General features: G+C 47.5%; 5 protein-coding genes across 8 annotated transcripts; 2 read left to right on the top strand and 3 right to left on the bottom strand.

The window, feature by feature from the left end:
* Nucleotides 1-47,079: 47,079 nt before the first annotated feature.
* On the bottom strand, nt 47,080-51,453 carry LOC115383374 (growth/differentiation factor 6-like). The gene is made up of 5 exons (XM_030085557.1): nt 51,347-51,453; nt 50,702-50,859; nt 50,477-50,563; nt 49,606-49,721; nt 47,080-47,265 (listed from the first exon to the last, which is right to left on the bottom strand). Exons 1-5 carry the CDS (start codon nt 51,451-51,453, stop codon nt 47,080-47,082), a joined length of 654 nt encoding a protein of 217 aa, XP_029941417.1.
* Nucleotides 51,454-59,203: 7,750 nt separating this feature from the next.
* ppef2b (protein phosphatase with EF-hand domain 2b) lies at nt 59,204-65,468 on the top strand. The gene is made up of 14 exons (XM_030085556.1): nt 59,204-59,378; nt 60,759-61,003; nt 61,103-61,217; nt 61,326-61,372; nt 61,450-61,616; nt 61,809-61,845; nt 62,520-62,669; nt 62,749-63,090; nt 63,595-63,780; nt 63,853-63,995; nt 64,303-64,409; nt 64,484-64,650; nt 64,720-64,807; nt 65,280-65,468. Exons 1-14 carry the CDS (start codon nt 59,204-59,206, stop codon nt 65,462-65,464), a joined length of 2,154 nt encoding a protein of 717 aa, XP_029941416.1. The 3' UTR covers nt 65,465-65,468.
* A 1,237-nt stretch (nt 65,469-66,705) lies between these two features.
* Nucleotides 66,706-76,064, bottom strand: nup54 (nucleoporin 54). Of its 3 annotated transcripts, XM_030084315.1 has the most exons (15): nt 75,997-76,064; nt 75,388-75,492; nt 73,725-73,808; nt 73,453-73,617; nt 72,701-72,787; nt 72,463-72,618; nt 71,210-71,439; nt 70,953-71,140; nt 70,692-70,888; nt 70,567-70,621; nt 69,549-69,642; nt 69,067-69,174; nt 68,551-68,670; nt 67,845-67,955; nt 66,706-67,027 (listed from the first exon to the last, which is right to left on the bottom strand). In XM_030084315.1, the coding sequence occupies exons 1-15, from the start codon at nt 76,037-76,039 to the stop codon at nt 66,899-66,901; spliced, it is 1,872 nt and encodes a 623-aa protein (XP_029940175.1). In that variant the 5' UTR covers nt 76,040-76,064; the 3' UTR covers nt 66,706-66,898. The 3 variants fall into 3 exon arrangements, with proteins under 3 accessions (XP_029940175.1, XP_029940173.1, XP_029940174.1); XM_030084313.1 differs by lacking the exon at nt 73,453-73,617; XM_030084314.1 differs by lacking the exons at nt 73,453-73,617; nt 75,388-75,492.
* A 4,699-nt stretch (nt 76,065-80,763) lies between these two features.
* LOC115382544 (lysosome membrane protein 2-like) lies at nt 80,764-103,709 on the bottom strand. Of its 2 annotated transcripts, XM_030084320.1 has the most exons (13): nt 103,320-103,709; nt 96,879-97,036; nt 95,336-95,483; nt 95,036-95,227; nt 94,862-94,953; nt 94,105-94,224; nt 90,207-90,385; nt 84,578-84,696; nt 84,342-84,415; nt 84,173-84,224; nt 83,759-83,911; nt 83,584-83,625; nt 80,764-82,770 (listed from the first exon to the last, which is right to left on the bottom strand). In XM_030084320.1, the coding sequence occupies exons 1-13, from the start codon at nt 103,440-103,442 to the stop codon at nt 82,660-82,662; spliced, it is 1,563 nt and encodes a 520-aa protein (XP_029940180.1). In that variant the 5' UTR covers nt 103,443-103,709; the 3' UTR covers nt 80,764-82,659. The 2 variants fall into 2 exon arrangements, with proteins under 2 accessions (XP_029940180.1, XP_029940181.1); XM_030084321.1 differs by lacking the exon at nt 83,584-83,625.
* Nucleotides 103,710-126,363: 22,654 nt separating this feature from the next.
* On the top strand, nt 126,364-135,085 carry amacr (alpha-methylacyl-CoA racemase). The gene is made up of 6 exons (XM_030084326.1): nt 126,364-126,467; nt 128,890-129,144; nt 130,006-130,149; nt 130,344-130,504; nt 132,422-132,608; nt 134,469-135,085. The coding sequence occupies exons 2-6, from the start codon at nt 128,898-128,900 to the stop codon at nt 134,876-134,878; spliced, it is 1,149 nt and encodes a 382-aa protein (XP_029940186.1). The 5' UTR covers nt 126,364-126,467; nt 128,890-128,897; the 3' UTR covers nt 134,879-135,085.
* The last annotated feature ends 7,817 nt before the right edge of the window (nt 135,086-142,902 follow it).

The following is a 142,902-nucleotide window of genomic DNA, read 5'->3' as shown; positions in this document are numbered from 1 at the left end:
AGATTTGATATCGGTCTGTAGTTAGCTAGAATATCAGGATCGAGATTAGGTTTTTTCAGCAGTGGTTTGATTACTGCGGATTTAAATGTGTGTAATGATCTCTTTAAGGACCTGCTGCGATTTTTCTTGCACCTCCTCCACGTCCACAAACCGCTGTCCCTTCAGCTCCTTCTTCAACTTAGGGAACAAGAAAAAAGTCACTCGAGGCTACATCTGGCGAATCAGGCGGATGGGAGAGGAGATTCATCTCATTCTCCTCCAGAAACTGCGTGAGGCGCAGCGCCGTGTCCGCTGGCGCTCTGTGGTGGTGGATCAACCGGCTCCACTCCGCCACGACGCTCTGCTTCCTCCTCACATCCTCACGGAGCGTCTGAGGACTTCCTGTAGTAGTCCTGGTTTACAGTCTGACCTGGAGGGACAGACTCGCTGTGGACGAGACCCTGGACAGCCAAGAAGCAGCTCAGCATTGTTTTCACGGCTGAGCGGACCTGACGCGCTTTTTTCGGCCGAGGGGATCCATGGTGTTTCCACTGGCTCGACTGCTGTTTGGTCTCTGGATCAGACCCGTAGCACCACGTCTCGTCCCCGGTGATGACCTTGGACAACAGCCCAGCGTCGTCCTCCAGCTGCCGTTTGATCTGCCGGCACACGTCCACGCCAGTCTCCCTGTGCTCCGGAGTGAGCAGGCGCGGCACCATTTTGCCAGAGACCCGGCACAGCCCCGAATCCTGGCTTATGATCCTCTGGCAGGAACTCCAGGAGACCCCCGTCACATCAGCCACCTCCCCAATGCTCCTGCGTCGCTCTGCCATCACAGTTGCTTCAATGTCCCCGACAGTTTCGGCTGTGCGGGAGGTGGAGGGTCGTCCGGATGTGGGCTGATCCTCAATGGACATCTGGCTCTTCTTGAACCGCCCGAACCACTCATAGACCTGCGGCTTCCAAAGAGCATCATCCTTGTAAGCTTGCTGCAACAAGGTGAGCGTTTCTGCTGCTGTTTATCCGAGCAAAAAGCAAAATTTTAATGTTCGCGTGCTGCTCTAGCTTTCCACTCACTGTCGCCATTTTGGGAAAATCGCAGAGGGGCGCGGCACTTTTGCTCTTGCTATAATGGGTTCCCACACATTTTCTAATGAATTTCCACAACTTTTCCATAACATTTCCATAAATAGATAACTACCAAATGAGCAGTGTACTTACTTAGAATCCCATTGACTTTGAATTTATCCAGGACTGTCTTCCCATCTGGCACCTTTCCGTGTTTCCCGAACGCCACAGCATTTCGGCACTCCTCTGCAGTAAAGAATTCATCAAAAAGAAGATGGAGCAAGCGAAGGCAGTCCTTCTTTGCTTCTGCATGGATTGCAGCCAGGCGGGTAGAGGACATGAAGAGGCCACTTTCTGGATACAGCTCTTGCTTCCCAGATCTGTTTTTTGGAGCCCCAACACCAGCCTGAGGTTGGATCTGTTCCACTTTGTCCTGAAAGTTTTTGAATGCCTCGAGGTGCTCACCACCTGTGACACAAAAGATTAATTACCTTACAGGGACAAAGCAGCAATCATAAACTCAAGAAAAGGAAGAGAAGAGAGTTAAAAAAAAAAACAAAAAACAAAAATCAAGATGTCATGGTGGGCTAAGATTTTTATCAAACTGTTTAAAGCTTATAAGTTTTAGCTAAAGAACCAAGTAACTCCCTGTGTGTAAAGTAACAAAATTTAGTAGAGCTTTACAAATCATAATTACAATTTAATTTTCCACAATTGATGACAGATGATTATTGTCCACATTGTTTGTATTACAACTCATTTTAAAGTGCATGTGTGTACTGAATAGCAATTGGGTACCTTAGGAAAAACTGCAACAGAGAGACAAAATATACTTACTTAGACCACACAGCACATCCTGTAGTTTGGCATTCTCCTCCTGTAATCTGTCCACCTCTGCCTTGCATGCCATGCATGGCTTCCATGATCCGTCTTCTGTCGATTCAGGCGAACTGAAACATGGTTCTCCACATTCTGGAATTGGATCACGCTGGATGATGAAAGTATCTCCAGATGAGCTTGAAGAAGGCTCATGTTCAGAGATACTCGTCTGGCTTTGGTCCCCGAGAACAGCAGGTTTTTGGTGTGTATTGGGACTGTACAACATTTTGAGAAAGCTGTCTTTGGCTGTTACGGCAGGAGCTGGTGGCTGTCTTTGCTGATCCAAATCCACCAAAACAGGCTGTGGCGACAGGTCTGAAGATGTGGGCAGTGCCGGGTGAGGTTGGTGATGCTTTGGATACTGCGAAAGGCTGGAACAATGTGTGACTGAAGACAGAATGGGTGCATACTGGTGGAACGGCTGGATAGGTGGGTGCTGGTAATATGGATGGGAAACCGGAAGCTGATACTGTGGCCAGGCAGTTACAGACTGGTGCTGTGGCTGGATAAGTAAAGATGACTCGGTAGGTGGAGGCTGGTCCACTGGCCGGGCAGTTGGAGGCTGGATGACAGCGTGGTCTTCAGTATTTGGGTGATTCTGTGCAGAGGTGGACTGACCTACTTGAGGTGGGGATGGAGGGCTGTAGAATCTTTCGGCAGCTGCATCTCTTTTTTTCATGCCTTTCTTTGTGGCCTTCTTGGCATCCTCTATCTTGTCAGCTGTTCCAATGAAGTCCACTGTGGCATTGTAGAACCTGTTGTCAGACCATTTTGCTAATACTTCTTCCCCTGGCTTCAGATCCCTAAAGCCAGTGATGGGTTTCTCATCTTTGCTTAGTACATCACAGACATTAAAAATCTTTGCTGTGTATCTATCTCCAAAGGTCAAAAATACAAAAAGTCCTGTAAATGAACAGAATAAATAATGGAGATTTTGAGTAAACCAGTACAGGACAAAAATCAGTCTTACTTAAACATGCTGCTATATCTTCTTGGTCTCTATTCTAATCAGCTACGACCTTGGCAAAGCTGAAAATTTATGTCTTCACTTTAGCCTTCAACTAGCATTAACTTTATTCTTTTTGCATTTGTTTCACACTTCTTCACTTATGCGACTCTTAACTGTATCTGATTTCATTTATGCACTTTCCATTCTATCTTTTCACTTTGTTTTTATTGTATTTCATTATTTAATGATTAGGCATTTTATTTTTTTTTTTATAGATATTTTTTGTGCAGCACTCGGTGCTGAAATTCTTTGCTGTAAAGCACTTCTTGTATGAAAGGCGCTACACAAGGTGAGTTCACTATTATTATCAATGTATAAATCAATGAACTGCTCAGAATAGGGTAGGGAAGAATGGGGTAATGAACTGTGTGTAGCTGTGTTGTGGGGAGTATTTTATGTCACTTTTTAGTTTATTATTATGTTGTTAGATGGAAATATTGTATTAATATTTCAGCATTTTACTGTAGTCACCTAGTCTTACTTTGTCTCAAATTGATTTGTTTTAAATAATGGGTTGCTACAACAGTTCAGTAAATTATCTATACATTTTAAAGAATTAAATTCTGCAATAAAGTGGCAACAGAGTTTCTGCAGGTATCAACAATTAGAGATCCATTTGCAATTTCATGCCTATCCTAGAAAAAAAGGTAATACATTTTTCTGATGAGAACTCTATTTTATTGAAATAACATTTTTAAATAACTTAATATATTTAAGAATAATTTAATTTGACAAATAGAGTTATAAAATTCTGTCAGTACAACGTACAGCTTCAAGTGAGGATCACTCTCCCTTTTCTTGACATTTCTTTAAAAAATCCTGTAAATCAAAGTTTGTGCCTGAAGCTGACAATATATTGAGAATAATTCCAGTGATAAGAGACCAGAAACTCATACATAAGAGACTAGAAACTCTAAGATTTTGGTTATTATAGAGTCCAAAGTAAGTAAAAAAATGGCAATCAATTCAAAAATTAGCTAAGCTGTATAGTAATATAATAACTCAATTACCATCTGAGTCCTCTCTTGGTGAACTGGGGTCCGGTTCGTAAAAGCCCATCTTCTTCGGTGGTTTTCGTGCTCTTTTAGGCATCTCTTTTATAGTATTTCCTGCTGGGCCATCCATCCTGTTAAATACATAACAGTACAACACATTTTAATTATTTAAAAAGGTGATTTAATGTCATATTAAGTTTTATCATAGCTCATGATATGGTGGAGCGACTTGTTGATACCTTTGAATACACAGATTGTGTAAATTTAGACAACTCATGGACTGAAAAATATGGTGCAAAACCCACCAGACAAACCATAATAAGACACAAAAGCCTTAAAGGAACATCATAGTAAAAATCCAGGCAGTGACTTTTAATGGTTGAAAATTTTTGTAAGAACTGCACCCCTGCTTATTGATAAAATATCTTGCAAAGGTGCACCTTCTCAATTCCCTATGTCTCCAGTCTATCATGTTAATAGAGTGACTATAATTTTGATTTTCAAAAAAGGACACTCAGCTCCGCCTAGAGATACTTAAATGATACTCAAAGTTTGCTCAAAGATACCTCATAACTTTAATTTATTTAAAATATGCCTCCTCTGTATGTATAACCAAAGATCCAAATTAAGACAGGCTTCTCAGAGGTTATTCAACATGACTTACTATGCCTAAAATAATCTCTCCTTTAAAGTGTCAGCGGTACAAAAATTAAAATAAAATTAAAATATGTGGAATGAAATAATGCCTCTTCTGTATTAGAAAATCATTAACAAAATATCTCCTACTCTCTTTTCAATGTAATAATGTAAATAATGAAGCAGCAGCCCACAGAGATACTACTTCAACAAAGACACATTTTTACTTCTTTAGATTTTTTTATTCTGTGTCCATGTGAGCTTTCAGACCCCAGGCACCTTCATGTGACATGGAAACATATGTGCCAGCTTTGCATACTGTGCACATTTGTACCAACAGGGATAGTAAATTGGGACTTTTTTCTAGCAGTAGCAGAGCTGTCGACAAGGCTGCTTCCAGAAGATGAGTCACAAGCAACAAATTAAGTGTTCTGTGCGCAGCGCCAGCCAATTTGTAAATGAAAACCAGACATTTTCACTGATTTATACCAGAGAAGAACCCAGACTCCTCAGACAAGGGACGTTTGGTCACTCTAATGTTAAGATAGTTGCATGAAGTTAGAGAAAATTGTCTTTAATGGTCTCACTACAATGAGACCACAAAGATTTCCAGTCATACCAGATGTATGTAACTCCAAGAGGGTCTGAGCCCGCTGTTTGTAGAAATAATAATGTCAAAGTGCATATTATTTACATAAAGATGTTACCGCAAAAAGTTAATTCATGTATTTTTTTTTTTTTTAGTTAAGTCACAGTCACATGTGGTCTGGGCTTATAGCATAACTAGCTAGCTTCGCTATCTGCCACGCATGCCGACCAGTTTCTTCAAAAATGTATCTGAACCAACATAAACACTCGCCATCTACATTTTGCAAAGTTTTACCCAAATTACGTTTGACAAAGATGTAGCTTACCTTCTTTTTCGTCCTTTCACGGTTTCTTCTTCCTCCATCTCTATCCTGTCCGCCAACTCCACGTTATTGAGTCAACCAACCCGCTTTCAATTAACCAATCAGGATGCAGCATTTGAAACTGATGGCGCTCTCTACCAATGAAATGTTGACGTTGGGGCTGCATCGTCTGAGAGTTCAAGGTTCACAATTTCTTTGCGCCAATTTCAGTGCAGCTCCGTCATGCAGGACGTGAAGACTCAGCTCCTTTGGTGAGTGAAGCTACACTTTTTCTAAAGAACAGGTTTACTTAGTCCATCTCCACCAGCACACAGCTCGTCGGTTTATGACTGTTCAGATGAAAGGCTTGCCAGGATGCACATTATTTTATGACTCGTATTTGTAATTTGTCTTGTTTATTTAACCAAATGACCACAGGTCTAAAAACAAGAAACACAATAAAAAAAATTAAAAATCACAATAGAATTACTTGAATGTAATCATTACTCAAGCAAAGAAAGCTTGCAATGTCTATCCAAATAACGAAGTTTGATGAAATCAATCCAAAACTACATTTCCTAGAATACCGTGCGCCTACTGGGCATGCGCAGTTCGCGCCCCGCGACCACGAGCCTTGTCCAATGTAAACAAACCCTCATGTGTTCATAAAATAAATATAAACTCACATCACTGAAGCGCAACTTTTGACAACAGATCGACTCTATACACCACGCCACCGTCAATGCTGTCAGTCGCCCAGCGATGGCAACAAATGGGTTCGGGCCGCCGTTAGCACCGCTAGCCGAATGCTAACGCCGCTAGCCGAATGCTAATACCGCGAGCCGCCCACAACTCCCAGGGTGTTTTTAACCCACTACACGCTGCAACGCTGAAGCGATCTTTTTTTAATAGTAAAGGTTGAACATGTGTATAATTACTCAATTTCTGTAACCCTAGTCGTTCATATTAAATTGATATATTTTGTGCACCACTATATGCAAACTCCTAAATGTAAGAACTATCTGTGCATTTTTTCTGTCATCCTGCAGCTCCATTTCTGACATCAGTCAAACATGAATATTGCTCTTCAATAGAAGCTACAGATGGTAGTGAGGTGAGTCTTTATTACACCACCCACTAAAACACAACCTTCACAGTCACTAACATCAACACTCACTCTGCTCATATGTATGTATGTATATGTAATTTATATATGTAATTTTCAAGTGCTTATTTCTACTGTTGAAATTATTTCAGGCAAACAGTTGGGCATATTTGAAAATGGCACAGAGGCACAACTCACGTTGGAGGAGAAAAGTGAAGAGCGACAAAATACTTGCAAATACTTGCAAAAGATACAGAAGAAAGGTAAAGAAATTTGCATTGTATTATTTTTATATTATCACCAGCAGTGATTGAGTATAAGCACATTTACCCAAGTTCTCTACTTAAGTAATATTTAAGGTGTTGGTACTTAACTTGCCACTTAATATTTCCACTCCACTACATTTTGGAGACAAATATTTTATTGTTTACTCCACTACATTTATCTGATAACTATAGTTTTTATTTACCTTACTGACTGCATGAAGCATCAAAGCTAAAGCAGCACATTTTTAAATTAATTCATCTAAATGATTTAAGTGATTCAGATAGACAGAAAAATGTTTAAAGCAGCTTTGCAGAACTTTTTACCATTTATAAAACTGTCCTTCGTTCTTATTACCCCCTGTTGAAGATCTGCATACTTGAGCTATGTAGTGACAAAAAGTACTTTCTCTAAATGGCTATTTAGCTTAGCCTCAGTCAGGTTAGACACAGCAGTCAGTAAAACAGAATACGGCACCACATTACCTCAGCACTGTGCATCCTGTAAAGTGCTGCTTTTGGGGGGGAAAAAAAAGATGTGCAGTCATCCCCTCAATTCCGTTCTCTTTATACATCCATCTTTTTGACACTGAAGTACATTTACTGTAATATCAGATAAAAGTTCTGTTCAAGTACTGTTCATATGCGTAGCTTTTCATTTTACCAAGGCATATTTCAACAGTTCCTTTTATTCAATTATGACTTTTAAGTATTTTATAAAAACTGGTCAGCTGTTATGCTCTTCTCTCAGCTGCATTGCTTCTAACAACATTCCTCAATAGTTTTATATATACAACAATTAAATTTGGTTTGAAATAACAGTCTGATAAGATTGCTTTTTATATGTAGGGTTAACAAAATATTAAGAACATGCCTGAGCATAACCTAGTATAGTTCAACAGCACCACAAAATACAAAGTAATTACAAAGTTAAATTATCACCTCTCTCAAACAGATTCAATAAAATATTAACATTTTAATACACACGAAGGGAGGATTTATAGCAGCATTTCCCATATACTGCATTAGTTTTTTCCAGGTAAATGCCTAATAAAATTGCACGAGTGTTAAATATTTTTTATTTATTTATTTTTTCTCTGTTTTCAGCAGGACACACAAGGACTGGAGAACACAGGTAATAAATGTGCAAAAATGTAAAAAGCTAACTCTGTTAGACATGTAGGGAATTGCATGTTGCAAAGCTTTAAATGGAAAGAAAGAAAAGCAAATGTATCCAATAAATCACTAACCTCACTTGGTTTGTCAACGTTGTACTTGCAGCTCAGGTGACCATAACACTTCAATAGTTTAGTAATTAGTAACGTGTTTAGCAGAAGTATACTGAAAAGTGAACACAATCCGTGTATCATTCGTTCAATTGATATTCAATTAAGAATCAAAAAACAAAATATTGAAAAATGAGTCGTTTTTCCTTTTTTTGTTTTTAAAATAAAAACAAATAAATGAAAATTGGTTTGTTTTTCAATGTCCCGTTTGTTAAGACAGATCAAATACAGGAAATTTGAAATACGGCCACAGAGCAGACTTTAATGTGATTTTTCAATTTCTTCAATCTCCGTGACCCGGAAGTTCTATCGTCTGTGTTTTGGTTTCTGTCGGCGGGAAAGTGGGCGGGTCACGTCAACCTGTGGGTCAGTTTAAGGCCAGCACACACTACAGAATCCCGATCTTCTCCTCCCGGCCGAAGCCGACAAGGTCCGACTGTCGGGAGTTCGGGTCCGATCTTCGTGTAGTGTGCGGTGTGTTCAGAGAGATTTTTTCCAGTCGGAGCCTCTCGGGAGGCGTCGGAAGGGGAGATCATCGATAATGAACATGTTTAATATTTCTGATCGCAAATCCTGTGGTGTGTGGAGCTCTGAGAGGCGCTGATCAGCTCCGAGTAGAGCTGCCCACTCCCTCGAAATAAAGCCTCCTGATTGGCTGGTGCTGCTGCTTAAAAAAAAATCCCCTCTCAGCTGTCAGAGATGGAGACATATGTGAAATATATTCTCGACATGACAGTGAAAGAGAAAAGTCAGAACTTCTAAACTTAGCAGTGCAGATAGTGAGAGGTTAATCCTCAATAACTGGATCGCTCCTGGATAAACTGGATTTCCTCCATTCAGACCCAAACTCCGATCTGATTCATTTATCTGCATCGCCAGTCCTGCAATAATTCAAAAGTAATAATTCATCTCCATTATTAACCATCACGGAAGAATAAGGAAAAAATACATGAATATAGTGAATATAGTGAATATAGTGATATTTCACATATGTCTCCATCTCTGACAGCTGAGAGGGGATTTTTTTTAAGCAGCAGCACCAGCCAATCAGGAGGCTTTATTTCGAGGGTGTGGACAGGTCAGCTCGGAGCTGATCAGCGCCTCTCAGAGATCCACACACCACAGGATTTGCGATCAGAAATATTAAACATGTTCATTATCGATGATCTCCCCTTCCGACGCCTCCTGAGAGGCTCTGACTGGAAAAAAATCTCTCTGAACACACCGCACACTACACGAAGATCGGACCCGAACTCATTAGAATACTCCCGACAGTCGGACTTCGGGCGGGAGGAGAAGATCGGGGCAAAATTTGGCCTGATCGTCCTGTAGTGTGTACTGGACTTAAACTAACCCACAGGTTGACGTGACCCGCCCACTTTCCCGCCGACAGAAACCAAAACACAGACGATAGAACTTCCGGGTCACGGAGATTGAAGAAATTGAAAAATCACGTCAAAGTCTGCTCTGTGGCTGTATTTCAAATTTCCTGTATTTGATCTGTCTTAACAAACGGGACATTGAAAAACAAACCAATTTTCATTTATTTGTTTTTATTTTAAAAATGAAAAAAGGAAAAACGACTCATTTTTCAATATTTTGTTTTTTGATTCTTAATTGAATATCAATTGAACGAATGATACACGGATTGAACACGTTGCTTTTCAACAATTGCTGTAAGTGACTCATTGTTATAAGAAAACAAATTTTCTAACATTTTGCAACTTTTTTTTCTAGAATCAACAAAGTCGAGGTCAGATGACTGCTGTACTGAGCAAGAGACCAGTTCCACTAATCTTGAAGCTGATGTCGCTGCTGATGTGGAAGACTCTTCCATCACAAATTTGTGTGACCTCCATAACGCAAACCTTACATCCCAGTGCTATGGACATACAAGTGAGATGCACCAGTCTGGACTAGAATCAGAGCCTGAACAGCCTTTTCACATAGATACATTTGTTGATTACCTACCTGAATCTGTTGAAGAAGGAACTTTAGGTGAAAATGTGTTATTTGATGATGACCTGTCATTTGAGGACGGTTTAGAGGTAAACCAAGATGAGGGAACAGAACCCAAAAGCTCTACAAACACTGTAGATCATCCACTTTACAGAAATGCACCAATTTCTATTGCAGAGAGTCTTCTCCTCATAATGACTTTTGCAAACAGACACAAAATAACAGGAAAAGCTGTCAGTGATTTGCTTACACTAATCTCTCTGCACTGCCCCTCTGATATCCAGACTGAATGTCTTCAGAATTTACACAAATTTAAGCAATTTTTTGATGATTCTTCTTCTCTGCTTTTGCACAAATATTGTAGTGCATGCTTCATGACTGTTGAGAGTACAGACACCCAGTGTAAAACCTGTGAAGCCAATGTGTAGATGGAGGAATCAACTTCCTATTTTATTGAGGTTCCCATTGAAGCACAACTGAAGAGATTGTTTGTTAAGGATGGTTTTGAAGAAAAACTTCAGTTCAGGATTAATAGACATAAAAAGTGTGATGACAGTATTGAGGAAATATATGATGGAGAAGCATATCAGAAATTTACGACTTGCAATGGGCCTCTCAGTGATTCCAGAAACATTTCTTTAATGTGGAACACAGATGGCATACCAATTTGGCATCCAAGTTTTCTGTTTGGCCTTTTTATTGTGTCATAAATGAGCTAAACTTTGTTGAACGCACTAAACGAGAAAACATGATATTTGCAGGTCTGTGGTTTGGGGACTCAAAGCCGTCGATGTTGACATTCCTTGAACCACTATGTGACACTCTGAACAAAATCGAAAGAGATGGAATTTCTGTTCAGTTTGCAGGAGCTCAAGAGCCTTTTATATGCAAAGTCTTTACCATTGCAGGAACCTGTGACTTGCCCGAAAAAGCAATGGTACTTAATACTGTTCAATTCAATGGACAGTTTGGATGTCTCAAGTGTGAACAGCCAGGCCAAACAGTAAAGACAGGAGAAAGAGGTCATGTCCATGCCTTTCCTTTCCAGAAAACAGATCCACAAGGGGTTTGTTGATGATGCTAAGATGGCCTATGATTCCAACAGCATTGTACATGGGGTGAAGGGACCTACCTTTCTCAGTCGACTAAAAAGCTATGATTTGGTCTTGGGTACAGGTATAGACTATATGCACTCTGTACTACTTGGAGTAATGCGTCTGTTGATGTTTTTGTGGTTTTCCACAGAGTTTTCCCGATGTGCATTCAGTATGGTCAAGTCAATCAGAGAAGTGGACAAACGGATGAAAGAAATAAGACCACCTTTTTTGATTAGATTCCCTCGTTCTGTCTCTTCTCACAGAATGTTCTTCAAAGCATCTGAGTATCGTTCCATTTTGCTGTTTTTTGGGCCAGTTGTATTCCGGGGCATTCTTGCAGGCCTGTACTACAACCATTTCCTGCTCCTTAGTGAAGCAATCTTCATTGTTACGATGGAGTCAATAACCCCTGCGCAAGTAGATCATGCTGAAAAACTACTCTGGAATTTCTGTTCTCAAATGAGTGGAATTTATGGTGAACGATACATGACAGCCAATATGCACTTACTTGTCCATTTAGCAGATAGTGTGAGAGCTCTTGGACCTCTGTGGACACACTCTTGTTTTCACTTTGAAGATAAAAATGGGTACTTACTTCGTCTTATACATGGGACCCAGAATATACCCATCCAAATGGTGAATGCTGTAAAGACTATACAAGTTCTCCCTAGCATCACACAAAACATGAAGCTGAGCACAGTAGCTACCGAGTTTTTGAACAAAATGACAAATGGCGTTAGTTATCAAGCAAGTAATGCTGTCCATAGTGTTGCCATGATAGGGGCACCATTCAGTAGATGTCTTGAAACTGATGATGTTTCTCTTCTGGAACAGTTTCTTGGTCAGGTTTTATACAACAACGTTGTCAAGACATATAACAGAGCTCAAATAGGGAAAATGGTTTACACTTCCAAGCAGTATGTCAAAGCCAAAAGGCGGAACAATTCCACAGTGTTATTTTGTGATGGTATGCAGATGAAATATGGCCAGATTGAATTATTGTGTTCCTACAAAGAAACCAGTGAAGGTCAAAATGAGATAAATCTTGCATTTGTGAATGAATTGGCAGTTGCAGGCATAAATCTTCTAAAGGATACTTTGACAGGTGGGACATGTTTCCATATTGTGAGCCTCCTGGAAGTTCCTGTTAAAAGGACAGTAGTTCGACTTGAAAGTATTTTGGGCAAGTTGATGCTAATTGATTTGTCCTCAATGCCTGGCATTGTGTTTGCTGCACATTTCCCTAACAAACTTGAAAGGGACTAAACACTATGAAGTCAAAGACATTGTTTTATTGTGAACTGAAGAGGCCATGAGATTTTCCAACTAGTTGAAATTCCTTCCTGAAAATGTAAAGTCTCAAGTTGATGGACAGAAAGTTTATATTGTGATGCGAATAACGAGACAAATGTCAGTGATCTCAACAGTTTTACATGGGTATTGTCACACAAAAAGGTCACTTTGGGGATTAACATGAGAAGATGCAGATATCTGAATATACTACACTGACATCAGTAATGGTCAGAGGTTTTGGCAGTTAAACTTTAATCGGTTGTAATGTATTTTCTTGGTTCTAGAGGCTACATTGTTGGATGCTAATATAGTTTCATGAACTTGACAGACTGTTATAACTGCTATGTTCCATGTACATGTGTTAATATTGTTATATTATTGATTTTGAGATGTCCAGTGAAACAGATTATGTTTTTGTTGGCATTTTGTAAAAATGAAATTTCCGCAATGCAAATGTCAAAAGTGTGGCATTCTGTTTATTTTTTTGGTAGTTATTTTCCTAACTATATTGACACTGCTATTGGAGGCAATGGTAGTGACAAATAAACAGGGCTTTATTCTGATATTGCACTTTGTTGAAATAATGACTTTATTGCTCTCAAGTTAGCAAGTAATTGGTGTTGTTTTTATTTTACAATGTGTTTTATGTAGTTCATAAAAAAAGAATTGTCATGGAATATTAAAATTATTCATAGAACATTTAATTACTGTAAAAGTAGAAGGTCTTTGTAGCCTACAAGCATACATTTTCAGTCAATTCATTCTGCATACAGTAATACTTCATTTAAAAAAATATGTGGATTACAATAAAGTCAACATGATTCAAAACAACCAAACGTTGATCTGAGTCTGAGAATTCAATGAGCGCTTGTAGAGATCTCTTCATTTGTTCTGTCTGAGCTTAGTATGAGAAGCACGAACTGAAGCTGGGATGAGAATAGATTGAGTTCATAGAGAGAGCTCTCTGATTTCTCTGCCTTGAGATCACAAAGAGACACAAAGGTTGAGAAACTCTGAGAATTATATTAGAGCTTGTTGAGATCTCTTCTGAAACTTTAAAGGAGACTAAACTGAGATTTAGTGCATCTTATTGCTCTGGAGACAGAAATGAGACACAGGAGAAATAAACCTTGGTCTCAGTTTGGTGTCACACAGATCTCAAAGTTGTCTAGGAGAAGTAACTGAAACATTTTTGAGATCTCTTTTTGAATTTTCTTTTCCTCTGGGTGAGAATACAGCACCTGAGATCAGTAGAGCCACGGAGTGATGTTTGGGTCATGGAACAGCTGGCCGTTGATGAATAATTTATCCACGGCGATGACGGCGCGGGAGCCCTCCGAGATGGATTTTTTTCTGATCGGGAACAGAACTCTGCGCCGATCCAGGATCTCCTTCGGGAATTGATCATTCACGCCGTAGTGGGTTCCCTTCAGCTGCCGGCCCTGGCTCTTCACCTGCTCCTTCTGTTTGAAGTTGTTGTGTTGTGATTGCAAGCAGTCCTGTTCAGAAGCACGCTCTTCACACGCTCGCTCAAGGATCTGCCTAGAATAACGATTAACGACGTAAGTCGTTTTATTCAAGCATCGACAAGAGCCGCATCGAGTAAAAAAAGCAAGGGATTCCAACTTTACGTCACAAGCTGCATTCACAGTTACGAAGGTAAGACCTGAAACTGTGTTGTTTTTAGCCTTAGCTAGCATACGTCGGAGATAACACGTTTCAGTTCAAATGACTTACATTGCAAGCTTTTATAGTATATGTAATATGTACATTGGATGCATTTTTAAGATGATCACGTGCATGTCATTATTGTACAATTTCAATTGTTATTTCCACTTAGGGTTGCCAACTCACAGAGATTGAAATAAGGGACGCCTCTCACGGGCAGCTGAAAAAAAATTGGCTTTTTTTGGGGGGTAAAAACGCATATATAACAGCATTTTGCCACAGTTATCCCTATTACAGACTATTAAAACACATTAGGCTACTGCATTACACTGACAGTAACAAGATAATAACTCATGATCCATTTGATCAGTTTGTATTTGAGGCCTACAGTGAGACAGTTATCATTCAACTATCATCCATCATGGACAGCAGCTCCCAGCCACTGCACCGGACGGTAGAGCAGCTCAGCAGCTCCTTCAGTGGCGACTGAGACCCTCAGAGCAGGAAGGAGCTACCACAGGTCTCTCATCCCCACCACTGTCAGATTGTATAATTCTACTGTGTAGAATATGAGCAATAATCCTGGACATTATAGTATCCTGCACCCCCACTTAAGAAATTCAGCGACACTTTATCATCCATTCACTCTGCTGTATCATTCACTCTGCTAAAACATATTGTGCATATTATATCATACTGTATAGATATATATTGCATCGTATATTGCATATTGTATTGTATATATTATATATTTCCTGTTATGTTTTTAAGATTCATGTTGTAAATACAGTTAGATCTTTATTGTCTTTAGCTTCTATTATCAATCCTATGATTTGCACTATTACTTGTTAATTATAGCACCATTCACTGCTTTTGCACCCTGCTGTGTTTTCTATATACACCAGTAAATTTCTCCACTGTGAGATTAATAAAGTCTTCTTTTCTATATTTTTTGCTAAATGTGCAAAATAACATTAAACAGCTGCTGTCTCTTCTAGATTTTAACATGTTCTTTTTTATTTTATTTTCAACTGAAAAAGTGCAAAATCAAAACTGAAAAACCTTCTGAACAAAAAACCCAACAAGCTGCCGTTTCTAAACTGAAGACACACCACAGTCTGCAGCAGCAGACACAAATCAATGAAAAAAAAACAAAACATACCCGATATGGAAACGGCACAAACTTACATGTCTATGGACGCACTCGTGCTCATGCGGCCGGGACAAACAACGTCCCGTACGGGATACGCCTCTTTTGGCTCAAAGACGGGACGTCCCGGCTGATACGGGACAGTTGGCAACCCTACTGGTTCAGCCACAGTCTTCAACACCAGACACAGTCTAGAGCAGGGGTGCTCAATCCTGTTCCTGGAGAGCCCCTATCCAGCATGTTTTAGTTCTCTCCCTGTTTCAACACACCTGAATGCAATTATTGTGTCATCGTCAAGCACCTAACAAAACACAATGATGAGCCTGTCATTGCATTCAGGTGTGTTAAAGCAGGGCGAGAACTAAAACATGCTGGATAGGGGCTCTCCAGGAACAGGATTGAGCACCCCTGGTCGAGAGGACATGAAAAGTGTCTTCAGAGTCTACCAACATGTCAAAGAGCCCTGATCCAGCAGTGAGAGCAGATTTCCGGGATATAAACTGTTGTCTTCCCTCAGGTGATCATCAAGCAGCTGCTGGCCGCTGCAGCTGAGCTGGAGCTCCTCCACATCTTCCACCGGGACATTAAGCTGGAGAACATCCTCATCCTCATTAAAAAAAGCCCAACCTCGACCCCTCCTCCATTGCAAACTTTAGGCCCATCTCCAAACTGCCCTTCCTCTCTAAAGTTCTTGAGCGTGAAGTTTACACCCAGCTGCAACTATTTTTAAGAAATAACAACCTCTTTGAAAAATTCCAGCCGGGATTCAGATCTGGCCACAGCACAGAGACTGCCCTCCTGAGAGTCCTGTACGATCTGCTTCTAGCTGCGGACTCAGGTAGTCCTGGTGCTCCTAGACCTCACTTCCGCCTTTGATACAGTGGACCACAAGGTCTTGCTGTCTCGTCTTGAAAACCTGGGCATCAAAGGTGCAGTCCTGGAGTTTATTCATTCCTACTTGACTGACCGGACCTTCTCTGTTCAGCTGGGAGACTTCACCTCGTCTGCTGCTCCCCTCTCCTGTGGGGTGCCTCAAGGTTCCATCCTAGGTCCCATTTTATTTCTTCTGTATTTACTGCCCTTAGGAGATATTATAAAAAAACACAATATCTCCTTCCATTTCTATGCAGACAACATCCAGCTGTACCTCCCCTTTAAGGCCGACGACCCTGCTGCTCTCCAGCCTCTGCAGAACTGCATGTCAGACATTAAGGCTTGGATGACAGCCAACTTTCTCAACCTTAACGAGGAGAAGACAGAGGTCATTGTGTTTGGCAAACGTGCTCTATAAATAAAGCTGACTTGACTTGACTTGACATCCAGTCCGGTGGAGGCGCCCTCCGAGTCCGTCTCATCGACTTTGGGGTGAGCTGCTTCACCGAGGGGTTTTTTGGGTGGAGGAACTACCCGTTTCCTCACCTTTATCACTGCTGTGCCGGTAGGACCCTCGAACTGGTGACTTTCGAACTCCGACACAGACTAGGCTTTGACTAACACCGTTGACCAACAAAACCAACACTACTGAACTGGATGGAGAGACAATTGACAACACGACCCCAAGGACCTTGACTGAATTTTATTGAACCTTGCTGAACTTGATTGAAGGATCATTTTTCCTGTTAAGGAAGCAAGATTGGAACTTTTGAACTTGAGCACATTTGTGCAGATTTTCCTGCCTTTGTGGAGATTTTTGGTTGAAATTGTGTTTGTTTTCATTAGAGTTGCCAGCTGACAAGTTTCCTTTATTTTTATTGTGTGATGTTTTTTTGAATACAGTTTCTGTGTAACAACTTCATCTCCGACTCCAACTATTCATTGGTATCGCATGGATCCTCCCATATCTCCTACCTCCTTCAAACCTGGAACATTGGCCCACTAACCCATTGGTCTCGCTTGTACCTGACTAGCGGGTTACTTAGCCACATGTGCACAGACTTGGGCTCAGCCCATCTAAAAGATTATTGAATAATGTGCAAGCCTTTTTTAGCAGAACTCTGGTAGAGTCTTCATGCTCCTTGAGAAGAGCAGTGTGCATCTGCAGATACTGGAGGACAGAGTCATCCATTCTGGTTACACTGCCTGACCTGAACCTAAGATGCTTCAGGTCCCACTGGCTCTTCTCCACGGCTCCCTGAGTTTTATTGTCCCCCGTAATGTTCTGTAACATAAACACACAATAATGATGATTAATAACGTACATTAGTAATCAAGCATGTAAAATATGAATTCAGTTGACAGTAAAAACAGTTAAATTACTTGTGTTCTCAAGGTAGTAAGGAATTGATGTTTTTTAGTGTAGTCCTCATATACCTTCCCATCGCCATGTCTTCCAAGCTCACCTCTGGGATGAAATCAAAATAAGTATGTGGTTTTTTGTGCAGAAAAACATAGTTGTTGTTGATCCATTAATACATGACTTGTTTTTTTTTATGTGTAAGTCAATTTTAAATATAACTGTTCTGATACAGGTTGTGTTGTCAATTACCTTTCAGTGCTCAGAGCTGATGGTGGACTCGAGCGTCTCGTCAATCAGAGTCCCCCTCTTCGTCAGCAGTGACTGAAGGCATTTGAAATGTTTTTCAACTTTCCTACCACTGCATTGACTCCAAAAGACCACTGTGGCACTTGTCACCATGCTGTCCAGGTCCTCACGACTACTTGCAGTAGTGAGAAGCCCGAATATGTGCATGGCGAGATGGTAATGCTTCTGTGCACTGCAGGATGAAAAAAATTTGGATTAGTTTCCAGTATTAAAACCTACGTCTACCTATGTTATACTATGGGCTGTCTTTTGGGTCGATCTGGGTGAAGAAAACACATGTAAGTGTGGCAACCTTTTTTTGATTTTGGTAAACACAAATGCAGGTCTGTGGGCAATGACACACTCGTGCAGTACTGAAGTGGGAGGAATATACAATAACAAGATATGTCTTCAACACGCCTGGACCTGCACTTATACCTGTATTGCACCAATACAAATAAATAGCCCTATTTGTGAATTCTTCTTACTTTTGTTAAATGTTTTTCTAAGTGTCAATATAAGCAACATAACATATGCATAACATATTACATTACTTTATGCCAGAAAGTATTGTCATGTGGAGTGATACTTATTGCTTTTTGCATGTCCTTAGCGTTCTTCATTACATGGCTGAGGCAACGATGAAGCACAGGCACCTCAAAATTGGCTTTGGTTGCGGCACCACTTGTAATGTTGTAATACTGGTTGATGGTGTCATTTATATTTTTCTTTGCAAATGATGAGCATATCGCTTGCATCAGCACCATCGAGCCATCACAGATCAACATGATGGGTGACCACATCCCTCTCCTGCCGAAGCACCTGACAACATCCGTTTGGGGAGCCTCAAGAAAGTACAGCACAGAGGCTGTAGTGTGGTCACAGGTGAGGTAAGTCGCTACAGGAAGGGGAGAGGAACCTTTGCATGGATTCCTCACTACAAGTTCATACATAGAAAGGATGGGAGCCCTTCTCCTTCTTCTTGATGCTTCCTGTAGCATCTAAATACACCATGTCCTCATGACATCGCTCCTGATACACCTCAATGCTCCTTTGCGACCACAATAAGATCCCTTTGGCATGTAAATAAACCTTTCGGAGGACCTTTTCTTCATTCTACTTTAGTTCTTTCACATTAATGTGAAAGCTAGAAACAAAATGAGCTCAGAGATCATAACGGGCAGAATTTCGCTTCAAATGGTTCTCCCCTCTGCATATTAAACAGCAGAGTGCGGCCCTCAGGGTCTCCAGCTGCTCCCTGCTGAGATTCATGCGCCCAGCTTCCCTCCTCTCTGCTCCACAGTGGGAGAGTCTCAGCCACCTGGATGAACTCTTCAATGACCCCCGCAGCACCAGCCAGGTCACCGTGACTGGATCTGTATTTTATTTTTTTTTCTTGTAAAGACATACATGAAAAACAAATTGTCAAGTTGTGTTGTCACAACTGTCTTCGGTCTTGCACATTGAATTGTCATGTAAAAAGAAAATTCAAATCTAACTTCCGCACTGTGCAGCTGTTTGAGATTAACGTTGTGTATAGAATGTCATAGAAGCATGCAACAGGCTAGGAGATAAAATCATTTGTTTAGCAACTGCACTGAGAGACCTCTTTCTTTTGATCCTGCAGAACTGGTCAAATAAATCTTGTCGGAAAGCCACGATCTTTCTTGCCCTGCTACACCAAAAATCCAGGAGCTTAGTTCTGCCATACAACTAAGTCTTAAAATATATTTATAACCAACCAGTTGTTCCTGGGGAGCACAGTAAGCATCGCCCACTGCCATCTGTTAAAATAATGTCCAACTCCGTGTTCAGCGTTGATTTAACAGCATTTGCCATCCCATTGACACTGGCCTGCTCCTCGGTCGTCACAATGCTGTTGAGGTTGGCCTGGCCGTTGATCATCTGGGCTGCAGCAGCAGGTCAGGAGCAATGACAATAAGAGGAGAAACCATGTCACACCTTGTTTTGCTGTGATGTGTATATGTAGTTACAGAACATAAAAAAAACTTTTGGTTTACCGTGAATGCTTTTTAGGAGGAAGAGGAGGAGGATGGGTCAGGGCACTCTGAGGGGGGAAATGAAACCGGATGCCACTGCCTGCACCTGCCCTGGCTGGGATTGGGACTGGCATGGCAGGAACCGGAGCCAAGTGGTCTTAACCCTCAACTTTGTATGTCGTACCAGTGGACAGGTCAACATGAGAGAGGTAGTCATGTGAGGGAAAGACCACGTCGGGACTGTCCCTCTCCACAAGATAAATGGTCTGGGGATGGATCTAGGTAGGCAGGTAGATGCAAAAAAAAAAAGAACAAATCAATGGAAATATTAAATGTTTCTTGCTGAAAGAGGAAGGAGAGAGAGACCATACGCATTGCTGCTGGAGTCTTCTGTGAACCAGTTGATGGCAGAGCATGAAGTTATACTAATATGTAAGGAAAGGGAAAATAATTCTAGGTGATATTGAGGTCAGGTTTTTATGGACAATACTTGGCGATGTAAACAGATTACTCTTTGGAATACATTATTGTTTCTGTTTTTTTTCCCTTACCCAACTAGCCAGAGCTACTTCATGCAACTTTGTGCAGAAAAAGTGTTTCCAAGGATCCATTAGACTTCTTGGAGCCACAACTCGTCAAACTATTTCCTCTGTTATCAAGCACGATTGTTAGTTAGTTTACCTGAATCACCTAGCCGGCCCATCGACCAGTATTTAATACCCAGTGTGGCCCTTCAGAAAAAATAATTGTCCACCCTTGTTCTATCTAGGGAGTGCTTTATGTAATCTGACATTAATCTTAAAATTTTATGTTTTAATGTGTGCTTAATTGCTAGCAAGTCTGTGGTCACTGGACATGAGGCATCACTATCTTGTCGAGACAATCAATTAACTTCAGTCAGTCAACGGCATAACATATGCTACCTGAAAGATCCGGGAGAGGTTAGCCACGGTCATATCAATCACTCGGACTGTACAGGTCTTCGCCGCTCATGTCAATGTGAATCTTTCTCCATCTTGCAAAGTGCAAAAAGATCAGATTAGCCATGGTATTTATAGATTTATGTATATGTGCACCATCTGCAGGTTGAGTTGGAGTACTGCGGGATAAACAATGTAGGCAGCTGAAGCCAACGTAGTTCTTATTGATCACTAAGTGTCATGTTCTACAGCCGTGTGCAGGGGGCGCCACTATGGCAGATTGTTAAATCTTCTGCAGCGGCAGTTCCTCGCACTGCCTGGGAAGTTCCTCCGGTTGCTCCATCCGTGGTAGACATGCCTGCCTCGCACACTCAAACTCACTGGAGAACAAATACAGACATCCTGCCTTCAGCTCGGTGCAGCTCACTCACTCGTCTCCCTTCTCCAGACGAGGTGCCACTCCTCTTTATTTTTAACTGACCAAATGGAAACTAGAACTACACAGCACATCCTGCAAAGATTGTCTATTGCAACACAATGACAGATATCGGACTCCAACACCCCCACTTGATACGGTCATGTTTCTCAATTACAACATTACATGCCAAACATGTATGAACAGAACTTCTCAATTTTTGCCCTTGTAGCGGACTTGGTGAACACTAGGGGTGTCCTCAGATAGTCGACGATTCGATGACTCGTTCGAAGGGGCCTGATTAGACTGCCAATCACGCAGTCGAAGCATCGAAAAAATGTGGTTATTAAACGAGGACCATTCCATTACAGCTGTATGGGGGTGCTGAATGACTGATTTTACATAGAATTGCTTGGTTTTTTTTTTTCCAAATAAACATGATATAACACCTATTTGATATGCATGTTAGCCTATCAAATACACTGTGGACAAATTTACTTGTACTTTTATTCAATATTCTATCCATTTACTGTTTGTGAATGAACCACCATGGCAAGTGGCACAATCCATTTTTGCGCAGAGCTCCATCACAGAGCAGCATCTCGGTGGTGATTTGGCTTAACTTTAAAAGGCTCACAATGTCGGAAAAAAAAAACAGAACTTCAGACAAGGCAAAGATGATCCAGAAAAAAAGTCAAATGCAAGTTGTGTCCTTTCATATCACTTCACAACAACATGGCTTTCCACCTTAAACGGGTAAGTAGCCAGATAATTGGGCTAATAAAAGACGGTTCTGTTACTCATTTCTCATTTTCAATGCTGACTTTTATTTCGTTTAATTGTAGTATTTTAGGTTATTATTATATTATTATTTTTATTTATCTAAAAGGCTAATTCTATTTAATTTAATGTTTGTTTTTGCATGGATGCTGCGCTGCGAAACGGACCCGACACAGTGCAATTAAGCCTATTTCATTTAATTTGAGCAGATAATGTGAGAAATTGTTTAGCCAAAAGATGTGAGCTTATCTGCAGAGATTATAGATACAAATAAATTACATGCTTTATCCCGTTTGTTAGAAGTGGGTTTGGTTCTGGTCATTTGAACTATACTTCATTTGTTTTATGTTTAGAGTCACCGACACTTTGTTCCAGTCTGTGTTTCAGTGTGTAGAAAAAAAAATGTGTTGTTTTACCTGCCTGCGCTGTTTTTTTTTTTTTTTTTTGTTTTGTTTTGTTTAATTTTTTTATTATTAGTGCATTCAGGGCCAACTGTAGGCATAGGCGCCCCGTGAGCACCGCTCTGCACTGTGCTGCGCTGCTCCGACGCCCCGTGTAGGCAGGTCCCCCCCCCCCCCCCCCCCCCCCCCCCCCCCGGCTTCCCCCGCTCCGCCAAACAAGATGATAGATTCGACTATCAGTCGACTATTGGCAGATTCGGACGAATCAGATTCGACTATGGAAATTCTTAGTCGGGGACACCTCTAGTGAACACGTCTGCCACCATGTTTTCTGTTGGACAGTATTCCAGGACAATGTCACCGTGCAAAACATTTGATCTGATGAAGTGGTACTTAATGTCCACATGCTTGCTCTTCTGGCGATTCACAGGATTTTTCTCCAGACGTATTGTCCCTTGGTTGTCCTCAAAGATCTTTGTTGGTGTGACTTGGAAACTGTTATCCATGTCCTTCAGCAACTGTGTGAGGTGGAGAGCTTCTTGGATTGAACCAGCCAATGCCAAGTATTCTGCCTCGCACGTTGACAGTGCCACAGTTTGCTGCTTCCTGGTTTTCCATGAAACAATAGCACCATCCTGGCACAGGCTGAAACAGTAGTCTGCAGAGCTCTTTCTGTCACCTGTGTCATTCGCCCAGTTGGCATCAGAATAACCCATCAGTTCCAGCTTGGTGTTATTTTTCCTATAACACAGTTCAAAATCTTTGGTTCCCTGTAAGTCCATGTACACATGTTTCACAGCTGTCATATGCTTTTCTCTTGGATCTGGCATATATTGAGACAGTTTACTCACAATCCAGTTTATATCTGGTCTGATTCAGGTCATGATGTAGATAAGGCTGACGATCATCTCCCTTTACTTTCTTTGATCAGTTTGGTCTCCTTCTGGAGTGAAATCACATTTTGCTTCACTAGGTGTTACATTCAGTCATGCCAAATCTTTCCAAGATCTTGTAAATGTACCTGGTTTGGTTCATTTTGACAGTGTCTGCTGTTTGGTTGAAATGAAGTGGGAGAGCTCTCCCAGGTCTTTCATTTTGAAATGATTTTTCAAGCTTTTCTTGACCTCATTCAGGGATTCCTCATTGTTTGCAGCCACAACTATATCATCCACTCATACCAACAAAATCACTTTTCCTTCGTCTGACAGTTTAGTGTAGATACAGTTATCTGTTTGGCTTTGCACAAACCCATTTTCAAGAAGAAATCATGAAGCATCACGTTCCAGTTTCTCCCACATTGTTTCAACCAACCATAAATTGATTTGTTCAGTTTTCACACCAACTTTTCCCCATTCTCTGACTTCATTTGTGTGGTGTATTGACCCAAATGGTTGTTATATGTTTTGATGTACACAGGAGTTTTGTACTATGATGAACGCGGTTGAGAACAGTTGTAGATGTGCATGCGCCGTCTGTGTTGTGTTGAAGCTTGGAGTAAAATGTGTTTGAATGAAAGTCTGCTGCGTCCACATCTTTAATACATGATATTTTTGGCGACGAGGAAAATATAACCTGACGTTTTCCACGGAGAAGGAGACACACGGTGTCGGTACTAGTGAGTACAATGGCCCGGTTTGGAAGAATGGACGAGTTCAAGCCCGAAAATGAGCCGTGGTCGGCGTATATTGTACGGCTTGGACAGTTTTTTTAAGCTAAAGAAGTTGCTGCGGAAAAGCATGTAGCCACTTTGCTAAGTGTGATGGGCGCATCTACTTACGGACTTTTAAGGAACTTGGTGCAGTCGGATAAGCCCAAGGATAAGACTTTTGATGAAATAGTGGCTGTCCTGAAAGAACATTTTGAGCCAAAGCCTTTGTTAGTGGTGGAAAGGTTCCGTTTTAATTGTTGCAACCAAAAGGCGGGTCAGTCAGTGGCACTGTATGCTGCTGAATTGAAGCAATGTGCCGTTAACTGTGAGTTTGGAGCAAATCTGGATTAATCATTAAGAAATTGTTTCGTCAGTGGAATAAGGAACGAAGCCTGCGAGAGGAGATTACTCAGTAGCGTTAGGGAGACTTGTGAGGGAATGCCTCCGTTTCATTTCGGGCTACCGCTATCCCTCGAGCCGCCACAGGGAGGCAGGCTTCGGGGTGCCCGTTTCGAAAGGGACTACCCCGCCGGGCTCCGCTCAGGGACCACCCCCTTCAATTAGGGGCACTTTCGGTTCAGTTCGGGGGAAGGTTCCCCGAGACGACCCGGGACGCCGGAGCGGCCACTTTTATCCACTTTGGGGGACTACTTCTTCACATTGGGGCACTTTCCACACATTTCAATGCCGGGACGCCGTAAGGGGTGCTTTCCTTCAATTTCAGGGACTCCTCCCCCTCCCACTTGGGAGTCTTTGCACGTCGTCATCGGCAGAAGGCCCTGAAAGGTCTCGGGGTGACCCGTGGGGGGCAGGGGGTTCCAAGTGGGGCGTTTCGGTTCACACTGGAGAACTTTGTCCCCAAACCTTTCCGGAAGCCTCCCGACCGGGTTCGGGTGGGCAGGCGCTGACGCTCCCTTACCTTTAGGGGTACTTTTTCCCAATTTGGGACACTTTGGACAGGATCAACGGGAGAGTGCCCCGAAGTGACCCGAGGCGCACTGGGTGTCGTGGGGCGATACCGCCTTTCTTTGGTTCGGGGACTTTTGTCCCCAGACCTGCTTCTCTGGCAGTCAGAGCAAAGCACCGTCTTATTAGCTCTCAGCCAACACATTTTGCATTTCAAAATCTAGCTTATTTTAAGGTTTCCATGCCCCAATTTTACCACTTCATTTTTGGCTACTTTTTCAATTTAGAAAGTGCCCCAAATTTATCTGCTTCAATTTCGGGTACTTTTCAAACTGAAAAAGTAACCCATATTTACCTCCTCCTTTGACGGTGATAAGAATCCAAGTCACCTCTTTGTTTTCGGCTACTTCTTGAATTTGAGGAGTAACCCAAATTTACCTCCTTCTGTTGGGTGACGTGAGGCCCAAACATCATGTCTTCATTTTGGGCTACTTTGTCAATTTGAGAAGTACCCCAAAATGACTTCCAATGGTAGTCATCTTCTCTAACCCTAACCAAATTGAAGTTATCATTTTGGGTTACTTCTCATTATTGAAAAGTAGCCCAAATTCACCTTGTTCTTTAATCTCTGGAAACAAAAGCTACATTTTCATTTCGGGCTACTTTCCTAATTGAAAAAGTTGCCTGAAATAAAGATTTCATTTTCGGCTACTTTTGAAAATTGGAAAAGTAGCCTAAAATGAAGACTTAAATTTGGGCTACTTTTAAAATTATGAAAAGTAGCCTAAAATGAAATCTTCATTTTAGGCTACTTTTCCAATTTTCAAAAGTAGCCCAAATTTACTTCACTTTTTCAATGGCAGGAAAAGCCAGTTTTTCATTTTGGGCTACTTTTCAAAAACAAAAAGGAGCCCAAAATGAAAACTTCCATTTGTTGCAAGGGGAGATCAGATTGATGTCTTCAATTTAGGCAACTTTCCAAAGACCAAAAGTAGCTCAAATTGAAGCCTTTGTTTCATGGAAGATAAAAATGAGGCCTTCATTTTGGGCTACCTTTTCAATGTGGAAAGTAGCCACAAATGAAGACTTCATTTAAGGGTACCTTTGCAATAGACAATGTAGCTGAAATTTACCTTCACGAAGTACCAGGGGCACGAAATTTTCATTTTGGGCTACTTTTTACACACGGAAAGTACCCCAAAATGAAATCTTCCTTTCCTTGGAGATAAGCTCATGTTAATGTATTCAATTTGGGCTACTTTTGAAAATTTGAAAAGTAGCCTAAATTGAAATCTTCATTTTAGGCAACTTTTTCCATTTTGAAAAGTAGCCCAAATTTCCATCCTACTTTTGCAATGGCAGGAAAACCCAGCTTTTCGTTTGGGGCTACTTTTCAAAAACAAAAAGTTGCCAAAAATGAAAACTTCTTTGTTGCAGGGAGAGATCAGATTGATGGCTTCAATTTAGACTACTTTTCAAATTTTCAAAAGTAGCCCAAATTGAAACCTTTGTGTCATGGAAGATAAACATTATGCCTTCATTTTGGGCTACTCTTTCAATGTAGAAAGTAGCTATAAATGAAGGCTTCATTTAAGGGTACTTCTCCAATGGACAAAGTGGCCCAAATTTACCTCCACGGAGTACCAGGGGCACGAAATTTTCATTTTGGGCTACTACTGTTTGTACACAGAAAGTGGCCCAAATTAATCTCCTTCGTTTGGGTCGCCTGCGATTACAAGTACCCCCTTCTTTTTGGGCTACTTTTGTAAGTAGCCCATTTTTACTTCGTCATTTGAGGCTACTTTCTGTGAGGCTTTAAAGTAGCCCAAAATGAAGTCTGCTTCTTTTCACTTTTGAGCCTCGAGTGGGGGATGGGCAGTGGAAACATTCTCCCCTGAGCTCATCCGGGCCAAAATAAACACTAAAATCATGCAGAGTCAGTTGTTTCATCTAAATCCTCGCAGAGGGGCCCCATGCCATCTAGCAGTCTGAACCTGGGGTCCCCAGGGTCACGGGGGGCTTCGGGAGGCCCAAAATTCCTCCTATTTGAATCTGAAAAAGGAGAGAACACCAATTATCTTTAATATTTCTACAACGCCTTGACCCAGAAGGCTGAAAATTGAATATATGCATCGTGTCATCATGTGTCACCAGTGTGCTGCGTGGCAAACTCCTATGACCTTCCCAAGTACGAAAGGTCAACCATCAGGGCCTGAGAGGTCAAGCTATAAGTCCCTTTTTAATTACAGTAAACAAACGCTTTGAGCTGGAAGGTTGAAAATTGAGTATATGCATCGTCACCTTAGAGTGGACCACTGAACTGGGTCTCGGAAATCGTGCGACCTTCCCAAGTGGCCAAGGTCACCCCTTCTGCAGTTTGGGGGACTTTGAAAACACTCAGAGTAACCCAAATTGAAAAAAAAACAACACTGCTCAAAATGGCTTCCTCTTGGAATGTCAACCCAATTCTCAACTATGTTACTTCACGGATGAAGCCGTGCGGGTAGCCGTTGGTCCCGTCTCGATACGCCCTCCCCGAAGCTAGTTAGCTTTCCGGTGCGCATAGAGAGATGGGACTCGGCGTGCTGAATCTATATCTCAAATGAGGCCCAGAGGCCCAATTTTCAAGTGGTTCGGTGCTACCGCTTGCAAACGGCGAGCCGTAGAAGCTCCAGAAAGGCGATTTTTCAAAGGCCCACCCACCGAAAAGTCTCGGTCCAATCGGCACGGAACCCATGCTCCTGGACTCGTCCCGGGCCCCTCTACCATGTATTAAAAAATCAGCCTCCTCGGACCTTCGCAAAACCACCTGCTCTATTCGGAGCAACTCTGTCAGAATGGTGTCTGGGGCGATGGGCCTGACAGCCTGCTGAAGCAGTTCTCTCATCCAGGTCAAAGTACATTCTAAGGGGCGTGGCGAGTTAATTCTTTCGCATCGTGGTAGAGGGGTGTCATGCCATCCTACACTCCGAATCTGGGGTCTCTAGGGTCACGGGGGGCTTCGCGGGACCCAAAAAGAGGCCGATTCCTAAAGTAGCCGCTTTTGACCTGGAGCAATTAAGAGTCCCCCTATTTGAATCTGAAAAAGGAGGGAACACCAATTATGTTTAATATTTCAACAACGCTTCGAGCTAGATGGCTGAAAATTGAAATTTATGTTCGTGTCGCCACGTGACAACAACTATGCTGGGTGTCGTGCGAAAGGTCAACCCTAATTGGCTGAGAGGTCAAGCCGCGACTCTCTTTTTGCTCCTACTTCACAAACGCTTTCAGCTACAAGGTTGAAAGCTGAGCATGTGAATCTCGACCCCGCGCTCGACCGGTGTGCCGGGTCTCGGACTCGTGGGACCTTCCCAAGTAACCAAGGTTACCCCCTGTGAATTTGGGTCACTTTCTGTCAGTTTTTGGATATCCTAAAATGAAGTGTCAATCATTTAGGGGACTCGAGGCTGGCTGTGAGAGCAGCCCTCCCATCCCCCACCTCAAAAAGGGGCACCCCAGTTCATATTGGGGCACCTTGTACCAAAGTCTCCCGTTTCCCCCCGGGAGTGATGTCATGGCCCCGCGCACCTCAATAAGGGGCACCCTAGTTCATATTGGGGCACTTTGTCCCAAAAGCACCCCAAAGGCTAACGTTGGTGCCCAGGAGTGATGTCATGGCCCCTCCCACCTCAGTAAGGGGCACCCCAGGTCATTTTGGGGAACTTTGTCCCAAACGCTCCCAAAGTCGCTGGGAGTGATGTCATGGCCCCTCCCACCTCAATAAGGAGCACCCCAGGTCATTTTGGGGAACTTTGTCCCAAACGCTCCCAAGCTAGCTGGGAGTGATGTCATGGCCCCGCCCACCTCAGTAAGGGGCACCCCAGGTCATTTTGGGACACTTTTACTCAAAACACCTGGAAAGCCACCCATTGACTCCGGGGGCGGTTGTGGTGGCCTCGCCCACTTCAACAAGGGGCACTTTGTTTCATTTTGGGAGAGTTTGGGACAAGCTGTCCCAAATTGACCTGGGGTGCCCCTTATGAAAGGGGCGGGGCCACGACGTGACTCCGGGGGCCAACGGGACACTTTGGGACAAAGTGTCCCAAAATGACCTGGGGTGGCCCTTCATTTTGGGCTACTTCTTGTGGTTGTAAAGTACCCCAAGATGAAAGTATTCATTTGGGGCAACATTTTTAATGGGAAAAGTACCCCAAATTTACCTCCTTTGCCTGGGGGTCTCCTGCAATGACAAAAACCCAAGTGACCTCTTCAGTTTGGGCTACTTATGGAGCTTAAAAAGTAGCCTAAAATGAAGTCTTCATTAAGGGTTACTTCTTTTCAATGGGAAAACTAGCCTAAATTTACCTCCTTCGCCTTAGGGGTCTAGAGAGCCCAGACCTAGCCTTCATTTGAGGCTACTTCCTTATTAGAAAAAGTATCCCAAACTTACCCATTACCTATGGTTCACTTTCAAACACACGTACACAAAGTGACCTCTTCATTTACTGCTACTTTCTGTGGTTGAAAAGTAACCCGAAAAGAAAGTCTTCATTTAAGGCAACGTTTTGATTGGTAAGAGTAAGCCAAAATTACCTATGACCTGTGGTTCACTTGGAAACACGTGTACACACCCCAGGGGCCAAGAGCAGTCACCCGCAGGCCCGCCGTGTCGTTTCGGAGCGTTTTGGGACAAAGTGTCCCAAAATGACCTGGGGCGCCCCTTATTGAGGTGGGAGGGGCCATGACATCACTCCCTGGGGCCAACGGGAGCGTTTGGGAAAAAGTGTCCCAAATTGACCTGGGGCGCCCCTTATTGAGGTGGGCGGGGCCATGACATCACTCCTGGGGGCCAACAGGACACTTTGGGACAAAGTGTCCCTAAATGACCTGGGGTGCCCCTTAATGAGGTGGGCGGGGCCGTGACATCACACCCGGGGTCCAACGGGAGCTTTCGGGACAGAGCTCCCCAAAATGCCTCCAGCGACTCTGTTATATCAGCTACAGTTGTCAGAACTGGACTGACGCAGGCAGCAGCCATCTTTAATCTCCCCTGAACTGAATGAACCTGTTCAAACATTAACCCTAGTCTGGTCTCTCTGCGGCTGGGTCTAACGGCACACCGATCATGACAGGGCTCGCCTTACCTAACCTCTTAGAATATTACTAAACCACATAGATTAGACCTTTGGTGCACTGGTGTGTGCAATGTCCAAGAATCAGTCCATGTGTCTTAATCCAAGAATTTTAATCAATGAATAAAAATGAAATCCAGTCACATGTCGGAGCCTCTGTTGCTCGCTCTGTTGCTAACATCCACACTGCACATATCTGTAGTATGGCTCTCATACAAGATTATCCAGAAAGACAGCAGCAAAACATACGAAAACAAACGGCGCGAAGACAACAGAAGAGCAGAGAAGAGAAAAGAACAGAAAAGAAAAAGACGATGAAAAGAAGCTACCCCAGCGATGCTGAAAAAAGGAGGAAAAAGGAGGAAAGCAGAAAGCTGCTCTCAAAATGCCCCAAAGTGACGACATACTTCACTTTGGCAGCGGCTAGCAGCAGCAACCCACCACGGCCCCAATCCATGTTATCCCTGACCTCGCCGGCCCCAAGCCGAGTCGGCCCCCGACCAACTCGACCCCAGCCCCTGATCAACTCGGCCCCAACCAACTCGGTCCCAAGTAACTGTTCCAATGGAACAGAGCACATTTAGAGCAGCTGCACGTTGTTTTTATTTTTTTAATCCTCGTGAACGTCTGTGTGCGTCTCTGCAATCAGCGGATGGTGCGTTCAGGAACGTCGGAATGTTAATTACTACTGAAAATAACCGGGGTTACAATGGCTACATGTGAAGGATTTCTGTGAGTCCCCCCCCCGTCCCCCCCTAAACTGACCCCTATGTGCAGATGGTTTTAATGAGACAGATGTTGCAACTAAGGCTTTACTGTTCATGGTATTTATCATGTTCAAACTTAGTATGAATCAAAATAAAATACAATATCCACAACAACCAGCAAGTATAATGGCGACATCAACACCTGTTTGGGAGGGTCAGTTGTCGATGTGTGGAGATGAGCAACTGGTGAGTATCAAAATGGCGTGTATAACTGCTGGTCATTGAAAGAGTCCACGCTTCATACTGATGTCCACATCAACGTTTATTCCTCACAGAAGATACGTCATTTCGTGGAGCACCGTGGAACACCGTGAAAACTAAAACACACACAATCACATTGATTCACAAAACGGAAATAAACAATCAACTCTGTCTTTCACATCTCTCCTAAACAAAATACACAGATCTTTGAAAATATATCCAAATGAATAATTACCGTGTTCACCTGGATGACCAACAGAAAGATTAAATGAAGTTGGGATGTTTAATCGGCCGCTTCCCGCTCGCTGGTTCTCTCTCTCTCCCACACTACTCACTTCCTGATATGCGCGAGTCACATGACATCAGTGAAACTTAATCAACCAGGGCAAACAAAACACTAAATTAAAGTAATCAATTTCCAACACACAAAATGATCAACAGTGTGACAGAATCGTTTTTAGAACATCAGTTTCAAAAATAAAATTTGTTTTCTGATTATGACTTATACAGCTTCCTGTGTTGTCATGGTAACCCTTAAACAGCATCAGCTACACTCCCACCAAATTACCTTTGGTTTTGAAATCACCATTTTAAACAGAAACATTACATAACATGTTACACTCTTCATGAATTAAATCAAAGGTAATTTCAGAGTTATTTGTCAAAACCTTCAGAAACCATCAAAACAAGAAAATATGATGTATGGGGGTGTTTGACCTATCTGTTAAAGCTGACCTGTACATTTATAATGAACTACAATCAAATTCTGAACTCTTTCTTGTAATCACAGTAAATAACAACTTTGATTTCTTTAATCTTGGAGGAAAGTAGTTACTGATTATTTGATGACTGGAAGCTCCGGCTGATGCAGAAGTTTCTTTCTCTTTTTTTGCTGTTTTTAGCTGCTTTCTACGAGAACAACTAACTTCTGAATAGGTCTTTCTAGGATAGATGGTTTGTTGAGGCGTTCACCAGCTTTTCATAACTTCCGCTCTCCGATCTGTATTGTTGCTCTTTGTACCAGTCCATCATCATCCTCATGTACTTTAAGTACCCTGGCAAGCTTCCACTCATTCCGAGGGAGCTCCTCTTCCTTCACAATGACAATATCATTAATGTTCATGTTTCGTTTTGGAGTGAGCCACTTTTGCCTTAGATTGATATTGGCAAGATATTCTTTCCTCCATCTTCCCCAAAACTGCTCTGACAGATATTGCACTCTCCTCCAACGCTTTCTGGCATACAAATCTTCCTTGATAAATTTGCCCGATGGAGGGTGTGGAACCGAGGACTTCATTGTCAGGAGATGGTTGGGGGTCAGAGGTTCCAAACTTTTTGGGTCAGTTATAGTATCCACTGTAAGTGGACGGCTGTTAATGATGGACATGGCTTCGTAAAAGAATGTTCATAATGAAGCGTCGTCCAACCTTCCAGAACTGCTCGCAAGGACAGAGCTGAGTACGCTCCTCACTGTTCTAATCTGCCGCTCCCATATGCCTCCAACATGACTTGCACTTGGGGTGTTCATGCGGAAGTCACACTGCTTGTCTGCCAGAAATACAGTGATTCTGTCTTTGTCCATCTCATTCAGAGCTCTTTCCATTTCATTTTTTGCTCCAACGATGTTGGTTCCCTGATCTGATCTTATCTGCCTTACAGCTCCACGGATGGCTATAAAGCAACGTAAAGCATTAATGAGTGCGTCCGTTGTCATGTCTTCCAACATCTCCAAATGAATTGCTCTGGAACACAGGCACGTGAAAAGGAGACCATAACGCTTGTTTGTCTTTCGACCCTGCTTTGTATGAAATGGACCAAAACAGTCCATACCACAGTAGGTAAACGGTGGTGAGGGGTCAACTCGGTCATTGGGCAGATCTGCCATCTGCTGTTCCTCTGATGGCCTGCGAGCTCTCCGGCAGGGGACACACTGTCTTATGTACTGGGCTACTGCCTTACTGCCACCAACAATCCAGTATCCACTGGCTCGAAGCTCATTCAGAGTTTGTCCTCTGCCTTGATGTTGTGTCTTTTCATGACAGTGTGCAAGAATGAGGCGCGTAATGACACCGTCTTGTGGAAGGATCATTGGTTGTCTGAAATCCAGTGATGCAGATGCTCTTTTCAGTCTTCCACCCACTCTCATTACACCATCTTTGAGGTGCGGTTCAAGCTGGAAGAGTCTATGGTTAGAAGGCAGTTTACCAGCTCCCTGGCCAAGCATGTGCATCTGTTCTTCAAATGCATTACGCTGAGCAAGCCTGACAACAGCAAGTGCAGCTCTTCTTCTTTCTTCAACACTTGGAGGTTCTGCTTGCTTTACTCTCTTTGTTAACCTCTGGATTCGAGCAACTGCGCTTACAGCAATAGTCCATTTTGAGAAGTGGGACAGCTGTTCTTGGAAACTAACATGCCTTTTAGCCTCAGTTGTCAGCACTTGGGTCTATTAAAATCACGTAGTGAAGTGAACATAAGCAAAAAAATACATAGTTCTCTTTCTTAAACGGACTTAAGGCAAGATTTGTGAAAAACTACACATGCATTTCCAGTTTATTCAGTGCTAATGGGCCGTGAAGCATTAAAACCTAAAATAACAGGCCAAGCCGCGCATCTGTCTGTTACCTTATACAGGCTGTGTGCCACAGAATTGGCTGCAGTTTGGCGTCCCAATTTCCCGCGCAGTCGTGGGGATGTGACGTAAATTGACGCTGTATGCGTGTTGCCGACAGCTCTGGAACAGGAAGAGCATGGCCGCCGTGGACACAGACTCACTTCGTCGCTTGACATGGTGCTTGTTTATATATATAATATGCACTGTGGTCTTGCAGTAAACCGCGATGTAGTAAACAGCATTAGCATCTCTGGTGCAGTGCTGTGAACATAGACATAATAAAGAGTAGACCCCGCATCCGCCGCTACCACCAATGGGCGCTGTCGAGAATTTCGGCCACCATCTTGGTCCAGTCGTCCGCTTCACTCTGCGTCGCTGTTTGACCGGAGCAGTGAAGTCTCAGCGCATTAAATGAATCATAGTTCGCTCAATATCAGTTTTTTTTTTATCTGCAAGCATCATTCAAAGAGGCATGATAGAGGCCACAATTTTTGGCGTTTTCAAATACTTATAATGAATGAAATAATATTTTAGAAGATGCCGGCAGAGCTGTCGATGTCATAATATAATAATTAATCATGAATATATCTAGGTTTAGAGCTAGGTTCCTGCTATGTCTCAAAAATTAATAACTGGTGGTTTTAATAGGCTAATTTAATATTTCTTTATTTATATTTTGTTTAGTTTAATTTTATATATCTATTTATCTATTCATATACACAAGTCAAAACATAATATAATGTCATATAGAAGCAGGCTGTCTATTTTAAAATGAAGACAAGGCAGAAAGACAGACAGATAGATAGATAGATAGATAGATAGATAGATAGATAGATAGATAGATAGATAGATAGATAGATAGATAGATAGACAGATAGACAGATAGATACACAGATAGATAGATGATAGATGGAGAGAGGGAGAGAGCGAGAGGGAGAGAGAATCACATTGATAAGTAATTTCTGCCCTGTGATCAATAGAATATTTCCCTTCAACAATGCTAACAGCCTTATTGTGATGCTCCTGCTCTCTGGAGGAGATCTGGAAACTTAAAGATTTATAACACACTTAAAGCATGTTTTCTATATTGTCTTTTTGCTTGTTTTCCCCTTTCTTTTGTTTTGTTGTTTTTGCTTTTTTCTACTCATTTTTGGTGTCTTTTTGTTTTTGTTTTTTGGGGGGTGGGGGTGGGGGGTCATCTGTTTGGATGGATTCTATCATGATCATTATGAATGCTGGAATCAGTATATTTCTCTGTCACCAATGGGGGGGAAATCTAGATATTCCTGTGCCTGTTTCCTGCTTCGTCTATGTTCAACTACAAAAGAAACTTAAAGAACAATTTAATATTGTAACATCTGACCTAATCCAAACACAATGACAGATATGTGAGATACATTTGCTTTAGATTATCTGTTTTGTTTATTCTTTGTTTATATTTTGTAGGATTTCTGGGTTTTTTTCCCTTTTGTTTTCTCTTTATTTTTCTTTCTCTATTTTTGTGCTGGGTTTCATGTCATCTTCTGATGTACGACTTTTACATGTTCATTTGTTTTTTTTTTTGTTTTTTTTCATTTTGAGTTTGTGCAGGAGCGGCATTTGTACAAGCCTTTTGGCTTTTTTTTCGTTCCCATGCATAGTCATATTGTTTTGATTATATGTGCAAAATTTTTTTTTTTAAAAAAGATAGATGGAATAACGCCATCTCTAAGGCAGAAAACCTGTCCTGTCCTGTGGAAATCCTGCTCTCTGAAGTCTCACTATACACCACAGATGATTCACTTGCTGTGAAATTCTCCCTCCTTAGAGCGATCTCCCACTTCTTCCTCACATTTCTGTCTTTAGGAAATCTGCTAAATGAAACAGGAGATCACCACAACATCATCTTAAAAAAGAGCTCACTTTCTTCCTTTTTCTATTTTATTCCTTAAAGTTTCTTAGAACCTCTCAGCTCTCATTTTTCAAGTTAATGCAAATCTGTTCCTAAAGGTTTCTATAATTGTTAATGAGCGAGCGGTTTGCAAATGACTCTACAGTCAGGTGTGATGCTGAAAAAACATTTAATACTATCTGTGAAAAGTTATTCCTTGAGCCCTGCTCGCTACCGTCCTACACACAGGAGTCACACACAGTGCTCTGGCTGAATCTCCATACAAATGACTGGAGCGTATGCGCCTCTCGACCGGACCAAGATGGCGGCCGTATTTCTTGCTGCGCAGCGCCCCAAGCGGGGTCTACTCTTTATTATGTCTATGGCTGTGAAGACGGACAGTCTGTAAAGTGTTTGTGTGCGCTCCCGTGCCGCCTTGGCTGGTGGCTGCGGTTACCCACAGCGCCTATCGCGGCAGCACTGAGGTAAATTTTGGAAAGTTGCCTTAAGTCCCTTTAATACTCAGAACAATCATACAAACCTGTCTTTCTGTGAAAAGAGCTCAAGATCCTTGTAGCATCTGACTGATCTCACACACATCTTCAACAAGTTCTTTTCTCCGCAGAGCAAACCATCCATCTCTTACTGGATGAGGGATCCAGTTGGTGTTTTCTTCATCATTTCATTGACCAGAACCCGACGAGATGCTTCCACGTGGAGGTCATTCTCCCTTCAGGATTCTCAGGGAGGAAATTGATCTCCCCTTTTCTTGGCTTTTTGATGTCTTTGTGGGGAGGTCCACTATCTGTGTATCTTCCACATTTTCCACTATTGACAGTGACCTCACGTCGACCGAGAAGGAACATTTTGTTTCTGGAGTTACCCATTTTGAACTTTAGACTGTTTTTCCATCCTTCCCAGCCAGAGGATGAGCCTGGCTCCTTGAGACATGGGTGGGTTTGCACTAAGGCTTTTGCAACAGCTTCAAAATCTTGCTTTGATGGGTATGCATCATATGTATACATGGTGTCAGCCAGTTTCTCAAGGATATTGTGTTTCTGGTCTTTTGTCACTTGCAGATGTACTCCATCCTTAAGGTACATTAGGCTACCTTGTCAGAGTCTGTACTCAACATCCATGGGAAACTTGGGAATTTCAAATTGTTCTGGCCACTGTAAACTTCTGTCCAGAGGACAGGATTTCTGTGTCTGCGAGGCTGCTTGAGTCACTACATGCTTCATCTGGTGCAGAGACTAGTACAAGGGTGATGACAGGGACAGTTTTGATGCTTGGCTTGTTTGGGAGCTCAGTGATATCTGTCAGGTTACACAGTTCGGTGTTAAAATGATAACTGATAACATGCACTATAGTCAGGGGATCTGACCATTAGCCTGGCTCTCCAACCAGAGATGGGTCCCCAGGCGCTCTCTGCAGCTGCCCACTGCTCCTACGGAATGCTTCAGCGGCACCGATGGATGGGTCAAATGCAGAGGACACATTTCGTTGTACATTCACTGTATAATGACAATAAACCACCTTATCCTTATCTTAAAATCAGGATCTTGGAACTGCAAGGTGAAGCTGTAGTTTACTTTGAGTGTGCTTTTGAGCCATTCTATCAAATCTACAACATTGTTAGGCTTTGCTGTCATTGTCATCTTTCTTATATCGGCTTCAGTGATAATGGTCCTCATAGTCAGCTTCTCTTCTGCAGCCAACAGGGAAAAATATAAGATATTCAGCAAATAACATTGCTTCAGAGTTACCATGAGTTCACCTTGTACTCTACATGCAGATAATGGGAGGACATCGTTCAACTCTGACACCTTAAACAGAGGCATTGCGGGACACTGTGATTGAGCAGCTGGTAAGATCTCAAATGCTCCGTAGACAATGCTGCCATTTTGTGGCACCAATGAGACACCAATTCCCATGGGCATTTCCGCCAATGGTCTTTTAAGTGGAAAACCCCTTTCCTATCACCTGAGGTCCATCTGTTCTATCAGTAAATGTGTAGTCAAAGTACCTGATGGCATGATTTAGCATATAAAATGTAAAAAAGCCCTTGTCTATCAGGTCTGCAAGATATAGAGACAACTCAGCTGGAACAATGCCCTCCAAAAGATCATGCATGATGTCAGGAGGGTCACTGCAAGGAAACACACAAGATTATCAGTTAAAAGAAATGCTCTTTTCACACCATAAGTCCTACTCAAGCGTGGATCCTCTCTCACCTCCTGCACCTGTGTGTCATGGGAGTCTTTGTCTCTGAGATGAAAAATTGCAGAACTTACCATGCGTTGCTGTGTGTCACTGCTGCTGGTTAAACAGAACCAGCAGAACTTGTCAACAGAGAAGCCTTCAAGGAATCCTGCCATGGAGTGGGCACCAAGATTATCAGCAGCAACATGCCAGACTGTGCCTTTCACATTTGAACCTAGTCTCTCCAGGTAAACACCATCCTGTTCCAAAGTCTTAAGGTCATAAATAAGAGGTTGCAGGACTTTTGCATAACCGCACTCTTTCACTGTAGAGGTATTGCACAGAAGACCAAGATGGATTGAGCTGAGCGTTGACCTGTATTTTGCAGGTATGTTGACAATGACCCAGTACACTGCACACATTTTATGTTGCAGCTTTGATGTCCCAAGTGGATTGGCATCAAGGTAAAGCCCTCGCCCAATTGTGAACTCATCACTTGTGAGAAGGGAGTTTTCACTAAAGTACTGTCCAGTCACATATGACCTGTATTCTTCTTGGACATGGACTTTTTCTGACATAGCGTTGTTTAACACATCAGGTTTGTTGAGTATTTTCTGGAACATCGAAAGAATCGGGACATAAGCAAGTGGTCTTTTGCCTTTTTCAACAACATACTCTATGGGGTTAACAAGTGGGAACTCTCTACGTACATATGCCTTTCTTCTTTTGGTAGTTGCTAATGGTCCATCTTTGGCACAAAATGTCACAATATTACTTTTAGACACAGTAGTAGCAACCTCTGTCACTACACTTTCATCCATGCCAGCATAATATTTCTTGAGGACAGCCCTCACTCTGTTATACATAAGAGACTCTGACAACTGATTGATAGCATAGAGCTGTTGAATTACTTCTTGCACAGCGCTCTCAGGTGTACAATAGCTTGCATTTTTAACAACAGAGATGCCAAGCTGTGCTCAAGCTGTTTTTCTAAATCATGTAGATCATGCTCACTAGCTTCTGCACTAACCTCCTCAAACTCCTCCACATCATCAGCCTGTGACATGTGGTCTTCTGCAGGACCCTCACTCTCAGGGTTTATGTTATCCTGACCAATGGTTTCTGATTTCAATCTCTTCCAGTTTTTTCCTTTATGCACTTTACTCTTGTGTGCTTTGAAAGTGGAGTAGAGTAGTGGAGTTGCTTTCAACGTTACAGTCTTTATAAGTGTGCTGTATGCAGGTGAGTAAAGAATTCAGACTCTGAACAGGTTTCAGCAAACCCACATGACAGACAGCAAAACGTCACTGGCAGGTCTGCATCTGTACTTCCTCCTGATTTGTACTTTTATTGTGAAAGCGGGACAAATGTACATTTAGGGCATTTAATGATTTAAACATGGTGCAGGGATGTCCCTGATGCAGGGACATGGCTCTGCTCTGGCATAACTCCCATGTTTAAGCCTAGAATGATTGAAAAGCTGTGCCCTTTTGTCACAGTTAAAAGAGCAGTACATGTCCACATAATCTTTTCTTGTGAGCTTAAAGCTCGTGTCCGGAGTTTTGAAAGAGAGAGGTTTTTTTTTAATCCAACGTCTTGAGGTTCCTCCCTCCCTCTGCTTTCATGAGCGACCAAGTCACGCCCCTTTAATTGTGCACGCTATTATCCGTCGGGTGAAAATGAGAGCCTCCGACTCCTACAGCAGGGCTCGACATTATAAATGGCCCGGTGGCCCGGGAGCACTTTTAAAACCGTCCGGGCCAGTAGATTGCGCAATGCGCTGGCCCGTTGGGCCAGTGAAAAATAATGCCTTGAAAATAAATAAATCATTTCACATTAATTCCCAATGGTACTGTGAATAAAACGTAGCATTACGTGATTCCAATCAAAGACGAGGTTTTATTCCTTCTGTGCGCAGCAGCGCTGTGCCCTGGAAGCAGCTGCTGTCACACACAGTGGAGCCGGCTCGCTCCCGGTACGTGAACGCCGCCACTCGCTCGCCTCGTGTTCAGAGTCAGCGGTGCATGGCAGGAGGAGAAGAAGAGCAGAAGACGACGACACAAGTTCCACCTTATAACGATTAAAAAAAAAGTTTCTTAAACCCCCAGGCAGAGGCGGAGCGTGGGTCTCAGTACAGAGGGGGGCGGAGCATTCTCTACAGGCCCTTACGATAGTAATTTTACCATTCAAACAATGCCTCATGCTACCGTCAAACAACACACTTATGCTCACTTTTATTGAGCCAAGCAAACCTATATGCCTCAGAAAGCAGAATAAAGTCACAAACCAGTTTAACAAACTTGTTCTGAAGAACAAATACACACACACACACACACACACACACACACACATACACACACACACACACGCTCACACACACACAACAAATGCAGCCTGACAGGTGTCAATCTCAGAGTGTCCGCTGTCCATGGTGCTGAACGCTCAGATAAAAACTCACTGGCTAAATCTGTACCGTCTTTGATACAGCTTAAATATTAGGACAACAGCATTCTGATGAAGATAATATTTTTGAAGGTTTCACTGACTCACCAATGGCTCCGATGTTAGGTTTTGGGTAGTACCGCTAGTGGCTATAGTGTTTAGCATACTGTTCCTCCAAAGAGTTCAGATCAAGCGCAAAAGAAAAACTCATTCATGCCGCACAGCCAATCAGCGCTGGCTTACAGCTCTGATGCATTCATGGACAGTCGTAATGTAAGAATTGGCAAATTGGAGCCCACAATCGTATACGGTGGATGTTCAGCAGGCAGTGGATATATCCGAGGTAAGTGCGGCGGCTGCTGCGTAGCTAACTCTCCTCTCCCTGGGCGAGTGCGCGTGCTCTCTGGCTGCATGCACACTTTGATTGACGGCGCGACAAGGCGGAAGCTCGAAATCTATTGGCTGAAGCTGACTGGCGCTTTTTCGGATAACATGGGGGTCTATGAGATGAAGGCGGGGCTCATAAACACATTTTTATATTGCTTTATGCGAATATTATATTGTAGTATCGAACCAGACTGACACATTTAAGCTCTGTTGAAAAATGATACATACGTTGGTGAATGTACTTCAGTTTACATCCAGATCACTGTATTCACTTCAGGGATCTGAAAAACTGCAACAGCATGTATTTTGCGACACTGGGCTGTGGAGGAGAGGCTGAGCGGACCATGAGGATATATTGGTGAAACTAATGAGTTTTTGGACGATTAAAGCCGTTTTGGGAGCCGGCGCCACACATGCCCCATTGGCTAACAGTATATGGAGGTCTGCAGCTCGACTATGGATCTAAGTTTCTCCCGAACCACTTGTTGGATCAGAAAAGCCTTCTGGGTGAGGATACTGTCCTACTTCGTTCTATACAATGTGAAAACTGTTTAAACCGAACTCATCCTTTAAACCTAAAGCAACCATTAAAGCTAAAGCAATCCTTAATGTGAAATGTTTGTCACCTTTGAGTGATGCTGTGTTGCCCTCATGTTTGTATGAAGTCCACTAGATGGCGCTGAAGGGCTTCTACTGCAGCAGTAGAATTCAGACCGCCAGACTGGCAGGCTGCAGCTGGTTGAAGCAGTCTGGTTCTGGGTGGGTTGAAATAATCCGCCTTCCAGCAGACTGACTGTATTGTCCTTCCTGAAATAATGACAGCAATTCATCTGAGTTTCAAACACAATGAACACATGACAGTAACAGGAAAATAAAGTGTTTTAATACTACCATAAACAGAATAATCATGGACATCTTGACAGTAAAATCATCACATTCTTCATTTATCAGAGAACACCTCCATCACTCTCGTCACCTTTGGAATAAATCTAGCTTGAAAAAGATGGATTTATACATTCAGAGTGATCATCAATGTCACCGATGATTTCAAACCACAGAAAGTACAGGGAAGCAAATAAAGTCAATGCAATTCACAACAACGTCATATATACACAATGTAGTGCTCACAGAATATGGGATGTTTGTGAGGTTGTCTAATGTGTGCAGTGGAGTGTGTTCTATATTCAGCTTGGTAATGAAATGATCACAGAAAGAAATCAACATTCTCACAATAGCAGACAAACAGGCTCTGAACTGACTGCTGGTTTGCAGAGTTCTCTGTCATCTGGATGTGGACAGTCAGTGTCTGTGTGTCCAGCTCATAGAGCTGCACTGATTCATCCACATGTCCAGCCAGGCGTCTAACAGAGAGCAGGACACTCCCGGCTCTGTGTCCTCTGTGGAAGCAGCCTGATGCTCCAGAGGGAAATCAACATTCTCTAAAAAAATATACACTTTTATTTTTTCACTTTTTAAATTGTTTTTTTTTTTTTGTTTTGTTTTGTTTTGTTTTTTTTGTTTTTTTGTTTTTTACATTTTACCAGCAGCACATCAGTGTCAATGTCACAAAGTAAATATGACTCCAGACTAAATAATGCTCATTAATCTCAATCTGGGAAGCTGGTTTATCTAGATCAGGTAAAGAAAACAATGAGTGGACTCAACAGTTTTTTAAACAGAAACGCATGGTAAAGCTTTTAGAAACAAAAAGAAAAAGAAAAAGAAAAAGAAAAAAAAGGATTATTGAGGTTTATGTAGGTGTAAAGAGGCCAAAATTGTCCTGTAGTTCAGAAAATGTGAGTTTTCGGAGGGTTGAGTGAAACAAACGATGTGAATTCTTCAGAAAAACAGAGGTGGGTCTTTAACGCATTAATTATGATTAATTCATTATAAAACCATTACAGCATAGAATTTTTTTAAATAACATGTATTGTTGTTTGAGTTAACTAATGCATGTAATTCATTAATTACAATACCTTTAATTGATTAGATAATTTTTTTTACAATGGAGTTCCAACAACATGACCATGGAGGTTTATATCTGTGGCGAAATGTCCAAATGTGGCTCCAACCTGCTAAATGTGAGTATTTATCCAAACTGATTGCTAAAAATAATCTATTTTAGATCATTTTTGGACATGGAAAACACGCTGAAGGTCTCAAAAAAAAAAAAAAAAAAAAAAAGAACAGCAAACACTCAAAGTCACTTTGGTCATCATCCATCAAGAAAAAAAAGCTGAAATGGTGTGAAATGTTGCGGAATAAAGGATGTGAAGCTTGAAACCTGGTTCAGAGTCCAGGATGCAAGAGAAGAAGAAGAAGAAGGTCCTGAGATGAAGGTCAAGCAGCGGAACAGCGGAACGTCCAGACCAGTTTTCAGATGTGCAGTGCACACACACTGTGATACACACACAGTGATACAAACACGGTTATACACACAGTGATACACACATTTAGGAAAGCCAGTGTCTCTCACTAATCTCGCGGATTGCGGTTGCACCCGTGGAGCCCGGCGGATGACGTGTCGAAAAATTAAGATTTTAATGACATTCGGGCGGGTTGCGGTTGAAGCACTCAAATAAAAAAAGCAACATTTTAATAGCCAAAACACTATTCTGCGGATGGCGGGCGGGTTCGGTTTTGAAAATTGATAAAAAATCTTTGGTGCGGGCGGATAGCGGGCGGATAGCGGGCGGATAGCGGGCGGATAGCGGGCGGATAGCGGGCGGAGGGAGAGTTTAAGAAGCGGCTGCGGATGGAAAAATGAGCCATCCGCGCATCTCTACTCTACATCTCTACACTAAAAACACACCAAAGTCAAGCACCACAAATATTAACTATCTTCGTCAAAACCAGTCAAGAATGTCCAGATGTGACTGAATGATGGCTTTTTTATCTCCATCAGGCTCCGAAAATAATCATTTAGGTGTTAGACTTTTCCATACATAAAGCACACAGCACTCCTTTTGAGAAGAAAGATAAACAGAAAAATAGAAGAAAAAAACATAATCTCACTACATTTGATGTTAAAATGTTGAATTCTGAGTCCCACGCTGACTACATGATGGGATGCTTTAAGAACAGAAACGCGGCGTGCATGTTTATCTGGATCAGTTCAGTGAAAATTCCAGTAGATTTTAGATTCTTTTTTACACAAAACAAACATTTTAGCAACTGTCTAGTTTTAAGTTTCCAACCTGACTGATGAATGTTTACAAGTGATACAAGTTTATGGAGAGAAAGCCCAGTAAATTTGAATTATTTCCATTTTGAAATACTAAAATATGATCTCAACATATAAAATGGAAGGAACTAAATAATATGTGTGCAGGGTTCGGGTTAACCTAACCCCACACTGCATGCGATGGGAACTAAGACAGAAGCTTGGTATCTAATTTTTATACATTTTTATAAAACATGTCCAAAAAGACACCGACTCCGTCTGTGTTAAATATGACTAAATAACAAGAAACTTTAACACTAATAAGGGTATAAAGGTTCCCTCAGCTCAATAATCAGTAGTCAGAACCTTGTAATAACTGTTTAAATCAGTGCTTCCCAACCCAAAGAGCCCGAATCACAGCTGGACAGTTACAAAGCGAAGCAGAAGGGCCTCATAGCGCGCTTCATATGAGTCCAGTGTCTCTGCTCCGTCCTGTAGCGATGGCTTCCTCTGCGCCGCGGCTTTAAGCGCCGTCTCCGGGTGTTTCTGAGGATAAACTCTGATGGTGTTTGGCGGTCTGCTGCTGCTCCAGCTTCAATACTGTGAGACATTCATTTGCTTGTTTTTCACCACTAAAGATGAATTCAGCTCTAATTGCTCCTGTGAAGCCACCTTCTTTCACCTGTTCATCTTTCTTTAAGTAAGATAAGTAATGCACTTTTAATGTAAATGCTCAAACACAGATTTTTTTTTTTTTTTTTTTGTGACATGAATGAATTAAATTAATTTAAAAATGTGACACCCCTGAAAGTCAAGAGGTCCTCGCTGCCCCACATTGGGAATCACTGGTTTAAAAAAGGTTAACTGTCTCCAAGAATGGAGTTCCTGCTCCTCCCGCCAGGTGAGAGATGATCGTCTCTTGACTTTACCGTCCTGGTTCTGCGTACGGTTCATGATGAGGTGGGATTTCCTGTGTCTTTCTGCCGGATGGCGTCTTATCCTCCATCTTGCTGGTTGGACTGCTTCCTCATCCAGAACGTGACCAGATAAGGGGGACACCTCAGAAACCGGTCCCCCGGCGCGTCCACCTGTGCGCCCACCCGGACGCAGAAGGACGTCCCGGCCGCCCGCGTGCCGAAGTGCGGCGTGACGTCGTAGCGCAGGCCGCAGCCGTCGTCCACGGTGGCGGGGCCGCTGTGCACGTGCAGGGCGCCGGAGGACGGGTCCGTGGCCCGGACGTCCACCTGCTCGTGTCCCGCCGCGGAGACGTCCACGGGCAGCACGACGTAGGCGCTGTGGAAGCTCTCTCCCACGGTGCACTGCAGCTCGGTGGACCAGCAGTGTTCCCCGGGTTCTCCTGAGGAAACAAACTGCTTTATGAAGGCAGGTCCACCCGAAACAACGGAGGACGCGTCAGGATTCAGCTGGAGGACATTTTGACCTCAGAACCACGTCCCTCTGACTCCTTACCTGCTGCAGAGTCCTTCAGTCGGATGTTTCTGCTGTCCTGGAGCTGCAGCTTCTTGATGTAAGTCATCACAGTGCACTCCATCAGACAGTCTGTGGGCTGCGTGACGCCGCCAGACATCGGCTTCAGCAGCGTCTCCCTCTCCGAACAGTCCACTGCTCCTGCAGCCAGCAGCAGGCGAGTCAGGATGACCAGAGGCACCAGGACGCCCGGGCAGCCTGACATTCTGTCCTGCAGCAATGGAGAGAAGAGGTGCTGGGAACGACGAGCTGCAGATCACAACTCGGCACCAAACATGAGGATTCCTCGGACGTCCAGACCGCCCCGAAACACACAAACGCTGCAACAGCGAGGAAATGTTGAACTGCGCAACCTGCTGCTCTTCCCCTCGCCAGAGTTCCGTTCCCTGCTGCTCAGTGCCAACATTTCTTCATCTGATATTTCCCTCCCTCCACACCTCGCATGCAACCCAAGTGTCTGGCAGGCAGCAACTTGTACAGCGCTGCCGCTAGCAGGACTTCAGCCACACATCAAGACGAGTCAGAGACGGAGAGGACTGATTTCACTCATCTTTATTCAAAATCAGAGCAAGACATTACTGGAATTGATACAAATGATTAAAATAGCAAAAGAATACAAACAACATTAAATCTTGATGATGTGGTAACTAAGCTAAGATGATACGCCACGAAGAAAAAACTTTAACTGGTGAGGTAACTTTGTGAAAGGAGTGAGGAATAATTATAAAACATCATGAAAACATACAGATTCATAACTGAGAACTGACCCCAAACACGAGAAACTGACCCCAAACATGAGAAACTGACCCCAAACATGAGAAACTGACCCCAAACACGAGAAACTGACCCCAAACACGAGAAACTGACCCCAAACATGAGAACTGACCCCAAAATGTTGGAGATAGACATAAAAAGCTGACAACACGATTCTAGATTATATTATTTAAATGATTTGTATTGTCATATAAGACATGAAAAAGTGGAAAAATAAAAGTGAAAATCATCCGTTAGGAATTATATGATAATGATACAGGTCAAATTAAAACAGTGTCATGAGATTTGATTTGACATTGATCTTCGTGTTAAAATGTTAACATTAGTTTATTCTGAGGTTATAAAATCAAAAAGTTCTTTTCTGAGGGCTGAAACAGTCTAATTCAGTTTCTTGGCTTTGCAGGGTTGCGTGGTTCTTCTCATTTCAACCAGGAAAACCTCAGCAGATGTTTTTGATATCGCAGAGTTTTTCCTGTTCATCTGGCAAACGTAAAAATGCGTTGTTGCTAAGACCTGTTATCCTCCAGAACAGAAAGCCTGAGTGTAATGGCGGTCCTGGGCTGGCCTGCAGAGGGTAAATTGAATCCTTTCCCATAAGAGGACTTGGTGGTTTCACGACTGGCTCGTGTTTGGATTTGGCTCCGGACACTCTCACATTTTTGGAGGGAACACTCACTGGCAGTTAGCAGCTATAATTACTCGAGTACACTCATGAGATTCATTTAATGATAAAGTGAGTCAGCTGCTGGTTATTTCTGGCGCTTGGTGCTGGTCACCGCGCTCGGGTTAGCCCTGCAGATAAACGGTGAAGTTATCAGAGGTGTCTGGTCATGCCGGCTCTTCGCTGGATCAAACACATGCAGCCAGACAGTTAAAAAAATGGGATTTAGTCAGGAAATGTGATCTGAGCATAGAGACTTTCAGAGTAAAAGGGGGCTCAGAGAGTAAACGGTTCGATGGCTGGCAGGCTCAACAAATCTGTATCGGTACAACAGAGGAGCAGGAATGCAAAACGCAGCTGCTTTGCTTTGGTTCCCACGATCAGTGTCCAACACACTCTGCAGCCATCTGAGAGGGACAAACAATTTACAAAAACCGAGCAAATCATGGCGAGACGAGCAGTGGGACTCCGTCAGCTCGACGCCGGCGGTCCAGGTCACGTACTTTCTGGGACTGTGAGACAACCTTGTGCCTATTGGCCGCCGGGCTGCTGGACGCCGCCGGGCTGCTGGACGCCGCCGGGCTGCTGGACGCCGCCGGGTCCACAGCCACAGCTGCGAGGCAGCTGCACCGACGAGATGACCAGAGTGCTGAACTGATCCATGTAGAGGACGGGCACCATCTCCAGGGAGGAGGGCTGGCAGCATGGGGGGGGCTCCTGGGCAGAGACAAGAGGGGGAGGAGTCAGAGGTGGAGAGGCGAGAACCCAGTTCTAAAATGAGACAACACAGATGAAAACCCAGAGACAACCAGGAATCACGCTTTTATTGAAACCCAACCTCCAGACCAGAGCCAGGGTTTGAATCTCTACCAACAATTGGTCTATCTGTCCAACTCCAACCACGAGAGATGAAGTCTGGGTCTGGTTCTACAGAGAGTCTCCTCTGGGTCTGGTCTCCTCTGGGTCTGGTTCTACAGAAAGTCTCCTCTGGGTCTGGTTCTACTCTGGGTCTGGTTCTACTCTGGGTCTGGTCTCCTCTGGGTCTGGTTCTACTCTGGGTCTGGTTCTACTCTGGGTCTGGTTCTACAGAAAGTCTCCTCTGGGTCTGGTTCTACTCTGGGTCTGGTTCTACTCTGGGTCTGGTCTCCTCTGGGTCTGGTTCTACTCTGGGTCTGGTCTCCTCTGGGTCTGGTCTCCTCTGGGTCTGGTTCTACTCTGGGTCTGGTTCTACTCTGGGTCTGGTTCTACTCTGGGTCTGGTTCTACAGAAAGTCTCCTCTGGGTCTGGTTCTACTCTGGGTCTGGTTCTACTCTGGGTCTGGTCTCCTCTGGGTCTGGTTCTACTCTGGGTCTGGTCTCCTCTGGGTCTGGTTCTACAGAAAGTCTCCTCTGGGTCTGGTTCTACTCTGGGTCTGGTCTCCTCTGGGTCTGGTTCTACTCTGGGTCTGGTCTCCTCTGGGTCTGGTTCTACTCTGGGTCTGGTTCTACTCTGGGTCTGGTCTCCTCTGGGTCTGGTTCTACTCTGGGTCTGGTCTCCTCTGGGTCTGGTCTCCTCTGGGTCTGGTCTCCTCTGGGTCTGGTCTCCTCTGGGTCTGGTTCTACTCTGGGTCTGGTTCTGCAGTACATGACATGCAAAATGCATCAAACAGACTAACATCACACATAGTGAAATCTATCCTGAAAAGTCTCTGCAGTCCTGCAGGTTCTCACTCAGTTTCTGACCTTTCGTCACTTTAATTGCTAGAAAGTAGATTAACGTGAATTTTACTGAAAGAATTGGGCCGGAAGTGAAAAAGTAGTTTCATTAGTTTAACTTTAGACGAGTCTGTTTTTTTTAAATTATTTTCTTGCTTTACTGTGAGATGCTATTTTAGAATAACCATCTGTTCGTGTCTTCTGTGTCTCATCAGGTTCTGATTGTTGAGGATGTCGGACTGAAACAGGAGTTTGATTAATCACTTCTAAAAAATTGCAATGGAATTAATTCATTTAATAATATAATTTTACCTGAATTTATCTAAAACAGTCAAACTTTTACAGTTTCATTAGGCATACATTGATTTTGTTCTCCTATTTTTAACCTTCAAAGTAATGAGATAAAAAATACAATATTAATGAAATATAACAATACTTTATGAAATCAAATGTTTTTCCTTCATTTCACCACATTTAGCCAGAAAAACACAATAAAACAAAAACATCTGAGTTGATCTGCTGTGAGAGAAGCACAGCTGACATCTTGAAACTGAAACAAGCAAGAAAATGAAAACATTTGAAATCTGCCTTTAAAAATTCATCCAAAAAATGTATTCAATGAAGTGTAGAAGATACACAGTCTCAGAAACATCCAACGCCGGAAGGTGGAACAGAAAAGGAACAAAGAAAATGGAACAGGGAAAAAATGGGACAAATTAAAAGAAAGAATGGAGGTAAAATGGAAAAGGAAAAAGATGAAGAAAAAAAGGAAAAAGAAAAGAAACAAAGAAGACAAAACAAGAGAAAATGAAAAAGGGAAAAGAATCAAAAGAAAAATGAAAGACAAAAGGAGACAAAACTGGAAAACAAACATCCAGAGAAGCTGGAGCTGCTGTGACCAGCAGGACGGACACGGCTGGAAAAGCAGACAACACGCACGAAATGACGAAAAAACTTTAAAAAATAAGAGTCACAGGTACAACTGAGAAATATTTTATTACATGTTGAACTATTTTGATCATTTTTATTGTATAGCCTTTATTTTTAGATGTTTTGTCTTTATTCCAGATAATCACCATGTCTTCATGCTTCAGATTTTATTTGGCAGAAAAGCATGAAAACGACTGTTTTGGTCATAAAGGTCACAGACTTCTGCACTGGGAGGTGTTACTTTATTTATTTTTACATTTTGTTTCCTTGCTTAGTTCTGTGATTATTCCAGTGTCTAACAGAGTGAGGCTGCAAACAGACCGACTGGAGGCGAACTGATGGGCTTCATTTTTTATTTACATATTTGAGATTGAATAAAAGGAGTTAAAGTTTATAAGTTTATAACAACCCCCCCCCCCCCCCCCCGGCCTACCTGAGCGCCGGCCGGAGGCGGCGGACACGGCACGGTGTGGCCGGCGGCGCTGCACAGAGCGCACTGCACCAGGGTGAGGCTCGGAGGCTGGATCACCCAGGTGTCCCAGCCCAGGTCTGCAGAGACACCAGAGAGAGTGAAGAGTGCTGGACAGGGAGGACGGGGAGGACATGGAGGACGGGGAGGACGTGGGGGACAGGGAGGACATGGAGGACGGGGAGGACGGGGAGGACAGGGAGGAGGGGGAGGACAGGGAGGACATGGAGGATGTAGAGGACGGGGAGGACGGGGAGGAGGGGGAGCACGGGGAGGACATGAGGACATGGAGGATGTAGAGGATGGGGAGGACGGGGAGGAGGGGGAGGACATGGAGGACGGGGAGGACAGGGAGGACATGGAGGACATGGAGGACGGGGAGGACAGGGAGGACATGGAGGACATGGAGGATGGGGAGGACGTGGAGGACATGGAGGACGGGGAGGACAGGGAGGACATGGAGGACGGGGAGGACAAGGAGGACATGAAGGACGGGGAGGACTTGGAGGACGGGGAAGACAGGGAGGACATGGAGGATGGGGAGGATGGGGAAGACAGGGAGGACATGGAGGACATGGAGGATGGGGAGGACGTGGAGGACATGGAGGACGGGGAGGACATGGAGGACATGGAGGACGGGGAGGACTCGGAGGACGGGGAAGACAGGGAGGACGTGGAGGACATGGAGGACGGGGAGGACATGGAGGACGGGGAGGACGGGGAGGACAAGGAGGACATGAAGGACGGGGAGGACTCGGAGGACGGGGAAGACAGGGAGGACGTGGAGGACATGGAGGACATGGAGGACATGGAGGACGGGGAGGACGTTCTGTACCTTTCATGAAGACCTGGGAGGTCACAGGGCAGCACCTCGGGCCGGTGCTGTTTCCGGCCTCCTGTGACGGCGGGGAAACGGTTGGAGCTGCAGAAACATGAAAACACACATTTGACTGCTGAGCAGGACGAGCTCAGCAGGCTTTGCAGGATGTGCTGCAGGGTTTGGGTGCTGGTCCGGACCGGGCCGGGCCGGGCCGGGCCGGGCCGGCCGGGCGCCACTCACATGCAGGGTTGAGGACTCTGTGAGAGATGCTGCTGAACGTCCTCTGCCACTGCTCCCTGACGCCGTCCAGCGCCCCGGCAGCCAGCCGGGGCTCGGTCCGCAGGCCCAGCGCCTCCAGGAGGCCCTTCCTGACCGACTGCCACGACTCGCCCGGGCACCTGGACAGAGGGATCGGGTTTCAGCGACACGCAACGCTCCAGGTCATTGGAAAGACACAAACAGGGACTGAAGTCCTGCACTCCTCACAACTGAATTTGTTGACATTACAGCCCAGGATCGAAAATAACTGGATGGCAGCGAGGCTCTATAAATAAGACTCGATACCCTCAGTGACCCACCGAGGCATTTGATGCATTTTTGGCGAAGCCTGGCGTGTTGTGGGGGATTGATTTCACCGCTGAAGCTGGAGGAGAACACTCTGCTTCACCTCATCCCAGAAACGATTCCAAAAACAAGAGAGTGCAGTTTGACCTGAACGGAGTCGCTGAGTGCATCGGCTCTCATCTCCTCATCTCCTACACACTTCATCTCTGCCAGCGGTAAAGGCCAGGAAGGTTTTCCGAGGTCCTCACTTACAAGCAGATGCGTCCGCCGTCTCAGACCTGTAACAGTGGCATGCAGAGCGAAGCAGAGGCTGATCCTGACCTGTGTGGTCGGCCGGCGGCAGGCTCCACGTCGGAGGGCTGCAGGACGAAGGCCATCACCGCGGAGGAGCCCAGCAGGACGGCGGTGGCGAGGAAGGCGGAGGACATGGTGGACGAGCAGGTGGAGGAACGGCTTTCCGCTCGGCGTGGAAGAAAAAAATGGCTGCGGCCGGTCCTGCTGTCTGGCTGGAGGAGGAGGCTCGAGTGACGAGGCAAGAGATGCTGCACAAGGTAGTATTGTTTGCCAGGGCCTGGGAACCTGCGGTTTTATCTTCTTGTACCACCGCGGCGGCCTTGAGATGCTTGACATTGTTGTGGAGTACCCCCCTGCTCTGTGTGAGAGAGGACGAGCAGGACGATCCGGCAGGGAGACGACGCAGATTCCACACAAACATTCAGGAATGAGAGCTGGGAAGGAGGCAGGAATACAGTTTATAGGAATATTACTGACAGAACGTCTCCGCTCTCCACCCTGGCTTAGAAAACAAACAAATCAGCACGTTTCTCCAGGGGGAAACTCCAAGTTAAAGGTCTAAGAGGTCTTGATTGTGTTAGATCGAGCAAATCAAGCATGTTCCTCAAAAATAAACCATCATCATCATCATCATCATCATCATCATCACTCAGGCTCCGTTTAGAGTTTTTACGGTTTGGTTCCAGAAAAGTTTCACCTTCACACAACGACATTCTGAAAATTATGTTCCGTTAAACAGAAACAGCAGAAACACAGAAAGCAATGCAGTTCTCATGTTGCTCCACTAGTTGGTGCTGTTGTCAAAAAACAGTATTAAAAACCGGGAACAGCTAAAAAAAAATCCTGATTTTGTGAAATTTCACTTGTTCAATGATTCGCTGTGCTTCTTTCTTTCCACATGTTGTGTTCCGGTGAGACACCAGAACCGATTAATTCATTTTATCTCCAACAATCTAGCATGCAATACCCCAGAACCACCATGTGGAAACATTTTTTAATGGCAGTGCGTGCAAATTCATGAAAAATGAAAAAAGAAAATCTATGAAGCACATGTTCCTCAGTTCCTCAGGCCTTGTTTCCACGGCAGCAGCTGATCTTCTATCCTTCACTGGGGAGTTTTTCTTCTTCATTCATGTTTTCTTAGGTTTGTGAGCATGTGATGAAATAAAAACAGGGAAAAGAGAAAAGCAGACTCAGAATTCAAAAATCGGAGGAAATGTCAGCCAACAAACTCCTGTTTCGTTCCTAAAAGTCCATTCACAGAATCTCAGCAGTGACCCTGTGGTGATGGACACATCGACTGGATTCAGACGGCGCTCGGCGTCTTCGGAGCTGATAGGAACTGAAAACACAACTGTCTGAGAGCGGCTTCCCAAAGTGGAACGTCTGGAAGATGCTCGGACTCTGTTTCCATGGAAACAGAGGAAAATGCAACGTTGTGAGAACATTCTGTCTCTGTGTGGAAACACTGACTCTGATAGTGACGAGCTGCTCTGAACATTGATGAACCGTCCATTGACTGCAGACGAGGAAACGCAGGAAGGAGTGTAAACAGCAGCAGCAGACAACATGGTCGGCCCAGTTTAACACACACACACACACACACACACACACACACACACACACACACACACACACACACACACACTTCTACACACCAGGCAGGAGCGGAGTGTGAGCTGTTCCCTCATCAGGACAAACATCCACAGCAGGAACTGTGGCTATGAATGACCGTGTTCTCCGTGTTCCTGTTCAGAGTGTGTGGTTCCCTGCAGCATGTGTTTGTGGTTTCATTAGGAAAACAGCGCCAGCTAGTGGCCTGACATGAAACCTCCAGCGTTTTCAGTGTTTCTCTCATTGTCATGTAAATAGACATCGTTTTCAAAACGTTACTGTTTGAGTGAAATGTTTTCTGAAAAGACAAAACAGAAGTGACTCGTTTTCACTGCCGTCCGTATTGTCAGGTATCTATTTTTTTTAAACCTGTCCTGTCCAGCAGGAGGCAGCAGAACAGAGGTTCTGGCTGCTGGAAGCTTCCAAGGGGAGAGTGGTCATGACCTCTGACCTCTGAGAAGACCAGAAGCAGGCCAGACAGGCCCTCAGGGCCCAGACAACTGGCAGCTATCCCATCGGTCATCACCCATCACCCATCACCCATCGGTCATCACCCATAACCATCCAGCCACCCCGGTGACCTGCTGATCTGATCATTGGTCTGATCGCTGGTCTGAACCCTGGTCTGGTCACTGGTCTGAACCCTGGTCTGGTCACTGGTCTAAATGCTGGTCTGGTCACTGGTCTAAACGCTGGTCTGGTCACTGGTCTGAACCCTGGTCTGGTCACTGGTCTGAACCCTGGTCTGGTCACTGGTCTGAACCCTGGTCTGGTCACTGGTCTGAACCCTGGTCTGGTCACTGGTCTAAATGCTGGTCTGGTCACTGGTCTAAACGCTGGTCTAGTCGCTGGTCTGAACCCTGGTCTGGTCGCTGGTCTGAACCCTGGTCTGGTCACTGGTCTGAACCCTGGTCTGGTCACTGGTCTAAACGCTGATCTGGTCACTGGTCTGAACCCTGGTCTGGTCACTGGTCTGAACCCTGGTCTAGTCGCTGGTCTGAACCCTGGTCTGGTCACTGGTCTAAACGCTGGTCTGGTCACTGGTCTGAACCCTGGTCTGGTCACTGGTCTAAACGCTGGTCTAGTCGATGGTCTGAACCCTGGCCTGAACCCTGGCAGCACTGCGGCGTGGCACTGCATGGCGTCAGGATGCTTCTGATCGTTTGCTGGGTCTCAGGTATGTTTTGTGCAGGACGGGGAATTCTCCTAAAATGTTCTTATTGCAGGTTTTAATGTTTTCATTCCTCCAGTTCTTCCTCCTTCACTTTATCTCCTCCTGTTACGCCTCGGCTGCCGGTTTCTTCTCACTCATCAGTTACTGGTTTGACATGAAAGGTAGAGAACCACCTTGGAAACACAATACCCACATTATTGGCTGGCAGATGCTTTTCAAGGACAGCGTGGTGAGAGAAATGAAACACAGAGGTGATGTTAATGTGTGGCCGGGTTCACAGAGGTGGCGTGGAGGCCTCAGGTGCCCTCTCCCTCAGATTCCTGCAGCAGACCAAGAAAAACTTTCTCATGGGGCTCAAACTGGGCGGCTTATCTGCCGCAGTGGATATCAAACCATAATTCATCTGCCGTGCCAGAGGAATTCTTGGTACAAGCTGATACAAGACTTGCAATGTTCTGGACAAGAAGAGGAAGCTCATTCCTCTCACACACGCCGCGGTGGAGGCGTCCCGCCTGGTGTGTGGCTGGGCGAGCACATCGTGGAAACATACGGCGCTGAGCGCTCCTGCCAATTTAACGCCCATTGATTATTGTGATTTACAATGACGTCCATCACTGTGCACTGAACAAGTGCACCGCTCCTCAATATGGAGACTTTCTCTGCCAGATATTTCTGAACCCGACTTGTTTTCTTTGTCTTCGAAGTCATTAAACCCTGAAAATGTGGTTGGATCTGGCTGAAGATGCTCCGCAGGTCTCAACAACACTATTCTGCTTTTTTCCTAATGTCAACAAATTCCACGGGAAGTTCAAAGCAACGGCGCAAATCATGTGCAAACAAGTATTTTCTGTGTGACTGAGGCAGATTCGTCTGTGCTGTAGAGACTGATGCTGAAATAGCGAGGTCAAAAGACACATGTCCTGTACGGGAGGTTACCCGCTTGTAACTTTAAACAAATGTTGGTGTATTTCACGACTCTGCTGATGTTCAGGCCACAAACTAATCATCCAGTCAACGATCAGGTGGGACAAACATCCAACTCACTTTAAATGTAGAGATGAAACAAATGGAATCGTGACGGCTAGACCAACACTGACCTGAGCTGAAACTGTGCTGTCTATGATGAGCTAGCTAGATAGCTGACCTACTAACTAACGAACGAATGAACGAACGAACGAATGAACAAACGACCTAACTAACTAACTAACCCTACCCTCTCAAAGTGGTGTGAAATCTATAAAAACCAGTCAGTCTCTCATCAGCGGGCCAGGACAGCCATCTGCTGTACTTGTTGCTTTAAGGACTCTTCTGAAAAAGACTCTCAGGAGCTAAAATAACTCAAATGTTCTTATGAAGCCAAACGACCCGGTGAGGCTGCGACACCCTGAAGGCTGACCTGCCAGGAATGATGCTTCACCCAGACACTGTCCCATCCGCAGGGCAGATCTGGCAGAACATCGACTGAGTTCCTTCTTGAGGTTCTGTTTGAAACAACGTTCTGAAAACAATGTAGTTCTCCTGCTCGGCCACTAGTTGGATCTGTTGTTTGTTTTAGTGATGAAAACACAGAGAACAATACACTCTAAACATTAACAATGGAGAACACTGTCCCAGGAGAACATGGACCAGGACCAGGACCAGGACCAGGACCAGGAAGAGGGGAGAATACACTGTTTTCTCCAGAAATACACACACACACACACACACACACACACACAGAGAAGGAGTGCAAGGGAAGGAAACTGATCCTTACAAATTAAAGGCCTCACTTTCAACCTGAATCAATTTAAAATGTGTAAAAAGAAAAAGTTGTTATCTTGATTGACGTTTCTTTGTTTTTTAGCTTTGACTCTTCAGCTGGCATCTTGAGCTCGAGTGTCTTGAGTTGACCTTTGAACTGGGTTTTCAGAGCCAGTCACAGCATGTGGCTGTTTGAATGGAGCGACCGAACAGACTGTAGAGTGTTACTGATCAGCAGGTCGCTGCTCTCCACTCAGCATGAACCAGCAGGTGTGTGTGTGTGTGTGTGTGTGTGTGTGTGTGTGTGTGTGTGTGTGTGTGTCCCACCACTTCCTGTTGTGTGTGAGGAAGACCTTCTTCAGATGCTGTTCAGGCCCGGCCGTCGAGGGGAGGCTCGGTATCACCAGCTCCGATACTTTTGCTCTGCGCTACAGGAGGAATGTTTCATGTAGCGAGACGAGGAATTTCACACTCACACAGTCAACCAGTGCACCGGACTCAGCAGGGAACACCTGTGGACGGACTTATCAGTGAAGATAGTCACAGCCGAAACATCCCACTTCATCCTGAGACGTGGCTGTAACGAGAACTGGACTGAGCCCTGGACATCAGGCCTGGAGGCGAATCGCCCCAGCTTGAAGGGTTCTGAGAATGAAAGTCTGAACCCTCCGGCTTTATGGAAGGATGACGTAGAAGTTTAAATTTAGCAAAAATGCTTCATTTAAAATAAATGCAGCTGCTCAATGCTGAAGCCTTGCAGACTGGATGGAGGAGGAGAGACAGTTTTCTTCTCTTTACGCGCGGAATGGGTTTGAGTGGTCCAGTCTTGAGAAGATCAGCAGCTGGACTCCTTTTTCCAGGTCAGGTTTAATGAGAGCTTCGAGGTTTGTGTCTCTGTTTACAAGACAACGATGCTCAGAGCCTCTGAAAGCACGTTTTTGAAAACTGCTTCCAAGGTGGAACTTTTGGACAATGCTCCAACACAGTCTCCATGGCAACGGACGAAAACATCCCTTTTGCGAAACACTGGTCCTGGTCCTGGTCCTGGTCCTGGTCCTGGGCTCCCCAGCTGCTCAGGCTCAGTAGAACAGCAGATGTTAAGAGTGTATTATTCTCTGCACCGTGTGTGTGTGTGTGTGTGTGTGTGTGTGTGTGTGTGTGTGTGTGTGTGTGTGTTCTCGTATTTCTATCCTTGTCGGGGCCAAATGTCCCCACAAGGATAGCAAAACGTGGAACGACGTGCCTTGTGGGGACCTTTTTCCGGTCCTAAGTAGGAGAAACAGTGTTTTCTTGACCATGTTGTTGTTACTGAAAAAGTAAAAGTGCAAAAACATTTCTTTAGGGTTAGGCTTTGTTGTGGTGTGGGTTAGGGTTAGGGTAAGGGTCAGGGTTAGGGGCTAGACATGAATGGGAGTCAATGGAAGGTCCCCACAAGGATAGAAATACGAGACTGTGTGTGTGTGTGTGTGTGTGTGTGTGTGTGTGTGTGTGTGTGTGTGTGTGTGTGTGTGTGTGGTTTCATGTTAACTACATTACTTTGAAACAGTTGGAAATGTGAAACTGTTCATGCAGGAAAAAGTGTTTCCAGTTGAAACTTTGCTGAGTCAACTGTTCGTCCCTTTAAAGCACCATCACTGCCAGATGTGAGTCCTGCTCTGGATCTGAGTGGTGAGAACTGTCCTGCGCTGTGTTCAAGGACAGGATACACTCTGGACAGATCCCCCCACCACACACGGAGAACATGCAAACTCCACACAGGCATTTGAACCCAGGACCTTGTGGCTGTGCGGCACTAACCACTGTGACCCCCGTCCAGCAGGGTCAGCGTGGATAAAGCTCCTGGAGGCCGAGCGGCTCACATGAACATCCCTCCTGCTTCCAGCTCCTCAGAGCTCCTCTCAGCAGGAACATCCCTCTGTCCCTCTGTCCCTCTGTCCCTCCATCCCTCCGTCCCTCCGTCCCCTCCAGCTGAAGGAGGCTCTGGCGTCAGCCTCCCTCCACAGTGTGATTAATCCTAATCCCCTTGTTTAGATGAGGAGCTCGCACTGACAGTGTGAAGCTGCAGACGGGAGACGTCCAGTTACCGCTCCACCGCCGCCGAGGAGGCTGAGGAAGGGACCGGGGTTATGAGAGGAAGGTGACTGACAGGTGAGCGTCGCTTTGAGCTTCATGTGTGAACATGGTTATTTAAGCTGTTTAAAAATCTGTTTAATATAGAAAATAAAGATTATTTCTCCACTTTAAACATCAGTTTATATCTATAAAATGTGAAGCATACCAGGAGTAACTGTTTGTCTGTGTCTAGGCATTGAATATTTCATTCTTACCCAGGTGTGTTATTGTCCTAGGCTTTACTTCTTATTGTCTCATGCTAGCTGTTGCCAAAGCTGTCCGTCCCTGGGAGAGGGATCCCTCCATACTGTGGTTCTCCCCAAGATTTCTTCTTTTCCCACTGGGTTTTTGGAGTTTTTTCTTGCCGGATGTGAGGGTCGAAGGCGGTGGTTGCTTCGTTCTGTCTCGTTACTGTAAATATTGACATATTACCATTATGCTTATTCACTGTTTTTACTTTTACCGACCAATGTAACATCTTGAAGCCCTCTGAGGCAACTGTTGTTGTGATACTGGGCTATACAAAAAAAAATTGATTGATTGATTGATTGATTGAGTGTGTGTGTCTCTGCAGTGGTCATGGGATGTGGAATGCGAAAAGCAGACGTGAAGCTGAGGAAATGTGACAAAGGTGCTGAGTTCTTCCTCCATTAGCCCACATGTGTTTCCTGCTGCTGTAACATCGCTAACTCTCTGTGTTCCCCTTCCAGTGAGCATCTCCGTCCCAGGTAACTGGATCTCACGTCTCTACGCCGCATCTTCACTAGTTGTGATAACAAAATAAGGCTCGTGGACCAAAACAGGCCCGCAAGAGGCCCCAATCTGACCATCAAGAAAATGGTGAAAAAATTCTAAGAAAATACTGATTTTTAAGGAATTCCTTCAGAATAGTGGAAAAAATACAACACCAAGACCGAGCTGAGATATCAGGGATGCTAACTAGCATTAGCCTCAAAGTGGCTAATGATGTCAGGCTTCATCTTGAGATTGTTATAATCTTCCGTAGTAATTATTTAGTTTTTGTGAAAATGTTGATATTTTTTTCATCTGGTCCAACCACAAAGACCGAGTGCCACGTTCACATTGAGAGGTTTTTATGGCGTTACTCGACCATCGTGTGGTACCTGAACTGAAATGAGCAGCTGGTGTTAGATGTGAGCTCTAATCATATTATGCTAATCCACATTCCCCGCTGCGGTGAAGCTGCCACCGGTAAGTTTTCATCCGTTCATGCGAGACGGGGGATGCCGGCGCCCGGAGCTGACCCCGGCCTGTCCCGACCTACAGCGATGCGAGCCGCCCTGCTGATCCAGCGCTGGTACCGGCAGTACGTGGCCCGGCTGGAGATGAGGCGCCGCTGCACCTGGAACATCTTCCAGTCCATCGAGTACGCCGGAGAGCAGGACCAGATCAAGGCGAGTGAAGCCCGGCGGGAGCCGACGGCGCCCGATTCCAGCACCACGGCACACAGAGACCATCCCACTGCAGGCTTCATTTAGCAAAGAAATAATCTACTTGATGTTTTTCTACATGCAGCTGTGATCTGCTGGGGGAAGGGTCTTCCACCTTATGCTGAACCATCCCATAATACTGACTGCTTGTCAGTATTATGGGATGAACCTCTCACTGCTGCCCTGAACACTGGTCGACCCTGTCTTTACACTGCACCACAGCAGACCCGACCAGCTGGAGCTGAACTGCTCAGAGGCTAAAGAACGGCTTGTTCTGTCTTCTCTCTGCAGCTGTATCATTTCTTTGGCTTCTTGATGGATCACTTCACTCCAGCCAGCTGTGAAAGTGAGACAGCGACTCTTTCATCTTCAGGGTTTCATTAGACTCCAGAGAATCAGCTCTTCAGTCTGCCTGCTCTGCCACCGGCTTTTCACCTCAGACCTACATTTACTTTTTAAAATGGACTCGAAAGTAGCTGTGGATGTTTGAGGTTTAGATGAATTTGACACAACCTGAGATGTGAGACATTGTTATATGTTGTTATTGTTTATACGTTGTTAGACGTTTATATGAGATAATGACGTTTAGACTAGCTTGACTTGTGTTCCATTAGATTCTGGCATGTTTTTCACTTGCTTTGAAAAAGTTAAACACATACCAGCTGTTAATATTATTGGTGTTACTATTATTATTGATAATTGACTGGTTTATGACTTGTTTTACATAAGTTTATGGTGTGTTTTAGACTAGTTTATGAATTTAGGGATTGTTTTACACTAGTTTATGACTTGTTTTACACTAGTTTATGCCATGTTTTACACTAGTTTTACCTGTTTTACACTAGTTTATGCCATGTTTTACACTAGTTTATGCCATGTTTTACACTAGTTTTACCTGTTTTACACTAGTTTATGCCATGCTTTACACTAGTCTGACCTGTTTTACACTAGTTTATGCCATGTTTCACACTAGTTTGTTTTATACTAGTTTATGCCACGTTTTACACTAGTCTGACCTGTTTTACACTAGTTTATGCCATGTTTCACACTAGTTTGTTTTATACTAGTTTATGCCATGTTTTACACAAGTTTGACCTGTTCTACACTAGTTTGTTTTACACTAGTTCGTGGTGTGTTTTACAGTAGTTTATGACTTGATTTACACTAGTTTATGCTGTGTTTTACACTAGTTTGACTAGTTTAACACCAGTTTATGCTGTGTTTTACACCATATCATTGTGTGCCTAACACGAGTACACCACATGTTTGTGATGAGTCTAAGAGAGATTTCAATGTCTGAGATGATTTCCACATGTATTTTTGGGAACGATTTTGATGATTTGACTAGGAAGTAATGTTACTGAGGCATTCTGTTGTTTTTTTCCAAATTGTACCTTCTGGCCATCTTCCAATCAAGGAAACCTCATATCCCACATCTTTCGTGAGAATGACTTCTGCCGCGACGCTGAATGGGAGAGATATTTTTGCTGCAAGAGCATCGAGGTCCCTGACGGCTACAGCGGCCCTCATCTCAGCTTCCCAATGACGCTCTGCGGGGTCTCGCAGCTGGTTGAGGCTTTTAAACACAAACAAGTAGGTAGTCTACTGCATGAAGCGCCTAGATGACAGGAATTCAGAACACAGGTGACGCCTCGGCACTGAGTTTATTCATGCCTGTCTTCTTCCCAGTAGCAGCTCCATGCTCGATATGTTCTGCAGATTCTTGGAGAGACTTGGAGACTTCTAAGAATCCTCCCGAACATCAATCATGTTTCCATCAGCCACACCAAGGAGATTACTATATGCGGTACACCGTGTTTCGCTCCGATACACAGTATCGTCAGACACTCTCTCGTGTTGGCCTTGAAACACTCACCACCACAGAAAATGTGAAAGATAACTCTTTCTTCCCCAGGAGACTTGCATGGGCACCTGGAGGACCTGCTGCTGATATTCTATAAGGTATTCTCCACTCAAAACATCAAGTGTTCAGTCAGATGTGGATGTTTTGATGACGTCTTCCATCTGAACCGGTGCAGAACGGCTTGCCATCCTCTGAGAAACCATACGTCTTCAATGGAGACTTTGTGGATCGAGGTAAAGACTCGTTAGAGATCCTGCTCATCCTGTTTGGGTTCCTGCTGGTTTATCCCAACGATGTTCATCTGAACCGCGGGAACCACGAGGATCACATTGTCAACCTGAGGTCAGCAGTTTTCCTTACTGACTGCTATTATCATCATCATTCTGCACAGGTCCATGGAAACACCCACCCCATGGTGTGATGATTAAACCTTAAATGTTATTTTTATTGAATAAAGTCTGTTAAGCAGCATTAAACTCAGTCTGGTGCTGTCTAATGTGAAACCAACCTGCTTATTCACTGTCTTCTCTACAGATATGGTTTCACTAAAGAGGTTCTGGGGAAGTACCGGGTAAGTCCCAAGCACTTCATCTGTTGAGTAGAAGAAGCAACATTTGGGAGGAAAAAGCGCTGCGTGTTATATAAAAAAGCACCAGGACTCCATGTTGTCTTGTAAATTTCATGTTATGATCCAGACTGATAGAACTGGAATAAATCTCTTACTAAAACCTCACAAACACGCAAAATAAAATAAATTAAATCCTGGTTTGCCTTCTGAACAGCAGCAAAACAGAACTTCTTCTAATCAGGACCAAATCCAGCCTGTCTAGAGCTGAGAGCTTCCCCCTCTCCATACATGGCTCCTCAGTGTCCCCGTCCCCCAGGTCGACTCCGGGCGTCACCCTCCACAGCGCCTTCCTTCCACTCCCACATCGATAACCTTATTACCGTGTTAATTCACTTCTCTTTGGTGTCCCTCACAAGTCCCTCCAGAAGCTCTAAATGGTCCAGAACTGGGACAAGCTTGGGTACCCTCTTGCCACAGTCAAGAGACTCAGTCAGTCTCAGACGTGAAGTCTCGAATGTATCTTAAAACTAGTCTTGGACAAGCCCAGGGAGGTACGGGGGAGGTACACTTTGACGAGTCAGCAGACCAAACAAAGAGAAACCAGCAGAGTATCTGGAAAAGCCCAACACATCAATGGGAGGTCGAACCACACATCTGTGAATCACCTGGGTCTGCAGATGCATGGCAAGAAGATCTTGAAGCTTCTCCAGAAGATCTTCAGCTGGCTTCCTCTGGCCACCGTCATCGACCACAAGGTGCTGGTCGTTCACGGCGGGATCTCTGACACCACGGACCTGGACACCGTGGCCAGAGTGGACAGACACAAGGTAAACAGTCCTTCAGCTGCTTCTAAACGAACGTCTCAGCCAAAGACCAACGTGTTTGTGCTTCTCTGGATGTGTTCAGTACGTGTCGGCTCTCCGGCCTCCTAAGTTGACCCGCCACGCCGTGAACGGGAACCACACTGAGGCGACGCTCGGCAGGAGCGGAGAGGTGGAAGGTCGGCGTCGGGTCTGCTCCCTCACTCACCACGGCTCCCCTGCAGCCCAGAGACACCACCCCCCTCGACGGTCCCTCCAAAACCTGCCCTTCAGCCCTCAGCAGGGCTGGTCGGTGGAGGACGAGCTCAGGAGGAGGCGCAGGCTGGCCGGATTCGACCAGCGCTACGGAGAAAGGAAGACATCCGACTCCGACTCAGATCCAGAGTCTGGAGAGGGAACAGAGACCGACGAGCGGGAGTGGAAACAGGTACAGACATTGAAACTGAAAATAAACAGGGAGTGCTTACCTAGAAAGTAACTTTGGCTTTAGTTTTGATTGTTTATATTAATTTGGAAATTTGGAACAGAGACAACATGCAAATAGTCCTTATCAAAGGAAGTTTAGGTTTATTTGGAGAAGATGTGGACAGTTGGTGACGGAGAGTAGCAAACAAGCCCAAAACTAGTTAAAACTAGTGAGAAGCTACACTACATCTCCAGATGACTCTGAACCCTTTCTTCAGTGTAATTCTGTGACCTGACTGGTAGAAGTGTGTGCGGATGCCTCCACTGCTGTGTGGGTGTGTGAGTGTGACTGACAGTGTAAAGCACTTCGGGCTGTGCTCAAGCAATCTGGCAGGGGGTTAAATCCCTGGTGACCTGGTGAAAGCAAGGTGCAGTAATGAACCAAGTAAAGAAGAAGATGGTCCTAAATGTTCTATTCCTGACCTGCTGTGGTTTAAAGGTTGTAATAACTGCTGTGTGGGTCCAGATCGTAGACTTGCTGTGGAGTGACCCCATGCCCCAAAACGGCTGCATTCCCAACGAGATTCGAGGAGGAGGCTGCTACTGGGGTCCGGACGTGACGGAGGAGGTGCTGAGGAGACACAACCTGCAGCTCCTCATTCGCTCCCACGAGTGCAAGCAGGACGGCTACGAGTTCTGCCACAGCCGCAGGGTGAGCCCGCCGGTCCAGCAGGCCGGGACCCACGAGACTTCCACTCAGGAAGCACACCTCTCTGTTGTCCAGGTGCTGACCATCTTCTCGGCATCCAACTACTACGAGGTGGGCAGCAACAGAGGAGCGTACATCCGGATGGGCCCCGATCTGGTGCCGCACTTCATTCAGTACCAGGCCAGCAGCACCTGCAGAGAGCTCACCTTGAGACAAAGGTACAGACTCAGAGGAAACCTGGCGAGACGTAGACCGGACACCACCCAGTCCTTTAAACAGACCGGGTTGGCCTCGTCTGGTTCAAGTCCTGCCTTACAGGTAGATTTCTAACTATGGGATGTGTAATCAAATGTGGTGTGCCCCAGGGCTCAGTTTAAGGCCCAGTTCTTGTTAACTGGTCTTGTCTTCAGGAGACATGGTGTTGACTTTCAGCACAAATCTCAAACTCTCAGTGTATAGATGGAATACAATCCCTCCAAATAAGAACCATGATCATTGTTTCATTTTCTTTCTGTGTTCCATCAGCGTGGGCTGGACAGAGCGGTCCGCCCTGCGAGCTCTGAGAGAGCAGCTGTTCGTACACCGGTCAGACCTCATCAGCGCCTTCCAGGAGCTGGATCCTAACAACACAGGTACGAGACCGGTCAGGCCCAGACAACCTTACCGTGCAGAGCAGAACGCCTCGGGATGAATGCTCTCCTCTCAGGGATGATCTCTCTGAGGGACTGGGCCAGTGCCACGGAGTCGGTGCTGAAGCTGGGCCTGCCCTGGAGGGTCTTGCGTCCCCAGCTGGTGGGCAGCAGCAGCCGGCCGGGCGTGCTGGACTACCAGCAGTGGATCAGGGAGCTGTCCATCACCGAGCCCCGCCTGGAGGTGCCCGTTCCTCGTCTCTCTCATGGTTCAAAAAGCCTCAAAGTGTCTAACGTGCCTCTCTTGGGACAGATCTCCAACACCGGCATCCTGGAGACCATGTACAAGAACCACTCCAACCTGGAAACCATCTTCCGGATCATAGACACAGACCACTCAGGTCAGTCCACCGCCCGGCTCTTCTGCTTCGGCTGGAGCTTCAGTGGCGTTAAGGCTCCGCCCACACCACGCTTTCAACTGAAAACACAAAACTGTTGGAGCATTTTATCTGTTTGGACAACATAGTGGTACTCAGACTCAGTACCTTTAAAAAGCAACTCCCAAGGTGAAACTTTTAGAAATGCTGCTACTGCGCAGGTCCACCATGACTGTAGCAAACAGTACATGTTCTCAGGAGATGGACAGTAAGAAGGTTTTCCTCCAGAGTGTCATGACTCCCGGTCCAGATTCTCCTGGTCCTGGTCCCGGTCTGGATTCTCCTGGTCCCGATAGCTTTAGAGCACTGTAATAGCAATCCAGCATCGTTTTCAGCATTTCTGCTGTTCCCATGGAAACTGACCTGGAGACAGAATGCGATTGTTTCTCCAGCACCTCAGGCCCTTCTCTAACCAGCCGCCTCCGCCTCCCTGCAGGTCTGATCTCTTTTGAGGAGTTCCGTCAGACCTGGAAACTTCTGAGCTCTCACCTGAGGACGGAGATCAGCGACGAGGTGATCGCAGACCTGGCCCAGAGCATCGACTTCAACAAGGACGGCAGCATCGACATCAACGAGTTCATGGAGGCCTTCAGGCTGGTGGACCTCTCTGCTCACACGTGACCAGGCCCCGCCCCCATCCCAGGCCCCGCCCCCGCAACGCCTCCACGCCAAAACGGAAAACTCTCCATGTGTTTTGGGCGTTCGGTCACACAGTGGTGCCACTGAAAATGCAACTTTTTGAAATGCACCAACGTCTCCGTGGAAACGCTGGAACACTCTCCGCCTCAGAGGACCGAGGACAAAGCTTTACTGGAACACGTCTCGTCGGCTTCAGGTGACTTCAAAAGGTCGTCCTCATGACCTGAGGGGTCAACTGGGACCAACCACAACGATACATGGGAATTATAGAAGTGAAATAACATGCATGCATCGATATGAGGCTGAACTGAGGTTAAACCTCTTGAGTTCCTGGACTGGGGATTCTGGATGAGGTCTTCCTGCAGTCCTGCTTTAGTATCACAAAACCACGTCAACCAGCTGGATTCTTTTCACTCTGACTTAACTAGATGCAGTTTTCTACTTCATAGATGTTACATTTTATACAACGTATTCTTCAGACTTTTTAGCAGGTGAATAAAACCATTTAGGCATATTTGCAATAAATCAACAATCCATGGAAATCCAGTGGAATTAAAATGTAAACGTTTCCACCGCCTGTTGCTGCATGTGAAGGACCACTGATCAGCAGAATGTGTCCTCTGGCAGAACTGCAATCCACCTGTGTTGGGTGTGTGTGACTCTGCTGCCGCCTGAGGGGACCTAATCCTTTAATCAGTTCATCTGCCGGCCGGGGCGTGTGTGTGTGTGTGTGTGTGTGTGTGTGTGTGTGTGTGTGTGTCCAGGGCGGAAATCCCATCAAGCAGAGCCCGACTCTGATGAGATGTTGGAAAGAGGCCGACGGGGGCCGGCAGGTTTCCCTTCATGTGTGAACGTAACACAAGACACACATCTGACAGGGAAAGACACCAAACCAGATACTCGGAGGCCACAAAGGGCTCAACGTGCCGGAGCGGTGAAATGGTGCCATAACCTGGAAACCAACGTGGATGAAAACGTCTGTTTCCACTAAATCAAACAGAAGGTGACGACAATCCCAACATTAGGTTAGAAAAAGAAAAAACTCGAATCATGTCTTTTTTCCTTGAAATTTGCCTCCTGGTGTTTTGACCACATTGGAGATTCCTGCCGGCCGGTTTTGGTCCGCGGGCCTCATGTGTGACACATGCTGTGGTCCTGTCTGCTGCACTGAAACCAGCTTCTGTCCAGGAAGAAAAACAAGACCAGGGAGCGGCTGCTTCACAGTTCACAGGAAATTTATTAACATACTAAGACCTTAAAAAAATACAAAGTTGTATTTACAATTAAACACACACTCACACACCTGTTTACATCCCGGCTGCACATGTAATCTCATTCTCAATCTGATTTGTCATCGAGGAGGCTAACAATAGAGTGTGAGTGTGTGTGTGTGTGTGTGTGTGTGTGTGTGTGTGTTCAGCTCAGGATGCCTCCTCTCATGTGGACGCTGTCGCTCAGCCCGTGCTCGATGAGCTTGATGTCCTCCAGGTCGTCTTTGATGACGCTGATCAGGTGGCTCAGGCCGTCCTGCTGCTGCTTCAGGTGCTGCAGAAGAAGAGGCAGACGGGTTAACCGCTGCGTCGCCTGCAGGAGGCGCCGTTACCTCAAACCAGGAGAGAGGACTGAGAAGAGGCCTCACTGCAGTGTGTTAACATCTCTTTTCTCAGCTGGTTCATCTGAAGTCCTGTTCAGACGCTTTGACTGAAAATCCATCGTTTCAGAAGACGACTGCTTTCTTTTCCCCGCGAGAAAAGCTAGAACGGTGGAGTTAGCAGGTTGGCCCACAAAGTGGAGCTGAGGCCTGCATTCCATTTGAAATTTTATTTCCCCACAGAAATAATTTGTAAAGACTTATATTCTTGATATGATGCTGCACAGCTGGAATAATCCAGAGGATCACTGTCCATACGAATGTGTTGTTGTTCTCCACTGTTAATGTTCAGAGTGTCTTTTACCAACTCGTCGACCCGAATGAGAACTAAATGGTTCTCAGAACAAACATGACACTTCTCAGCAGTGGAAGAGCAAAGCACAGCATCCATAATTCATGAGAACAGGCGACGGGCCGCGGCCAGTCAGCGAGCGCCGTCCACTGCTGACTGTCCCCGTCCGTCCTCCCCGGGCGGCCTTGAGAGGACGGGGGACGCGCCGTCTCTTCACACAGTGCTACAGTTTATCTGCCCAGCAGCAGCCGTGACTGTCCACCGCTTTGATCCTGACAGCGAGGGACGCACTCATGATGACAGCTGGGTGGAGAACACCCCCGCCCCGATACCCCCGTCCCCCCCTCCCCTGGCTGCACCAGCCCTCTTCCCTCTGAATCCCAGCAGGAAGTGAGCCTGTGCGCCGCGGCGGCGCTCACCTGCTTGATTTCTCGGAGGAGGTCTGCGTCCACGCTGTAACGCTCCTCGGACCGCACGGCGCCGAAGTGGTTCTGCATCCGGATCTGGGACATCAGCTCGTTGAGGCGACCCTGGAGGACAGAGGTCCCACACTGAGGGGGGTGTTCACACACTGACTGAACTCAACGCTGCCGGCTCCGCACGGCGACCACACCATCTGAACCCAGACACGACGAACCAGGAGTTCATAGAAACTCTCACACTGCATCTTTAAATTCAGAGCATGAGTGTCAAACATAAGGCCTGAGGGCCAAAACCGGACAGCAAGAGACTCCATCCGGCCCACCACACCACTGGGAAAACGGTAAAAATAAACAAAGTATTGATTTTAAAACTATTTCCTGAAGTCATGGCCATGACACTGAGACCGGGCTGAGACAGCAGTGAAGCTGCCATGAACGCTAGCGAACTAGCATTAGCCTCAAAGCCATGCTGTCAGGGGGAGTTTGGAAAAATACCCAGAATGCAACTGATACATGAAAAGGAGTTTTAGCCATTTCACTGGATTCTGGCTCATTAAAATCAGCTTTAAGACTGTAGTTATATTCAGCAATAATCTGGTTTTCCTAAAATACCAACATCTGCGTCACGGCCGGGGAAAAGTCATCTGTACTGATGAAAACCCCTGAACGCCGCCCGCTCCTCTGCCTCCTGGGGAGGACTTGCCTTGAACTGTGTGGGGGCGTTGAGTTCGGACTGGATGGTGTCCAGCTGCACCCTCAGGTGCTCCTCGTCCACCTGGATGGCGTAGCCGCTCTTCCTCTGGATCTCCTGCTTGATCAGCACCTTCCAGGGAAACAGGAAGATAAACACTCAACATCAGAGGAGCCGATAAGACGGCGCCGACAGAGCCGGCGCTTCTTCAAAGGCCCTGAACGGACAGATGGGTTCAGCGCGCTCTGGCAAGGCGCTGACTGAGCTGCTTCGTCCTGTGGATCTCTGAGGTTAGACGCTGGTATCCCGGTGGCCAGGGATGGACAGTTTTGTGTTGATGACGTTAAAGCCTTGTGTTCTGCTCGCGACTCTCTTGGAGCAGCTGTGACGGCTGCAGCTCCTCCATTGGCCAGGCCGGCGCTGGACGCGGTGACGCTCTCTAACTGCAGGTCAGACGTCACGGCGGCGTCCGTCTTCCTGGACGAGGCGGCCACCGTCTGGAGGAGGCTGTGCGAGCGAGGCGGCTACCTGCAGCACCCGGTGGGACAGGTCCATCAGCTTCCTCTTGTACTGGGCGATCTTGGCCACCGTGGTCGCCTGGTTCTTCTGAAGCTCACTGATGTCGTTGGAGATGATCTGCATGAAAACAACACAAGCTGCATTTCCTCACTGAGTCCGGGGTGTAGCGAGGCAGACATCACTTCTAATGTCCCTTTACAGCTACACTCAAACAGAGTGGAGTGTTTCCCTCATCGAGATCTCACACCATGCATGTAGAAATACCCTCACATCCAAGCAGGCAGAAACACCAACAGAGGAAATATGAAAACGGGCTGGAATGTCCCGACCCCCCCACTGACAGCTGAACGCTCTCTGAAAACAACCTGCTGAACATCTGCGTGCCGTCCTTGACGCCCAAACATTGCTTCAAACTTAACAGAGCGACGTGTGCAGATCCACTGCACGGCACTGAGTGATGGCAGACAGAGGCGGCGGCGGCGGCGGCTTACGTCCACTCGGGTCTGGTGCTGTTTGGTCATCTGCTCCTGGATCTGCAGCCGGCGGAGCAGCTCCTTGAAGCTCACCATCGGCACGGGGATCAACCTGCAGGGCAGAGACAGGCCTGAGCGCCGTGTGTGTGTGTGTGTGTGTGTGTGTGTGTGTGTGTGTGTGTGTGTGTGTGTGTGTGTGTGTGTGTGTGTGTGTGTGTGTGTGTGTGTGTGTCTCAGGCATAGCACTCAAACTTGTTGGCCACAGTACAGAGGCTGTGAACTCCTGCTGAACCATTTCAGGAAAAGATCCAACAGATTTTTGAGGGAGTAACTGAGACTTCGATTCCCAGCATTTCAATCAGACCATGGAAACATGGAATGAATTTACTCTGATGAAAGTGTGAACTCAGACGGCTTCTCATGTATTCACTGCAGACAAACATTCATCCACATTAACAAAACCCTGTCACCTTTGACCCCTGTCTGCAAGCTACAGCACTCCTCACGACTCGTTTCCACCCTCCTCCTCTCCCTCCACTTTCTGCTAAGCCCCGCCCCCAATGTAAACAAACCAATAACATTCAGCTATCAAGCACTGGGCGGCCCCAGCGTTCCAGTGCGCTCTGCAGCGCTCCCGGCTGGAGACACGAAGCCAAACAAATCACCCAGGCCTGTTTTTCCACTAGCTTAGCATTAGCATTAGCATGTGTGACGGCAGAAACGCTCCCATATGACTATATCCACTCCTGGTTCTGCTGAGGACATTTCCAGACTCGTGTCCTTCAGACAAGCCAACAGATCCTGGACGAGTCGAGAGCGCCGCAGGAAACCAAAGCTTTTAAAATCACGTCATCACGTAGTCTGACATTTCAATTTCAATCAAAACGATAAATCTCTCGGCCCTGGCGTGAACCTGAGCGCAGCACATGGCTCCAGGGCAGAAACACACCTCTGCCCCGGTAGATACTCTTCACGTGTCTTTTAGACGCTGCAGAAATGAAACCTGCGTTTGAAACGGTGAATGAGCGGAACTCACTTCTCCGGGTCGGGGTTGTCCACTTTGGCCTGCTCCCAGATGATGGGATCCACTCCTGCGGGAGAGAGAACGCCGTCAGCGGGACTCCGCCCCCCAGGCCCGGCGGCGGCGGCGGCAGCGCTCACCTGCGGGGGCGCTCTGCAGCAGCTGCTTGCGCTGCGCGGGCGTGAGCTCGGTGCGGGTGACGGACATGGCCACGCCCAGCTGCGTGAGCTGCAGCTTGACGTTGGCCTGCTCCAGGTAGCTGAAGAGCGTGCTGGCCGGGATCCGCTTGGACGTGCCGTTGGGGGAGCGCTCCACCACGTAGACGATGACCTCCGTCCTGGAAGCAGAGGGCGGGGTCAGGCGGGGCGGGGGCGGGGGCGGGGCCGGCCGGCGGCACTCACTGGTCGCTCAGCAGGGACTTGACGCCGTCCACGTTGACGGTGAGCGTCTGGTTGCTCCCCAGGACCTTGTGCAGCGACTCCACCAGCTGCTGCTGCTGCGCCCGCACCTCCGCCTCCTTCTTGTTGAGGACCAGGACCACCAGGCCGTCCTCGTCCTTGCTCACGGGGACGCAGCTGTAGCCGACCGCCTAGGACCCACAGCACAGACCGTCAGCCCCGGCCGGGCCCCGGGAGCCCGCCGGGCGCCGCCGCCCCACCTTGAACCTGCAGAAGGGGTTCTCCAGGGTGAAGTCCACCGGGGGGCTGCTGGTGCTGTAGTAGCCCTTCCCGGTGCCCCAGTAGGCCTGCAGCTGGTTCCACTTGGCCAGGATGGAGTCCCGCTCGTCCCCCAGCAGGGTGGGGGCCGACAGCGCCGTCACCTGCTGGTACAGCTGCGTGGGCTGAGCCTGGCCCTGCTGCTGCTGGGCCTGCTGGCCGAACAGGCCGCCTGAACACACACACACACCAGACACACACACACACCATCAAACACCTCCAACTCTGCACAAAGTCTATAAATAATCCCTGATGGCAGTGTTACGCCGGGTTCACACTGGCTGCGTTCCGTCTCCGGTCCGGTCCACCGCAGCACTGTGATTCACGCCGCCTGCGGTGTCTCTGCAGTCCGCTGGAGGAGGTTGCCAGATCTGTCGCTCTCCACCGCAAACAATATGAAACCCATTTAACTCAATAGAAAGCAGCCCAAACCGCCATCTCGGTTGAAAATACAAGTTAAAACTGTATTTATATAATAAAAAACACGTCATAAACACATAATCATTTCATCAACCCGTCCGACGTGTTCAAAAAAGACGCTTGATTTGGCAGAAACTCTCCCAATCTGGCAACACGGAGCCGCTCCGGTCACAGAGCTGTTTTGAGCCATTTTGGAGTCATTTGACTTTCCTGCAGTAGAAGAACAAACCGTTCATTCTTCTAAAGCGTTTAATGACTACATCATGTTGTTTGTTTTGTTTTCTACCAGAAGAAGTAAAAAAAATAGAATATTAAGGCAAAAAAACGACAGATTTTATTTTGAAATCACTTATTTTGGAACACGTATCGCATTTCCTTCCAGCACCGACTTGCTTCAGTCTGGATTGACGCGGTAGGGCTCCGGCGTGCGGAGAAACAGGATCCTTGCAGTAAGAGACCGGAGCTCCGCGGAGCCGGACCGGAGCTGGACCGGGACCAGGACCGGGACCGGGACCGGGACCGGAGCCGGTGTGAACCCGGCCTTACCCACCCACACACACACACACACACACATTTACTCCAGGAGAAGTCAGAAAATTAAAAAACGGCAGTGATGGAAGAAAATTCAATTAACAATATCAGTAAAAAGGCAGCATTCAGGTTCAAACTATTTCTCTACAAATGAGTGTTCCAGATATTTTAATGCACTTCAGGTCAAAGGTCACTAGTTTTCTACTCTGCACCAGTGAAGGCATCGTTCAGAGAGTCGCCTCACCCTGCTGCTGCGTCGGCTGGATGTTAAAGCCTCCGAACCCGCCCAGGCCGGTTGTTCCCAGTCCGGTCCCGAAGCCCGACGTCCCGGCGGCGCCGCCGGCGCCGAGGCCGGACGAGAAGCCGAAGCCTTTGTTCTGCGTGTTGCCGAACAATCCTCCTGAAACAGACGGAGACGCAGAGCATGAGAGGACGGGCCGCCGAGCGCTCCGGACGCCGGGAGAGGACGAGCCGCCGCTCACCTGTGGTGCTGGACGGGGCGGCGAAGCTGAAGGTGGAGCCCGGCGCGGCGGCGGTGGTGGTCGTGGTCCCGAAGCCGCCGAAGGCGCCTGAGAAACAAAACCATTGAGGACAGCAGGACAGGCGGAGCTACGGCGAGGCCGAGGAGGGTGGAGAGGATGGAGTCGGACCGAGGAGCAGGACAGCCAAACAACACCCACGTTCAGAGGGATCTTCACAGGGGTGTCAAACATAAGGCCCGTGGACCCAAACCGGACTGCAAGAGGCTCCAATCCGGCCAGGCCACCAAGTAAATGGTAAATAATTTAAAGAAAACATTGATTTTTTTTGTTTTTAGGGATTTCAGGTTTAATCAGGATTAATTCGTGGAGGAACGCCAACGATTAATTTCTTAAAATTGTGATGAATCACAATTGGCTCAAAGTAAAGAAATCAATTACTCATTTTCCTGGATTTCCAGTCCAGCTGATTTATGAGGATTAGATTCCTCATCTGAAGCTTGATTACAGGTTTACAAATGAAGCGAGTGATCGCTGGACCGAGGGGTGCTGGACACCCCTGGAGAGACGAGGACGCAGGACACCACTCAACACTCTGTCATGCAATGAAACAGCAAAGCTTCACGCCTCATGAAGTGGATCACCAAAAGACACGAGCAAAAGAAACAGAAGCGCCACTCCGTGATGAAGATGAGGAAAATGGGTGAAAAATCAAAAGTGTTTACAAACTGGACCGAGTCACAAAGGTCATCTACCTGTGCTAGCCAGGCTATTACCAAAATTGAAAACACTGCCAGTGGTGGTAGCTGTACCAAAGCACCCCACATTAAAGCTGACTGCTGCCGGGTTGGCATTTAACCCGAACCCCCCAAAACTAAACCCACCAGCCGCCGCGGCTCCGGCTCCCAGCCCCCCAAATCCTGCATCCGGAGCGGGCGAGCAGCGGGGAGGAGAGAGCGACACAGAGCGGTTAAAGAGCGGCGGGTGGGAGCGGGCGCTCGGCGCCGGGGCGTCGCGCCGGCCTTACCAGTGCTGGTGGAGCCGAAGCTGAACCCGGTGGCCGGGGCGGCCGTGGTGGTGGCGGCGGCTCCGAAGCTGGGAGCCGTGAGAGCTGTGGACAGAGAGCAGACAGACGGAGAGTGAGCGGACGGCCACGCCACGACGCGTCCCCGGACGCCGACCTCAAGGCGCCGCCACCGCCACGCTCAGCGGCGGGGAGGGCAGGACGCTCCCCGCGTCTGGGGATCGGGTCTCACCTGTCTCCGGGTCAATCCGCCGCAGTCCGCCACACAACACATGACAACATTCCTCGGCTTCAGGTCAGGGGTGTCAAACACACTTCAGTTCTCAAATAGCTCCATCACACACACGGACACACACTTCAACCTCTGACGGTACGTGTGCAACCAGCCTGCTCAGCTGATGGGAGGCCAGATCTGGAACGGCATCGTCTACACACCTGAGCCTGGAACTGACCCGGGGTCAAGACCAGGAGACCAGAGGAGCACGGAGGATGACAGACGCCTGACCTTTCCTCGCGCTGCTGTCAGTGCAGTATCATTAACAGAGCGCACAGATGATGATGGAGCAGAGGAAACGACGGCTGAACAGACTCATCAGCTGGTAAATGGTTTTCAGATTTAAACTGAAGTGATCATACTTTGTGAATTTCCTTTTCTCTAAAATGACACATCCTATTTACAGAAGTGGCGGTGCAGTCACATGATGGCACTCCGGGGAGCCGAGGGGGTCAAGGGTCATGCATAGAGATCAACACTGGAGAACCGTCTGCTGGGAGAATTACACCTGCGACCTCCCAATCCCAGGTCCTGCAGGACACCAGCGCCCCCATGTGCCAGGCGGATGATGAGTTCTTGAGTTTTCCTCTTGAGTTTCGAGCGTCACTGTTTACAGACCGTGCAGTAGACGATCCTGGAGTACTATTTAAACCAACACTGGAGACAAAACAAAAACTGGCTCAGGCTTTCTTTGTGATCCAGTCACTCCATGAATGGTTGCAGCTCTACTTGTAGTTTACAGCACATTGTTCTTTGTGGTTTAATAAGAAAAACCAACAGCAGCAGCAGTAGTGGCCTCAGATGAAAACTACATCGTTTTAAGTTCATTTTCAGAATGTGAAACTTTTTAAAAATGCATTTTCACCCCTAAAGCACGCAGGACGGTTTGACACCCCTGATCTAAAGCAGAAAAACCTTTTCAGAGCAGGATTACATTACTCTGCTTTATTCAATGTGACAGCTGTGGTGAAATAAGTCTGGTCTGATGCTTCACAAAGAAACGTGGAAATGTTTCACATACGTTTGAAAAACTACAGTGACGGTTTTACAGAGCCGCTCCCAAACAAGCTTGGACAATGTGCAAAATGTAAACAAAACCATGATGATTTGCATTATGGCGTGTAAAAGAGCATATGACAGATTAGATCAGCTAATGGCTCTCAGTGGGACGATGATGATGATGATGATGATGATGATGATGGTCAGTAAACAGGAATTTATCAAACTCAGTCCAGTTTCATTTGCACTTTATCACATCGTCCCAGCCTTTTGGGGTCGAGAGGTCACATTCAGAGGTGCACCAACAGGGGAATAGTTTTATATCACGTCAGGATCAGAGAAGAGATGAGCCCAGATTAAACGTCTAAAGCGACTCCACCATCAGAGACTTACTGCTAAATCCGGACGAGGCGGTGGTGGAGGTGGCGGCGCCGAAGCCAAACGCGGTGGGTGCGGTGGTTTTAGCTCCAAATGAACCAAATGAAAACCCGGACGTACCTTTACATGAAACACAGACAGTGCTGAATGTGGGGGACATTGGCAGGAGAGAGTTGGATGTTTTAGCTGCGCTCCAATCCGGCCCAGACGTTACTGAACGATGATAAACACCAGATATACTAACCGGTGTTTCAGATCAACTGGTTACCCTGTTAACTGGTGGCCAGCGTGCTTGAGTGTCCCTCACTGCAGCTAGTAACAAAGCCCACTAAAAGCACGACATTTTATTGAGCTGTGTTCTTCGGTACAACAACGAATTTATCTCGGGTTTGTGACATCTGCTGTCAAACAGCTACAAACCCCGACGCTAATAAACATCGGTCATCTGTTAACAGGAAAACCAGATAATCCAAAACACCGGAGCAGCTAGCAGAGGAGCTAACGGCCGTTCGTCTGCTGTAAATAGGGGAATACTGATAGGATGCTGGCCTTGTTTCATTGAGAGCTTCCTAAGGAAGGATTTCTGGGGAGAGAAACACTCGGAATTAAATAAATTGCACATACTTGCCGCCGGGTTGCTCGTAGCGCCGCCAAAACTGAACGCCATGCTGCCTGGCTGATGTCACTTCTTCTTCTGCGATTTTTTTATTAAACGTACTTGTTCGATACAGCGGCGCGCGGCCGCCACCCGGTGGTCAGAGGAGGGAGCGCACCACAACCTGCAGGAGAAGGAAAAGGCTTCAGCCCCTCTGCTGTGTCTCCCCGCAGCTTCCAGCGGATTGCATGGAACAGATCTCTGTTGCTTTGAGTTGGACTGCAGGCTTCACTCCTGCTTTACAGCTTAAACAGTCAATAAGACTCAGACTCCTTTACTGTCATTCAAACCATTTGACGTGGTAAGAATGAAATGGTTTCCATGAATAGCCAAATAAAAGAAAGAATGTCAGAAAGAAAGGTTTGTGTTCAGTCCACATTCCTTGATCACTGTTCCAAGGTCAGAGCACACAGTGGACCGTACCGCTGTGGGAGTGTGTCAGGAGTGTGTTGAGGAGTGTGTCAAGGTGTGTCAGGAGTGTGTTGAGGAGTGTGTTGAGTTGAGCCCCAGGCTGCTTGCTGGGTTTTCTCCCAGACACAAGAAGTGACTGTTGATTTGTGTTGATTAGTCCAGACACTGAATCGCAGTCTGATGGTGAAGTGTGTGTGATCGGTCTGAAGGAGCTAACAGGAAGTCCAGCGCTCGAACACTGTTCTGAAAGAGTGAGAAAGAAACCTGCAGTTTCATCGCGTTTGGACTTTTTCAACAATGGTTATGTTGAGGAAGCTGTGGAAGTGTGAGGCTGAATAAGAGACGTGAAAAAATAAATTTGTCATGGGGAGCAAATGTCTGTTCAGTCATTTACGCTTCATGTTCACTCTTTTTGTTTTTCTTTATTGTCTGCCATGTACACCTTCCCTGAGGCGAGTGACGCTGCGCTCTCTGCCATAAAGAGCAGGGTTCATCTGTCCGGCTGCAGACGCTCCATCTGGAACACGTAGGGTGACCATACGTCCTCTTTTCCCTGGACATGTCCTCTTTTTACGTCCTGTCCGGGGTGTCTGGGCGGGTTTTTTAAATTCAAGGAAATGTCCGGGTTTTACTGTTTCTCATAGCACGTGAACGTAAATGGACCAGCGCTTTGCACACAGTACTATCCCACATAGCAGAGACACTTGGGCCACATTTGGCTGGAAGCTGGCACAGGTGGCATTCGGTCGGCACTGGCATGCAGCATGTGAACCAAACATGGCCCAGATGTGGCGGAGGTGGTGCCGTCTTTAAGGTGGCAAACCGAATGTGGGCCAGATGTTAAGTTTAGTATGTGGCCCACATATCAAATTTGAACTGTGGGCCACATGCGGCCCGGGTCTGTTCTTCATGTAAAGATAAGCTCACAATGACAGATATTATTGTTTGTACCAAATGCAATAAAACTTAAATTTCAGGTGTGAAATACCATTAACTTTAATTGGCCTCTTTTAATGCACAATATTTTTGGCCTATTTCTCGAGGCTGATCAGTTTATTTGTGCTCTCATTCATGTCGTTCATTCTGTGAAATCTGACAAAGATTTGAATTTTTTTTAATGTATGTTGACATTTCAATAACATCATAGACAAATAAAAATCACACTTTTTCCTGGAGAAGATTTTGGGCCCATTTACTATCATTAAAACCACTTATTTTCATTCTAGCATATAGCATACATAATATATATAACTTCAAAATTACAGTTTTGTTACTGCTGTAGCCTACTATTTGCTTATAATATATTTTTTGCTATTCAAACTTAAATCCAAAAAAAAGTACAAAATTCATGACTATTTTTTAAAGTGAAGCATTAGCCACAGCATCATTGAAAATCAAGAATACTTAAATCAAAAGCAGAGGGAGTCTCTAGACTCACCTACGCAGCCGTTTTTTTATATGTTGATAATAAAACCATCTAGTGCATGGATAAGATGCTTTTTAAATATTTTTGGAAAAAACCTGTTGTCGTGAATACACATGAGAATGAAGGACTCAACTTAATAGACTGATAATCTAAACAAAAAATTTAAGATTAAATGTGTCAAACTGTTGTGAAAAAATGTACATTGAACATTGAAACATTGAAAAAAATCATGTTCATCTTTCAAACTTCCATAAACAAGTTTTACTTGCTTGGTCCTTATATAAATTTCTTCTTTTAAAATTGTACACCGTTAATCAAATCAAAACAGTTATGATTGTTGAGTGTGTTGTAACCATTGTCACTGTAGTAATATGAGATTTTCTGTTGTAGCTCATCGTATTTGCTCCACCTGGCTGCTTCATGGATGAGATGGACAGGTAAGTTTTGCACTTCTGTCACCGGAAACCCAGAAGAACACTTGAACACATGGTGATGATGGAAGCAGTTTAGCTCTCCTTTGCATTTACAGTGATTGTGTGTTTTTTCAAGTCTCAAGAGTCTCTCCAAACCCATGTGAGACAACATGGATTTAGCAGGAGCAAACCAGTGGACTTTAGAGTTAAATGTCTTTTTTGGAACTTGCAGACAAGTAAAAACTCTAACAGTGCTTTTTTTGTTTTTCTTTTTATCTTTGAGGAGCCCACAGATATGGAGGACGACATGACGAGGGGACTGAACGTGGGAATCCTCAGAATACCAGAAGGGGAGGATCTGACGGACCTGGCTGTGGTGCTGGAGGATCGGATCATCCTGCATGGCGTCAAGGACTACTCACACTGCTATGCTGTTTGGACTCCTGTATGTGCTCAACATCCACTACATTGAATTGTTCTGTTGTATTCATTTCAGTAAGAGTAACCTCCGCTTTGTTCAGTCCTTCACAAGTTTTCCACTTACCCCAAACTTTATTTCTGCTGCTTCATTACTGTTTTCAACTACATATCTCACTTTTGGGGGGCATTTGTATTCAGTGTGTCCGGAGTTTCCGTTCGTTTCCAACGTATGTATCATTTTTCAACAGAGCTTAAATGTGTCAGTGTGGTTGGATACTACAATATAATATTAGCATAAAGCTATATAAAAATGTATTTATGAGCCCCGCCTTCGTCTCATAGACCCCCATGTTATCCGAAAAAGCGCCGGTCAGCTTCAGCCAATAGATTTCGAGCTTCCTCATTCTCGTGCTGTCAATCAACGTGTGGAGCAGCCAGAGAGCACGTCGCTCGCCCAGCAGAGGAGAGTTAGCTCTGCAGCAGATATATCCACTGTCTGCTGAACATCCACCGGAAACAGCTCAACATGCAGGATGCTGCAGGACTCGGAGGCTCTCATTTTCACCCGACGGATAATAGCGTGCACAATTAAAGGGGTGTGGCTTGGTCGCTCATGAAAGCAGAGGGAGGGGGAACCTGAGACGTTGGATTAAAAAAAAACCTCTCTCTTTCAAAACTCCGGACACAAGCTTTAATTCGACAGTGGAGCAGGAAAAAGCCTAAGCGTAAAGGTCGTGTCTGGAGTTTCTGTTCGTTTCCAATGTGTGTATCATTTTTCAACAGAGCTTAAATGTGTCAGTCTGGTTCAATATACAATATAATATTAGCATAAAGCGATATAACAATTTATTTATGAGCCCCGCCTTCGTCTCATAGACCCCCATGTTATCCGAAAAAGCACCGGTCAGCTTCAGCCAATAGATTTCGAGCTTCCTCATTCTCATGCTGTCAATCAAAGTGTGGAGCAGCCAGAGAGCACGGCCGCTCGCCCAGCAGAGGAGAGTTAGCTCTGCAGCAGATATATCCACTGTCTGCTGAACATCCACCGGAAACAGCTAAACATGGAGGATGCCGGAGTTTTGAGTTTACTTCAGAGTTTACTTTCTTGAGCGACCAAGCCACGCCCCTTTAATTGTGCACGCGAATTATCTGTCGGGTGAAAATGAGAGCCTCTGAGTCCTACAGCATGGGGGTCTATGAGACGAAGGCGGGGCTCATAAATACATTTTTATATTGCTTTATGCTAATATTATATTGTAGTATGGAACCAGACTGACACATTTAAGCTCTGTTGAAAAATGATTCATACGTTGGAAACGAACGGAAACTCCAGACACCAGCTTTAAGAGCAGCTTCTCAGATGAACTGCAAAAAAAAAGTTCCAACATACCGAGATGAAAAATAGAATGTAGAAGAGAAGCAGGATGAAGAAAACAATTTAAGATTAAAAGTCTATATCTTTTTTGTTTGTTAAGTTAGTGTTTTGGTGAGACTTATATTCTTCTATCTTATTACAGTTATTAAGAAATATATTGTTGAAGCTGGATTTTCTAACAGAAGATTCATATTTAGAACATTATTTAATATTTGTGAAGAGTCAAAGAGAGCTATTATTTTGTTACAAGTTTTTACATTTCATTTAATTTTGTTAAAGAAGTTAGTTTCGCATCATTGAAGCATAATAAAGCATTTTCATCAACCTCTGAGAAGCCTATCTGAATTTGTGCCTCGAGCACCCCCCCCCCCCCCTCCTCCCCCCTCCCGTCCTCTTTTTTGAAGTTCTAAATATGGTCACCCTAGGAACACGTCTCTCTGCAGAACTGACCCGCACGGCGCTGAGCCCAGCTTCATCAGGGAGAACATGAAGACAGCAGAGCGAGGGAACCAGAGGTTTATCACACCTCCGTCCAGACTGAAGGCACCTTGCTGGGTTTTTTGATCATGTCTGTTTTTCCAAAACCAAAGGGTTTACTTTTCAGGAGCAGATTAAAGGGATCGATGTGTGAGAAGCTGCTGGATGTGGTGCATGATGGGACGGGTTCGCACCGAAGAAACGGCAGAAGAAATCTACTGAAACTACTTCTTTTATTTCTGTGTACAGAGTAAAAACAGTACATCCAACAAGCTGACAACGAGAAGAATATAACGGCTGGCAGCGATCGCCACTCCAGAAAACACAATCTGTAGTCCGCGTATGGCACGAGTGGCGCTTCCTCCGTTTTGGCATTGTCAGGGTGGGAAAGCAACACGATATTGACCACATGGTGTAACACTGGATTGTTTCACAGGAAAAAAAAACACACAGATCCATTCATTCACATCACTCACTTCATAAAATCCACTTAATTAGGCTTTTGCTCCAAACTAGATTAAAATGAGCATCAAACAGTGAAGGGAGAAGGCCCAGGAAGTCCGGATCACAGTGTAACGCTGGCCTGAGGGGGAAACGCTCCTCGCTTCACACCTCTGCAGCATTCAGAGCAGAAAACATTAAAGTGGGACCTGAAGTCTTCAGTGCAGTTTCACCCTGCTGGCTGTACAACAAATGAACGAAAACACAACAAACATCACATCTCAGGGGCATCTGTTCTGTCTGGCAGCGGCAGGAAAACCACAGACGCACTCGAGGGCAGATTTTCTGCATTTTCCCCCAAGACTCTCAGCGAAGGACAGAGAGGATCCAGGAAGTCCGTCCTGCCGAGGCACAGCGCCGCCGCCGCCGCCGCCGCCGCCGCCGCCGCCGCCGCCGCCGCACAGGCAGGAAAAATACTGTCAGGACAGCCGGCAGCCCGCCTGGTGGCCACGGCGTCACGTTTAACACTTCTCCACATCAACAGCCACACACACACACACACACACACACACACACACACACACACACTAAAGGGAGGAGGAGCTCTTAATTTACAAAAATAACATCTCCAAATATACAGCGGTTTGTCTGATCTTCATCCCGTCACACACTGAGAGGAATGCAAGCAGTGCATCATGTCTTACAGCGCACGTGTGTGTGAGTGTGTGTGTGTGTGTGTGTGTGTGTGTGTGTGTGTGTGTGTGTGTGTGTGCGTGCGTGCGTGCGTGCGTGCGTGTGTGCGTGCGTGCATGTGTGTGTGTGTGCGCACACAGACCAGTGGCTGAGGGTGTTCTGAAGCACGGTAACACACGTGCACAGGTCTCCTTCTCAGTACAGTGCACGGACAGATAATAACAGTGATCTCAGTGGAACTCTGGGTCTGGGATGAAATGAAGCGAGACTCGATGCGGTTTGGCAGCGTCTCCTCAGTCGCCACGACTTTACCCACAAGCCAGCAGGGCTCTCTGAGGACGGCGGCAGGGTGATGAAGTCTGGGATGAAGTGGGAATTGAACCTAATCCTGAGGCTCTGGAGCACTCAGGTCAGATTTAAACTGCACGTTGTTGTTAACAGATTAGGTGAAGTGGCTGTAATGACAGTGTGATCAGATCATTCTGCCCTGCGGCCTGGAGCTGCAGACGCTGCTGAGCGCCACCTGCTGGAGGAGTCAGGAAGGCCGTGCCGACTGAGGAGGCTTTAGTTTAGGATCCCGTCTCACCAGCAGCTCCGGAGAGGACCCAACATAAAACACTGCAGCCGGTCCGACGGGAAGCGGGACGGGACAGTCAGACGTGGCGAGGCGGGACGGGGCGGGGCAAGACGTGGCGGGGCGAGGCGGGACGGGGTGGGCGAGGCGGGGCGAGGTGAGGCGAGGCGAGGCGAGGAGGGGCGGGGCCTCAGCATGGACGCCACGTCTGGACGGACGGCGGACGGCCGCAGGACGCCTGTGCCTGGCCTCCACTGCTCTCTGGGCTCCACTTCAGGCAGCTCTCCGTGAACACAACTACAAACAAACCCTACGCCGTGCTGGAGAATACACCCAGCTCCTCGACCTTTAACCCCCCACCCCCGCTGAGCCCCCCGACCCCCGACCCCCGACCCCCGGTCCTCAGGCCTGAGGCTCGGCTGTGGGCGTCAGGCCGATGTAGGTCCCGTTCTGGGGGTCGTCCTTCTCCTTCTTGTGCACCGGGGAGTAGGACGTGTCGTCGTCGGCGGACGACTGCAAGCAGGAGACAGACAAGCTTCACAAACTCACCCCGAGACACTCTTCACCACCACCGAGAATTCCCGATGTCCTTAAACACACCGTCTGAAAGAAATCCACTAAACGGACATTCAGTCCCGTTCACACCGTTCAAGTGGAAAACAAAACTTCTGTGGCGTTCTGGAGTCAGAGCACACAACCTGGAACCTTTAGAACCAGAACCAGGACCAGGACCAGGACCAGGACCAGGACCAGGACCAGGACCAGCAGTGTTTGAGCGTTTTGTGAACGCGGGGACTCCTTTGTGTCGGCAGACTCCAGAAACACTCGGAAACGTTTCCTTTTCCACTTGCAGATGTAAACGTGTTGGTGTTAAAGGATCAGCCGAGGTGTTAAAGCCTGGGTGGGTTCAGAGCACCGAGGCTCTGTGTGTGAGACAGGAATGAAGAAAGCGGCAGTCGTCAGCGTGGGGTGAGACGGCACCAGATTTAGAAAGCAGAAGAAGGAAAGTTTGTGAAAGTTTCAGGGAATGGAGGCCTTTCGCCAGCAGGCTGAGGAAATCTGACTCCATCAGCCAAACAGACACAAATCAGAGCAAACACACACTGACTGGACCTCACTGATCAACACTTCAGCAGCTACTGCCTCTTAAACTGATCGTTTTGGGAAGTTCAACGTTCTAATAAAGGTGTTACTGGTGAAGTGTGATCAGAAGGAAGCTGTCCTCCCTACTTCCTGCTGGCTTCAGGGTCAAAGATGGAGGCAGCTCTGCTCAGAGACGACAGAAGGAAGCAGCCGAGGCAGCGACATGACACCGAGTAGACTTACAGCATAAAGCGGCTTGGAAAACACAATGCGCTTCACTTCCCTCTGCACAGAGACAGCCAGAGACATGCACGTGCCGTTAGTGCCCGTGTGTGTGTGTGTGTGTGTGTGTGTGTGTGTGTGTGTGTGGTTACAGGACGGCCATGCTCAGACGCCAGCAGGCGGTCGGGGACAGCACCTTGTGCTTGCGGTCCCGGACCATGAGGATGATGAAGACCAGCAGCAGGACGCCGCCCAGCGCCACGATGATCAGCGGGAAGTTGGAGCCCAGCGTGACGATCAGCAGCAGCTTGTGGATCCGGGCCGCCGACGCGTCGTCGATCACCACGCTCTGAGGGCGGGAGGCGGCAGAGAGGAGGGTTACAGGAAGACGGAGGGGAAGGTGGACGGAGTGACGAGAGGAGGAAGGTCAACCGACGACCGTCGCTTCAGAACGACCGAAGCCCGAGTCCTCAGGGACCTGAAGGGCGCGCGATCAACAGAGGGAAGTGTGGCTCGCTCTTCAGTGAGAGTGTCAGTACTGTAACACAGCTTGTGTGTGTGTGTGTGTGTGTGTGTGTGTGTGTGTGTGTGTGTCTTTGATGTTCCTCACCTCGTTGAGGAACATGACAGGAAACACGGTTTCGTTCAGAGTCCTGGTTTTCCTGTTGTAAACACAGCGAGTCAGAGAGTGAAGCACACACACACACACACACACACACACACACACACACGCACACACACACACACACACCAGAGCCTGGTGCTTGGCTGATACTCACGGGAATCCGGAGACTCGGTTCATCAGGATGTTGATCTGCGCTCTCTTGCTGGCTCGGACGATCACTCCGGTGGTCTGCGTCAGACGGGAGCTTCCATTATTCCCGTTCACCACGACACAACTTCATCTGTGCTCCTGTGCGAGTGTGTTGTGTGTGTGTGTTGTGTGTATGCAGTAACACAGAGGCACCAGCAGGTGGCTCCACAGAGCAGTGAGGTGCATGCTGGGAGGGCTCACCGGGTTCAGGTCCAGGAAGGTCTGGTGGTGCGCCCGGTCGGGCCTCATGCCGCCGACAGCAGACACGTATTGGGAGTCAGCCAGGAAGAAGTGAGGGAAGGAGGCGACGACGGGGGCTCCTGCAGACCACACCCCCCCACACCCCGCCCCCCGGCGTCACTTCACCTCCACAGTCACATTTAACTACATGTTCAGCGTTATTTCATCACAGGTTTGTTTCAGCTGAAGGACAGAAGCCAAACAGAAACGTCTGATCTTCATTCTGGTCCCTGAAAGCAGGTTTCAGTCTGTTGTCTCGGTTTTACTGAAGCTGCTGAATGCAGCTTGACCATCGAGTGAAGAAGAGGACAGGACGGAGTACGTGGCTCTGGGGGGGGGGGGGGCAAAGTCCACGCCTCACACGGTCACTTGTGGAGTCCCCCAGGGCTCCGTACTCGGTCCCTCCCTCTTTACCATGTACTTGCTTCCTCTTGGTCGTGTCATCAGCAAACATGGAATTAACTTCCACTGCTATGCTGACGACACACAGCTCGACATCAAAACTTCCTCCAACAGCTCTCCTGCCCCCCCTGTTCCCCCCTCAGCTCCTGCCCCCCCCTCCTGCCCCCTCTGTGCCCCCCTCAGCTCCTGTGCGTACATGTCAGTGGCGTGCACGGACCCTGGTTCAGTGTGTGCATAGAAGGACGGAGCGTCGTTGCAGAACGGCGGAGAAGAATGTTTGGGGCTTTACTTACCGGTGAGGGCGCCATAACTTGGCGTAGAGCAAATGAAGAAAAACGAAGAAAGGAAGCGCTGAGGACAGCAGTGCTCGTGCATGTAAGCGGGTGCGTCAGAGCTCCCAACAGGAGCTCCTCCAATGGGGTGGGAGCTGGGCGGAGCCTTGGGGAGATGCTACATTCATGCTACATGCTAGTTTTCCAAGATCGCCGACCCTAGCTTTAATGACTCAGAAACAGAAGCCGTTCAAACCGGTCCTCCTCATCAGCTCCTCTCCTCCCCTCTCTCCTCTGTCTCACTCTTCGGTCACTCCATCCCCCTCTCTCCTCTGTCTCACTCTTCGGTCACTCCATCCCCCTCTCTCCTCTGTCTCACTCTTCGGTCACTCCATCCCCCTCTCTCCTCTGTCTCACTCTTCGGTCACTCCATCCCCCTCTCTCCTCTGTCTCACTCTTCGGTCACTCCATCCCCCTCTCTCCTCTGTCTCACTCCTCGGTCACTCCATCCCCCTCTCTCCTCTGTCTCACTCTTCGGTCACTCCATCCCCCTCTCTCCCTCTGTTACAAACCTTGGGGTCCAGTTTGACCCCCACCTCTCTTTTGACAATTATGTTGCCTCCGTTTGCAAAACCTCCTTCTTCCACCTCCGTAACATTTCCAGACTGCGCTCCTCCCTCCCCCTCGCTGCTGCTGAGAAGCTCGTCCCTCGGTCTCCCCCAGGCTGGACGACTGGAACTGCTCCTCATCAGGGTCTCTGGCAGGACTCAAGACCTTCTCAGAAAGGCATACCAGCGCTAACACTGCCTCACAGTACGCTGCACTGTAATGTAGTATTGTTGTTTTTCACCCTGTGCCCAGCGGAGCACTTTGAGATTTGACTTCAAATGTAAAGTGCGTTATAAATAAAACTTATTATTATTATTATTATTATTATTAACCTCTTGACCTCTCAGAGGTCAAGAGGTCACGAAACGCAGATACCACCGAATTCACCGTCTGCTATGGACTCATCTGACCGACCACGTCTGCTCAGAACCCTCCGGAACCCTCCGGCTCAGCCGGGAGAACCCGGTCCAGCAGGATCTCAGCAGGATCTGACCTCCCAGCGGCGCTCTCGCTCTCAGGGGACGCTCAGCCCGACCTCCGGATCAGCCCGGCGTCACTTCAGGTCACGGCAAAAATAACCACACACACACACACACACACACACACACACACACACACACACACACACATACACACACACACACACACATACACACATACACACACACACACACACACACACACACACACACACACACACACACACACAACATCTCGCCTGGCGTGGCTCGTTAACGTGAGCGGTCGATGAGCAGATAGTGAGTGCTGTTCCTTCCTCATATTGTCAGGCATCTCACACACACACACACACACACACACACACACACACACACACACACACACACACACACACTTACATGGTGGAAACTGGAAACACGCTGTCCTCTCACACACACGGTGGAGACATGGTGTCCTCACACACACAGCAGCCGGGCCAGGGGCTGAAGTGGGACAAGGGTGGCAGTTTTCCTCACACACACAAACACACACACACACACACACACACACACACACACACACACACACACACACACACACACACTGTGGACACCAGCAGTCACCTGAGAGACCATTCATGTGACAACCCACAAGGTCACAGTAGCACAACAGACACACACACACAAGCACGCTCACAAGCACACACACACACACACACACACACACACACAGCTCCAAAGTAAACTCAATAATCTGGATCTTCTCCCGGTTCTCCTCTCTCTGTTTTCCATGAATTTGTCTTTTCAGCACTAATTTTCTGACGTCGTCTTTGAAATGTGTTTCGGGACGGAGGGAAGGCTCAGAGGGAAGGCTCAGAGGAAGGTTCAGAGGAAGTTTTGGAGCCAGACGGAGCTGTGAACCCGCCGCTGTGAGAAAGTGTTCAGGGATGTCTCCTGTCTGGCTTCCTGTGAGCTGAGCGGTGAAGAGCGGTGAGGGAGCGGTGTTTATGTTGCGTTCACACCGGACGCGTCGCGGGCGTCGTCGACGCTTGGGACGCCTCGAAGCTGACGCTTGTGACGCTTCAAGCACGACGCTTGACACCAGGCGGTCACAAAGCTCGCAACGCTCGCGACGCGCGTCAGTTTATTGGCGCGCGGGAGGCTGATTTCTGTTTCCAGCTATGGCGGATCGCATCAGGAGAGCGGCTTGGCTTTATTTGTTAAATAAAGCTAGACCGCGTCGCCGTCGGAAAAGTGGCTATTGGCTGGTCTGCTCCTCTCTGCTCTGCCTGCAGCAGGGGGCGCTGCTGAGACTGACCGCTGTGAGCGCTTTGGGACGGGGAGGGGCTCACGGCAGCACCCGCTGCTCATGGGCGACAGCAACGAGACGTCCTGTCACGTCTCCAGAGCACCAGAGAAGGTCGCCAGATTTGTCGCTAGTCGCTTTTGACAAAAAAAAAAGTCGTCAAGAGGCTTTGGGAAGTCGCCAGATTTAGCGAGAAAGTCGTCAAGTTGGCAACACTGGCCGGCCCGCATCGGTGCTCGGATCACTCGTAGTGACGTAGCACCGGAGGGATCGTCTCTGATTGGTTGACGCCCAGCGGCAGCACGTCGAAAGTTCAGTTTTCCCAACTCTCAAAAAGCGACGCTCACGACGCTCCTGACGCCGGGGACGCGCGTTGTGGGCGTCGACGCTCGAAACGCTCGAAAGTCGACGCTCCTGACGCTCCTGACGCTCCTGACGCGCCGCCCCGCCGCCCGCCGCTCCACGACGCTCGTACACCATAGACTTTGCATAGAAAAGCGCCGCTCACGACGCTTGCGACGCGTCCGGTGTGAAGAAGAAGAAAGCTGTTCTCCGTCACATGCACTGTGCACGTTGACCCGGCGTCCATCTGAAACGTGCACGGCACAAGCAGTGGCTCAGATTCTCATGGCTTCTGGGAGAATCGGATGTTTTTGAAAGGAAATTGTGTCGGATTTTACTGCTGTCCGTCTACACACTGACGCTCGCCAACACACACACACACACACACACACACACACACTGCCTGAGTTGAGGATTACGCTGCTGTTTCTCAGAGCTGTACAGAGGAAGCAGGTCAGGATGTCGGTTCTGCTGCTGAGTGTTTACAGCCTGGTCAGCGGCGAGTCCCGCACGCCGTCAGAACGCTCGTATCTACAGACAACCTGGAGGCGGAGCCTGACGGCACCAGGCGACTAATGTAGAGCAGAGGTAGAACTGAAGGGCAGAGTCAGGTGACGGGGCTTACACACACACACACACACACACACACTCACACACACTGGCAGTGGGTCAGCGGTGGGCTGAGTCACATGTCTGATTGAGGCCAGAGGTCATCCCGTGAGGGAGGACTGACGTGGCGTTCCTCCACAGCGGGGGTCCGCTCAGAGACAACGCCACTCAAAACACAACTCCTTCAAAACGCTCCTCAGAACCAGTATTCTGCTAGGCATATCAGGGGTGTCAAACATGAGGCCCATGGGCTCCATTCAGGTCAGACCACCTGTGACAGTTTCCTTCAGAGGGCAGACTGAGCTGAGACACCAGCTGCCAGGAAAGCTAGCTAACTAGCATTAGCCTCAAAGCCTAGCGATTGGAAAAACACCCACAATGCATCGGTTAGAGGAAACATTTTTGTTGACATTCAGACGGTCACTTTAAGACATTAATTAGATTAATTAATTATTAGAATTAATTAGAGCTGGGCGATATATTGAATTAATTCGATTAATTCGATTTTATTTATTCAACCGATGTGACAAAAAATTAAATCTCAACATGGAGTTTAATGTTTTCTGTCCCTCCGCCATTTTTACCGGAAGCGTGTGATACACACAGTGGCCACACCAGGAGGACTGGCGCTGTAGCAGACTACTGTCAGTACAGCGCCGTAGCGCTTCACCGGAAAAAAAGAAAAGACAAAAAAAAAGCTGGGAGGCGGCTTTATGAGCTTTCTTCAAAGATGCACCTGGTCATTAAAGGAGGGCTTTTGATGAAACAGCTTAAATTAGATCTGTGTGGCATTTTTTCTAAATTGTTTATTTTTTTCTCCAGTTTTTCTTTTATTTCTTTATTTCTTCTAAAAAAGTGCATTTCAGATCTTCTCTTCTCAGAATCTTCATTTGGTGAGTCCTGCTCTACAATTCTCTAACGTCCTGGAATTCAAATTCTTTATTTCAGCACCTGAAGCAGATGTGAGATGGGATTAATTCGATTAATTAATTACACATCCTGTAATAATTCTTTTGATCACCTGACAGCACTAGCTGAGACGTTTCACTGTACTCTGCAGGAGAAGGTCTCATTGAAAAGGGAGCAGCTGTCAGGATTAAAGCCTGGAGTGACGCTGAGGAGAAAAGCCGTGTGGAGCTGCAGGCGCTGCTGCTGCAGGCGCTGCTGCTGCTGCTGCTGCTGCAGGCGCTGCTGCTGCTGCAGGCGCTGCAGGCGCTGCAGGTGCTGCTGCTGCAGGCGCTGCTGCTGCTGCTGCTGCTGCAGGCGCTGCTGCTGCTGCAGGCGCTGCAGGCGCTGCAGGTGCTGCTGCTGCAGGCGCTGCTGCTGCTGCTGCAGGCGCTGCTGCTGCTGCTGCAGGAGCTGCTGCTGCTGCTGCTGGAGCTACGAACGGAGAAAACAGCTGATTTCATCTGAGGAGGCCGGAGAGCGGAAGCTTCTGAAGCACAACATCCAACAACCCAGAGCGTCAAGTGAAAGTGAAGCAGCTCGTCTTCTGAAGGCGACAGGAAGTGTGTGTGGGGGCGGTAGATGTGGAGGTGGGGTGGGGGGTGGAGGGTGGCGGTTCACGGCGGTTCACGGCGGTTCACGGCGGCGAGCGGACCGAGCAGCCGCACCTTTCCGACAGGGGCTGACTTTGAGCAGGCCGGTTCCCAGGCACTCCTGCGGCGTGACGCAGAAGCCCTCGTTGGCCGGGTTCTCCTCCTTGCTGGCGAAGACGGAGCGCGGCGGCGTGAAGCGGAACGCCGGGATCCCCTTCACCTCCACGTCCTTCTCGAAGTCCATGTGGATGGACCTGGAGGACACGGAGAGACAGCCGCTGAGAGAGAAACAATAACTCCACCTGGGAGGTCGGTTTTTAACGCTAATCTCAACAAACAGACGGTTTTAATGATGTAAAATAAAACGAAATGATAAAAAGCATCTTTATCTGTGGTGTTAGGAAGAGCTTTGTGTCTGCTCTCACTCTCTCTGAATTGTTAACAGTTTGGGGTTTGTTGGACCAGACTGGAGCCTGTCGTGGGCCGTCCCAGCCTCCACCGTAGGGCTGCCTTTTCAGTCGCAGAGCATCTGATTTATTGACGTGAGGGTTCCTCTCCCGGCCCCGACCTGTCAGGATGGAGCTCTGCGGCCAGAGCAGACCAGATCTCTGCTCAGGTTTTCATCCCTGTTGAGTTCTTTTCTCGGCCTCCCAGATAAGCGTCTCATTGTGAGGAGCCGGTCCGGCGGAGGGAATCCCGGCGATTCCCAGCCAGAACAAAGCGCTCCACACACTCCCTGCCAGCTGGCCCTTCCCGGCCCGGCGCCGCCCACCGGTCCCGCTACAACACCGTCCGGACCTTTCCCTCGACCCCCGCCAGGCGCAGCGCCAGAAGCGCGTCGGCCCACTCCTCCTCGGCAGCTCCTCACTCCTCCAAACAGAGACATGCTGGAACTGTAAATATGACGATTACAAAGCTCAGGAACGTGTTAATAGTCGAGCTTCATGTGGAAAAACTGCATCGCGGGAGTCACTGAATAACTACTTCTGACTCGCTTCAGTGGAATTAGTGAATTAACTGGAGGAAAACAGAGAAAACCAAGAAAACAAAGAATGGTGGACTGAAGGTGAATTCACAGAAGCTTCTGGAACAAGGAGGGAAAATGTCTTCGGTTGTTATTTTTCCAACAGATGAGACTCACGGTCCAGAGAACACGGCAACTCACAATGAGCAACACAAAGGACTGCTTAGCTACCGGATCTTCTGGACTGTAGGTCTGGCTGGGCTTGGCTGCTCAGGGGTGAATATGCTCACACAGGGATCAGCGCTTTAACGCCGCAAGATAAGAACGCTTTAACTGAGCCTACTGTGCAAATTAGAAAACAACAACAACATGAAAGGCATTAAAGGTAAATAAGTAATAGAACGGAATTAAACTACTTGACCAAGACATTTACTGACGCAGAAGACAGAATGTTCTTTCTTCAGTGACAGGTGAAAAATGGGAATGATTTGAATTATTTTCATAGTGAATTTCTTACTTATTGCACTCCTAACAGGACGCATTCAACTGCTTGTTCTTATAACAAATCTTATTGCTGTGCAAATGTTGTTGTGTAGCACTAATATTCAGACTTTGCTTCATGTTCGTGACGCGGGTCTGATCCTGGTCAGTTCGAGGAGTTTTAGGAAGAAGTGTTTGTCTGAATGCTGGATGAACTGCAGCGGTTCCGTCTGCTGGTGCTCCAGCCACGACACCTGCCGCTCATCCATCACCATCCGCGCACGCACACACACACACACACACACACACACACACACACACACACACACACACACACTTCCTGCTGCGCTCCTCCCTTCCTCGGCTGGATGATGAAGTGGGTGAAAGTGTTCGGTAAATATTTGAGGCAAAGGTTTCTGACTCGTTTCCAGTCGGACCCAAAGGTGGAGCCGCTGCGTCAGAACAGAACGGCAGAAAGAGGAAGTCTTGGCTGCAGTTTCTAGATTTTAGGTCACTGCTGCTGGCCTTTTGTTTTCTGTGGTTGTTGCAACAGTCAGACTCAGGATTTGCACACAGGAACTCGGAGGTCGATCTCAACGCCTTGTTTGTGAAATCTGGAGCTGAGAGCCTGACCTCTGACCTCTGACCTCACCCGCCCCCGGACAGGACGTCTCATAACGACACACTAACACTGTTGTCACTGTGAATGGAATCCAGGGGTGGTAAACGTACGGCCCGCGGGCCCGAACCGGGCCATGAAGACCAGATTCAGCCATGGACTCATTCTAACTGGGGTTGTTCATATATGACAATCATCCAACAAAGAACTTCACAATGTTTTTAAGCTGAAATATTTGCTGCGTCAGCTGTCGCCTGTTGTACCACTTTAATCTTTCTCACTACAGATCGAGTGCCTTTAGCTGAAACAGCTTTATGTTGCGTTCACACCGGACGCGTCGCGGGCGTCGTCGACGCTTGGGACACCTCGAAGCTGACGCTTGTGACGCTTCAAGCACGACGCTTGACACCAGGCGGTCACGAAGCTCGCGACGCTCTTGACGCGCGTCAGTTTATTGGCGCGCTGGAGGCTGATTTCTGTTTCCAGCTATGGCGGATCGCATCAGGAGAGCGGCTCGGCTTTATTTGTTAAATAAAGCTAGACCGCGTCGCCGTCGGAAAAGTGGCTATTGGCTGGTCTGCTCCTCTCTGCTCTACTGCAGCAGGGGGCGCTGCTGAGACTGACCACTGTGAGAGCTTTGAGACGGGGAGGGGCTCACGCAGCACCCGCTGCTCATTGACGACAGCAACAAGACGTCCTGTCACGTCCAGAGCACCAGAGAAGGTCGCCAGATTTGTCGCTAGTCGCTTTTGACAAAAAAAAGTCGCCAAGAGGCTTTGGAAAGTCTCCAGATTTAGCGAGAAAGTCGTCAAGTGAGCAACACTGGCCGGCCCGCATCGGTCCTCGGATCACTCGTAGTGACGTAGCACCGGAGGGATCGTCTCTGATTGGCTGACGCTCAGCGGCAGCGTATCAAAAGTTCAGGTTTCCCAACTCTCAAAAAGCGACGCTCCCGACGCTCCTGACGCCGGGGACGCGCGTTGTGGGTGTCGACGCTCGAAACGCTTGAAAAGTCGACGCTCCTGACGCTCCTGACGCGCCGCCCCGCTGCCCGCCGCTCCACGATAGACTTTGCATAGAAAAGCGCCGCTCACGACGGCCGCAATGCGTCTGGTGTGAACGCACCATTAGAGTCGACCCCTTCATGATCATGTTTCTGTGTTCAAATGAAGAGAAAATCAAACAACAGGCAGGAAAGTTGACGAAGCGGCAGAAAGCAGAGCAGGATCGGCGTTATTCAGCGCTTCAGTCCTCCAGTTCAGATGTTTGGTTCACGTCACGCGAGGGTTAGAGTTCCTTCCTCCCGCCTGGTCGGCCTCAGCCTTCCCAGACGTCCGCCTCTCAGAGGACGGTCAGCAGTAAACAGAGGTCACCTGGAGGTGAGGATCCACGCGACCCGAAGCCCAGACATGACTCCCATAGCAGACATGGCAGCCTGACAGCGCTGCCCGGGACAGCAACACAAAGCTCTGTCGACACAGAGGAGCCTGTGAGGCCAGAACACTTCCTCTGCGCCTCTGAAGCAAAACGGAGCACAAACCTTCCAGAGGATCAGCTGAATGTGGGCCGGATCAGCAGGATTTAATCTGATTCAGGCTGGAAACAGCTGAGTGCTTCATCCTGCTGCACCTTCAACTCCCACCTGATCGCCACACTCGGCATTTATAGTGTCAACATAAGGTCGGTGGGCCAAAACCGGTCTGCAAGAGGCAGCAAACCGGCCTAAGCACCAAGTTAGCAACAACAAAAAACATGCATATATGCTTTTCTTCTTTTCAACACATTTCTTAAAAACAGCTGACACGACACTGAGACCGAGCTGAGAGACCCGCTTCCATGAAAGCTAGCTAGCTAGCATTAGCCTCAAAGCCATGCTGTCGGAGCCAGAGGTGTCTGATGCCCGCCGTTACCTGCACAGGTCTGGAGTGAAGACGTAGATGCGCTCCTTCCGGTCCAGCAGCGGGTGGAAGGCGCTGCCGTCAGACCCGTTGATGGAGTTGCTTTGGTTTGACGACCAGAAGGTCAGCTGGCTGAAAAACAACACACACATCTCTTCAGAGGAGGCAGCGCGCTCAAATCCAGCAGATCGCCGAGAGCGACGGCTCACACTGGAGTGACGGCCACTATGTAGAGAACATGAGCCTTTAGCTTCATTTTCTCCCAAAATTCATCCTACAGATGAACCAATGTGGCTGGCAGCGGAGCTGAAGACCGTTGGAAATGTTTGTCACAGGCATCGATTTTAATCGGTTTTCATATTTCTTGCAGAACGTGAAGCAACAGAAAGGTTTTCTGTTAGAGGGGCAGCATGAACCAGCAGCAGAGAACAAATGGAAAAGACGCCGGTTTGAAGGGTCGACTCCATAATCGCCTCATCTTAATAACAGTAAATTACAATCCCACGTCTTGATGATAAACCTTGTTTTCATCTCCAAGTCACATATGGGAAAAAAGCGGTTTTCCCCCGGAGCGAGGAGGCCATTAGAGACTCCAGGGGAAACAGAGACTATCAAACTCGATAAGACATGTTGGATAAAAGCCATTCTTGAAGTGATCCAGGACCTCAGGATGTCCTGCCCGGCCTGTGTGAAGGGAAATCATCCCTGCTGGCAAACATCAGGCACTGAGGCTTTCTGGACCGAGCCACAGCGGGTTCAGGCTGATCACCTTTGACCTTGCCATGTCACGACCCGACCGTAGTCCAGGTGGTTCTGCTGTCCGGTGTTGAAGACGAACTCTCCGTCGTTACTCCCGTTTTTCTGAAAACAGAAGAAAAGCTGCGTCAGAAACGCTCCTCACCGAAGTGGCTGAAGCTCCCTGACGCGGCGCCGTCCGGATCACCTTATACATGAGGCCGAACACCGCCTCCACGTCCGGGCTGGTGGCGGCGACGCGCCTCAGCAGCGGGTCCTCGTAGCCCCACAGCAGCTCGTCCACGGTGCGGGTGGTGAAGAGGCCGCTGCCCACCGAGTTCATCAGGAGGGACACCACGGACGACTTCCAGAAGCTGTCTTTCACCTTGTTCATGACGGCCTGGGGACGGCAGAGAGGACACCGCGGTCCGTCGGAGGGCGGAGGGGGTGGGACTCCGCCGAGGAAGCCGTAAACAAAGAACAGAAGGAAGCCCCTCCCTCCACTCACCCACGCCGGGATGTTGACGGTGGTGATGTTGTCCTCGGCCGGGTCGCCCACCGACCGGTCCCGCAGGAACACGAAGCTCTTGGTGTTGTAGGCGGACACCCTGTTGTTGCCGTCCAGCATGCTGACGTTGTCCTTGTACCTGTACTCCCTGCACGCACAGCGGAGGACGCTCGGATTAGACAGAAACTCAGAAACACCAATGAAACAACACCTGGAACAGGATCCGCTCCAGAGGAGGGACAGCGCTGGACCGGTTCAGTCCGGCAGAGACCAAACACAGGCAAAAGGTTTTCATCGTAACTTCAGTCCGATCTGCTGAAAGATCTCCAATCCCGCCGTTTCAGACAGGTGAGGCCGGTCTGTAAGGCCTGCCGTCTTCTTCCTGACGACTGTGAAGCACACCGAACGGCTTCCACTCATGACCTCAGGAAATTAGGTTGCGTGTGACTTTTACTGCTCAACACATCCGGAGGAGATTAGGGAAGTGAAAGAAAGAGACGCCGGCACGGGATGTTTTATTGACGTGCTGCTTTATCGCTGAACCTTGACATTTACTGAAGGCATTTGGCGGCAGCAGCTGTATTCAGGAATGAAAAATCACAGCGTGTGATCTGACGGAGGACCAGGACCGGGACGGGACAGGACATGGACAGGACCTTATGCCACGTGGCGTTTGGGGTTATCTCACAAACAGCTGATAACACTAACAATGGGCTCTGACATTTCATTACCATTTTTGAGAAAACTAAGGGTCAAAAGAAAGGAAGCAGAAGCTGTTCAACACCGGCCTTCTAACTGCAACTCGGCAGAAAGTTTGAAATCCAACAATAAAGCGCTGATCTGCTGAAAAATGGATAGATCAGACTGTTTTTTTATGAGGATCCAAGCATAAAAAACACGAAGCCACACAGTCTGTTACTGGAGATTTTCTAGGTGGTTTTAGGTTTCTTTCAGAAGTAGAACAGACTTAAACAGCTGGAAGCAGCGTTGGTCAGAAACTCCGGACCCGCCGGGCTGTTAGTGGCACCGTCGGTCATCGTACAGACCTCCTCAGAGCCGGAAACCCGGGGCCAATAGGTCAAACCCGGGGCCAATAGGTTAAACCTGGAGCCGATCAGGGCGCTCCAGGCTACAGGCTAAGCTGACCACACTTCCTGTTTCCAGCAGGAGGCGCTGTGGCTGTAGTTCAGAAGAAGCTTTTTCAGCAGCTCTGTCCTGTGGAGGTGTTTTCACGCCAAACGTCCTCAGAGGAGACACAGTTTGCTCGAGGGCCAAACTGCCAAAGGCAAATTGCGGACTTCCTGTTGGATTTTTCTGTTTCCCTCTGGGCCGTTTTAGTGGATCTAGGTGGCGTTAGAGAGCACACTTTGCCAATGAAGGGGTTAATTCTCCCATTTTGCTAAATGTGGTGAGTTTTTCAGCATGTCTAGGCCTCTGATTTCAGTTCTTTGACACATCAGGATGCTAAAAATGCTAAAAATACCATACGAGACAGAGACATGATGGGAATCGGATGGTGAGGGGCGGTTCTCCGGCCTCTTACCTGTAGGTGTAGGGTCCGACCTGGCTGACCTGGGGCTTGGCCCCCCCCAGGAACTCATTCACGTTGGTCACGTTGAAGAAGAAGAACTCCATGTAGACCGGAGGCGGGGGGGTCTTCCAGGACTCAAACACCCGGCTGCCCTCCACCAGAACGATCTCCTGCACACACCGACACACACGCCTCGTTACAGCCAAACCGCGGTCCAGGGACCCTTGGAGGAGACGTTTACAATACGGTCAAGTGAAAACGAAATAATTCAAGCCAGCACTGCGGTGAGAAACTTTAGCTTTAGGCCTTTTCAGTTTTGTCCCGGGAGGTTTTCTGTTCATGTTTCTACTGTTTTGAATTGAAATGTGATTTTCTAGAAGATAAAAGAAAAAATATTGATGTCTGTGTCCATCAGTTGTCCAATAAAATACATTTAAATAAAACTTTTTTAAGTTTAACAACTTCACATCTACATTTGTTTCCCAAAGCAGAGTTTAATAAGTTTTTAGTTTGTGACCTGCAGACATATTTAATTCCCTAAACAAAGTATCTGACTCTGTTCACTCTCAGAGGATGGTTATCGACAGTACTTTCCCTCGTATCTGAGTCGCCTGAAGCGCTGTGACGGTGTGAGTGTGAGCGCGTCTTGAGTTCCAGTGTAAAAACAAGCTGCAGAACAAAAACAGCCCGGTGGGGGGTCGCGGGGGGAAGCGGCGAGGGGGACACCCGTCCACCGCTCCATTGTGGGCGGTTGCCGTTGACGACGGGCACTCGGGGAGAGCCCGGTCATGTGATGCAGAGCGCGGTGCCCGCTCCGTGCGCAGGACCGCGACCTTAATGATCCCAGCCGCATTCCTGAGGCCCGAGCCTGGAGAGGCCCTGCAGAACAGGAAAACATCTCCTGATCTGAGGCAGACATCTTTACAAAAACCTCAGGGAGAGGATGAAAGGGAGAGGATTAGTGTTTCAGCCGGAGTGAGAGCTCCCGGTGGCCTGATTGTGTCAGATCTGAGTTTAAGTTAACAGCAAACGAATAAACCCCCCCACTCCCCCCCCCGAGGTCCTCCCTACATGTCCACAGACAATAGTTTAGCCGAGTAGTCAAGGACAATAAAGCTGTCACCTTAGGTTGAGGGAGGGGAGGCATGCTCTGTCTGCGTCCTTCTTTCATGCTCCGAACAATCAATAGGGTAAGGCTCCCAGCACGCCGCGTGAAATGCATGGAAAACAGGAACAGAGCAGGCCTCTTATCTCAGCGCCCTCACCCCGGCTGCTCTCGCACCACTCCCTATACCAAAACACACGGAGCAGGTGAACATACAAATACTGGCACGGCTTTGATGTGGAGCGCCTCGCATACATTCAGCAGCGCAGCGAGAGGCCGTCCCTCAAGCCTCCGGTCGCCGCGCCGCACGCCGTCAACAGGGCTCGACCCGCTGAACCGCCGTCCTCACAGTCCATCACGTTCAGACTGAAGCCCGCCCAGCCCGACTGGACAGACTCCATCTGCTCAGCAGAGTCAGGATGTCGTTTTCTCGTCTGTAATACTTTTCCGGCAGCATGACGAATATTTCTGTCGATGACTGATGAACAAAAAATCCAAAAATCATCCCGTTTATACAACGTTCAAAGAAAAAATGAATCATTACGGCATAGATCCAGCAAAGACAAGAGAAATCCTGTCAGAACCGGGCGCTTTAAGGTGTTGTAGTCCAGACTACATAGTCTGAGACCAAGACAAAGACAGACCGAGACCAAGACAAGACCGTTGGGTTTGCTGCAGCGACAGGCTGATCTGTCCTTGCAGTCGTGGTCCAGGCTGGTCTGAGACCGAGACCGGTCTCGAGTGCTACAACACTACTTTTATCTGACGTTCTTGACAGTCGACTTCTTAGTAAAGCTACTTATAACTGTAGCAGACAGTATTTCAAAACCCCGTTTACATGACAACGTTTCAAGCGAAAACACATCCTTTTTACATTTTCGTTTCAGAAAAGTTTCCCATTTACAAAAATAATGTTTCGAAACCCATGTCCCAGAAGAACCTGGACCAGGACCAGGACCAGGATCAGGACCAGGAGTCCTGACTCTTTGGAGGAAAACCTTGTCCTTATTGTCCGTCTTCTGAGCCTGAGCAGGAGGATTAATCTGCTGCACATGTGCAGTAACAGCATTTCAGAAAAGTTGTGTTTCCCCCGTTTCCATGGAGACGGAGCGGGGCTGTATTCAAAAACAGCACCGAGCTCGTCTAAACAGACATCCCCAACGAGACGACAGTCCTGCTTTCCTGTCCTTGACAAACAATCAATACTTTTCTTTCAGTGGAGAGAAAAAAAGCTTCTCCAGCAGACTTTCACACACATTCCAGGATTATCCACATCCCCAGTTTAATGTCAAAAAATAGCTGACGCTGGTTGTTTTACATCCTGTAATTACCGTGCTCATGCTCGGGTCATTTCATTCCTTTCAAACAACACTCACTTATCGCCGTGATATAAACAGACTCAGAGAACGAGACTCGCTGTCTTGATGGATCTGTGAGTCCAGCGGTCCAGTGTGGGAGTCAGTTCACTGAAAACACTCCAGAAAAATTATATCTAACATAGTTACATGGGAATATATTTCAGCGCTGCAGTTATATCTTATCTTTGCTGAGCAACAGATGAATAACTAGTTTAGTTTTGCATTCGCTGTTTCAGCAGAGCTCTTTCAGATGACTCCGGTTTCCTGGGCTAATCCGGCGGTTTCTGGGTTAACACTTTCACCTCCCGGGCAGAACACCAGGACGGCTGAGGCACGTTCTCCGTGTGGAGTCTGCATGTTCTGCCTGTGTGCAGGTCGGAGGGAGCAGACGCTGAGCCGACGGAGGATGGATGGAAGGACGGATGCGTCGACACGTTATCGACGCCACACAGATCCAAGCAGTACTTCACGCATTTTGAGGCCCCATTTGGCTTAAAGATATTTCATGATTCCACGGCAACGTTTTCTAAATGATGTCCATTTCAGTGGAACTGAGAAAACCATGTAGTTTTCATGTCGGTCCACTAGTTGGTGCTGTGGTTTGTTTTTACTATGAAACCACAGAGAACAGACAAATACACTCACAATGGAGACCTCAGACCTTCATATGGACAGAATGGACAGAACACCGAGCTGGACTGTTGTGACGGTGACTGTCAACTCTAAAACTACCAAGTCCAGGAGAACATGGACTGGAACCAGAACAAGGACCAGGACCAGGACCAGGAGAATCTGGACTGGGGGTCATGACACTCTGGAGAAAAACACTGTTCTTATTGTCCGTCTACTGAGCAGGAGCAGGTCTACTGTTTACTACGGCCGTGTAGCACAGGACCAGGACCAGGACCAGGACCCGGACCAGGAGCAGGGCCAGGGCCAGGACCAGGACCAGGACCAGGACCAGGAGCAGGGCCAGGGCCAGGACAAGGACCAGGACCAGGACCAGGACCAGGGCCAGGACCAGGACCAGGACCAGGACCAGGACCAGGAGCAGGGCCAGGGCCAGGACAAGGACCAGGACCAGGACCAGGACCAGGGCCAGGACCAGGACCAGGACCAGGACCAGGGCCACGGCCAGGGCCAGGGCCAGTGCTACAGAAAACTTGTGTTTCCCCCCGTTTCCACGGAGACCACGCGTTTTCAAGAAGTTGCATTTCCCACCGTTTCCACGGAGACGGATTCACTCCTGGGGGGGGGTCTGACCACGCCCATCAAGCGTCCTGCTGAAGCCCCGTGTCGTTCTTCTCTTTATCACCCAGGGTTCATGGTGAAAGCACAGCGTTGTCTGCTGTGGTTAAAAGCGTCTGTGTCTCTGCGGAGTCTGAAAGACGGATCCAGGAGCAGGTTTTCCTCGAGCGCCTCGTCGGCGAGGAGGAGCCGCATTCTGCCGGACCCGACCGGCTGCCCGGGAGACGGAGGCGCTGCCAAACCAGCTGCTTTCCCAATAAACCCAGCAGTGTGAGAGCGGCTTGGCACACAAAGAGAGGCTGCCGCTGCTGGGAGGGGATCCACCATGGGAGGGATCCATGAGGGATCCGTGGGAGGGGAATCGGCCGGTCAGGGTGGCAGATAGCGCCGGGAGTCCACATTCAGGCGTCACACCCTCCAACACGGAGCCGGGCTTCTCAGAGATAAAACGTCAGGCTGGACAAATGAAGCGGAACACTGGAACAGATGGAGCGGAACCTTCAGTTCAGTGAAGTCCAGTGTCTGAGGGGGAAAAAGAATCCAGAGTGCGCATACCGCTGGGTAAACAAACCCGTTCACATGAACTTCAGACCACCAGCCAAACAGAAACATCTGGAAGACATGAAAACATCCAGCCTCTCCTCTCCAGCCTCTCCTTGCTGGGCAGAGCTGAGCATCATGGGAAGGAAACCCATGACCGGAACAAACTCCACAGAAATACTACTTAAAAAGGAAGAAGTGTTCTGACTGACCCAGACTATTTCCAGCTTCGGCTCGGCTGTAAACTCGTACTGCTAATTTTGAGGCTTGACTTTCTATCTGCTGGATTCTTTTAAGACTGAACCAGTAATTCCCAGAAGCCCCACTCCCATCCCAGACAGCTGTGACCTGTGACCGACCGAGCGACCAACAGAGCAACTGTCTGACCGAGCGACCAACTGAGGGACCGAGTGTCCAACCGAGCGGCTGACTGACTGAATGTCCCACCCAGCAACTGACCGAACGAGCAGCCAACTGTCTGACCCAGCAACTGACCGACTGAGTGACCGACTATCCGACCGAGTGACTGACTGTCCGACCAAGCAACCACCCGAGTGACCAGCCAAGCAACCATCTGACCAAGTGACCAAACCAGCGACCGACCGACTGACCGTCAAACCCTCCTGACCACAGTTCATGTCCTTGCTCCAACCCTGAACACTTCATCCTCCAGACAGTAAACCAGTCACACTCTTGGTGGCTCCATAAACAGCTCATAAACATTTATCTACAATATAAAACCAGGCTAAACTTTCCATTTGGAGTCGCGTCAGACTGCTTTAAAAGGTTCAGACCCCATTTCATGATGTTTCAGGTGGAAAACACTTTGTTTCAGAAAGGTTCTATGTTTACGAAGCAGAAACACGGAAAACAGAGCGGTTGGCGAACAATGGGAGAAGACGGACATTCATATGGACAGACGACGAACTGGACGCTGTAACTGGAGACTGTCAGCTCTAAAACTAGAAAATGGACCAGGACCAGGACCAGGACCAGGACCAGGACCAGGCGAAGGGCTGGGAGGCATGGCGCTCTGGAGGAAAACGTTCTCCTTGTTGTGCTCATAACTGCAGAAAAACAAGACGTTTCCAGGAGTCTGGTTTTCGCTGGTCCACACAGCGATGGAGTCCAGGCCTCTCAAAAAGATCCACCTTCCATAAAGTTGTGTTTTCAGAGGCTCTGAGCGCCGCTGCCATGTAAACAAACACCCAAACCACAGGGAGAGGTTGGCGTTTTCACTCCAAATCGTTGCCATGTAGACAGGCATGTTTCACTATTCTAATGGACCTGCTCAAAACAAACATTGTGCACATAAACGTAAGTACAGCTGCTCCAACCCTCCTTTTCTGTCTATTTCATTTTGACTTTGTTTTCCTGTTTTGGAAAGTTTGCGAGGGTGTGAGAGAAAAGTGGGAGTAAGAATGTCTGAGTAAGATCAGCGAACGTGAAAACGTACTAAATTTAGGATTTTATCTCCCACAGTCAATGATTAACTCCACGCTCACTTTTCCAACAGATCTCCTCAAACACAGAGACGATCACCCGGTAAACCTCCGCAGAGCGTGCTTCCTCCCAGCGGTGGAGCCAGCGTCCAGCGCCATGGGGAGAGTGCTGAACGCCGGGCTCTCCCCCACTGAACTCTGGGAAGGCTTCAGGCAGCCGGCGTCCTGGAACCAGGAGAACCCTGCGCATCCTCATTGAAGTGTGTGCGCCGTGCAGAGGAAGTGACCACGTCTGAAAACACGACGCCAGAGCAGCGAGCCACAGACCGCCGGTCCCTCATGAGGCCCGGGTCAGCGGGGCAGTGGAGCACCCGCAGCCCAGAGCCCCCTCCAGAGGGTCAGCCCGGGACAGGCACACTTCTGTTCACACTGTCACCGTCCCCCGCCGGCTTGGCCGGAGAGCCTCCCCCGCCAGCAGCCACTGCCGTTCTTCAGAGGAGGAATCCTCCTGGGCCCTCCGGTCCTGTCAGCGGGACGCACTAAAACCGAGACAGGCTGTGTGCTTTGGGCTCTGAGCCGGGAGCCTGTCCTCCTGAGACAGCTGGACACTGGACCTCCTCATTCCAAACTCGTGGGAATGAAACCTGACAAGACGCTGCTCAGATGCCTTCTGTTCCCACTGGTTTCACACAGTTTTCCTTCTAACGCGATGGTCTCCCGCCTGGTACGCTCCTCTGGCACGCGCCCCCGGGTCGCTTACCTTCTTCAGACGGTCGTGCATCACGGTGCGGAAGACCTGAGCCACCATGAGGGCGACCCCCACCACCAGCAGGTGGGCGGAGATCACCCCCACCGTGTACACCGCGCACGATCTGCGCGTCATGCTGCAGGTGCGGATGGAGTTCAATCCTGTCTGCTCTGAAAAAAGTTACTTCAACACGAAAAAACCGAAAAGAAGAAGAAGAAAAAGAGGAAAAGCTCCGAGTCCAACTTTTCTTTGCGTGTGCGCGTGTGTGTTCCGCTGCAGACTCGCGGGGGAGTTTGCGGTGAGGTTCCCGGAGTAACGGTTTGGATGATTCCGGTCTGGAAGCTGCGTCCTGACGCGAGGCGGCCTGGAGCGGGACCGGAGGCGCGGGGACTGAGAACCGTGCCACGCTGTATTTGTAGCGGGCCACGAGCTGGAGCTCCCTCCCTCCGCGCGCGGAGCCCTGATTGGTCGCGTCGCGGGGGGAGTCTTGTTGCGCAGAGCGCGCCTCCTCCGCGCGGCCAGTCCTGACCTCTAAACCCCCCACCCCCGACACACTCACACACACACACACACACACACACACACACACACACACACACACACACACACACACACTCCCCCCGCTTCAAGACCAAGACTTCCACGCTGAGGGCCCCACGTGGTCCTGACGCGCAGCAGCCACCGGGAGAACGGAAGACCCGCCGCGTCAGGGTTTACGGTCCAGAGCGATCCGCTCAGGTCAGGCTGAGGACGCACCACAATGGCACCAGTGTCTTTATTATTAGGCTCGGTCCTCCAGACCGGGGGGGGGGGGGGGGGGGGGGGGGGACCGGAGCCCGAGCCACACTTCCTGCTGTCAGGTCGGCAGAGAGAACCTCACTCACCCAGAGAAATGCAAGCAACAGGTGCCCTGATCCCCTGATCCCCTGATCCCCTGATCTCCGGATCTCCCCAGCACCTCTCACCTCACCCTCTGTTGCAGTGCTTGAATTTGCAGTTTCGGTTTCTCTCTTTTGGTTTCTTCAGATGAATAAAGGGAGTCAAAGTGCATAAACATTTATTACCGTGTAATAAAGGATAGTGTGCTGTTGCTGCTTTAAAAAAAGGTTCCAGAAAGAAAGAAAATGAAAGCAGAGAAGTGAAACATAAGGCCCAAGGACCAAAACAGGTCCGCAAAACCACCAAGACATCCCAGCTGGCATTCAACTGACCTTAAACGTTGAAATTTAGTTGAAATAATGTTGGTTGATGAAAAACATGAATTCAACGTCAAAACAACGTTGACAGTAAATGGTTGAAGTTGTGTCGTAAACTCACTGTGGATTCAACATTGAAATATCCACATTTTTTAAACTTATGCCTAATCGTCAGTATTTTTAAAATCATGACTTCTAAAAATTTAGCTGAAATATGTCAGTTGAAAAACAACGTTGTTTCAACATCCAGACAACGTTGATAAATTTACCACTGGAAAAAATGTTTGTGAATGTTAACCCCGCCTTGTATTTCTGTTTCTTTGATTCTGCTTGTTTTCATTGTCTCGTAAAGATAGAATTATGTCTAATAAAAGAGCCGCCCAAGCGGTTAAATCTAGTACGTAATTCCATCGAATTGTGAACTTGGGTGAAATACAAAAGAAACATCTTTAAAATCACCACTTCGTTTCGTGTGTATTGCACTGTATTCCAGGATAAGTAGTTTTCTGCAAACCTAGTGGTCACACTTTAAACAACCAGTGAACTAATAGCTCAACATGATGCTCGCTGAACAGTAACTCATGAGTTCGAATCCCGGGTTTGACCTGTCTGCAATGAGGAGCAGAAATGATTGAAAGAATATACCTGAATCTCAGACAGCAGGCCTGGTAGTCAATTTAATTTTAATTTTTCTGCACTTTTGCTGCTATACTGCTCAGCTGAACGAAAACCAACATTGATTCATGGTTGAAGACATGACGTTGAAATAACGTTGTGATTTCAACATTGATCAGATTTGCAAAATCGAAACAAAATTCAACGGTTATTCAACATTGATACCTGACGTTGATTCAACAGTGATTCAACGCTAAAATGCCAGCTGGGATTGTTCACATTTCAAAGAAATGGCCTCAGACGCCTCAGTCACGCTGCTGCCACCTGCAGGTCAGCATCGTTATTACACTGCCATTCTTATCTGTTATTATCAATATTAGCTTCTGCAGCAGGACGCCTCGCCACCACCAGCCAGGCGTCTGCCGGTGTTACTGCCTGTCTATGATGCTGTCTGGGGGAGAATACCCATACAGGAAGTTTTTTCACTGTATTTTACAGCAGCAGGTTTCTTTGAAAGTGGCTTAAAGGTGCTGTAGGCAGGATTCAGCATCTCCACCATCTTGCTTAGGGTTACCTAAGCAAGATGGTGATTTGACCCATCTAAGATGGCGATTTGAAACCCAGCACAGCCAATCCTGTCCTGTTTTCTCTGACATCACGCCCTTACGCAAGTTAAGCCCCTCCCACAAGAACGTGCGACGAACGCCCCTCGACCAATCACGGTTAGAGCCTCAGGGGCTCTTCTGATTGGTCAAAGATACCTGGAGCAGTCGAGATTCCTTTTCAGCTCAGAACAGAGACAGATGGAAACGCTGCGCCCTCGCAGTAGTGCAGTTATGCTACACTCCTAAAGGATTATCAATGGATACTCTAACATTTAATCCAAAGAAAACACAGAAAAATTAGCATTGACTAGCAAAATCCTGCCTACAGCAGCTTTAATATTGAAACTGTCATCGTTTTCAGTGCTGATTGTTTGGTTTGGTGAAAATAGACGTTTTCACACTCTGCACCACAGCAAGAAGAGTTGGGAGCCTTGCCGCTGGATCCCAGCGCCGCAGTGAGGACCTCAGATGCTCCCTATAGAGGATGTAGGTAACAATGCAGAACAGGCCGAGGCTTTGAGTTCTTATATTTTGTTCTTGGTGAGCCGAGCTGCTCCCAGTGTGACGTAGTCTGTGGAAGCTGATTTAGCTTTGTGGAAACACCAAAAGGAACTTGAGGATTTACTGGTGCCAGCGCTGGTTTTGGTGACCGGTGTGATTAGACTGAGAAGCAGAGTCCGCCCGGCCCAGCAGGGGTTTCAGACCTGACCAATGGGAGCCTGGAGAAGCCGTCTGAGCTGAAGAACAGCTGCTCGTGGCTGCAGGAACAGCCGGAGACGCTTTGAGTCCTCGGCCGAGTTCAGCCTTGGACATCACCGCGGAGAACTGTTTGTCTCCGCCCTCGGGCTTCCGTGTTCCAGATGTTTTGTCTCGTAGCCGTAACGTCTAGAAAGCAACGCGTAGCGCGACTTTAAAGAAAACTCCCCGACTGAAGAACAAAATCAGGTGACTGTTTCATCCGCCGGCCTAATTCCTTTAAATAGACTGTAGGAAACATTTCCATTGTCCTGCACTGTCCCCCGTAGAGCGCATTGTATAGACTCCTGCCAGCGGCTATCAGGACACATCAAACATATGTCAAACATAACAGGAAAATGCAATCAGTGGAGTGCTCGGCTTCAATGGCGTCTTCCGACGCTCAACAAGCCATTGTGCGATGAAACAATGACAGAAGTGTGAGGATATGGACACTTATTGGACGGCGGCGTTTGAATGAGGTCACTGTTTGGTTTGCAGGGATATGAGGACCGTGTTCCAATAAACACGCTGTGAAATACAACCCGGTGGAAGTTTTTAATCCTGCAAACACTTTCCTCTCTGGGTTTATCTCTCTGTCTAGTGGGAGCAGCAGACCTCCTGCCTGCAGCTGTGTGAGGCCTTCAGACCCCGCCGGACAGCCTGCAGCAGGTCCCACGGTCCTGACCGGGTCGCTTCTGGGGCTGGGAGGAATATGGAGGGAGCCGCTACTCAAACACTGACGGTTCACGTTGATTTTCAGCAAACCTGCCGGTGGTTGTGGGACTGCTGACTCGGTGGATTGCTCCATTTATCAGAGGAGCTTGTCTGACGCCAGTGGTCCATTCCCTCAGCTACCTGAGGACCTTCCGCTTCCTTTCACCCAGGTTTTAAAAGTGAGCCAGAACCATCTAAAGCTTTCAGCTCTTCCACATCACGGACATACTGAACTCCTCATGTGCTCGGGGCGCTGTCCACAGTCCTGCTCAGCTCCAGGCCTCCAGAAATAGCAGAAGCTCTCATTATTTACAGCTGAGGGCTCAGATGACCCACATCTCCTCCTGTCCCTGAACCCACCCCTTCATCTTGACCCCGCAGGTCACAGAGTCGGATCCGAAATACACTCCGCTCCGAGTGAAGCGGATCCACTCGGTGTTTATATGAACCGTTTACAGTCCGCTTCACCTGCAGTCTGACTATACGGAGGATTTTTGGGTCCATGTAAATATGGCCAGTATTTAAAGCTAAGAAATCTTAATCAGCACTTTGTGTGTGTGTGTGTGTGTGTGTGTGTGTGTGTGTGTGTGTGTGTGTGTGTGTGTGTGTGTGTGTGTGTGTGTGTGTGTGTGTTCTTGTATTTCTATCCTTGTCGGGGCCAAATGTCCCCACAAGGATAGCAAAACGTGGAACGACGTGCCTTGTGGGGACCTTTTTCCGGTCCTAAGTAGGAGAAACAGTGTTTTCTTGACCATGTTGTTGTTACTGAAAAAAGTAAAAGTGCAAAAACATTTCTTTAGGGTTAGGCTTTGTTTTGGTGTGGGTTAGGGTTAGGGTAAGGGTCAGGGTTAGGGGCTAGACATGAATGGGAGTCAATGGACGGTCCCCACAAGGATAGAAATACAAGACTGTGTGTGTGTGTGTGTGTGTGTGTGTGTGTGTGTGTGTGTGTGTGTGTGTGTGTGTGTGTGTGTGTGTGTTTTGTCCAGCATCAAAGCAGCAGAATGAAGTGTTGCGGCTCATGTATTGCCGGCTCCTTTTGATGATATGGTTTCTTAATTTATATTATTGGGTTTGAACGTCGGAACACGAGCGAGAGAGACAAACAGAGTCATCTCGTAATCAGACACCAAAAACCATCTGCACACCCTCAGCTGGCTCAAACGGATCGGGGTGGAAGTGTCCGAGGCCTGAAGATGAGACGTCCTGACGCTGCTGTTTAGGAACAGCAGCTCATCATTTCATTATCATTCCATCATGACAGCTTGACAGTTTTCTCTGAGTGTTTTCTGTAAATGCAGAAGAGTCACATCTTGGGGACGGGACCTGGAAATGCTGGCCCAGCACCCTCCTGCAGTGGACCGACTCGCTGCTGTCTTCACAGAGCTGGAGGGAAGCGTCTGGCGTGGGACTCTAATAACAGGAATCACTCTTTATCTGAAATGGAAACAGACTTGAGGAGTTTTACTCACATCCATCGGACTCCTTATCAGCTGGTAGTGCTGACCAATTCCCAAGGAATTTGCTCCTCCAAAAGCTCCATTCTGAAATATACATGTTAGGAAAAAATTAAAGAACAGTAAAATATCAACATATTATACTTAGATTTTTAAATTCCAGCAGATCTTTGGTTTATTTACTGATATTATGTTCATGACCTCTGTGTCGACTCGGCAGCAGTCGACGGTGAAACGCCCTGAACAGCTGGAGCCATTGTTCCACACTGTCTGTCTTTCCAATTAAAAAGTCCTCTGTGTTTTGTTGGTACGCGGCCTAAGAACAACAAGTTCCACTGTATCTCAGCTGCAATCTGCTGTTTGACAGACGGCGTCACTTCAACAAAACACAACATCAGTGAAACTGTTACCTGGAGAGCCTGACGAGGGGAAAACAACAACAACAACAACGACAGAAACCACCAACAACAAGGGCAAAATAGCCTTTAATCACATGATGGATTATTGAAGAATAGATTCTTTTTCTAGAGATCATCATGTGATATATGATACTGGATAAATTGATTTATCCGACCAAGCCGTCTTCTCCTGTACCGCAGATATTGACGACAACCCAGGTAGAACTTTGTGGAGATTGAACACAAAAGTAATGACTAAATCAAAATTGAAAACCTAAATGAAATATGAAATAAAAAGGTTTCCAGAGGGAAATGATGACTGGTTGACTCAGCCGCAGCATGAGGTACTCGAGGTAGAGTAAAATCATTCTGTAAAACACAAACTGGTGACCTTCATCAACAATTGAGAGATCCTGAGACATAACAAAAAAGAGAACCAAAACCAGAAACATCAGATAAAATATAAGCAGGAAGAGATCAAATTAAAATAACGTAGAAACAGGAAATTGAAACAAAAATAGAGATAACCAACAAGATAACATCGCTGAGTCAGGAGCAAAGTCAGAAAAACTGTCTCTGATAAAAATGCAAAAGCAACAAGCAGACAATCTGATTTACGAAATAAGAGATTAAAATTCTAAAACGTTAGATTACGAAGAAAATGACTTTCAGAAAAGAACACGAGGGCCTGTTTACACAACCGCACCGGAGGCTGAGCAGCACCCTGCCTCAAAGCTGCTGAACCTCTGACCCCTGACCCCTGACCTACAACCTTTAACCTCTAACCCAAACCCAAACCCCTGACCTACAGCCCTCAACCTCTAAACTTTGACCCTAAGCATAACCTCTAACCCCTGACCCTCTGGTCTGGATGGCTCTGCCTCAGAGAGTTATCAGGTCTTCAAGGCTGAATTAGAGCCAGTCCTTCTTCTAGCCGACAGTACAACATTACCAGATGTTTGAACGACCCCTGGGTGGAATGAGGCGGGGAGTTCTGATGTTACCAAGGAGGGAAAAGTTATTTAGAGTGTAATTCATGCAGACCTGCTGTGATGCCGACTGTGGACTACAAACTCTTTACAGTCATTCAGCACTGGACCAGATTCTTTCTCCACTTATACAAAAAGACCAGACCGAACTGGTTTTACAACAAATGGATGGATGATGGATGAATGGATGGATGGATGGATGGATGGATGGATGGGTGATGGATGGATGGATGGATGGATGGATGGATGGATGGATGGGTGATGGATGGATGGATGGATGGATGGATGGATGGATGGGTGATGGATGGATGGATGGATGATGGATGGATGGATGGGTGATGGATGGATGGATGATGGATGGATGGATGATGGATGGATGGATGGATGATGGATGGATGGATGATGGATGGATGGGTGATGGATGGATGGAGCCTCTCTCCTGGCCCTGCTGACAGAACACCCTCTCTCCGGCTCGGGTTGTTGAGCAGCTGCTGTCGGTCTGGCTGTCTTCCCGCCGCCGGTGCCCGGGCCCTGGAGGAGCGGCGGGATGATGGCTGGATGGTCTGAAGGTCACGTCCAGCAGCGCTCCATTGTCAGCCGTCCTCTGGGAGCCGTTTCCAGCTTCCTCCTCACTCGCTTGGTGCTGGTGGAAGAAACTGAGTGTCTGACATCCTGGCATTGTCCTCTCACCGCCGCCCGCAGGAACAGACCCTGCTCCACACTCTCTCTGTTTTGCTCGGATACTCAGCCGTGTTTAGCTCATCTTTATGAGCGCGGCTCAGAATGTGGCTGCAGAGGAAAGGACTTGATGACACCCAGGTCAGAGGTGTGGTGGATCTGTGGTCCTCAGCTGTTTGGCTCGGACTGAAAACAAACCCCGGAGGTGAAGCCTGTTACTGAGAGCTGCTGACGAGGGTCTCTGACCGCTGAGGCCTCGGCGGATGAACCTCTGTGACACCCTGCTGAAAAATTTGGTCAAATCACCAGAGAAGTGCCTCTGTGTCTTTCAGCTGATGAAGGGTCAAAGGTTAAACATGAAACCACTGGAACTGATAAAAGGTTAAAAAATTCTTAAATATGAATTAATTTGGTGCCAAAACATCATAAATATGCATTTAGTCCCAGAATAAGAAAAGCAACCACATGCTCTGCAGCTTTCATTGAGCTGTCAGCACACACTCACACTCACACTCACACACACACACACACACACACACACACACACACACACACACACACACACACACACACACACACACACACACACACACACACACTCGCACTCGCACACGCTCACGCGCACGCGAACGCTCACGCACACGCACACACACACACACACTCTCACACACACACACACACACACACACGCGCACACGCACACGCACACGCACACACTTTTTTTTTGCCCGGCACAAAGTTCATGTTGACCAAACCGTCATGCAGCAGTAATGTCATTTGTGTGTTTGCACAGTGATTTAGGATCCTGGCCTGAAGCACCTGCTGTCTGCAAAACACAGACAGAACCTGATATTCGCGGTGTAAACTTTATGTTTAGCTGTATGGAACAGTAAAGGATGAAACGGATCGAGTTATATAAACTGCTAAAAGCTCCTTCCTCCAGCTTTACAGCGAAGCAGCTTGAATCATAAGAACACCGAACGTCTGCACTTCAGTGAGAGACTCCAGAAAACCTTCCCTTCGTGGCAGAAAGGTGTTCAGCAGGTGTTTCTTCACGATGACAGCAAGACAGGACTCAACATTCAAAACTCCACATGAGTAACCTGGAAAGATCTCTCTCAGTCAAGGAAAATGTAAGCCCCACACATCATTTGTCTGTGTGTAAGGAAAGAAAGAGCATCATTCCACCATCTGCAGGGTGGAGTATGAGAGCCAAAAGTCACGTGACCGTGGTGTCAAACGTCACCTCGCTGTGAAACAGTTTTTGTACTCGAAAGACATTTTTTTTTTGTAATTGAAGGAATCAGAAACCACACTGAGTGTGTCTGTGAGTCGAACCGATTTTGTGTGTTTGTGAGGTTGTGGCAGGACTTTAACTCCATAAATGAGTGTTTCTTCACACACAGTGCAGGCTGAAGAAGACATGAATTCAAACAGGAAATAAGTCAAAGACAGAAAAGAAAGAGACTGTTTTCCGGAGTGGTCTTTGTGTTTCCTGTGGTTTTTAGTCGTCTTCCCCATTTCAGCTGTTGCGCCCTTTATCACAGATCTTCTCACTCGTCAATACGTGCACGTCCAGCAGAGGGCAGCAGAGCTCTGCAGCGTCTCTCCAGTCAGCGCTGCATGCTGGAAGGTGTGTGTTGACTCTGAGCTCTGGTGTGTGAGCAGACTCTCCCTCCAGCTCTCGCTCTCTGCATCTGTGTCAAACTGGACAGAACTCCCTCACCATCAGCTGGTTCCCCAGTCAACAGTTTTCCTTTTAGGAAACATGTTTTTACCAGGAAGGCTGCAACAGTAACAAGCTGTGCCACGCTTCAAAAAAATCTCTCCTTTAAAATAAATAAATCACATTCCTGTTTCATCAGTTCACCTTGAAACAGATCAGTTCTGGAGCCGTCTAGTCTCATCATGAGCCTGTAATTTGCTGACAGATATTCAGATCTGATGTGGAACATCTTGACTCCAGGTTGTCTGAGTCACGGTGTGAAGGACACGCTGCCTCGACTGAGCTGGGAGGACTCATCTGACTCACAACGCCTTCTGGTGGCTGTCGTCTGAACTGGGCTGACTGAAGCCATGGAGGAGAAGGGTGGAGTTCTGTGTGAGTTAGCCTCACCCTGCCAGCTGACCTGTCTGGAACATTTACAATCCTAAAATCAGACATTCTAGTGCAGTGTGGACGGCTTGACGGCTGGTCTTTGGCGCTGTGGGGGCTCATCCAGGACCTAAATACAACGTAAACAAGGGGAGTGACAATCTCTGCTTTCTTAACGGTTCACTAAGCTACCCGAGAGAAAGTTAGACTAGATTAAAAGAACTATTTCATCATTGATTAGGATTTGTTAAAAATAAACACATCCTCAACATAATGAGCTAAAGATGTCCCTGAATTTAAGACTATCAGCAGCAGAATTCTCAAATCTGCCACATTCATACTCAACTCTGGGAAACTCACATCTGGAACTGAGGTGGAGAGAAGGGATGAGGTGGTCCAGGCTTGGAGTCTAGACTGTCCTGGAGGTGGTCCGGGCTTGGAGTCTAGACCGTCCTGGAGGTGGTCCGGGCTTGGAGTCTAGACCGTCCTGGAGGTGGTCTGGGCTTGGAGTCTAGACCGTCCTGGAGGTGGTCCAGGCTTGGAGTCTAGACCGTCCTGGAGGTGGTCCGGGCTTGGAGTCTAGACCGTCCTGGAGGTGGTCCGGGCTTGGAGTCTAGACCGTCCTGGAGGTGGTCTGGGCTTGCGGACTGTCCTGCAGGGCTTGGATCTATGGCTGTAGCTCTGTAACTTCATGAGACTCACTTTGCACCACTATGGTTCCTTCTTTCTGTATGAAGATGTAATTTGCAACAATGTATCGTTTTGAATGACGTCATCATCTAATTTGACCTAGATATGCAAATGAGTCTATATAGATTACAAGAGGATGTCATTTGGATGTCAGGGAGGAGTTGGCGACAGTGTCAGTTTTTAAAGATTTTTTTTGTGCAAAATGTAATAAAGTACATCATATTTAATATAATCATTCAGCATTTAATGTAAATATTAACTGTCACGCCCACTCCTCTGCCACTGGGGAGTGGGTCTGCCTTGCTGCTCTTCCTCTCCTCTTTCCTGTAGCTCAGCAGGCTGTGTGGCGGCTCATCAGCTTATTGGAGTCACCTGTCCGGAGTGGCCTCGTCTGTTACACCTGTGCTGCTCCCTACTGAAGCTGGCTGCAGCCCACTCTCCCATGCTGGATCGTCGCACTCCCTGAGTCAGTTTGCCCCAGTGTTCCGGTGCGTCGGACCCTCTGTTTCTTGCTGATGCTGACCCCGTACCGTCTCTCCTTGATCAGAACCACGTCTGTTATTTCTTCGCCCGCCTCCTGCTCACCTGGCTGCCCTGGAGCTCAGTTCCCCGCCCGGACTCGTCTCCTGGACTGAACCCCGCCAGGCAGCTAGAATCTCCGACCTGTCCACGGCTGCTGGGGAAGCAGCACCCGCCGCAGACCCGTCCTTCGCCTCTGGCTGGAGCTACACCACGTCTCTCCACCCTCAGACTCGGCCGCCGCACCTGTCCAATTAAAAAATCAGTAAAATCCAGACTTCTGGTGTTGGTTTGCTTTTCTGCACCTGAGCCTCCGTTACACGCCCCGTGACATTAACATTATTTCACAATTATGCGCTTTTATTTAAATCACTTTGACACTGTCATATGTAACACAACTCACCATTCAGTTTAATTCAGCACCAATAAGGTTCCTTCTTTCTTTACACAAACTTCATGTCAGCTCAGCTGGACTTCACAGGAGGGAAAACCAGGCTGAAAGCAGTGAGTTACAGTTCCATAGCAGCAGCACACCAGACAAATTTACCGGTATTTTTTTTTTCAGCATGAGAAATACAATGTGTGTCGTGAGTGCTTGACAAAAGACCGAAATGTGTGACTGTCACGCTCAATGCGTGAGACCTGAGCCCTGCGAGTTTGCATGAGGCCGACTTGACTGTATCCCATCCTGGAGGTGGCCTGGGCTTGGAGTCTAGACCTCCTGGAGCTCTGAACATGTGGACAGGACCAGGCTGTCTGCAGACATTGCCAGTCGAAGCAGAAGGACTGCGGCTATGCCAGCAGCTTGAGGCTCAGGTCTGCTGCTTCCATCCAGAGGAGGCTGTGTGGGTTAAAGACGACCGCTTGAAGCCCGCCATTCTTCCACCGAGCCGAGATGACAGAGCTGGTCCCGGGCTCGGAGCCGGCTGAGAGAATCACTCCGTCATTACCTTAGTTCATACGAGGCTATATAGCGTGCTGGTCTGCATGGAGCACAACATGGAGCCAAGGTGTGTGAAACCATCCCAGAGAGCTTTCACCAATTCCATCCCACGTCTTCAAAAGGAGACAAGCTTTTCCGTCCAAGAGTCCCTGAGGTCTGCTCCCAGGGGAGCAATAGCGTGATACCTGCACATCCAGAGCCCCCGACTCATATGTGGCTGTCCCAGCTCGTCATGTCAGCAGCGAGTGGGGGATGGAGACAGGCCTCCTCCTTCTCCTCAACAACAACGCCTCAAACACGTGGCTGCAGAGCTGGACAGCTTTCTGCATGTCCACTGTTACGCTCACACTCTAAACCTGGCCGGCCAGCGAGCGCTGACGCTGCCCGCTGCCGCCCGGCTGCTGGGTGGAGTCAGACGGATCGCCGCCTTGTTTCACCGCAGCACCGCCACCAGCCATGTGTTGGAGCAAAAACAGCCCTATTCCGTAAGCGAACGGCTTCAAATTCATTTTAAAATACTAAATGTAATTCCTCATGTAGGCTGCTAGTAATATGCTTTTTCCCTTCATTTTATCAGAACTGCCTAAACACAGACTCAAGACCGATGCTTCAACCAGGTGGGTTAATGATATGACTGATCGTTTCCTTTCACAGCAGAACGCCGTCTGCGCTGCACTCCTCTCTCCTCAAGGAAGTGTGGGAGTTCAGGTTTTATTAGGCCTAATTTTAATACCAATACTGTTATCGAGATGTGTTTTTGATAGTGTTAACCAATTGGCTGGGTCCACTGTTGTTGTATCAGTTGTCTGGCTCAGAGGTTACAGGCTGACATGGACCAAAACTATTAGAGTTCACTAAAACTAAAACAAGGTGTGAAAAATATTTGAGTTAATATAAATAAAAAAATAAAACTAGACTTTACAATAGAAACAAAAGCTGAATGAAACAGTATTTTGTACACAAACTAGTTCAAACTAGAATGTGGCCCTCAGAGAGCGCAGACCTCCGGCACAGCTCAAATCAGTCGCCAACAACCAGAAGAACACCAGATATAATAAAACAACATTGTGATCGGGGTGTGATCGGAGTGGAGCGCTGCGGCGTGCGGCGCACGGAGCGGTGTGGCGTGCGGCGTGCGGCATGCGGCGCGGCGTGTGCATGCCTCACAGGCCCCCTGTCGGCAGGCCTGCCCAACTATGTGAAAGACTCCCTATCTCTCAATGATAAAGAATCATTTAAAAAATTCCTGGATCCAGACAGTGATCCGGATCATCACCAAAATGTAATGGACTCTAAGTTAGCCCAAGACCCACCTTTCCACAAAGTTTCATTGCAATCCGTCCATTACTTTTTCCGTAATGTTGCTAACAAACCAACCAACAAACCAACATAATTACATAACCTCCTTGGCGGAGGTATTGAACGATACAATGTCTTCAGTCCGTTTGACACCGGGTCATGTGTTCATTGAGACTGACAAGCTAAATGACTGAGTGAATCATTGAACCTGAAAACAAACCAAGTTGATTCATTTATTTTAACGATTCCAGTTCCTGTTCTCAACTCCTAATATCCCTACAGGTACACCATAAAGGCTAATGACGCTACCATGATAATAATCCATTAATCCACATAATGTGACGACGATGACCACACAGCCAGTGTTCTGTAGTGAACCGGTGCAGCAGAAGATCAGTTTACTATAACCAGATATTCAGTTTGTGTAAGTTTATTATTAGCCTATTAGGCAGAAGCAGCGCTCACTGACTGATCTGCTAATCTGATCTGATCTTCCTTGCTGTGGCCTCATACATGATTTTGTACGAACCATGAGTTACCTCTGCGTTCCAACACTTGCAGTAAAGTAGTATTTACATTTTTGGGCTATAATTAAACCTTTGACAATGATAACTCAGATACAGTATTAAAATCTGTCTTCAGAACACAAGAGCGTCGGTCGGGAATTGAACTCCGGTCGTGGCATTAACAGTCTGCTGAGCTGTAAAGACTCCTCTCACCCAGCAGTCTGATCTGATCAGCACATCCGGTTCTCTCTGCTGTCCTGTAACAGGCCATCGACCAGCATGTCCGAGGAGGAGGTCGACCAGCAGACACAGAGAACAGAGAAGAAGATTCACATCAGAGTCCAGAGCAGGGCCGGGCTCCTGGACAGAAACAGTGCTCCCTGATGGCCAAAGAGGGAAGATCCTCCAAAGATCAACAGAGGGATGAGCAGGAACCAACTGTTGAAAGAGACACCGCTGTTGTGAAGATTGCTGTTATGCAATATCCGGCAGGTCCTCTGCATCCCAAAACATTCACATTAAATGCAACGACTGCTACATTAACAGGTGCTGCAGTGTCGGCTCCTGTCAACCACATAGGATACATCCCAAAAGTTCTGAGGGGTGGTGTTGAGCCGCATTTTGTAATAAACATCCAAAATGTAATAATTAAGTCATTTCATTTTGTAATAAAGCTGCATTTCGTCATAAACTGCCCCAATGCGATTTGTAAGAAACATTGCCACATTTTGTAATAAGTTATTACATTTTGAGAAGTTTATTACAGAATGCACTTGCAACTTTTTTATTTTCTGCAAAATGTAGGAACATGGTGCATTATGTAATAATTCCTATTTTCAATGTTCGTCAAACAATAACCTCCATAAGCAGGGACAGAACTAAAGCATGCTGGACAGGGACTCTCCAGGACCAGGGTGGAGACCCCTGCTCCAGACTGGTTATCTGCTCTTTCATTACAGATTATTTATAGAAAATGAAGCACGTACATTGTCAGCCTATTATCATTTAGTATTAGAGTTTATTTAATCTTTTTTCTGTTTCTGAATCTCGGGGACAGCGCCCGAGCGATTAGATACTTTCACTTCTGTCCAGCCTATTCCCCAGCTGGGCTGATACACTTTGGGTTCCTGCGTGGGTAGAGAGGGAGAACCGTTTCGGCCGTTTGTCCACGGCGAATCAATCAATACTGCACTCTCTTTCAGGGTTCTACCCTCTGAGACTCCACCCGCTGTCAGCGGAGCGCAAAGCGCGCCTTCGGCAGAGGAAGTCAACGTGTCCAGAACATTTTGCTAATTTCGTGAACGGGCGCAGAGCAGCGCAGTCACGCCTCCGTGCTGCCCACGCAAAATGGAGGAGAGAAAGTGGGTTTAACCCAGCTGAGCATAATTTCACCAATCAAATGAACACCTCTCCTCATTTTTAAAAGCACTGCAGTGACGCACACTGCTAAATTAACATGATTAAATACATTTTATTTCCTGGCCGCTCTTCCACACCCCAGACTGAGGGGAATCAAGCTTATTTCTGCTTTTTTGTGTCACAATTCAGGTTCAGATGCACATAAATAAAAAAAATGAAAATGAAAAACAATCTGTCTTGTACCTTTAAAGTAGAACTGTGCAACTTTTTTACCGCAATAAATGTTTTTCAGAATCCCTGTGGGGGTAAACAAAGACTTGACACGGTGATTGGCCGGTCCCTCCACTCCTCCCGGGGTCTGTCTTGAAAACAGTGCTTGCAATTTCAGAGGATCGACGTGATCTGGCGAGAACAAACCTGCTGTACGGCACTCAGACGGGATTACAAAGACAAAAGCGCGTAAAACAAACATGAAACCCTCGCTAGCGTTAGCAACGCCACCCTGAGGTGCTCACGGATGGCAGAACCAAAAGACAGAAAAAACTTTGGGAGTGGGACGCTCTCTGCCGGGGGGGGGGGGGGGGGGGGGGGGGGGGGGGGGGGGGGGGGCTGCACATGGCAGCGCTCCGCGGAAGAATTTACCAGCGCAAAGCGGCTGAGTCTATGGCTTCTACTGCTGTGCTCCAGTATATCCTTCCAGAGCACTGCCATGCGCAGGTCTGTGTATCAAAACGCTATTTTAACGGATTGAAAAGGAAAACACGTCTTTTAAAATGTTTTATAACCATTCAGATTTACTTCACGTGCTAATACGCCGTCCCCTGGACCACTGGAAGGAGGATTTTGTCCACTTTCGTCAGTCCGGCTCTGTCTCCTCTTCACCTCCAGTAAGCATATAAGGCAACATTTAAAAACACGTGTCCATGTTTTGACCAGCTTACTGCCGTTAACTTAACCACGGGTGACTATGAGCCGCCAAAACAAACTACAGCCAGGTTAGCTAAGGCGCTCACATGAGTGACGTACCACGTAGCTGAACCCCAAAGTGAAGCTCAGCTGTCATCGCAGATGCCTGTCTGACTGCCGTTACATGTGCCGCAGTGGCGCTGTTGGATTTCAAACTTTTATATTTTCCTGGTTGGCTCATGGTAGTTCTAATACAGTTCTTTGTGGGGCTTTAGCCCAACCAAGCCGCACCCTGGCGCCGCCTATGCCTGCAGGCCGTGTGTACTGCTCATATTCGTTCTGTGGACACGGTTTCTTTGTTTGAAAGACGTTGCTCTGAGCTGTACACAAGTTATTTAAACTTATTTTAAAATAAGCTCCTCATGTCGTCCTGTTCTTTTTCTGAAAGCAGCCAAACGCCTGGTGGCGTGGAGAACAGTTAGCTGCGAGGACTCACCTCACAGGTGAGAAACTCAGGTTAGACGTCTCCTTCTCTGGCTGTTGCCTCATCTCTGATGTGGAATTTCAAAAGGGATTATTCCTCCTTCTTCCTTTCACTCAACCATGGCATGACCATCTGTGTACAGCCTGGTGTTGCTGTTGTGAAAGCATGACGGAGATGTCTCCTGGTTGGATCTCCTCATCTGACTGGCATCAGGGCTCCTGTCCTGTGATTCTGTAATCAAATGTGATTAAGGATGTTTTTGGCTGATTTATTTATTGATTTTTTTTTTTCTCAGTTCAGCTCGATTGGACACAGCGTGGTCACTGATTGGTGTTTGCCTTCCTGGGTAAATGGCCTGGACCAGGACTGACTGACTGGCGTAACGGTGTTTTCAGCTGTTCGTTCAAGATGTGTGGCTTTGGCTCAGCGGGGAGAGCAGTCGTCTCACAATCAGGGTGTTGTTAGTTTGATTCCTGTCTCCCAATGTCTGCACGTCGAAGTGTCCTTGGGCAAGACACTGAACCTTAAATTGCCCCCAGTGGATGGACTGAGCACCTTGCACGACAGCCGCCTCCACTGGCGTGTGAATGTGTGTGTGAATGGGTGAATGGGATACTGCAGTGTAAAGACTTTGGGCTCCGTCACTGTCAATGCAGGGTAAAAAGCGCTATATAAGTGGAGTCCATTTACCAAGATTCTGCATCCAGACCCGGGACTGCTGATGATGGGAACATGAATTCTGCAATGTGACAAGAATGAAAAGTGGCTTTTCCTTGTCTGACATTGTTGTAAGTGGGACGGACTCAATCCTACCACTGAATCCTGCGAGTGGTGTGGTGGAACTCAAAGTTCTGCTGGAAGCATTGGAGGTCTGGGTCCGAGGGCCGGGTCTCGGGCCGGGTCTGAAGGCCAGGAGGTCAACGGTCAGCGTCTCCAGTGTTTGATCAGTGCAGTTTGCCTCCAGCTGCCTTGATGGCGGTCCAGACTCACAGCAGAGGATCAGACTGCTGCAGGGAAAAACCTCTGACTTCTGACATGCATTGCATGAGTAACAAGGCTGTGATTGATTTTTATTTTTTTTTAAACTTTTTTTCAATCTTGCAAACAGTCAGTTTTAATGAGGTATTTGATAAACTGTGCCTCCGTCTTTTCCCTCTGAGCGGCTCACAGCAGATTCACTGTAGCCTTTATTCTTTAACCCTGAGCCCTAACCATTATACATCAGCGCAATTACCGTGCAGCTGTAATCAGGTCGAGTGGCTGCAGACTCTAAATTACTCGCCGGGTAAATGACTGACTCAATATGTTACGGGTACCGGGCTGCGGCTCCCGTGGGCAGTTATATGTTGCTGAAATGATAAAGTAGAGACGATTACACGGGAGCCGTGGCTTCTCCTTCTCCGGATCATGCAGTTATCTTTATTAAACACATCATGCTATTTACTGTTCATTCACATTGTCCATTTTCATAGGTAACCAGCAAATCACTGTTTCTTTTTATCTCTGAAGACATATTCAAAAGTTCACAAAACATGTGTTTCTCTTACCCCATTTCTTCTGCATAATCTAAACAAATCTGTTACATCTTTTAAAGCCCTTCATCCAAAATCCACATCACATAATGTCATGGTAACACATGCACTTGATATGCATCTCATTTGAATACTATAAAGTATACTCATGGACTTGTGCAACACAGAATCATGTAAATAAGACAACTTTCAAACTTTTTAACCAAATCATCTTTACAACAACATGAATTTACTTCTTTTTAATCAACATTTTTTACTATTTAACCTCTTTTTAACAGTTTCTTTTAAATGCACAACGATCAAACTTAATGAAATCATGTCATGGAGCCAGTCAAATCATAAAAAAAGACTCTTTTCCCAACAGAAATGAATCGTGTTGCCCATACAAAGAAATATAAAGATTTCTTTGAGCTGTATCTGCGTGCCACACCGCCATCTTGGTCACTTCTGACTGCCATGTGGTCTCAAGACACAAAATTAAGAGCTTTACTGATCATCTGAGTCAATTGCATTTCGCCAAAACCAAACTCAAAACATTTGTGAGTTTTCTGGACACTTTCATTGGTTTATGGGCATGTTTCATACCTGAAATGATAAAGTAGAAGTGATGACACGGGAGCCGTGGCTTCTCCTTCTCCGGATCATGCAGTTACGAGAGTGAACCGGAGGGTGAGGTGACAGATACCACAGGCTCACAGTGCCTCCTACTGGCTGGAGTGCTGCGACTACATGTCAATTTCACAAATCATACCTTTTATATGTCTTTTTCACAAGATAATATAAACACATCAAAGGGCAAACTCAAATAAACACAAAAATATATTCACACAAGTGGGCACACACTGGTGGGCATCACAAATACACTATCTGCCCTCCCGTAGATGACAAGAACAACAAAACAGAGAAACAGCTCTGGTCTGTGAAGGACGATAATGAATGCTGCAAACGGCTGCTGGACGCAGTGAGACTGAGACGTCTGGAGGAAAGAAGCCGGTTCATGGTTCACCTGCTCATTCAGCCGAGAAAGCTGAGTTTCAGACGAGCACTGTGGAGAGGTGGTTAGCTCTCACGTGTCACAGGAGGAAGGAACAAGGGTAAGAAAGCAAAACAAAAACACTAGCAGAGAAAAGAATTCAAGCGGGGGCATGCGAATTCTCATTCAGTTGAGTGAGCATTATTATTGTCTTTGAATAACGTCCATTTCCTCCAGTTCGTTCGAAGTCACCTGCTTCAACTCGCAGATGAAAAGTCATCCTCCATAATGTCCATCAGGGCCTGTTTTTGGAGCATTGCTTCTCATCCAGTGCCTTCTCATAGGCAACCAACATTGTTTTGAAGAGGTATCTGTCGTCTTCTGTCATAATTACTCCTTCTGGGATCAGTCCCAGACAGAGAACCAGAAGGCCCCTGGGAACCTTATCCAAAAGTCTCACACTGTCCTCCCAGAAAGGTTGTAGTTTGGCACATGACCGGAAAATGTGACTGTGGTTGGCGTTATAGTCTCCACATTATCTCCAACATTTCTGCTGTAGTCCACATCGTTTGCTCTTTATTTGGGGTAATGAAGAAACGCGCCAAAATTTTCCAGCTGAATTCTCTCCAGTGTTTAGTGCTCGCAGCGCTGTGGTCTATTTCACATCATTTATATTTTACATGGTCATTTTAGAGTGGGACTAGGCTTTATTCTGATTTATAGAGGAATATAAAGTCCCATATAAACACACGGATTGCCTCAGTTCTTGAGCTGAAATGTAAACGTTGGAAGTCATTTTGACAGGTCTTTCTGTTTGATCTCATTGATTTTACTATAATTCGTTTCATAGAGCTCACTCAGAGCTTGTGAAATGAAGACTCCAAGGTATTTTATACTTCTCAGGTTGCATTTTAATTTGTATTTTCACCTGACAGATTTGTTTGGTGTGTAGTTCAAAGACAGAACCTGTGTTTTATTTGTATGAAGTTTGTAAGCAGACCTCGGGTCCAGAGCAGACAGAAGTTTGGGGAACGTCGAGTCTGGGTTCTTTAGGCATACGATCATATCATCGGCAAATAGTCAGATTTTGTATTCTTCTTGTGCTGTTGTAATTCCTTTGAGGTCGTCATTCTATCTGATTTCCTGGGCCAACAGCTCTATGAACAGAGCAGAGCGGGGCTCAAACAGTGTCCCTGCTGAGTGATAGTAATGTCAAACTATCTGTGAAGGTGCCATTGATCAGTTGGCTTGTTGTAGACGGCTTGGATACATTCAGTGACTTGACTGCTGAAACCCATCCTCTCCAGCACGGTAAAGACAGAGAGCCAGTCTCTGCATCAAGGCTAATAAAGGCTGCACTTGTTTTTTGCTTGTTTATTAGCTGTTAGCTGTATTGTCTTAATATTATCTTGGGTTTGTTGGCCTTTTATGAAACCTGTCTGGTCCTCGTCTATTAACTCCAGTAGTAAATGTTCTGGTCTTTTAGAAATTAATGCAGTAAATAATTTGTGATCAACCTGAAGGACAGAGTCTGGTCGGTGCGACTCACAGTAGCTACATCTTTGTTTCTACCTTCTTTGGGGATTATAGATATGACTGCTTGATTCCAAGAGGGAGAATTTATTTATATGTGTGCTTATTTTAAATTGATTGATGAAGTGATTGTTGCAGTGTCCAGTTAAAGACTCTGATAATAAAGAGGAGTATTCCTGTCTGAAGATCTCGTACCACTCATTCAGGTACCCATCACTCCCAGGACGTTCATTGGCCTCCAGTTTACTGATAGCTTTGTCCAGCTCTTCTTCTTTTGTTCCAGAGTTCAGAGGTCAGAGCTTCATTTTGGTGAGTACTTATGGAAGGCAGGGCCAGTTTTAACAAGGAGTTTTTTTATCTGCATCTCATTTATATTGTCGAGTGGCGAGTACAGCATTTTGTAGTATTGTTTAAAGTTCATTTAAATTTAATCTGGTTCCTAGATTATTTCATTGCTGGTTGATTCTGTGATTTTATGGATTAAGTGTTTGTTTTTTGTGTTCTGAGGCACTTTGCCAGAATCTTTGTGGATTGGTCCAGATTCATAGAAAGTTTGTTTTATGAGTCATAGTTTCATTTCCATCTCTTCAGATGCCACGTTATCTGTCCTTTCTTGGTACTTTTCTTCATTCTACCAGTTCGTCGCTATGACCCGACGCTCAAGCGCTCTCCTTATAAACTTGACTTTACCCGTTTTCCCCAGAACAAAACGTGAACACAGATTACCTAACCACCGTGATCCAAGTCTGGCACACCAAAACGTCAGCACAGGAAGAACCTTTATTCACCCCTGCTGGGTGACACACGGAGGACCTACCCGGTCGTTACACCTTTGTTGTTGTTTTTCTCGTATCCTGAACTGTTGTTGTGGCTTCTCATATTTGAGCCTTTTCATTTTATTTTCCTAGGATGTCCTCGAGATCAGACTGCCTCTCATTGCTGCTTTGACCGTGTCACCTGATTATCTCTATTTATATTAATACATTCTTTAATTTCTCTCTTTATATCTTCCACAGTTGACATATTATTTAGAATTCTCAAATTTAATCTCCATAGAGTTTTTTTTGTGAATGTTGTCCAGTTTTAAAGTTAAGTAAATTGTATTGTGGTGTGATACATCTGCCGTGCCTATGGTACATTCTTTAACCCTGTGTCCAGAACACTGTCTATCTTCCTCTAACAGACACATATCTGCCCTCTCTGTCACCTTCTTCTCTGATTAATTCAATGTTAACAGAATTAGGTAAAAAATTCTATTACTCCTCTTCTTCCACTATCCTCCCTGAGCTGTTAAAAGAGTTCATGTATCCCAGCTGTTTGAACTTTTCATGTTCTTTCTTTTATAAATGTGTTTCTTGGAGAAATGCTGTACTTGGTTTAGCTTTTCTCAGTTTTGGTATTACCTTACTTCATGTTATGGTGTTACCAAGGCCTTTCACATTTAAAGATGTTATACTGTGTGTCACACTCATTTATAGAAAAACTGGGAGAAAATCAATCGCCCCTTTGGAAAAAGAAAAACAGTCACAACACCAGTGAAACATCTAAGTTGAAGAAAACAAAAATCCTGGAGCTCCAGAGGAGGAGCAGGATTCTCTCCTGGTGGGTCGACATAAATAAAGGGCCCTGTGAGGGTTACGACCGTCCTCTGTGTCCAGCGGTCTCAGTCCTGTTCCTGGAGCGGCTCCCAGCTCGGAGGTGTTCATCCAGAAACAGGATTCTCGTGCTGGTGTGGGTCCGGACTCCGCTGTCCCAGTGGATTCTCATGCTGGTGTCGGGCGTCTGGAAACGTATGCCCTCCGCCTTCAGGCATTTCTTGATCTCGTTGTATTCCCTGCGCTTCTGTGTGGCTATGATGGGTAGTTAGAGGGCGGGAGAACGCAGGTGATGGTCTGGAGTGTTATTTTGGTGTGGTTGTGGCCGACAGTGACCATAGAATAAACCAGCTGTGAACCAGATTCGCCGAGGTTCCTGTAGTCGTCGCAGGAGTGTGATGACATGATAAAATCAAGCTGAAATAACCTGAAATGATCCACTGTACATTTTCTGAATCTGCATAGATGCTTTGCCTGCAGTAAAGACAGTCATTTTCCAGGACCGGTCTCATTTTCCCTGCTCTTTCTTTGTTGTGGAGGTGGGTGTGGGGGGTTCGTTTAGAAAAACACAACTGAAAAACTTACAGAAGTGTTTAAATCCAAATCTATCCATCTATCTATCTATCTATCTATCTATCTATCCATCTATCTATCTATCTATCTATCTATCTGCCTATCTATCTATCTATCTATCTATCTATCTATCTATCTATCTATCCATCTATCTATCTATCTATCTATCTATCTATCTATCTATCTATCTGCCTATCTATCTATCTATCTATCTATCCATCTATCTATCTATCTATCTATCTATCTGCCTATCTATCTATCTATCTATCTATCTATCTATCTATCTATCTATCTATCTATCTATCTATCTATCTATCTGCCTATCTATCTATCTATCTATCTATCTATCTATCCATCTATCTATCTATCCATCTATCTATCTATCTATCTATGGAAGTTATCCAGTAAAAACCACATTTCCCATAATCCTTTTGGCTGCAGCGTTGAGGAAGCGGGTTGTGAAAGGTGGACGTTCCATTTCAGTACCGGCGTGTCCCGTCGGGGAGTCACTCAGACGGAGGCGGAGTGTTGTATTTCAAACGGATATCAAACTATGCGATATACAACCTTAAAATCCCATGTGGCGTGAAGAAAGTCACGCTGGCCCAGCCTGCGTGGCGACGTTGGTTTTTAGGTGCGTGTTTGTTGTGCACGGAGCACGTGACCGCCGCGGGCCGCCGTGGACTTTTCTAACGCCCACTGCGGGCTGCACGGAGCGCCCCGCGGCGGAGTCCACAGGACCTCTGCCCCGGACTGCGTGAAGGTAAGGCGACTGTCCGCCTGTCAGCGGGGCCGCTCGGTGCCTCCGGGCCGCTGGCAGCGCGGCGGGGAAGCGGCGGGTGTTCACGGGCCTGACCGCAGCTCCGCTCCGGCAGCGGCTCACTCAGCCTCCTGCTCGGGGGAGTTCGTCAAACTTCCTGTCGGAGATCCTCGCGGCTCCACCGTGGAGCGGGGAGTTTCAGGGTTTCGTCTCTTTGTGGGACAGAGACGCAGTTTGGACTTCAGACTGCAGCTGATAGCATGGAGCGCTGCAGGGGGTTCAAACCTGAGGCGCGGGGCCCCTTCAGGGACCGCACAGAGGACAGGATCCACCTGGACAGGTGTCCGGTCCATCACAGGGCAGACACTGAGACACACACACACACACACACACACACACACACACACAGAGTTAAAGGACTCTGTGCGCGCATGTGTGTGTGTGTGTGTGTGTGTGTGTGTGTGTGTGTAGCAGTATAAATGCCAAACGTTTCTGAAACAGAAAGGTGTAAATGCTGTTCTCTTGAAACCTTGTCGTCAAAGCGTGGGATCGTCTCATTCAGTGTTATTACTTTAGTAATAACACTGAAATAATAATACTCAGTAGTTTTCCTGAAGACTTTTAATTGATCTAATTTCATTTGTCTTTTAATTTATTGAGCGGAAGCAAAGTTTTTGGAGTTTCAGTTGGCCTCCGTCCGTCCGGTCGTTCCGGGCCTCGTTCGTCCTCACAGCCGTTTGCTTGAGCATCAGAACGCTCTGGCAGCATTGTGGGAGCAGCCGTGTCTAACCACAATGCTCTGCTGCTTCGTTCTGCTCACTAATCATCTGAAATGTCTCTCTTTTAAAGGTGCTGTAGGCAGGATTTTGCTAGTCAATGCTAATTTTTCTATGTTTTCTTTGGATTAAATGTTAGAGTATCCATTGATAATCCTTTAGGAGTGTAGCATAACTGCACTACCGCGAGGGCGCAGCGTTTCCATCTGTCTCTGTTCTGAGCTGAAAAGGAATCTCCACAGCTCCAGGTATCTTTGACCAATCAGAAGAGCCCCTGAGGCTCTAACCGTGATTGGTCGAGGGGCGTTCGTCACACGTTCTTGTGGGAGGGGCTTAACTTGCGTAAGGGCGTGATGTCAGAGAAAACAGGACAGGATTGGCTGTGCTGAGTTTCAAATCTGCCATCTTGCTTAGGTTTACCTAGCCTAAGCTAGATGCCAAATCCTGCCTACAGCACCTTTAATCCATGCTGACTTCAGAGTGTTGTTCTGTTTCTCCCTGACTTCTATTCAGACGGATGGAGTGTTTACTGAAGAGTGTGTTTAGTGTCCAGAAAATCTGCCTCAAACAAATAAAGTTGTGTAACATTAGTTTAGAAACAGCTGGGTGTGTGTCGCTGCTTCGTGGTTTGATTGTAACAAACTGATGTTTCAAAGAAAAATCCAAAAGTTCAGCTTCTTCTGGTTTGATAAGTTTTGTGTTGAGATGTTGGAAGACAGTGGAACGAGCAGAACGATGTGGAACGGTGATCATTTCAGCTTTATCCAGACGTTAATCATCTACTCCCAGATGTCTGTGTGAGCTGGAACTCTGAGGCCGCTCCCTGAACACAGTCTGTTTAAAGCGGAGCGGCGGAGCGGCGGCCATGTCGGGCCAGCAGCTGCTGCAGGCGGCGCTTTTTAAAAGGTAGAAGAGGCCTGAGGTGACTGCCAGGCCGCCACAGGAATATAGCCCAGAATGTTTTTATTTTGGACAGGCTGTCCTGCGCCCCCTTGTGGGCTCATAGAAGTCCAGCAGTCACAGCTGGGGGGAAGTTTTAAGGTGCAGCTTCATCATTCTTCAGTTTCAGGGCGTTTATCAACCAGACAGCGATGGGCCGCCTTAAATTCACCTGAAGCAGCAGACGTTAAACTCGCTGGTTGGTTTAATTTCATGTCATTCATGTATGTTGTTTGTCACTGATTGGTCGAATCTGCTGCTTATCTGCTCGTTTATTGCTGATTATTTATGAAAAATGAAGCACATGCATTATTAATATATTATTAAGTGTTATTTTGCTGTTTATTTCTGTTTGTGAACCATGGGGGGGGTCAGATGCATTGTGGGACATGACGTGTGGCACAATCAGCGTGATCTTTAGCATGTCTGAAGTAACTTTGACTCTTTCACACATCTGGAATGTTTTAACTTTGGACACATTTTCTAGAATTAGAATTAGAATTAGTCTTTTCTAGAATTAGTTTCTTTTTAGCTGTTTTCAATGTTTTTCCTCTTAATGTCTGGAAGAGTTGAGGGATGGGGGGCCAGACCTGACCCCTGACCCCTGGTGTAGCGGCTGTGGACGTGGGTTTGTGGGTGGCTTGTGCTTTGTGGCGTTGCGGTGATGTTTGAGGACTGACGCGCCTCCCGGCCTGTCCCGGTGCTGCTAGGCTCCGTCATGGCGCTGGCCGGAGTCCGAGTCATCGAGCTGGCCGGCCTGGCCCCGGCGCCGTTCTGCGGGATGATCCTGGCGGACTTCGGAGCCAAGGTGATCCGTGTGGACCGGACCAAGGTCGGCGTGTCCCTGGACCGGCAGGCCCGGGGGAAGCGGTCGGTGGCCATCAACCTGAAGAGCGCCGCGGGCGTGGCTCTGCTCCGGAAGCTGTGTCTGCAGTCCGACGTGGTGCTGGAACCCTACCGCAGAGGTGCCGGCTCCACGCCTCACACCCCGCCTCACACCCCGCCTCACACCCCGCCTCACACCCCGCCTCACACCCCGCCTCACACCCGGGGGTCCGCTCACACCCGAGGGTCCGCTCACACCATGCCTCACACCCGAGGGTCCGCTCACACCACGCCTCACACCCGGGGGTCCGCTCACACCACGCCTCATACCCGAGGGTCCGCTCACACCACGCCTCACACCCGAGGGTCCGCTCACACCACGCCTCACACCCGAGGGTCCGCTCACACCACGCCTCACACCCGAGGGTCCGCTCACACCACGCCTCACACCCGGGGGTCCGCTCACACCATGCCTCACACCCGGGGGTCCGCTCACACCACGCCTCACTGTTCACACCTCGGTGGGGGAAACGGTGACCCAGCGTGGAAGCGACCATCGTGTGAACGGACGCCGTTTCCAGAACGTGTTGTGAACACCACAGCTTGTGAAACGGCTGAAGCGTTGTGGTGTAAACGGGCCCGAGGCGGCGGACAGCGCCACTGCCTGAACTCTCTGTTCCACAAACTGAATCCATCTGCTGACTCACTTTCAGGGGTGATTTGACAGAAATGTCCCAAAAATCTTTGGATGTGTTAGTTTTGACTCAGCAGAGTGGATTTATTCCAGTTAGTTCTCCTGATTGACGGTTTATTCTGAAAATATGAGACAAGCTGCTCTGTTTTTAAACAAACGTCCCTGAAGAGTGGTGCGTCAGGAGTGTCCTTTAGCCTCCAGGCTGCAGTTGTTGTATTGAAGAAGTGTTCCTGGTGAGCTGGGATGAAGCGGGACGGTTTGGACATGCTGGACTGAGGGGGACAGACGGCTGTGTGTGACGGTGCAGGTGTGATGGAGAAGCTGGGTCTGGGTCCCAACGAGCTGCTGAAGGAAAACCCCCGCCTGATCTACGCCCGGCTGACGGGGTACGGCCAGACCGGGAGCTACGCCGCCGCCGCCGGCCACGACATCAACTACCTCGCCATGTCAGGTGGGCGGGCGCACGCACACACACAGACACACACACAGACACACACACTTCATCCACTTCCTCCATCCAGCAGTGTCTTCATCCATTCATCTGTCAGTTGATTTTCTGACGAGCCTTGAAGGATGAGCAGGAGGCCTCTCGTCTCGGCAGGGTGTGTTTGTCCTTGTTGTGAGACGTGTCCTCCGTCCTCGCAGGTCTTCTGTCCCGGCTGGGGCGCAGCGGCGAGGAGCCCTACGCGCCGCTCAACCTGCTGGCGGACTTTGCGGGCGGCGGGCTGACGTGCGCGATGGGGATCCTGCTGGCGCTGCTGGAGAGGACCAGGTCGGGGAAAGGGCAGGTGATCGACGCCAGCATGGTGAGCAGGACTCCGCGCTCAGCAGCAGCGGCGTTCAGCGCCGTCCTGTCCCTGAGCGGACGGCACTGAGGGACGTCTCTCCCGAGCAGAGCTCAGTGTGTGTGTCCTCGTGTCTTAAGAGACGCATCTTTCATGAGCAGACCTTCAGCAGGCCGCCGCTCAGAGCGGGCGGTTTGTTAATGTTGTTTTAATGAGCTAGCGGAGGCTTTGACGCGCTGACCAGTCGTCTGAGCCGTCCTCCTCTGCCGGCGGCGTGGTGGTGCAGTGGTTAACCACCTGGTGTTGCAGCCGGGAGATCACAGTCTGAGTCCCAGCAACGTTTGAAATAGGTAAAATAGGGGAGGGCGATATGGCCTAAAATTTATATCACGATATAATTTGACATGTACATTTCAGCATAACAGTCTTTTCATGGTTACCATGGCACCTGGTGGAAGCATGGAAGCAGGAAGTAGCTTTTAAACTATTAAATAACAGAAGTCAAGTTACTTTGAATCCAAACCATGTCCAGATTATAGATCAGGTTCGTCGGTGGCTAACAGCTAAGCTAACAGCTGACTGAGGCACCAGTAGTGTCTATCAGCAGCTACTTTTACGAAGCGTCCCTGAAGGCAGCAGGAGCTGCAGGTTGTTCTCTGAATCAGAGGGTTCCAGGTGTTTCATAGGTAATGAAGGAGGAGCTGGATGCTGACAGGTTGAGGGGCGGAGTTACTGCCTCCGTGAAGCAGCTGCCTCAGATTCTCAAAATCATCTGGCGGCCAGATATTGTTTTTCGGCCGGTGAGCCGCCAGTTACAGACCGCTGGTATAGATGTTGCACCAGTCTTTTCCAGGAGCTCTTCCTCTGTCTGCTCTCCGCTCGCCGCCATCGCTGGTTCTTCTTCTTCAGGGAACCAGGCATCTAAAAAGTTGCATTACTGCCACCTAGAGGATGTAATGTGCTATCGCGGTTGGGCGGTGTGACCAACATCCCGACCGTGGGCCACATTTATATCACATACGGTTTATACCGCCCACCGCTAAGGTAAAACTTTATGCAACCTTAAAAACTGGATTCAGGCCGTCGCTTTCTTACTGAGAGGTTCCACCAGAAAACAGAGAAAAGCCCGAGGAGACAGTGGTCAGCTGCTGAGCTCCCAGCTGGGGGCCTCCGGTTCGATGCCCTGCATGAGGCTGTATGGTGGAGCAGCGGTTGGCCGTGTCGTCTCCACTTTCCCAGCAGGCATTTGGAGTGAATCGGTGACTCTTTAAATGCCCGTGGGTGAAAACGGCTCCCAAGGCGTAACTTTTTGAAAACACTCCAACTCCATCTCCATGGAAACGGGGCTGAAATGCAGCTTTTTGACTCTGTTGTCTCAGTGTAGTGAGTAACGACAGTAAACACACACTTTTAAATCACAACACACAACTCATTATCATCTCCTCTGGTCGTTCCTTTCTCTTAGTAAAGCATGTGCTTTGTTAATTGTCCTTTCTTTGCGTTTCCTCCCTGCTGTCCGCGCCGTCGTTTCGACGTCTTGCTCGTCCGAGCGTGAAGCGAGCTCGTCCTTGGAGACGCCCGTCTCAGTCATTGTGTTCCTGGTTTGCTGATCATGGCCGCTCCGGCTGAAGGCAGTGAAGGCCGTTCCAGTATTGTTTCTGTAGGAATCATTCAGAACGCTGCTGCTGACGGCCTCACTCCGTGCACGTGACTCCGTGCACGTGACTCAAACCCTCGCCTCATACCTGAATGAATGTGTGAATATTTGGCCGATGCCAGAGGCTGCTGCCGTGTTCGCTGGTTCCGCACTCACTTCCTGCCCCTTCCTGTCCCTTCCTGTCCCTTCCTGTCCCTTCCTGCCCCTTCCTGCCCCTTCCTGCCCCTTCCTGTCCCTTCCTGTCCCTTCCTGTCCCTTCCTGCCCCTTCCTGTCCCCTCAGGTGGAAGGAGCAGCGTACACGGGCTCGTTTGTGTGGAAGTCTCAGGGGACGGGGCTGTGGGGCCGTCCTCGAGGCCAGAACCTGCTGGACAGCGGCGCGCCCTTCTACGACACGTACCGGACCTCGGACGGGCGCCACATGGCGGTGGGCGCCCTGGAGCCGCAGTTCTACGCCCAGCTGCTCCACGGTGTGTGAGAACCAAACCACACACTGATTCCAGAACTTCACTGCAGCTTCAGCAGAAAGCAGAACGTCTTAATGAACCTTCTGGTGCAGAATCCACTGAAATGAGTAAAAATCTTCGCCTGGAACTGTTGCATTCTGGGCATTTTTCCAAACCCCCCTGGACAGCATGGCTTTGAGGCTAATGCTAGCCAGCTAGCCTTCATTTCAGCAGCGCTGCTCAGGCCTCAGGGATGTGTCCATCACTCTCAGGAAATGTTTAAAAATTCAGTGTCTTCTTGGAAATGATTACAACTTGCTTGGTGGTCCGGCCGGATTGGAGCCTCTCCTGGGCTGTTTTTGGTCCTCGGGCTTCATGTTTGACACCCTTAACAGTCCTCCAACAGAAACATTTAATGTCCTCAGAAGTTTTATTTTTGTTCTTGTGCGTTAGAAGGACCAGCATGGAAACACAGTGTTTGGTGACAGAAACACACCTTAAATGCAAAACAGAATTTCTACTGTGACCTTTTCCTTCTACGCGGCATTCCAGTAGTTTTCAGTCCTGTTTTCAGAGAGCCGGGTCCACAGGATGGGGGTGTGTTTATCTGCGGTACAAACGAGGACAGACTGAAAGAGCAGCTCCGGCATTAAACCATCAGTGGGTTGACGGCGGCGTGGCTGGATGTAAATCCGCTGTACGGATCCCAGTGGTGTTCAGACGATGGCCCGGAGGACGGCGCCAAAAACACCAGGGAATCGACGCCACACTTCAAAAGAGTGGAGATGTAGAGATGTAAAGAGAACAGGCAGCTGGACTCCCTGAGGCCGTCCAGGAGACGAGCCTCCCCGCCGGGACGAGGACTGACGCTGCACGTCCACAGGAAGCTGACGGCGCTGCGCCCCCGACCCGCTGCTGCGCTGTGGAGCACAGGAAGGACCTGCAGCTCGTGGAGAGGCTGGCACAGCCCGGAACAAGCAGTCCACCGAAGCCCACAGAGACAGTCACACCAAACCAGAGCAGCTGGACTGTACAGGACCAAAACCACCCGGGACATCTGGACGGAGCCGCACACGAAAACCTGCTTCTCCAGACCAGAACATGATGTTCAGTTCAGCTTTAGTTCTGTACAAAACACAATAATTCACTTTTCCAGAGAAAAACCAGCAATTCAGCTGGAGCAAGCAGGAGACGACGGACAGGAAGAGCCCAGAAGAAACCTGCAGAACCAGACCCAGAGGAGACTTCCTGCAGAACCAGACCCAGAGGAGACTTCCTGTAGAACCAGACCCAGAGGAGACTTCCTGCAGAACCAGACCCAGAGGAGACTTCCTGCAGAACCAGACCCAGAGGAGACTTCCTGCAGAACCAGACCCAGAGGAGACTTCCTGTAGAACCAGACCCAGAGGAGACTTCCTGTAGAACCAGACCCAGAGGAGACTTCCTGCAGAACCAGACCCAGAGGAGACTTCCTGTAGAACCAGACCAGAGGAGACTTCCTGCAGAACCAGACCCAGAGGAGACTTCCTGTAGAACCAGACCCAGAGGAGACTTCCTGCAGAACCAGACCCAGAGGAGACTTCCTGCAGAACCAGACCCAGAGGAGACTTCCTGCAGAACCAGACCCAGAGGAGACTTCCTGTAGAACCAGACCCAGAGGAGACTTCCTGTAGAACCAGACCCAGAGGAAACTTCCTGTCATTCGTGTGTAAATGTTCAAAACGCTGCCGTGTCGACAGGAAGCCCTCCTGGAGTGAAGGAGGCGCTGGCTGTGGTGTTCAGTGTGCGGCTGTGGTGTGCGGTGGTCTCCAGGTGTGTTTTGCTCGTGGGCCCAGCAGAAGCGTTGGGTGGAAGTGACGGTGGCCCTCTGCTTTCCCCCCTCAGGTTTGGAGTTGGCAGAAGCAGACCTGCCCGCCCAGATGAGCGTCTCCGATTGGCCGGAGCTCCGGCGGGTCTTCACGGAGCGCTTCGCCTCCAAGACGCAGGCGGAGTGGTCGGAGGTGTTCGACGGGACGGACGCCTGCGTCACGCCCGTGCTGTCCTTCGACGACGTGAGCTCCCACCCCCACAACCGGGACCGGGGCTCCTTTCTGAGGGACCGCGACGGGCAGGAGAGCCCTCGGCCCGCCCCCCTTCTGTGCCGGACCCCCGCCCGGCCCTGCCTCGCCCCCGACCCCGCCGTGGGGGAGCACACGGTCCAGGTCCTGCAGGAGTACGGCTTCACGGCGGCAGAGATCGAGCAGATGCTGGCAGCCGGGGTCGTGGAGCGCCCCGGTGTCGCCTCAAAGCTGTAGAGAAACCAGGCTCCTCAGAGACCAGGGTCCGGATGAGAGCAGATCAAGCAGGACCAGCGTGAAGCCACAGCTCATTAACTGTGAGGACGGCCACTAAATCACATGGTTCAGACGAAACCAAAGGTTCAGCTGGTTTTCTGTACGCAAGGTGAAATGCTGAAAGTCTTCATGTCAGACTTTTAACTGTGAATTAAAGGTTTCTGTGGGGTCAAAGGTCACAGTCTGTACTCTTTGCATGTAGTTGAGATCTAACAGTTCCGTTCAGACGGATTTATTCATCTCTTGTCTATCAATTTGTGCACACAAACACGTTCTGAGACGACCAACAGACGATTGAATGGAATTCATTATCAGCCAATAGAAGAGACCAGGGGGCGGGGCTAGTCCGGGTCAGGGGTGAGCCATGCTCTGTCGTCCTTAAAGGGATACTTCAACATTTTGGCAAATTGGCCCATTTAGCACAATTCCTCAGTCATTAGAACAGCATACTGACTGTTTCTGTGAGGCGAGCTGTTGTTTATTCAGAGGTGAGTCGGGGAAGGTTTTCAGGACGGACACAATGGAGGTGGATGGTATTTTTGTTCCCCCTTGTCAAACTCATCAAATACACAATCCAACAACCCCAGAACACTTTGGTGGACACGTTATAATCCACACACTCACTACGCTGTGGAACACCAACAAATAATATTGTAGCGTTACGACACTGAAGCAAATACTGGGAACTATTTTTTCTTTTGAAATCACTACGCCCAGACGCCATGTTTAGTAAATAGTTCCGTCTTAGCAATCTTCGCATAAACAACTCAATCTGGTAATTTTGCATCAATATTCCACAGCGTAGTGAATGTGTGGATTATAACGTGTCCACCAAAGTGTTTTGGGGTTGTTGGATTGTGTATTTGATGAGTTTGACGAGGGGGAACAAAAATACCGTCCACTTCCATTGTGTCCGTCCCGAAAACCTTCCCCGACTCACCTCTGGATAAACAACAGCTCGCCCTCACAGAAACAGTAAGTATGCTGTTCGAAATGACTCAGGAATTGCGCTAAATGGGCCAATTTGCCAAAATGTTGAAGTATCGCTTTAAGCCGAGTCAGTGAAGATGCTGCGGAGGGGTCTTCATCCAGCAGCCTCCAGTTGTTCAGTCTGATAAGAGAACGACTGCTGACCTGAGGACGGGTCTGACTGAACACACCAGAGCTCCCCATTCAGCCTGGCCTCTGTTACACAATCTCACCTCAGCAGCGCAGACAGCAGGGCACTCACAAACTTAACCCGCAACTCCACAACTCAGTCAGCAGCTTCACCTCCAGAGACATATGGAACAGCAAGTTAGAACGGCGTCACTCAGAAGTTTTCCTGCTCTGAGCCGTGCTACATGCTGCATGCTATATGCTACATGCTATATGCTATATATAGCATGTAGCATGTACAGAATACATGCTACATAGTTTGATATATAGAAATATGAAACTAATGTAACGTGCTTCTCACAAATCCTTGCAGTAGAACTCAGTCTGACCCTCTGGTAGATTGAAGTGAGATGTTTTTAAAGCCGTCCATCCATGCATCCAGCTTTAAGATGCTATTATCACACATTTAACAAACTCTCAGAGTGCCGCCGTGATCTGACCCTGTGAGTTCAATAGATGCATGTTTTCATTCTGTGAAAGGAAGTGAAGGTTCACCAGCCTGCACCGATCTGGAGGTGAGAAGATCAGCAGAGAAAAGCTCCGGTTCAACCAGACGTCTCCGTGCAGGATGTGCTCTGCATCGCCTCCGTCACGCTCCCCTGCTCTCCATCTCCCAGTAGAAGATGTCAGAGGCAAGAGGTGGAGCAGCTATTAGGGTATATTTCTGCAACAAAACATGAGCAGGCTGCAGCAGCTCGAACGCTTCAGGTTTTACTGCTAAATCCATGGAAATTATTGACATCGACTGAAAAATGATGCATGAAGGCCTGTAATTTCCAGAGTTCGGTCAGGAAGCTTGTCCTCCAGTGCTTTTGTTTATTATTTTTAAAGGATTTACAGCGTTGTGAACCATGTTTTGTGCCTTTACAGTTGTAGTTTGCCTGTCTGAGCTAGTCGGTCTCTTTCTGCTGTATTATTAAGTATACGTTTAAAACTTTCCACAGACAATGCAGCTGAAAGAATCCAGGATCTAGCCAGCCTCGATGCTGGAGACGTGTCCTCAGCTGAGCAGCTCTTCCTTTCTGTGTCATGTGAAAGAAACTAGAAATAAAGCACAACACCACAGAAGCTGTTCTGTCATTCAGCATCTGCAACGATACGGACAGGACGTTTCCCATCATCGGTATTTCGTATCGTATTTACCTAACATGATCAGTCATCAGTGCAAATGCAGGACGCTGTCTCAGGCATCTGAAATTAATTGCAAACTGTCTGAGGGGGCCAGACTCTCTAAGTCACTTTGCTGTTCATTCAGAGGGACACGGTCATTGATAAGAACCAGGTTTGGAGGATGAAGAGAGGAAGAGGGTGCTACAAGATATGAGGCCACATGACTGTGTAAAGTTCAGAAATACGTTGGACATCGGCAGTTCAGAGTTTTTATAGTGGACATTCTGGACTCTGGACATTTGCTGTTTGGCTGCAGTGGACTGTTTTTTGCTGACAGTGTTGTTGGTATTTTTTCTGGATCAGATTCAAACTCCCCACCGCTGGAGGAAAACATTTTGTTCCATATTCAGTAATTGTGAAGACACAGCTGAGCTGGTTATAGATGCTGGCTGTCTGGCTCCTGTCTTCACTGCTGTCTGTGCTGTGGACCGCCGTGTCTGCTCGGTGTCTGCATTACGACAGGCCACATGCTGCTGGTAGACCTGTCTGTTGTGCTGTCCAGGTCGATCAGGCTGTTAGGACTGTATGGAATCCATCACTGCTGAATGGCACTGACCTCCTGTCCTCCGTCTCCCACCCTGTTGGTTTAGTCTGCTTTACTTTTTGACCTTTATCTGACCCAGGATCCAGCACATTATTAGTAAAGTCCGTGGCGCTGTCCGTGGTGCTGAAATAGCCTATTATCATGTACAGGTGTTGGATTACCAGCAGGTCACCGTTTAATGATGAATCCATGGCGCTGTCCGTGGTGCTGAAATAGCGCTAATTGTGCTGCACAGCACTGATGATGTCATCAACGTGGGACATCTTCCACGTGGGAAAACACAGCCACGCAGCTCGCCTGCAGGCGATTAGATGTGGGTCTGCAGGCGGTGGGACAGGAGGCAGTTCTGATTGTTAACAAGTCAACCTGCTAATTTCAGTGGGAAAGTGGTATTGCAGTCCATGAACTCTCTCCCTCCTATAGTCTCTCTCTCTCTCTCTCTCTCTCTCTCTCTCTCTCTCTCTCTCTCTCTCTCTCCCTCTCTCGCTCTCTCGCTCTCTGTCTTCAGAGAACTTCAGAGTTCATTCTCTGCACCTGGGTATGAAGCACAGCACATCGTCAGTGTGTCAGAGCTCTGTGTGTCTGTACACGCCGCCGTTTTAAAAATGTTGCCAACTGAATGCAGAAAATGGCGAAACGTTTCATGGCCTTGAGAGGTCAGACGAGAATCTGAACAACGGAATCAGTAAAATCCTGAGAACATGATGAGTTCAGGAAATATTGGAACAGGCTGATTGGAGCTGATTGAGTAGCTTAGAGGAGCTTCCTGACTGAAGTCAGAATATTCTGGCCTCACGGCCATGTGGTGTGACCTCCAGCCTGCCTGTGACCCTGCTGTTCAGATGACCCTGCTGTTCAGATGACCCCATTCAAATACAACACAGAGCAAATCTAACCGCCACCGCTGACAAAATAATGTCTCAGCCCTGACGTGTGTGTCGCTGCATTCTGGACATCCTGTAACCACAGCTTCCCTCAGCCACTCCCACCGCTTCCACCTGTCATCCTCAGCGCCATTATGGCCACGCCTCCTCCTGCCTGCAGGATGCTGAGTTCTGCAACGGTTTCCCCGCTCAGCCGAAATTCAGAAGGACCACACACACTTCATTTCAAGACTTAGCCGGAGGCGATGCCAGAGGGAGGGGCAGACAGAATCTACCGGCACCAGCAAGGAGAACCAGGGCTCTGACAGCTGAGCCTTCTGAGAGGAACATCAAGTTTTGGAGGAGATTCCAACATGATGGGGAGGGACGGAGGGACGGAGGGACAGAGGGACGGAGGGACGGAGGGACGGAGGGACGGAGGGCAAAGGGAGTAATAACAGAGTGGAGATGTTGTTCCAGGAAGCGATGATTGTTGGAAACACATTGCTCAGTTTGCTCATCCTCCTGATGTAAGTAAGTAAAGTTTATTTATGTAGCACCTTTCACAGACAAAAAAAAGCCACAAAGTGCTTCACAGCATATATAAGTAAGACAACAATTAAGTACACATAGATAAATAAGCAACACTGAAAATGAGATCAAAACAGGCCCGAAAAACTAAAGAAATGCTTGAGAGAATAATGAGGTTTTGAGTTGTGTCTTAAAAGTGTCAGCAGACACAACTGAATGGAGAGAGAGCGGGAGATGGGCTGACATTTAGTTGGAGAGTCTGAGTTGTCCACTACAAACCGATCAGACCCGTCTCTTTCCTCTCTCTTCAAACGAGCAAAACAATGGAAATCACTGGTTAAATTTTAACTGAAGCATTCAGGTTGTGCAATTATTAACTAAGGCAGACAATGAATTGCCTCAGTTGTTTTTCTCCCTAGTTGCAGTTCAGTGAAAGAGTTTAATGAGATTAAAACATGAAGAACAGCTCAGAGCTGAATGGCCCAGAGGCGTGAATCCTCTGTCTGGTTTATGGATGTTGCAGCGTCAGTGGTGGAAATCAGAGTCCTGAGGGTCATGGAAGTTAATGACGAAGCAGGAAACAATTACGGCCCCTAATCTGAAGTGAAAACAAACTGCTCCACTGATGAGGAGAGTCAGTCTGTATAATTAATTGATCTGACTCATCTGAAGTCTGATGGAAAATTCATGCTTGTAAAAATCCAGACATCTCAGATGATCATGCAAATATCAACGAATTACCTCTGTGAGAAGAACGTCTGAAATGTAAATCATCAACAGAAAGTCTCCTGAGTCTGGTTCTACAGGAAGACTCGTCTGTGGTTTAATACAAGGAGCAGAACAAAAAGATATGTTTTTATGCACTTTTTCCCATTTTTAAATCCAATTTTTAGTTAATTCAAACTTTAATTTGGTCTCCTTTCGGCACACCTCCATTACCTTGGAGGCCCACCAGGGGGCCGCAGTCCACACTTTGGGAATCCCTGGCCTTTAAAGCAGAGGTGTCCTTAGTTTGAGGAAGGAAAGCAGTTTGTCAGTTTCACAGCATGAGTTTGAGATGAAGGAGACTTTTAAGGAGCGTGGCTCCGTGGAGTGAAGGATCGCTGCTCTTCACTTCAAACTGAACTCTCCATTTACTGTGCAGACTGCATTCCCAGCATGCTTAGCGGTAGCCCGCCTCCTCAGTGGTCCTGGTTCTATCCAGCGGCGCCGTCGTCCCGGCCGTCTCTCTGCTATGTGAGGAATGTCTGTGGTGTGACTGGAAGCGTCTGACTCCCGCCTCAGCAGGCCGAAGAGTCCGGCCCCGTCAGCGTCCAGCCGGGCTCAGGGCGGGGCGACCAAACACCAGGCTCCGGACTCCAGACCTGAACACACAGAGCAGAACTAACGCTGGAAAAATGAGGCCATGAAGGCACCGCAAGCTTTACTGGGAAACTAGTTACTCTAACCGGGTAACTGGTTACCACCATCAACTTACAACTGATCTTCAGAACTTAGTGGTACTTACCATCTGCGGCCACTAGATGTCACTGTATGACCAAACCCATTAAAATACTGTTAATACCTGCCAGAAATGTGCTGTTAATAGATGGATGGATTAATGGATGATGGATGGATGGATGAATGTTGACGATGTTAACGGCCAGTCAGCTGTGCTGTTCCTGGCGGCTGGCTTGTCTCCAGGGAGGACTGTCGTCAGTGGACCGGACTTGGCTGCAGTTCAGCGGCGGATGCCTGCACTGAGCATTCTGGGAGCTGGCTGCAGCAGATGGAGCGTGCTGGACGTTCGTGGCCGTGTCGGAGGTGACTCATGTGGAGGAAATGAATCAACCTGTTTGCTGCTGCGGCGGCTCGCTCCTTCCTTCATGGTTCACATGCAGCATCACCTGATGAGGAGGAGAAAGGAGCCTTTCTCATTTGAAGGCTCGTGAAGCACTCGCCGTCAGGGAAAGTAAGTTCTGAGAAGGCCAGCCGAGCGGGGATGTTTCAGAGCCCCGTTCACCCTTTGCCTCTGAAGGCTCCTGTATTGTGCTGAGGTTTCAAAAGCTCTACAGCTTGGCCCGTTCAATGAAGAGAGCAGCTTCTGCACCTCACGAATTAGCTTCTGTCAAATTTCCTTTTAGCTGCATGAAATGCTGTTCTTCCTGGAACGAGTGGTGCTCAAGCGTTTTTCAGAAGATCCATTAGGCTGCCTTGAAACAAAAAGAGAAAGATTTTTAAAAAAAAACTGTCTCTAAATGGAATACATGTTCAACTACACACACACACACACACACACACACACACACACACACACACACACGCTCAGTCTCGTATTTCTATCCTTGTGGGGACCTTCCATTGACTCCCATTCATGTCTAGCCCCTAACCCTGACCCTTACCCTAACCCTAACCCACACCACAACAAAGCCTAACCCTAAAGAAATGTTTTTGCACTTTTACTTTTTTTCAGTAACAACAACATGGTCAAGAAAACACTGTTTCTCCTACTTAGGACCGGAAAAAGGTCCCCACAAGGCACGTCGTTCCACGTTTTGCTATCCTTGTGGGGACATTTGGCCCCAACAAGGATAGAAATACAAGAACACACACACACACACACACACACAGGAGGATTATTCAGTGGTAAAGTAAAGGCTGGACTGCTTCATGGTGGGTTCACAGGCTGCATAGGTCTGTTCCTGATGCTGTTTTGTATGAGATAAAAAAAAGAATAAAGTGTAGTTAATGTAAAACTGGACCTTTAAATGAGTCAGACTTAACTCAGCTCAGTTCTGGATGTTTGTATCCACACACTGCTGAATAAATGGCCTGAAGCAGAGACCAGGTCCTCTTCCTCTGGGGATGAGTTCAGACCGAAGCCTTCTGCTTTCCCAGAATCCTCCTTGTGGCCTTCAGCCGCTGAACTCCCCACAGACTGGCTGTCAGGAAGCACAGATCAGGAGCTGAGCAGAGGTAGTTTGAGCTGTTTGTTTGGAATTCAGGGAAGCTGCGAGACAACAATGAAAATCAAGAGAGTCTGATCCTGCAGGTCAGCTTGGATGGTCTGTCATGTGTCAGCTGGAGGAGGCTGCAGAGCGGATCAAACGAGACTCTACCGGTCTTTCTTCTTCTTGAACTTCTGTATTTCCTGTTAGATTCTGCCTGTCTTCCTGTCGGGCCGTCCACTTCCTCCAGGCGAGTCTCTGAGTCCGCCGCCCTCCTTCACTGACTGTTCAACTGTCTTATCTTTCTGAACGGTTCCTCTGCTGGGAGGCAGAGTGTGCCCGATGGAAACGTCGATATTTTGATATTTTGACAAAACCAAGCAATTCGTACAGAAAATTACTCCAATCTGAAGATGAAGCCAGTTTTCATGAAGCCTTCTGGAGCGGGTCTCCTGTTTTTACACGGTTTTGGGTTTGGGTATACAGTACGTCTTGAATGTTCTCTCTTGTGTATTTCCTTCGTATTTCTGAACTCTCCTGCTGATTCCGTCACCTCCCACTTGATTTGACTGAGATCCGGATCTCATCTCTTCATCCATGCCTGTTGAGAAGTGGAAGATCCTGTACAGCTGTGAGAAATGGATCTGGTAAGAGAGGAGCGTTATCCTGGCCTGTTCCAGTCTGAGCATGAAGTGTGCATGTTCCTCCTCACATCTCCTCGAAGGTTCGACTCTAAAACTGTCCTGGTGAGGAGGAGGACAGGACAAGACGAGGTCATACCCCGTCGTAGCG

Source organism: Salarias fasciatus (genome assembly GCF_902148845.1).
Source record: "Salarias fasciatus chromosome 7 unlocalized genomic scaffold, fSalaFa1.1 super_scaffold_4, whole genome shotgun sequence".
Classification (NCBI taxonomy): domain Eukaryota; kingdom Metazoa; phylum Chordata; class Actinopteri; order Blenniiformes; family Blenniidae; genus Salarias; species Salarias fasciatus.
This window is presented reverse-complemented; position numbering and strand designations above follow the sequence as displayed.

What these genes read in the sequence shown, in the direction of transcription:
- nup54 (XM_030084315.1), bottom strand. Translation starts at nt 76,039, where the DNA reads ATGGCGTTCAGTTTTGGCGGCGCTACGAGCAACCCGGCGGCAA. An exon ending in CTTCGGCTCCACCAGCACTG is followed by an intron (nt 73,618 to 73,724) that starts GTAAGGCCGGCG and finishes CTCCGGATGCAG; the next exon opens with GATTTGGGGGGCTGGGAGCC. An exon ending in TAATAGCCTGGCTAGCACAG is followed by an intron (nt 72,788 to 73,452) that starts GTAGATGACCTT and finishes TTTGTTTCTCAG; the next exon opens with GCGCCTTCGGCGGCTTCGGG.
- ppef2b (XM_030085556.1), top strand. Translation starts at nt 59,204, where the DNA reads ATGCCGGCGCCCGGAGCTGACCCCGGCCTGTCCCGACCTACAGCGATG. An exon ending in ACGAGCGGGAGTGGAAACAG is followed by an intron (nt 63,091 to 63,594) that starts GTACAGACATTG and finishes GTGTGGGTCCAG; the next exon opens with ATCGTAGACTTGCTGTGGAG. An exon ending in TCACCGAGCCCCGCCTGGAG is followed by an intron (nt 64,651 to 64,719) that starts GTGCCCGTTCCT and finishes CTCTTGGGACAG; the next exon opens with ATCTCCAACACCGGCATCCT.
- LOC115382544 (XM_030084320.1), bottom strand. Translation starts at nt 103,442, where the DNA reads ATGACGCGCAGATCGTGCGCGGTGTACACGGTGGGGGTGATCTCCGCC. An exon ending in CCTTCCTGGACCTGAACCCG is followed by an intron (nt 84,416 to 84,577) that starts GTGAGCCCTCCC and finishes CGTCTGACGCAG; the next exon opens with ACCACCGGAGTGATCGTCCG. An exon ending in TTTCCAAGCCGCTTTATGCT is followed by an intron (nt 82,771 to 83,583) that starts GTAAGTCTACTC and finishes TCCTGCTTGCAG; the next exon opens with TCGTCCGCCGACGACGACAC.
- LOC115383374 (XM_030085557.1), bottom strand. Translation starts at nt 51,453, where the DNA reads ATGTCCTCCGCCTTCCTCGCCACCGCCGTCCTGCTGGGCTCCTCCGCG. An exon ending in GCCGCCGGCCGACCACACAG is followed by an intron (nt 50,860 to 51,346) that starts GTCAGGATCAGC and finishes CCCTCTGTCCAG; the next exon opens with GTGCCCGGGCGAGTCGTGGC. An exon ending in CAGAGTCCTCAACCCTGCAT is followed by an intron (nt 50,564 to 50,701) that starts GTGAGTGGCGCC and finishes ATGTTTCTGCAG; the next exon opens with CTCCAACCGTTTCCCCGCCG.
- amacr (XM_030084326.1), top strand. Translation starts at nt 128,898, where the DNA reads ATGGCGCTGGCCGGAGTCCGAGTCATCGAGCTGGCCGGCCTGGCCCCG. An exon ending in GCTGGAACCCTACCGCAGAG is followed by an intron (nt 129,145 to 130,005) that starts GTGCCGGCTCCA and finishes GTGACGGTGCAG; the next exon opens with GTGTGATGGAGAAGCTGGGT. An exon ending in CTACGCCCAGCTGCTCCACG is followed by an intron (nt 132,609 to 134,468) that starts GTGTGTGAGAAC and finishes TTCCCCCCTCAG; the next exon opens with GTTTGGAGTTGGCAGAAGCA.